Genomic DNA, 144,179 nt, shown 5'->3' with positions numbered 1-144,179 from the left:
TTATTTTTTTTTTTTGCGGTACGCGGGCCTCTCACTGTCGTGGCCTCTCCCGTTGCGGAGCACAGGCTCCGGACGCGCAGGCTCAGCGGCCATGGCTCACGGGTCCAGCCGCTCCACGGCATGTGGGATCTTCCCGGACCGGGGCATGAACCCACGTCCCCTGCACCTGCAGGCGGACTCTCAACCACTGCGCCACCAGGGAAGCCCTCCATTCACTCTTTAACCCCCAGCCCCCTGGCCTTGTTTCCCACCATCCAAGGAACTCCTGGTGGGAGTCTCCACTGTCCTAATTGCTAGGTCCTTAGACTCTGCAATCTTCATCTTGATTAAATTGTCTTACTCAGCCTTGCGCATACCTGTTTTTTTTTTTTTTTTTTTCACATAAGGAAGCATTTATTTGAGGTTTAACATGAAATCATACAAATAAAATTTGTATAAACACAAATCCACGTCGAGTCATAACACAGATAGCAAAAGACAAAGTAAAAACAAAAACTAATTGGCGGCTATATACAGTTGGACACAGTTGTGTCTTGTACACTAGAAAGTCTTTTACAAAATAATCATCTTAGATCAACAGAAGACCAATCTTCAATGTCGTCCTGCAAGATGGGTTACTTTAGCAATCTCTTCCTGTTTTCTCCAACGTCCCCTTTTAGTATGGCTGGTAATTATTTTGGTGATTGCCACCCCCTCGAGATGCCTTGCCATAAGTGCTCTGTTGGCCACTGTAGTCTGTATATCCCTGTCCATATCCATAGTTCCCATAGTTATACCCAGTATAATCATAGCCGCCATAGCCACTATAGTTTTGATCACCACCATAGGCACTATTGTAATTTCCATATCCTTGATCATAATAGTTATTAAATCCTTGGTTCCAGTTTTGGCCCTGACCTCGGCCACGACCCCTAGTACCACCTCGTCCACCAGCTGCAGCACCTCTTCCTCCTTTTTGTTGTTGCTGTTGCTGCCTATATACCTCTTTGGGTTGTGCAACTTTGATTTCACACTTCCCAGAACCAATTTGATGATATCTGCTTTCTAACAATTTCTTTACTGGCTCTTCGTCTGTATATGTAATAAAACAAAATCCTCTTCTTTCATTTGTTTTTGTATCCATGGGAAGTTCAATATTTTCAATCTCTCCAAAGGCTCCAAAATATTCTTTAATTTGTTCTTCTGAAGTATCTGGGCTCAATCCACCCACAAAAACCTTTTTAGGGGGTTCCTTCCCTTTTAAAGCTTTGGCTCTTTTAGGGTCTATCAATTTGCCATCCAGCTTGTGTTCTTTCATTTCCAAAACCTTATCAACACTAGCAGCATCTTTGAAAAGCACAAATCCAAATCCTCTTGATCTTCCAGTGACTGGATCTGTTTTAATTGTGCAGTCTACAACTTCCCCAAATCGAGACAAATATTCAGTCAGATCTTTCTTGCTTGTATCCCAGCTCAAGCCTCCAATAAACATTTTACCGTCATCCTGCTGATTCTTGCTCGCGTTGATCTTAGATCCCTCTGCAAATTCCTCTATGTTGCTGTACTCGTTCATGTCTTCCATAGCGGCTGAGTTATCGGCCGGGAGGCGCTGGCGTGCAATCCGTGTCCCATACCTGTTTTTTTTACTCCTGCCTGGTGGACATTTTCTCCTGTAATGAGTCTCTTGAAAACTCCCCTATCGCTCCCCCAGTCTCCTTTGCTGGCTTCTTTTCCTTTGCTCTCTCCTTACATGAGCTTCCTTAGAGCTTCATCTTTGGACCTCTTTCCCTGCACTCGCATCATGTTTCAATGACCGTGTGTATGTGATGATTCTCAAATCTGTATCTTCATTTGTCTTAGGTGAGGACTCCTTGTTGCAAGAGACAGAAACCTGATTCAAACTTGCCTAAGAATAAAAGGGGAAGTTATTAGCTCATTCATATAACTGGAGACTCAACCAAGATGCTCAAAGCTGTACACACATGGGGACTTGTCTCTCTCTGCTTCTCTTAGCTCTGCTTTCCTCTGCGTTGACCTCGGTCTCCCACAGTCCTCTCTACATGGTGACAGTTTGGCCACTGGATGCTCCATCATTTCATGGTTTACTTGTCTCAAGATCCCAGAGAAAGAGGGTGTCTCTTTCCCCACAGCTGGACCGTGGCCCTTGTGAATCATGGGGCTTTGCCAGACCTGCCTATGTGTCCTTCTCTGGGCCTGGTGCAGGGGCTGAATGGGATGGCTGCGGCATAGGAAAGAAGTGGGTCCCTGAAGAAAGGGAGGGCTGGGGAAGGAGTAGAGAGGGGAAATGAGATACTGCATTCGTTTCGACAATTTGAATGAGGAGGTCTGGCTTCAGGAATCAGGGCTGTCATCCTGGATCTTCAGGGTTTTGGTCCCTTGTATTTACAGTGAGGAGGCTGTACTTCTAAGGCCTTCTAGTTGCCATCATCTTTATTTTTATTCTACGAATAATGGACATAAAGCAGAACCTTCTGGCGATGCCTCTGAGTGCCATCTCTGAGTGCTCTGCTCTGAGGGGCAGCAGAGCATGGCAGCTCAGAGCACGAGCTCTGGACTTGGATTGCCTGGGTTCTTCATGTGTCCATCATCTCGGCAACTGCTTCGTGGGTGTGTGACCTGTGCAGTCTCGCAGGACACCACGTGCAGGGAGCCTCAGCCTTGGTTTAACACTCTGCTGTCATTCTCTTGGAAATCTTGATAGTTTCATCTTTGACCTTATGTTTTGTAAGTGAAGTTGCACCAGACATTGGAGCATGCCTGTGGGTAGAGGAGATGAGAGCGTGTGGGTGTCCGCTGTTCCCTGCCAGCTCATCCCCTTAAAGAGTTCACAGTGCCTCATAAGCACATAGCTCTGGTGGACCCGCCTACGTGGGAGTTCAGTGAGACTCCCAGTGTGACAAGGTAAGTGTGTTGTCTGTGACTGACTTTCCCTTTGAACCAGAACTTGCTTTGAACGTGGAAAGAAGGCAGTGATGGTCTAAGAAACACAAATGACAGGGAACCCTACCACATCCTTTCTTATATTATTCCTCTGTATTAGCCAAACACTTACACTGCAAATAATGTCATAGAAGGAAAAAGGATTATAATTCCTTTTCCCTTCAGTCCTTCCTCACTCATCAGCAAGCCAAAGGTAGAGAGTGCTGGCAGAACATGCACGTATCAAGTGGAATCAAAACAGCTGAGTTAAAAAAAAAAAAAAAACAGCTGAGTTAGTTCTGTGCCACCTTGCCACTGTTCTGGTAAGAGCAAAATACATACTACAGGTATAAACTGCAAAATAACGAATTGTGTAATTTTGGTTCTTTTTCATATGAGTTAAATATTTGCATTTAAACCCGGCATCGCACCATATAAAAATGAATGGTAAAGTTCATACTAATAACTTAAAATTAAATTTTTCTTTGCTTAAAATGGCATTAAATAGCAAATACAAAAATCATAAGTTGAGAGAGAGAGATGGGGAAGAATGGGTAAAGCTTTATATTTTAGTACCTTGAATGGCACTTTTTTCCTGCTTTTGAAACCAGAAACCCCCTATTTTCATTTTGCACTGGACCCTGCGAGTTATGTAGCTCACCCTGCATCAACAAATTACTTTACTTCCCCAGTGTCTCAGTTCCCTTATTTGTAAAATGGGCACAAAAACAGTGTCTCCATCATTGGATTGTTGCAAGAATGAATAGTGGTGGGCACTCAGCAATCAATGAATGTGCGCTCTTATTATTAAGATGAGTTAGTATAGAGTCAATCTGTAGGTGATTTGGTGATCAACTTAAATTTCCCTCAGTAATGACTTTATGTAACCTAATTAGTTAACTAGCTAATTCCCGCTCTTTTACATTACCTGCATTGCCGTAGTCTGAATATTTCACTGTAATTTGTTAGTGGGTTCACTTACTTTACCACTTAGATGATGCTATTTAAATTAGTCAGTAGAATATTTTAGTCAGTAGTGGGGCAAGTAAAGTCTGGAAAAATATTTCAGGAAGAGAACACTGTGGATCAAACTTTTTCAATTCCAAATAAAAGCTGAGGGAAGGATTAAGCTATTGTTTCTGTGAAAAAAGCAGAAAAGGATATTTTCCACTTCCCAACAACAGGTGGCGATGTCGCTAAGCAAACGGAGGATGTTCCTTGTTAGAGAAATTCCGTGATCAAGTGTGAGGAAGCACAGCTACAAACAACATATGGAAAACAATGCATATTTTAATTAGGTGTTAATAACTGAATATTGAATTCTTGTCTTCCTCCTAATTCACAACAGTGTTATGACAGCTAATTAATAAGTGATTGTAGAGGAAATGATTAATTATTTACAGTAATAATTAGAATAGCTTACATGCTTGTAATCATAAAATGGTTTTCAGAAGTAGATGGAGGCAAAGCAAGTTATTGTTCTGCTGTTGGAAGGACATGGCGGCACCTCTTTTGGAATGATTTCTATTATCATTCCACACTGTCTGGGTTTAATAAACAGGTACCATTATGCGTTTGTTCCATCAAGGTTCATTCCAGCCATGGAATATAAAATCATGCATGTGTATTTTTTTAAAGGATTCCCTGTCATCCTTATTTGAAATTATGTACATAAGGGTAAACGTGAAAGCCTCCTCGTGTAGGTGAACTCTTTGGAAAGATACCAGCCACAGAACAAACTAAAAATAAAATCCTGGACCTGAAGAATAAAGCCTCCCCCTAGAGTCTCTGTTTCTTCACATGTAAAAACAAAACTAAAAAGCAAGTGTATAAGCCCAAACTTCTCCTTCTCCACGTCTCATTCCATATTTCAGATCTCTTTGAACTGCCTCATGTCTTCAGGATATAATGAAATCCCTTGCTCTGGAAGGAAGCCACAAAAGATAGATTTCAAGACCTTTTCCTTTGCTCTCTGCTAGTAGCAGAGCTAATGCAGTTTACTTATTAGATGAGTCACCATGGATACTGGTACAGTCAAGCCAAGCCTACCCGAGTGAGGGGAATTGGAGAATTGAGGCAATTATCCTCATAATTTAAATAAACAAAGTCCCCCCATTTTTGTTTCTGTTACCTGAAATTTTCAGGTGAATGTCTAATTTTAGCTTTGAATTATTAAAGGTGGTTCTTGCCTCAACTCTTACTAAATTTGTGAGCAGAACTCTGGACTCCTTTGCTGTGAAGCACCTTAAGAAAGTGTACCCAAGGCAAATGGATTCCTGTGCTCTCGGTTTTAACATCCTGAGCATTTCTACCTGGCATTTGGGTAAACAATGGGGATAACTCAGGTCTAGGATGAAACATTTCTGAAGGGTAGACAACATTCAGATCTGGAAATGGTTGCTTGGAGAGACCAGATATTTTTAATCAGACAAAAGACATTCCTGATACCACGTCCTTCCTGCAGATATGGTCCTCAACATGTCCTGCATGGACCACATGTTTCTCCACTGGCCCCAGTCCAAGCCACAACCTGCACTGACACTTCCAGTTGGGATTTTATGGATGGTCTTGCCTGCCTCTCTGAATCTCCTTCTTCTCCTCAGGTCATGTCCCAACTTTACCCATGTGAATTCCCTCATCTGAGTATCCTTAACTTAATGCCAATGAACATTTTTTTTTTTCGGTACGCGGGCGTCTCACTGTTGTGGCCTCTTCCATTGCGGAGCACAGGCTCCGGACGCGCAGGCTCAGCGGCCATGGCTTACGGGCCCAGCCACTCCGCGGCATGTGGGATCTTCCCGGACCGGGGCATGAACCCGAGTCCCCTGCATCGGCAGGCGGACTCTCAACCACTGCGCCACCAGGGAAGTCCGCCGATGAACATTTTAGAGGAGCTTTGTAAGTATAAGGCATGACTGTTATTTCCAAGTAATGAGTTATCATATTATTGTTATTTAATATTCACGTTCAATGTTTTAATTATTTATCACCTTGACTTTAAGTCACCATTGTTAGGGTTCAAAGAGAGCCCTGGTGATGATAATTGCTATGGTGTGAGCCCCACATGACTATGCTCTGCACTTTTTTTCCATACTGTGCACTTTTGAAGGCTGACTCAACTTTCTGATTTCACACTGCCTGCCATACATATTGTTCTGTGACTCAGCATTGAGGGCTCCTATGGCGACCTCATCTCTAATTCCTTCCCACCATGCAGCAGCTGTGTGGCACATTCGGAAGTTGAGTATCTGTCTGATTGGACAGTATTTTGTGGTGGAAGGGGCTATATGACAGAGATGGACATCAGCAGCTGACTGACCTGGGCTTAAAGCCCATTCCTTCACTTCCATGATGTATCCCTTCTGAATATGTCTTACCTCCTCTGAACTTCAACTTGAAACAGGGAAAATAATACAGGTCTCGCAGAGTAGTGATTGGAAATAACTTATGTAAAGCGTCTGGCATGAGGTGAGTGTTTAATAATGGCGGCCATCATTAGAACTGCTGTTCAAGCAACAGGAGCCCAGGTACTTTTATTCTATTGCTGTATGGCTTCATCTCCTTTCCCCACCTTTAAACAGGACTTTATCCATCAATACTTACTTTCTGAAAACATAATGGGAACCCAACACTGTAGGGAACACAAATAATATGTGTTTGCAGTGATTCTGCCTTTAATGAATTGCTCGCTTGTTAAGAAAAGGCATGAAAGAGAGTAATAATAATAATGTTAATAATAATAGTACCTAATACTGATTGAGAATTTTACGCTGTCATGCTTTGTGCTAAGTGCTGTACAAATCGGATCTCATTTCATCACCACAATAACTCATTAAACAAACAGTATTATTTGTCATCCCTGTTTTACAAAAGAGGAAAGTGGGGCTCAGAGAGGTTAGGAGACTCGCCCAAGGTCAAGATCTTAAACTTGGGCCATCTAACTCTAGGGCTTGAGCCTTCAATCATTCTGCTTACTTGTTCATATGGACAGTATTAAGTGGTACTAAGAGTGGTCTATTTTCAGAGAATGGAGAGGCCAGCATAGGGTGAATTCACCTGGAAGGTGTTCTGGGGGAGAGTTATCTGAGTTCCACAAGGCTATCTTTACGAGGGAATAGTTAATAGCAAAATGTAACAGTCACAAGAAGGTGAATTAAAAGTTGCCCATGAAACCACATGTCCATCATTTTTCTGTTTGGGTTTATACCAGTGCCTGAATCTTCCCAAGTAATTCACTGCTGGTCGAGGTGTCCCCTGCATCCTGTGATCTTACTTCTCTTACATCAATCATTTGGACCCCACTGTTTCCAGAATTAAGGGGTGTTGTGCCAGAAAGGATGCCAGGAGTCCCACTGTGAGCTCCAGAGAGAGGGTGTGAGTTACCCAAGATGATACCCAGGAAGTTCAGCCAGCAATCAGGCCTCCTGACTGCCACACTGGTTCTCTTTCCACTTTGCCACCTTGGGCCCTGCCTTTTAATGCATCAGAGATGGGAGTATAGATTTTACAAAAATTCTTCCAGCTCTTGTGGAAGAGCTGGATGTACAGCCCTATTTGATACCCATTTCCTCCCAGATCCTTTTCTTCTCTTAATCAGAGCAGTAAGTACTGATATTTACCAAAAGACATTATTGGTCAGTCTGCATCTCCCTCACCAAAACGCCACTCCATTGTCTTGCTTAGAACCAAACACAATATGCAAGGGCCCCCTTCTTCCTGCTGAGACGTCATGCTGCCCCTCCAACTGGAAGCCGAGAGTGTTCACGCTCAAAATCCTGAGGGTTTGCTGAGATTTTCAAGTTGGCCATACACCCTCTTCCTGTCACCCAATATATTATGTGTTTGGCTGGAGACTCTTTTGTTTGGAAATAATGTCTTTATTTCAAACAAAAATTCAGAGCCTGGTTGGACAGATGCATAAACAGGTATCCGATTCGGAGTGACTTCTTCGAAGAGGACGCCTCTCGCCGGCTGTCAGTCGGTCCCTGCTGAGTTGTTTGATGCATTCACCGCATTTTATATTACTAAATGTGGCTTATGTATCTGCCAATAAATCTGAAATACAGGTCACAGAATATGCAGCTCAAGGAAATCCATAAAAGTAGTAGAGAGAGGCTTCGCTAACTGCATCAGATGGCCAAAAGCTGAGGTCATTTCCTCTTGCTAAAAATCTAGAGCTTCATAAATTATTTTTATCACCTCCAGAGCCAAGCAAACAGTTTTGCACAGACGCCAAAGGGGTTTCATTGCTTTAGTTTCTCTTTAAGCTGAAAACATCTCTCGTCTTCTCCAAAATGATTGTGCTTTTTTTTTTTTTTTGGCATTATTTACATCCTAGCAGATCGCATGTAAATCTAGCAACAGAAATGCAATTGCCTCTGGTCGGGGTCTTCAGTGACAGTGCCACAAGCACCTGCGCTCAGAAGATGGTCGTGACCTAGGTTTAATTACTCCCTGTGATGGGGAGTTGACATCGTTTCCTTTAAAACATGTATAAGCAGATGTTAGGTATGCAGAGATAGTAAAAATGAGCAGTGAACGTTCAGGGAAGAACTTTATAGAAAACACTACTGAATTAACTTACAGTACATTTGTTAAACATGAGCACTTCTAATAATGACATTTCATTTAACAATGCCCTTTGTCTTTTCAGTTCATCAGTTACCTATTTCAGTAATGAACTGCAGTCATACCATTCTGATTTTCTCCTAATGTAAAGGCTCAGCTCACTTCACTGCCAGTGAAGCATGATGCTATTATTCAGTTCCTGGCTTAGGAAAAAAGCTATAGAATATATCACAGTTCTAATTGGCTAACAAATATTAAATCCTACGATTGTTAAGGGCATCCGGTGATTCTGTTTAGCTTTTGATGGGGATAAGTAAAATAAAGAAAGGGAAACGGTTTGAAGAAGAAAAAAAAGGGTTAGCGTGTATACTTTACGAGCAGTAACCCAAGTATCCATTGAAAAACTATGAGCACACATTATATTTAATAGCTCAAGTGTTATCTTAATTCTTTATCAACAATTCATGCAGATAGCTTAATACCAAATATTTTAGTTAGGATTAACAATCTGTGAAATGGAAGGTTTAGCAAATGAGAGATGGAATTTGTTCTACCTGCAGCTGTAAGGGGAGGCAAATGTGAGCTCCTGGAAGGCTGGGTCATGCATGAGACATTCTTTTTCTGCCAAGTAAAGGTGGGTAGATTTGGAAAATATTATGTCTATTGTAGCCCTGATTTATACTTCCCATGGAAGGTAGTGAAGCCTGTGTCCAAACTTATTTTTTGTCCCGTTTGCAAAGCTTTCCTGGGAATGAAAGATAGGAGTCTTCCTTGTTTTCCTTTTTCCATGTGGCAGAATCCTCTAAAGCATCTCCGCCCCCCACCTCTCTTTTGAACTCACCAAAACATCTCATTAGTAAAGGCAAGATTCAGATCACCATAGTCTTTCCCCAGCTGAGGCAAAGCTGCACAATTTACAATAGGTCTTTGGAAAACTGCTTTTTACCAAGCGCTGCTGCATCTATAGATCTCTCTCAATTACCCACAGTAAATTTAGGCATTGTACAAGAGCAAATTTTACAGTCCATGAAGAGATGAAGTGAAATCTAGATGAAATTCATTGTGACAGATTCCCAGTTAGTGCTCTGATGTGTCTGTATTACAGAAGATAGACATTCTATTAGCATGGAAGCTCCCATAATGGACTGTGAATCATCTCAGGTAATAGAGATGCCAAGCAGAATGACTGAAAAGCACTATTGAATTCCATTAGAGCTTTTTGTTTTTAAATCAGTCATTTCTTGTGAATAACCAACTATATACTTCTTGACCCTATCTCCAAGTGATAATTGTGGACTAATATTACAATACATTAATCTGAGTTACTGTGCAATTAGCGTTTCAGTTTCAGGCTGATTTGGGGGTTCTTAAATACAAAGGCCCACTCCTCTGGATGCCAGAACTTATATTACAAATACGCCGTTTCAGAAATGGGCTCTCCCACGAGCCCATTTTTAGTTCTGTTTCAACGTCACTGGAATTGTTCCTCGGTCATACTGTGTACAAGGATTTTGTATTGTGACTTTGCGACTCCTCCCACCCCACCCCTTTAAAGATTTTCCCTATACCAGATCAGACAACCAGGGTCAAATACTTATCACAGAGGTAAGTCTATAAGGAAACCATTTTAAATAAGCCAGTCTTTTTTTTTTTAACCTTAAATGTGTAGCTAATCATTAGGAAAATAAAGAACATCACATTCTGCAGCATAAACAGTCCCACCTAATCTATCAATCAAATATGATTGATCAGACTTAGTAATAACTTGGATAAGTAGTACAGGGTTAAGTTTCCTTCAGTACTCTGAAGCCTTCATGATGCCTGCATAATTACCACTTGTACAGTAGATCGAGTGATTTGAATTATTCTATTCAATTATAACATAAACACTAAGCACTTAGAATAGACAACCTCAACAGCAGATATTTCTTCATTCATTGCATTTGATACAAATGCAGTAACAGCTTGTCATGGGACAAAGCTTTCTTTGGTCAAAAGGTTTGAAGTTAACACATATGCATTAAAAACATAACACACCTCTTCTTGTGTCTGGTATTTTCCACCTGATCTACAAGGCAGGAGAGAGGTAATTTTGAAAGGGGACAGTGGTATCCAAAGTGCAGCAATGGCTGTTGAATCGCTTCGATATGCTCCCATAAATCCCCCGGGACAACTTTAAAAAGAGTCGACTTTATATCTTCTGTCTACAATCATCTATTTTCACATCAGGATGAACAACATTATCCTCATCGCGGAAGAACCCGAGACGGGAGCCTCAACACACTCGGCTCTCTCCTTAATGTTGTAATGACAGGTGTAAGATTAACTTTGTTAGGTGTCTAGCCACTCATGCAAACTAAATTAAATTAATGGAACAAATTTCTCTCATAATTAAGATAAAAATTCATGTCAGCTGTAACCTTGCTGTACACTAATTATATACAAATGATTTATCATCTGCTTCGCCCAGAATATTAATCCTTAGCTCATTGATAACTGCAGCCAGTGTTAAGAGATGAGAGTTGATTAACTATGACAGATTGGGCGACCACAGCCCTCAGTGCTGTACAACCAGTGAAACCAATAACGCTCAAGTAGCTCTCTGTGTTAAAAATGCATTCCCATGGAAACAGATGCATGCTTAATGAAGGATACTGAGATTATTTTCAATAATGACTGATATTGGAACAATGGGCAGAGCTGATCAATAACAATTAACCACTTAGTCTGCTAAAGACATGGTTAGAGAAATCGGGTTATTTACACATTAGCAGGACCTGATTCGAAGACGGGGACTACAGAATGTCTCTATGCTGTACTGTTTCTCGTTTCTCTTTGCTCCTGCCGGGAGGGGTTGCGCAGTGCAGAGATGGTAATATGCCAAGCGCCCTCCTGTCGCCTCAGCGCCTGCTTATGAAATGAGTGATTGATGCTGCCAGCGGTTCTTTGGATGCTCTCAAGATAGCTGCCAAACGTATCAAGGAAAGTCCAAAAGCAACTGTGACCATGAAACTCATATCGCTTTGTAGGGATTTGGTTTGGTGGAAAACTTTACTGCCAAGGCGTAACTCAATTGTACAGAAAATTCTTTTGATCTTTCATTGTATGCTCTTTTATTTAATTTTAAAGAGTCCAAGATGAGTGGTGCAGATATTTAAGGAAACTCTCTGCTTTGGACCCCTGTCATACTGGCTGGAAAGGGCTTTAATAACATAAATTTAATAATAGATATGGCTTTCAAAGCTATTTGGAAATTTGCACTTTTATTTTGTATTAATTTGAATCACCCCAGGAGTCGAGATCTTGTAATGCTAATTACTAATATAGACTCCCAGAATCCCTAACCTGACAGTCAGCTTGGAGAAATCCCAACTCCCTGGGCCAAAAAGTGTTAATAAAAAGTGATTAGCTACTTAGGCCAAGTCATATTATAATAATGCATTATATTTCCCTTGAATGGTTTACGTGCATTCTCATTTCTCTGAATGAAGAAAATGGTTGAGGGAGATGAAAATCAGGCATTTTAGCTGGCATTGTTATTAAAAGAATCAAGCTTTAAAAAAAAAATCAGAGAATGCCTCTTTCTCCACACTTCTTAAACTTTAAACTCTAGATTTGAAAATGCAATAAACAGAAACATAATCTGCATATTTACCGGTCTACTTCATCTTTTTTTTTTTTTTTTTGGTCATGCAGAAGTATGTGTGAACTGATGCTAACAGCTAATGCCAACTCTAACATGCTACATGCATGTGAGAAGTTTTACATTTAGATAAAGAAAAGAACATAGCTTTTCTTTTTTTTGCCTTTTAGCCCTGTGGGATGGATGTTCCCCACTTAAATCATCAGCCACAGGGTATCTGTGGCTGGGACTCCACACAGATGCTAATGAATTTGGAACAACGTTTATGTGGCTGAACAAAAATGGATCCTAAACACCCTAAGTCAAGTGCAGCACATAAGAAATAGGCTGACACACTTCTATCAGGAAGGCAACCAGAATGTCAAAATCTTGAATGATATTAGGTGATCTCAGCTCTGTTTCACCATCTCAGTAAATAAATCTAGGGAGGATAAACAACCATGAATGCCTGTACAGAATGGTTCATAAAAATCAAATCTTAAATATACCCTGTATATCCCTCCCATATCACTGCCTCCACCAAAAAAAAAAAAAAACGATCCTTTTGCTAATTCTCCAGGTGGAAACAGAATTACATTTAACACAAAGGTGGTGGTAATAATAATATACGTATATGTTAATAATATATATATATATAATATACATGTTAATTTTATATACATATATATTTAACCTACAGGGACTAGAGTATTGGAAAGAAATAAGACAACATTTTCAGGGTACAGGCTCGTTGGAGTATCTGTTTATTATCTTTCCAAAAACACCATGATCTTACCTCAATGCTGAGGACTTCAATCCTTAGTACAACTAAAACAGTTGCACCCGGATACCCTGGCTGGAAATGCAGTAGAGGCAATTACCCTTTCCCTATCATCTGAACAACACAATTATTGGGAAGATAATAAGATTATCCAGGCTTTTGCTTCTTAAAATTATACTGAGGAACACCAAGGGAAGACTGTTTCTTACGCCTTCGTCTTTAAAATAAATAAGGGAAGTGAGACTGAACCACCAAGCTAATGAGGACCGTGAGACAGAGCCATAGATACATTTTCTCACTTGCCTAATGAGCAAAGTGACAGACAGTGAAACAGTTCACACTTGAGTAATTCTCTAGTCATCAGCAACTGCAGCGGGGGCCCCTCCTGCTGGGGCTTTGGAGGGGGGTGGTCGGGAGATGTAATAAAGAGACCCCAGCTCAGCTGACCAGAATAAGTTATCACAAAGAGAGAGGTCTTGGGGTACACTCCCTGAGGACATTTAACCAGTAAAAATAGAGTCCTTTTAAGGCATCTCCAGCCATACATTCAATTAGAATTAAATGAAAACAATGGAAAAAAAGAATCGCCTTCTTTCTCATCAGACCAGTGGCCTAAGGGGCTGAGGTGGCTGAGATTCTGGAAAGCAATGACCCCTCCTCACCTGCGTCTTTTAAATGGTCTCCTCTGGCGTGGGCCTCAGTTTCATGCAGGTTTCATTTCCGGGGAAAGTGGGGAAGATGGGAGAAAGTTTAGGGGGCGGTGTGTGTGTGTGTGTGTGTGTGTGTGTTTAGAGACAACTGAAAATAATTTTTTCACTGACTATTTTCAGGGGCCCGTGTGAGAGTTCATGGGGGGAAGGGGTCTTGAAAATCCGCCACTTTTCCTGTTTGATTGTTGAAAGGAAAGGAACTAAAAGCTGCTCCGTACCAACTATGTGCTAGGCCCTTTTTATCCTTATTTTATTCTCCTGCTGACATCGGAAGTGGGCTCTGTGCTGTTTCAGCCAATTTTAGAGGGGGACAAACTGAGGCCCTGGACTGATAAGCAATTTGCTGATGTGCATGTGGCCAGTCAACAGAAGCACTGTGATTCAGAGTTCAGCCTACCTGGCTCCAAAGCCACTCAAAATCTCACCATTCCTCTCACCAGGAGGCTGATGAAGGAGAAGGAGTCCAGTGAGAAGCCAGCCAGAGACATGTGGGGAGAGGGCGGTCCAGTTAAGCCATTAAAACTTTGTGTCTAGAAAAACAATTCTTTGACCCATGAATTGAGAGTTTTAATTCATTTAATTTATTTTATTTACTTAGTGAAGACAGTCTGCATTTTATGGAGAGTGGATCAGAGGTCCAGAGAGTCTGAAGACTGCTGCACAGGGAAGGGGTGATGAAGCCAGGGCCAGACCAAGGTCCTTGGGCTCTCTTCACTCACCTTGTCTATGTGAAGAGGATAAGGGTTTATTGATATGCCAGGAACGCCTAAAGCAAATGCAGAGTGATAGAAACAGACGATATCCTGCAAACCTTGGTAAAGAATTTCTGTTGCTTATATTTTTGTTTGTTGAAAATTATTGGTAAAGAAACAGTACTTGGAACGCTTCCAGCTGGATTAGCTTTAGGGTAAACTGTATGCATAAGGAGTTTCATCTCGTTTGCATGCAATAGCCGCTGTAAGCTGAAAAGGTCTGGATTGGTTAAGAGGAAGAAGACAAGTAATGCCTAAAATGTTGAAAACAGTCCAACAGAAAGGAATGGTTTTGATCTTATAATAATATTAACTTATTGGTGCCCACTATTCATTAGGTGAAATACATATATTGTCTTTAATCATAATGGCAACACTAAGGGGGGACTATTATTATTTCCATTTTGCAGATAAGGAAACTGAAGCTCAAGATGGGATGCTTTTTGCCCATCACTTCCACTTCATCTCTGGGTCCTGGCAAGTTGGTGTGACCCAAGGGCCAAAGCGCAACATGGTGACTCCCAGGACACCAAATATCCAATATGTTCGGTCTTCAGTCATTTGTTTCAATGTCACTTACATCATACACACATATGGCTTAAAACCAGTTTAAAATATTTAGCAGAGTCTGTATCTTTTTATCTTAATGCTTTAATGACCACAATTTCTTCGAAACTGGTCTGGTTCAACCCCAGAGGGGGCTGGTTCTAGCACTTAGAAGAGAGACCGGCTAATGTGTGGCAGTGTTCCATCTTTTAGAGGTTCCTTACTTTATTCAAATTACTACTCATTTAGAGCATCAGTAAAAGCCTTTCTCCCTCGCTCCCCATGCATGCTTAACCTAATTAACTATAAATGAGGAAAATGCTATCCACATTAAAAGAAAATGTTAGCCTATAAATTATCCCACTCTTTCTGGTGAGGCTAAGAACTCCTTTATAAAGCTCAACCAGGGGCAGACTCTGTTTATGTGCTTCCCGTGCTCTCCCTCACTAGAATGGGCTACTAATTCTTAGTTCATGGTGGCTCTCTTCCTCTTATTGATTATGATGCTAAGCATATTTTCTCAAGTTGTTTCCCTTTGTGTTTGCTTAAATATTCTCACGAAACTTGAATAATGAAGTAGAATGCCTCTAAAATGCCCTCAGGTGCTCCCTGGGGTAGAAAAGTAGCAAGTGACACCCTAGATTTGTCCTATCAGTACAGGAAAGACTGCTCATCATCTGCTTCTATAGGCAGATGCAGTCATAGAAAACCAGAAGTCTTGAAAGCCCCAGTTCACAGACCCCAAAATATTCTCTCTCTGGCTGATGCCACTCAACCTTCCACACCTGCTGCCCTCCTTCTGAGCCACTCCATTAGATAAGTCAACACATATAGGGAAAGTTCTTCTGAAAACTCTTGTTAGAAGGAGCGCCCATTAACACTTTACTCTGAAAGCCCAGATTAATTTATCAAGTTATCCTAGCTTTAGCCTTTGAGATCTGAGGGCAGGTCTCTGGCAGAATTAGAGCGTGCAGCAGGAAATTGGTTATGGGGCAGGAGAAGAGGCTGGGAATGTAGATCACCCCCAGGGGGAGCTGTCAGGAAAAGACCTTGAGCAACTCGTGGACTCGAGGGGAGGCCAAGTGTCAGGGACAAAGCAGAGACGACAAGCGGCAGCAGTGCCCAGAGTACCCGCTCTTCATCTTCGTTCATAGTTGTCCCTGCCTTTAATACACATGATGTATTAGGAGGTTGTAGTATCTTAGGAAAAGGCAGCAAATGGACAATTTCTGATTCTCTTCTCTATGATGCCCTCACTCCTGTGTACCTTTGCTGCAGAGTTTATAACAAACCCTAGTTTATCCCTGAAGCTCTGGGGGAAGCTCTAAATTTGGGGGGTATTAGTAGGAGGTCCCTGCCTCCAACCTTGCTGTGGATTTACACCTCCGTTTCTACCCTGGGCTCTGTGTGATGGGCAGCGGAGGAAGTTGTGATCAGGCCGCTGGGGGATGTCTGAGCCAGGCAGGCTTAACATCCACATCTGTAGTCAATTCTTGATTATCCACACCAATGGTCTGTGACCCAGGCCCAGGTAATCCCAAATAATTGACAATCCAAAAGGAATTTCTCTTTGGTTTTGGAATATGCTCTGATTTTTCCAGCTGCGGATTTCTTTCTCCCACGTATGCTTTCCTTGGTAGGATATGAAAAATCATTTATGTTCTTTTAGCTGGACACTTGGTCTGAGCAATGGCTTGAAGTCAGCTTCGGACTGAAAATTTGCCTACTCCATAGACAAATGATTCCCTTGCAGGCAGTTGGATTTGACAGTATCATATATTGCATAAAGAATAATCTGTGCAGGTTTGTGTGGTTCATTCATTCATTCATTCACCCGTTTGACACACATGCATTCAGCTCCTACTCTGTTCTAGCCACTATACCATGAATTAGGGGTTTAGAGATGAAAGATTGAGTGCCAGCTCTTGAGGGATATTCCTTCTACTGGGGCTCAGTGGAATAGATTTTAGTATCTTCCTCTGCATCTGCCTGTACCTATTACATATTCCCTTATCACTCCCATCTTCAGCTTAGCATCTATCTAGGCTTCCATTTAAAAGTTTCAGAAGAGCTATAGGTGATTGTCGGGTTGGGCAGGGCCTCCCAGAGATGGAAAGAACAAGAACCTAGAGTGCTCCCATTTCTGAGGATCCTTAAATACGAAAGAGGAGATGCCAAAACAGGGGTATACATACATGGTAAATTTTAATTGTTTAAATTTTAAAAATTAATATATTATCCTTCCAAAAGTATAGTGTTTCTATAACTTTATTTGAAGAAAATGTCAAAAATATAAATTTCAGTCCCTTTATGAACGTGCGATCCGGCTTTTCTCCCTCCTACTCCCCACTCACCCTCGACCCCTGCCAAGAAAAGCCCTGGTTGGTGGGAGGGAGGTCTAAATGGGGCTGAGTGGAGACATTTTAGTGCTCACAGGAACCACTGGAAATATGAAACGGTTGGTCTGTGGCTGTGTGCCCTGTGGTCACAAGGAATAGTTCTCAGCAAGGCAGACACATCTTAAGTACTTTGACTCAAAAGGCATCCAATCAATTTATTTCTACAAAGTCGGCATGTTCCCACCCATGGTGCTGCAAGGATCCTGACGGGTTTCCTGGCTACTGGCTACCATTCTGTTAAGTCCATGCCTTCCTAGGATCGTCCCTTCCCCCAGCTGCCCTCCACATGCACTGATCCTCAGTTTTCTTCTCAAAAAGCCCATGGAAGATAAGGAACATTTAACAGTATGAAAATTGCGGTTAAAGTCCAGAGGTTGTCACTCACCTCATATTCTTATATTTGTGAAGGTAAAACAGTAAAGAGCACATGAAAGTTTCTGGTGACCTTTCACCCATTTAAATTCGTTATGATGGGTGCTGTGTAATTAATTTTATCTTAACACCCATTGCTTATTAACGACTTTGTAGGAATTCCCTCATGGAGCAGATCAATGAGATGTTTGTACATTTTTTTTCAGGTACTATGCTGGTATGCTGGTTAGGAGGCATTTGCTCTCTGTGTCTTGTCCTCTACCTGTTCAATATTTGTTAACGTTACGACTCAGCACTACTAACTCCAATCTCCAAGATCTTGGGTCCCCTGTAGTTTCAGAAATGCAGCATAGTTTGGGTCCCTGAGATGGAAAAAGCCTTGGGCGACCTTCATGGCTAATTTTGTGTATTTGAAATATCTGTTCAATAGCCAGGATTCCAGCCTCCGCTCTACCCCTGGCCCTGTTCATATACAGCTTAGACCTTTGCTTTCTGGCATAAATAGGTGTCTTTTTTTTCAATTTCCTTCAGAATTCCTAATGTTTCACTATAAAAACTTCTACTCCTCCTTTGCCTTTGTTCTTTCTTTGCTTTTCCCAGCACCTAGTTCTCTCTTTCTTTCCAGTTATTTCCAACAGGAGCGATTCACATGTCACACAAATTGGAACTGAAAGTTTCGTGGTTGCTAAAAAGACATTCAGAAGTCAATCCTTTAATACTCACATTTCCTGCAGAAGAACTTGTGGTTTAGAGGTTTTTCTCATGTGATGTGTGTGTGTGTGTGTGAAGGTTTGTAGGTCAAACAGTGAGCAGCAGAGGAAGGCACCAGAAGACCAATAAGAACAGACTTGTGGTTGTGGTTGTGAAGAAGCAGAAAGTGAGGGAAGAAGGTTCTCACTGGTCCTGCTAGTTGGGAGGGATGAAGTGAGTCCAAGTCCGGCTCATTTGATAAAAAATGTGATGATTTGCTACCCTCTGATGGAAAAACTCATTGTTTAAATATGAGCTAACCTTTACCAAGTATTCATTGTGCCAGGCGCTATGCAAGTTTAAATAAATATAACTTTATATAAATATATCTCACTGAATTTTGCACAGCTAGGAAGCAGAGAAACTAAGATGTAAACGTGGGTATGTGGGACTCTAGAGTCTGAGTACTTGGCCATCACCTGCTAATGACACAAAATATCCTTCAAAGTTACTCTCAGAGCAGTGGCAACAGGATGACAGTTAGTTTAACATCCTTTTTCCTTAAATCTCATGACTGGAAGAAGGCAACTGGGATTAGCACTGCACTCTGGTCCAGGTATATATTGCTGGGTAAAAGAACATCTTAAAACTTCCCATTTTATAGTATCTCATGACTCAGGAATTTAGGCAGGACTCTGCTGGGCACTTCTGCTCCAAGTAGCTTTGACACAGGTGACTTAAGGGTGTTCAGCTGGTGGGTGGGCTGGTCTAGAGCCCCAAGATGCCTTCCATTGCAGGTCTGCCACTTGGCAGGGATGGGAGGCAGGCTGGGTTCAGCTGAGACTGTGATCACAGTGTGGTGGTGGGTTTTCATAGGGTGGCTTGGGGCTCCCAGAGAGAGTATTTCAAGATACAGAAAATAGAAACTTCTAATATCTTCAGTTCTATGCCCAGAGTTTGCACAGCATCACTTGTGCAGTATTTTCCAGCTTACTGAAAGAAGAGGCCGCTCTCACTAGCTCTATCCCATGCATTCCACTTATGTCACTGCTAGGCTTCTGCCTCCTCCCCTCCTTGTCCCCTGAAACTTATTTCCCTGAAATTTATCTCCCTGAGGTCACCAAGATCCTCCTTATTACCAATTTCAAAGAATATTTTCTTTCTATCCATATTTTATGTAAGTTCTCTGGAATTGTCAACCATTTCTTTCTTCTTTTTATGTAATTAATAATTTTTTTATTAAAGTATAGTTGAGTTACAATGTTGTGCCAGTTTCTGCTGTACAGCAAAGTGACTCACTTATACACATACATTCTTTTTTTCATATTCTTTTCCATTATGGTTTATCACAGGATATTGAATATAGTTCCCTGTGCTCTACAGTAGGACCTTGTTGTGTATCCATTCCCTATATACTAGTTTGCATCTGCTAATCCCACCCTCCCCCACCATCCTCCCCCTTGGCAATCACAAGTCTGTTCTCTATATCTGTGAGTCTGTTTCTCTTTTGTAGATAGGTTCATTTGTGCCATAATTTAGATTCCACATATAAGTGATATCATATGGTATTTGTCTTTCTCTTTCTGACTTACTTCACTCAGAATGGCAATCTCTAGGTCCATCCATGTTGCTGCAAATGGCATTATTTCATTCTTTTTCACGGCTGAGTAGTATTTCGTTGTATATAAGTACCACATCTTCTTTAGCCATTCATCTGTCAATGTACATTTAGGTTATTTCCATGTTTTAGCTATTGTGAATAGTGCTGCTTTGAACATAGGGGTGCATGTATCTTTTTGAATTATAGTTTTGTCCAGGTATATGCCCAGGAGTGGGATTGCTGGATCATACGGTAATTCTATTTTTAGTTTTCTAAGGAACCTCCATACTGTTCTCCACAGTGGCTGCACCAATTTACCTTCCCACCAACAGTGCAGGTGGGTTCCCTTTTCTCCACACCCTCTCTAGCATTTGTCATTTGTAGACTCTTTAATGATGGCCTTTCTCACCAGTGTGTGGTGGTACCTCATTGTAGTTTTGTCAACCATTTATTTCTTGAAACTCTCCTCGCTTGGTTTTTCACAATAATTTCTTTTCCTCTTCTTTCCTTTTAAATATTGGTGCACCTCAGTGTTCTGTCCTTTGACCTCTTGCTTGTATTCTGCACTAGTGCTTCCCTACCAGGGACAATTGTGCTCCCCAGGAACGTGTGGCAATGTCCGGAGACAGTTTCGGTCACTACAAGTGGAATACTACTGGCAAGTAGTAGATAGAGGCCAGTGATGTTGCCAAACATCCTCAATGCCCAGGACAGCCCCATGCAACAAAGAATTATCCAGTCTTAAATGTCAATAGTGCTGGGATTCAGAAGCTCTGCTGTGGTTTTAAAAAGAAGGCACTGGAGAGAGGGTGAATCTTGCCACCTTCCCCTTTTGGTGGAGCTACCTCTGAAAGGGGTCTCCTTGGTGAATAGCATGTGGTGTGATGGAAGGGCAAGGGCTGCATGTTAAATGGATCTAGGTTCAAACCTAACTTTCCCAAAGTGGAGATCACAACTTCTATTTTGTAGAGTTGTATTGATGACAGATAATCTATATAAAATGTCAAGTACCCAGTAAGTTCATAAGTGTTAGCCCTTCCCTTTAAACCACATGATGTAGCAGATGTCCCCCTCAAGGCTGGACTTAGTTCACCATTTAAAACTTAGGAGGTACCTACTATATAATAAGAGTTGAATAACATTTGCAGGAGGAAATATGAATAAACTAGCCACCTTGCCTCTTTTGTTGCCATGAGCGCTCTCTAGCTAGAGGTGGTTTTGTTGGACCTAGTGTTACAGGTGAGTTTCATAACTCTAATTGCATTGTAGCCTAGCCCTATCAGTATAATAACCAGTGAGGTTTTATGAGCCTAGGTAATTGACTTGACACTCAACCCTACAATTAGAGGGCAAGTGACTGCCCGTAATATAAGGCAGTAAACATAGATAGCCTTATTCTCTTGTGGTCACAGCAAATCAGCCAAGGAGAAGAATAAATTCAGAGGCCTATGGTATCTCTTGGTCCTTGGTATTGCTACTAACTTTGAAAGGAAAGGTTTGCATATTTGGGGGGCAGGGTCCTTTCTCCCTCTACTATTTTGGTGTCTATGAAGAAGGCATCAATCTAACTTTATTCTGAGATACAAAGAAAGAATCATGATGGAGACTACCCTTTGGGATTTTATACAATGTAAATCATAGACATTTAACATCTCCCTTTATGTCCTGGTCTCCTTCTGATTCACTTTCCATATGGTCATCAAGATAAGTAAGCTTTTGGAAACACAAAACTCAACATGCACTATTCCCTACTTCCCATTAAATTTAGGATAAGAAAAAGAATTCTTAACATGGCATTTAAACCCTCATGTGATTAGGCTTCTTTATCCTCTGCTATTCCTCTTTCAGATTCCTCTACTTCTCTGACTATGTTAAAGCCCCCTCATAATGCTGTGTGTATCTCCTTCATGGTCTTTGGCAAAGTTATATAATTTTTCACCTATTAGTGTCCTTCTTTGATTAATATCAGTCTCTCTCTCTCATAAAATCTTGGCTCCAAGACAGCAGGGATTGTGTGTCTTTCAGTTTTCCATTGTATCCCCAGAGCCTGACACATAACATCTGCTCAGTAAATACTTCTTAAATAAATGAATAATTAAGCAAAATGGATGATATCATTAGTAAACATCACTTTCCCACTTCAGCCTAGGACCTAACCAAAACTAACTTTTGTTAAAATATATAACCACCACTTTGAAACCAAAGATGTAAGACAGAAATAGAACAAGTTCATTGATGATGATGACTGATAATATATATGTAACATTGATATATAATTAAATAATAGAATGATTATACCTAATAGTTAAATCTTAGCATTTATTGAGTGCTTACTGTATGCCAGGTACTCTACTAGGTAATGAGGATAAAACATGGAGCAAAATCAGACATGGTGCCTTTCATGCATTATCTCATTCAGTAGATCCATTAAATAGGTACAAATGATTTCCCATTTTATAGATGAGAAATTGTGGAAGCTTAAGTAAGTTGCTCATGATAATACAGCCAGAAAATTGCTGATAGAGCAGGTATTTGAACCCAAGAGTGACTCCAAAGTTGTTAACCATTAAATTGTATAATTTTAGAAGAAAAGAGATTGAGTCAGGCTAGTGCATCAACCTAAGAGGTAATACCTATCAGCAAATTCTGCAGATACTAACAGATCCACCAGCATTCACAATGAATTGAACATCACTGCATGCCAGACACTGTTTTGGGTGCTATATGCACATTTTCTCTAATCTTTAAAGCAATTCTACTGGTAGGTATTATTATCTTCACTTTACAGGTGAGTCAACAAAGGCCCAGGTAGGAGGAAGAGGCAAGGAAGAGAGCAAAGGCAGGTGGGACATTTGAAAACCTTCCAGCTTCTACAGTCTTTAATATAACTTCTAAATTGTATTTTAAAGGCAGGAAAACCTTTTGAATTCAGGCACAATAAACCTAGAATTTGTCATATTGAGACTTTGAATCATAGACTTTTATAACTGAAAAAGATCTGAGAGATCATCTAGTCTAAACCCTTCATGGGGCTTCTGATTGAGTATAAAATTAGATAAATCTTAGGTAGCTGAAAACTTTTTCTTTATTCAGATAATGTTATGATTTATAGGCCTATCACAATGTGCCATTTTAAATGACCTACTCAATTTAAATGAATTAGTAACCATGTCAATCAATTTATAACTACATTTGTATGTAAGAGAAGTGTGTATCTTTATAAATATTTTATATTTGTAATAGTTACTAATTCAAGTAAGAGGTCACCAACAGGGTTCTTCTTAGTGGAGGAATGAAATTTTGTTATCCAAAGAAGTCTCAGGACCTGAGGCACACACATATTCCAGAGTAGAAGAGCACATTCCCGGAAGAGAGATGTGTCTTCCTCCCCCTTTCTCTCTCTCCCTTCTTTCTTGCTCTCTTTTAATCCCATGCCACTGTTGTATTCTCTTGTCTTGAACAAGTAAGGATGGATCGTATTTTAAAATATTTGTCCTCTGGTCATTCATAGGATCTAGAATACTTCTGGCTCCCCATGCCATTCCAAAGGAATAACTTTGAGCAGAAAAGATGACATTGTTGGTGAAATTGAAGGCTCACCTGAATTTACTTTAATGGGAGACCCCCACATCCCCAGGGGGAAATGTCTGCAAAGATATCACTGGGAGCTCAGAAGAAAATATTATGTTCTAACCTTTTAAAAATTAATCTATTAGCAGGGATCCCAACTGTATTTCATTCAAGCCATCATATGAAAGGTACGATGATTAAACCAAGACAAATGTAGTGTCATAAGCAAATGTCAAGCCATAGATTTACCTACCAACAAGACATTGGGATGGTTCAGGTCAGAGGTTAATTAAAGACATTGAAAGGTCATTCTGTGATTAGGTGAAAGCAGACTTTTAATAGGGCATCAGTCTGACCCACACTGACAGAAGATTTATGCCAGCCACGATGACACCACCACGAATCCTGCTGATAACAAGAGCCTCAATATTGGACTGAACAGAATGATGAATGGAGTGCATATCTCCTCACACTTCTCATTACAAGCTCTTTCACTCCTGGTGGCACTTAGCAGCATTTATTTACTGGGGTTTGAAGGTGTGGGACAGCAGAACAGTATATCTAATACTTTTAAATGTAGACTAGTGATATAAAAATGAAACAGAGATAAGATTAGGTCTTTGAATAATAGCACAGCTTTTCTTCCAAGATTATATTCACTAGTACTAACATTATTTCCCCCCCTGCAATGTTCTCCTTACGTATGTGAGCAGTTCAACAAAATTAATTGGGTGAGGCAGAAGGTCAGAGAGAAAAAATTACTGATAAGCATGAAACATGCTATAAAATAGCACCTCACCACATTTTGCCTTCCAACGCCCTTAGTATGTGAACAAAAGATAATATAAAGACAAGGATATACACATTTCCCCCTATGCCATATTCAGGGGTGCTTAAGTGCTGCTTTTATTTGGATTTGATTAGGATCTAGAAAGAAAGCCAAACAAAAGAAAAATAAATAAAAATCAAACAAACAACTTATAATACTGCTCAGCTTAAGGCAAATATAAGAGCAACTAAAGCCCTGATAAATCATGTTTACTTTCCCACGAAACTCTTTTTCAACATGTATATATTTATCAAACCACTAGAGTGTAAATTCTACGAAGTCCTATCACCTTTCAACCAGTAGACATCATAAAAAGGAAAACTACAGAAAATTGTTAGTATTATAAAAAGGCTACTTTCTATAGATTCAAACATATCTGCTGCTGCAATTTCATGATAGAAAAATCAGACTCTTTCTGCTTGGGCCACCAACCAGGGCCAGACCTGAGAAAGATCACATTACATCTAACCCTAAGCCAGTCCTCACAGTTATCCAGGAACAAAGATGAGTCAGACTGAATGGAAGTGGTGAAGCTGGAGAACTCTGAGAATGTTTCCTTTTCTTCTTCAGGAAATTGTATTCATGGGTAGAGAACAAATTGTAGGTGGATTTAACAAATGGGTAACTCAGCCCAGCATACTCAACCACTTGGAGCCATGAGAATGCAGTTATGTGTGTGTCAACCACACGCACACCATTGGGACCCACTTCTTGGCACCGAACGAACTAAATGAGCATTTTTGAATGGCTGATTTACTCCATCTGAGTGTATAAAAGTCGCTAATAGTGGAGAGGATTTCCTTACTGGCTTTTGAAAAGAGCTTCTTTCACCACTTTCAGCTTAGGATTTTCATTTGCCCTGACAAATGTTGGCTGGTGAACTCTTCAGAGTCGATAACATCACCATGCAAAGAGCTCCTTGTCTCCTCTATTCTGATCCAGCAGAGGCTTATTATGTAGGCAACCTCCAGTATTAAAATGACAGGCTATTGCAGGACCATCCTGCCTGTGACCATAGGTCTCAGTCAGGCCACTCAGTCCACCAAGTCGCCACTAGAAAGTCCAGAGTGATGGCCACCAGAGAACTGTATTTTATATATATGTATATATATATATATATATATATATATATATATATATACATGAAATTGAGTAAATTTGGAAGATCTTATTGGCTTTATTTAATGATCCATGCATTGGGCAGCATCCTTTCTAGCAGATAGAAAGGAGCTCCAAAGAACTGTACAAAATGAAAGACTTTTATAGGCAGAAGGGAATAGTACAAGGAAGTTATACTAGAAAAGAGCAGATTGATTATGGCAACGGCACCTTCTTTTAGGGGACAGCAGGGTCAGTCAGGTGATTACCTCATAGTGCGGACCAGGTAATTCGGGTTTGACTGGTTTAAGCTTCCATTCCTAGGAGAGCCTGAAACTGTAAGTTAGGTATTAAATCTTGGTTTGGTGATGATGGACTTAGCATAGGTGACTCCATTTGGGGCCTGTTTTATCTTTTTTAGCAATTCCCCCCAGTTGGTCAGACTCTCAGCCTGAGAGATGTGATCAAAATTTAAGGCATTAACAGGATTCCCAGATATCGCTTTTTTTTTTTTTTTTTTTTTGCGTTACGCGGGCCTCTCACCGTTGTGGCCTCTCCCGTTGCGGAGCAAAGGCTCCGGACGCGCAGGCTCAGCGGCCATGGCTCACGGGCCCAGCCGCTCCGCGGCATGTGGGATCTTCCCGGACCAGGGCACGAACCTGTGTCCCCTGCATCAGCAGGTGGACGCTCAACCACTGTGCCACCAGGGAAGCCCTTGATGTCTTTTTGCTGAATCTCTGTGGTATTTACAGGTCACAACTTCAGGTTGACATTTTTGAAGATGATCATTCTCTTCTTTCCTTTTCTGACATTCTAGTTTTAGGGAGATCATTTGCTTGCTTTGTAGAGGCTGTGAACATGCTTTTAAAGCTTTTGAGAGAATGTGGCACACCAGAGAGATTACTATGATTATTTATAAACAGGGTAATTCCCAAACCAATCAAGATCAAATAAGTCAGAGAAGGACCCCACTGAAGCCACTGGCGTGTTGAACAAGTGGCTTGTTCAGTGATCTTATGCAGCTGAGTCTCAGCTTCCCCAGAAATGTTAATCCAGGTGCAGCAAGTGATGTTGGCCACAACACAGACACCTCCTTGCTCATCTAAAAGATAACCAAGTACTATTTTATTATCAAGAACAACTTTGGCCAGAAAGTCTAAGGATTTTTGTTGGACAGCTATTGCTTTTTAGTGGATTCTGCAAAATCTTCAAGGGTTAAGGAGAGATTCCTGATCATAGCTTCATTCATACTCATTCCTAAACAGGGAAGTAGGGACCTGCCAAAGGAAGTGAATTCTGGATCAGGAATACCTCCTGGTAGGTCCTTTCTAACTTGACAATGTAAATTCAGGGGAGTTGACCAATGAGATATCTCAGTTTGATTGTGGACAGTTAGGAACACAGTTAGATAAACTATGAGGCATTGTTTCGTTATGCACCAGTCATCTAGGCAATTCATAGGCTCAAGGAGAATGATAACCACCACAGGAAAGGAAATCCTGTTGGGGCACAAACCACTCCTACTAAGGTGACACTGTTAATGGATTCATTTGCAGGAGTTGTTGTGTTTGCAGGCCAGGGGTCAATTAGGCTTTCAGTGCATTTGGAAAGTAAATCTCCCAGAATGAAACAGAATGTTGTTCTAAATTCCTTGCAAAGATTGGTGCTGCTGGTGAGATCTTTTCATGATTGAGGACAGATTTAAATCAGATCATATAAGAATATCAGATAACATAAGAATGTGGAGATGCAAATGTACCATGATTGGCATAGATATTTGTGTCTAATTGGGCAAGTCCAGTTATAATAAAGGAAAAGTCAAAAAAAGGCATTGGATAATCTGGCTATAAAAGTCAGACTCTAAGTGACTTCTAAAGGGGATCAATTACAGTTTATGGTGACATTGGGAATCAAAGGAAAATTGGTCACAGGAAGGACCAGGGGGTCTTTAGCCTCGTGAACAGAGTTTTTGAGGACAAATCCAGCAGTCTGAAGTTACTCTCCTTAGTAATGGCCTGGGAGACACAGATGATAGTGTTATCTTTCCAGGTCAATGCGAGAGTAAAGGAAAGAAAGAGAAGAAGGAAAGGTTTTATGTTTAGGTAAAGTATGAAGCCTTGATCTGGTACCTTGGGTGGATTCAGTCTACCTTGATGTCAGCTACTTCTCTTCCTAGTCAGGTGGATTCAGAGGTCTCCAGCATTCTGAGCCTTCCTCAGCTGTGAGATGTGTACCCAAGATTCAAAGCCTTCTAGTTTCACAGTAGTGTCAATGGTCAGGAGTACTTGGTAAGGCTCTTTCCATGAGTATCACTTTTGCAAAAACAGAGTAAAACAATAACTATCTATAAATGACAAAAGAGTTAAAAATGCCCATTGTTGGGCTTCCCTGGTGGCGCAGTGGTTGAGAGTCCGCCTGCCGATGCAGGGGACACGGGTTCATGCCCCGGTCTGGGAGAATCTCACATGCCGCGGAGCGGCTGGGCCCGTGAGCCATGGCCGCTGAGCCTGTGCGTCCGGAGCCTGTGCTCCGCAACGGGAGAGGCCGCAGCAGTGAGAGGCCTGCGTACCGGAAAAAAAAAAAAAAAGCCCATTGTTAAAGATCTGATGAGAGTTCATTTGATAAGTAAATGTAGTTATTTCCGTGATATACATTTTAAGATAATAACTGGAATTATGACTGATAATATTATACTAGGACATATCAGATTTCCAGAAATTTCATACAATTTCTAGAACTTATATATCTGGAAAAATATAACTTAAAGAAGGCTTAGTATTACTTCTTATTTGACAATGCTTCCCATGTAATTTAACATATCAAATAAGCCTAATTAGTTTAACCTCTCTGTCTCTGTCTCCCTCTCTCTCTCTTTATTTATTTATTTATTTTTCCGGTACACAGGCCTCTCACCCTTGTGGCCTCTCCTGCTGCAGAGCACAGGCTCCGGATGCGCAGGCTCAGCGGCCATGGCTCACAGGCCCAGCCACTCTGTGGCATGTGGGATCTTCCCGGACTGGGGCATGAACCCGCGTCCCCTGCATCGGCAGGCGGACTCCCAACCACTGCACCACCAGGGAAGCCCCCCCCGCTCTCTTTTTATAAGAAGAGAGAACAATTCTTTTGAGATGTTCCAGAAGCCCTCTGGAAAATCCCAAAGTTAGTTTCAAGTCAAAAAGACTTCATTTAGAATTTGATTTTGGGAAGTGTGTCAAGAATATAAAAAATTTTGGATACTTGACTAAAAATATCACAGAAAATTATGAAACAATACTAAATTACCCATTTAACCAAAGTAACGATAGAAGATGTTAAAGGCAAATACAGAAGACCACATAGTTGTGAACAAAACTTAGCTCTTTTAATATGGAGAAGATTGAATTTTCTCAGTATTAATCAAAGAGCTGATAATCAAAGACCTGATAAAGACAATATGGAGCCCAGTAAATTATTTTGATAAGACAGAAAATCTTTGCTGTCTGGGTAGATTACTTAAAAGGTAAACAAACTTTCACAATTTTCTTATCCAAACAGACCAAGAGTCCAGTAAAAACTTTGTCCTTTTAACAAAGAGAACACTAAATTCCAATTTTGCACTAGTGTACTTTGATATCAAAATTCATATTTTAACTTAGATAAATTCATCACAATCTTAGCCATCTTGACCACACATAAAATTCCTTTCCATAGATTCTTTTCCACAAACCTTCTACAACTTTTAAAATATTTCTTCAGATTTTGTCATATGTTTTTCCTCTTTTTCATTTTGTGACAATCAATCATTTTACTTTCCTTACCTACTTCTCATACACAGGTGTTCCCTTTCACCCTTATTACTTTTAAGTAGTTTTAATTACACATATTAATTAAAATTCTTAACCCTAGAATCCTTAATTCCTAGTGAAAGCTAAGATGTAAGCAATTGTGGACTGTTACACTAGCATTCTGTGAATTGGCAAATTTATTAAGACATTTCATAACTTCTAGAAACATGCTTCCTCATAGCACAATTTTTCAATGGCACACAAAACATGTATACCAATAGAAACAGATATTATTTTCTTGGTAATAAGGAGTCAAAAGTAGATAAACTTATGTTCAGTGATTAATGTGTTTCCATATTTTATTTTATTTGGAAATGATCTAGACATTTAATGACTATCCATAATTTAATTTAACTTAGTAAAACTCTAAGGTTTCAAGTTACCAAAAAGATTTGGGGAAACTAACTAGACATACCATAAAAAACAATTATTGCTGCAAAGTTCACCTAAAAATTCTTATTCCACTCACACCTATTTAATTTACTTACTCCCAACAATTACATTTAGACTACCCACAAAAACTTCATGAGACATTAGGCAAAGTCAGCCATCACCTCAAGCTGTTTTTCTTGCTGAAAAATTTTGTAACAGAGATAACATGAAATTATTTGATTAATAAACCCCGGTAAAGTAAGAGTTGCATGTCTGCATTGTTTTCAATAATATCAATGTTGATAACTCTAAAGACATGTCTATTTTAATTAAACCAACAAACTTAAAGTAGCTTTTCTTTACTGAAGATCATCCTAGATCACATGAACTTGAAAAATATCTGGGAGAGTTTTTATGGTTCTGAGAGTATATTTAATTTATACAGTGCTTGTTTGTTTTTAAGTCAGTTAAATAGAGCTTTCTACAAATTAAGTTTTGCAACACACATCTTTAACATACATTTATAGACATACATAAACATAAAGACACAAACAGAGATCTTATAATTTTTGTCTTAAAATTGTAGCCATGAGATGAGTACGATAATACTAAACTCAACTAATTTATAAAAGAAGTAGGATTCAAATTGTGTTTTTGGCAAATGGAATAAGTTAAGGTTATCTGCTCAGATGGTAAATCTTTTTACTAATAGTTATGAAGAAGACACTTAAGATTTGTCATTTACCTAAATTCCAGATAACTTTTTCCCCTTTCCTTCTGATAAAAATTATTTTCCTGAAGTGTGTATTCCAAAGAGATGGCCTAGATAAGAGTTCCTGAAGAAAACCAGGTAGAACATTTACATCTCAAAGACACAGGGAAAGTATGCAAGTTTCTCCAAGAGGGACTTTTGTTTTCTAAGACCAGAATTTTTACAATACTTACAAGCCTTTTGAGATAAATTAGGGGAGGTTTGGGGCTTGGTTAAAAGGATAGGTGAATTTTTAATTCTTTCTGGAGCCACATTTCTGGTCTTGCACAGATTTGTAAGATAAGGACAGTTGCTTTTAATACCTCAAAGAATTGGTTTGCAGCCTAAATGATATCAAAGGGCTGATCCTTCCATCCAACCATATTATCTTTAATTTGCTTTTTTATATCAGGGAGAAGATTTCCAACTAAGATGGAAATCAAAAGATTTTTATGTTCTGAATTTAGAGCTGTTTGTCTTTGGAATGTTTTAGTGAATTCTTTCACAAAGGCTTCAGAAGTTTTCTCTATCCCTCTGGGTACATAATTTTGGTTTAGTTTAGCGGAAGAGGCCAAAAATATTTCTGGCAGTATTGAACAACGCTGTCAACTGAAAAGAAATGCACAACCTAAAAGTTGAGAATTATATTTTATTCAGTGGACTTTCTGAGGACTTCAAGCCTGGGAGGTAGCTTCTCAGATAGCTCTGAAAGACTGCTCTGAGCAGGTAAGGGAGTAGCTAGGATATTTAGGAGTTTTGCAACAAAAATCAGGTAGTTGGAACATCAAAAGATTACTCTTAATTAAAGAAAACCAGACATCTCAAGTTAATGAATTTAGCACATTTCTGTGTATGGGAAGACACAAGATTCTGGGCTCATCAAAATCATTCCTTTGAGAAGCACCTTAGCTATCTAGGGCCAGTATCCTGTTCTTTCCCATCTTGAGTTCCCTCAGGGTGCACCGTTGGGGGCGGCTCTAGTGGTTTGATGGCTGCACATCCTTTGTTTACTAATATGGCAGGCAACATTTTTCATTTACAACCCCATGGGCCCAAGATGTGTTTCCAAAGAGAGTGCAAAAATATTACCCTCCTAAGATCCAGAGCCATTCCCAAAGATAGCCAAATAGAAAATTTCTCCGAATGCTGGCAATAGACTCTAGCTGCAAATGGAGTTCAACCCACATTTCTGATGGTTACCAAGCTGAGTTCTCAGGACACAAAACAGGACAAACAAGAGGGTAACAGCTGTCTCTGGGAGAGAAAGGATCAATAATCAATGGGTCTGATTTTGGAAATAAAAGGACAACATGAAATTTTATTTTTCTCTTTCAACAGTGTACTACAGAGATTCAGGAATGCTGAAACTGGTAAGAATTCTCTCTTCTCTGGTTTTTACCAGTTTTCCCAAGATCCTGTCTTCAAGCTGTGGCATCTCCCAGAATTTGGTAAGGTTTTCCATTAATTTTAATTTTAGTTTCCCCTTCACTGCTTAAGGGAAAAATGTAGCGGTTTACCACAAATTCTCTCAGAGTTCTGTTAACCTGGAAAGAGTCAATATGGGTGATCTTGGGTAGCCTTGGCTTGCAGAAGCTTGAAGCAGGATCTCAGTTCCCTGACCAGAGATTGAAGCCAGTGGCAGTGAGAGCACCAAATCCTAACCACTAGATCATGAGGGCCAGTGGCTAGTGACAAGGTCCTGGATCGTCTGCTTAGGAGAAGGGCATTTCAACAAAGAGATGGAATGTAGTGAAACAAGTAAAGTGTTTATTAGGAGGAAAAAAGCATGTATGGATAGACACACACGGGAGGGCTCAGAGAAAGAGTTGCATCCATAAGGTAGTTCAAATCACTTATTTGGGGCAGTTCTTCTAGGTTTCCTCTGGCCAGTCATCTTGCTTTGCCTGGCTCTGAGTCCGTATTTGGTTTAACTCAGGGTCCTCCCCTGTGTGTGCGTGCATCTTTTATCCAAGGTGGATTCCAGTGCAAGGGTTTCTGGGAAGACGAACACATTGTGGTCTGGCGCCTCCTTCCTTCTGTGACCTCTGAGGAACCTTTCTGTGCATGTGTAGTTTGGGAGGTCTCCTTGACCTCAAGAATGAAAAATATGTGGTCTCTTTATCTTCTATTCAAGCAGGACTCAACTCCTCCTTGCTCCTGCCATTATCTTTATCTTGGAGTATCTGTCCACAGGTCCAGCTGCCCAGCCTAGGGCCCATCTGTCTCCTACCTCATGGGGACCTTTCTTCGAGGGTAGTTATGGGAGTATCTGTAAGGCCACTAATTTGGCCGACTTTTGTTTATAGTCATGTAATAGTCTGCAGGGTGGAAAGATAATTCAGAAAAAGGAGTAGTAGAATGAGTACTCAAGTAAAGAAAGATAGAGGAGAGTAGTAGGAATTGTGTCAGTCCCATAGTCCTTTGATGTAGGTACCTATTGTGTCTTCAATTTTTCACTAGCAGTTTGTAATGAATCCTTCAATAAAGCTGTTTTGGAATTTTGAAGCCTTTTATAGGCTTTGGCATGTCAATTAAAATAGGTGTCCCATTCTGTTCGTTTGATTTGGTAGTCTTTGCTTTCAAGTGAACTTCTTAAATAATCTTTTCTAATTGGAACACTCCTCTTAATGACCATTGTAATTCTAGGTGTTATTCATAATATTTTGACATTTTTGTAGATATCTACAGCTTCTGGGACCATAGTTCTTAGATATAAAAAAGCAGGTGTGCTGGAGGTAGCATGCTCAACTCTTTGGAACTTAAGGATCCCATTTCTTTAGCTAAGTCTTGGGTCTCTCAGAGTCAAACTAATACCTAAGAGGGATGTTGCGCTGGGTTGGGGATTGTGTTTTCAGTGTACCTTATGGCATGGAAACTTTCTTGAGGTTGCAGGTGACCTAGTGTCAATCTAACCCTTTCTGTGACCAATTTATCCTAACACAGGAGTCTTAAAGTTAGGTGGCATGTGCTCTAACAGCTTTTAAGTGCTTGGAACCCACCAAATTTTCAGGTTTTAGCTTTCAAGATTCCCACTAGCAATAGCTTTACCTTAACACACCAGCAGTAGTCAAAGAGATATTACTATGAACTGGTCAATAGAAGGCCTTGTGTGGCCCTCCAGCAGTTCCCAATGTGGCAATGGGGAAAGGACTGAACCAACAGACCCCAACTAAAAGGGACTGCAGACTGGGATTCCAATCAAACGTGTAACTACAGACTGAACCACCAGCAGTTCCCAATGTGGAATCTGGAGACTGATCCAAGGGCTGGGATTCTAATCAAATGGGGAATTGCAGACTGAAGCAAGGACTAGGGGCTTGGGCTCTGGGTAGAACTGTGCTAGCTTAAGCTAAGCTGCCCTGGAGTGGAAAGCCAATTAGATCAGGAGCTTAATGCAAAGACAGTGGAGCTCAAAACTGAGTGGAACTTACCCACAGCTCTTGGAGATGGTAAGGAAGGCAGAGAACCCAAAGTGTTCATTGGTACCAGGACCTGTGTTTCTCATCATCCCTAAAGCCATCAGAAGTTTCCTTTGGATCCCACTGCTGCCACCAATACTGTTAAAACAAAATTCAACTGAGTGAATTTTAAAGATCTTGTTGGCTTTAGTCAATGATTTATGAATCAGGCAGCATCCCTTCTAGCAGATAGAAAGGAGCTCCAAGGAACTGTAGAAAATTAAAGATTTTTATAGGCAGAAAGGAGCAGGACAAGAAAGTTATATTAGCAAAAAATGGATTGGTTGTGGCAATGTCACCTTCCTCTAGGGGACAGCAGGGTCTACTAGATGGATTACCTCACTAGTGCTGCCTAGGTAATTCCTGATTGACTGATTTAATATTCCATTCCTGGGAGAAGCTGAAACTGTAATTAAGTTAGGTATTAGTCTTGGCTTAATGATGTGGGGCATAGCAAAAGTGACTCCATTTTAGGCCTTCTGTCTCTTTTTTAACAGTATTGATCAACTTCTGCCAATCCAAATTCTGTCTGCTAGTACTTATAGTGTGTCTGTGTGTGTGTGCGTGTGTGTCTGTGTGTTTTGCAGCTGTTTTGGAGTTGTTGGAATCAGTATATAGTAGATGGGGAAAGTATTACAGTTATGTAATTGTGTATAGAAAGGATGATATTTTCCGGACTACTAAGAAGAAATACCTAGCTATCCCTTTGAGTTTTACTTTACTTTCAGAAAAAATCTGAAGCTAACCAATGTGAGTAGGCTGTGCCCACTTCACATCACAAACAACTAGACTGAAATGGTGTGAAAGTAACAAGATATCATTTTCTCTTTCCTTTTTGGTACCAGAAACATCTTACAGAGAATTTGGGTAAATTTGCTCTTTCAAAGAAAATCAAGAAGAAATTGATTGATTAGTTAATGTTCATTAATAACTTATTCTGAGCTAAGTATTACAAAGTGTTCAAAACATGTACAAATCATAGACCCTGTCCTCAGGGGACATCAAACTCATTGAGAAGACATACAGAAACATCAAAGTGTGATCCTTACATGAAGCTTCTGATAAGTACTAAAGAAATGGTATATACCAGAATTTGGCAAATTTTTCTATAAAGAACAGATAGTAATTATATTAGGCTTGCATTTTATATGGTCTCTGGGTCAACTACTCAAGTCTGCCCTTTTAGAGAAAAAGCCACTATAGACAATCATAAACGAATGGGCGTGGCTGTTTTCCAATAAAATTGTATCTACAAAAATAGATGGCAGGCTGAATTTGGAAGGAGGGCCATGCTTTGTTGACCTCTGGTATAGTCATTAAGTGGTGTGGGTATTCAGAGAACTGAGAGAGTTTAACAGTCTTCATGCAGTAGCAGGAGATTGAAGACTAAGTAGGAATTCTTAGTGGGAACACAGTGTAAACAAAAGCTGTGTATAATAAAAAGGCTTTGTGTTGTGGTGGGTGGGAGTAAATAGAAAAAATGGGCTTCTCTGTGAAAGCACCCCAAGAGGCAAGGGCATTTCCACTTCTGGCAAGCAACTGCTGAGAGATTAAATGCACAATGTAGGTCCTGAGATGCATATTCCTAAAGCCATGGCGCCTGTTCAGGTCCTTTTGCTCTTCCACCAGGCTATATTTCTAGCCTATCTCTTTCTGCAGAATTGGCATTTCAGACTCCAGGGTACAGGGATGTCAGCCTACAGGAAGAATGAAATTTGTTGTATGAGTGTTTAGGAGAGTTCCTTGGTGAGGTTTTCTCTATGTGGTCAAGAGTTGCACACCAATCTAAGTGACTAAGGTAGTTCTGAATGTCTATGTCTCTGATGACAAGAGCTCCCAGTTTAAGACAAACCCTTATGTCAAAGGGTGGCATTTCTTCCACTGTATTAATCAGAACACTAGTCAGGCTCAATGATTCCAGAAAATTAGGGTTCTGTGGTACAAACTATGCTTCCTTTTGGAGATTGACCAGGTCCACTGGTAAATTAAAGGGCAAGAGAAGACCTGTTGCAGAGAAATCTGTTTAACTTGTAATAACCATAAATTTCCCAAACATCTGACCACAGAACATTTTTCCATGGAGCATCTATGAACATCTCATGGAATCCATTTTGGAAAACAATGCTTTAGGGAAACAAGTGTGGAAATAAATATTGCTAACAGTCACTAGTTGTGGCTTCAAGTTAACATGAAAGAGAGGGTGGGGGATGAGAAAGAGAGAGAATTTTAAAAGCTCAGATGACTCTTGAGGGATGTAAGTATAGGGTGGAACTGAGCCTTCTTATTTAGTGTAGCCATTTGAATTCTTGTCCCAACCTACCCACAACCTTCTAATTTCAGGTGAACTGGAGTACTAAAATGCCGTGATAAGATAGCAAAAAAAAAAGGGAGCAGAATACTTAAATATCGTTTCTTCTTTTCTTGTCGTTATTGATGTTAAACTTCTAGCTTTGTTCTCTTCTTCGTAGTCCTTCTGGAGCCTTTGTTTGAAAGCATGAAAATGATTGTCATCTGGAACGATTCATGGCAGGCAGAGCTGAGCTTAGAGGGAAAACAAATGTATGATTAGCAAGTACAGAAACATCCCTAACCAGACCTAACTCCCCTCCTCTGTAGAGCAGAGGAGGGGCTGTGCAGAGGAGTGAGGCAACCAAGAATTTTGTTGAAGTATCTGGAGGATTCGCTGGGAAATTCTGTCCAATTTGCTGTAAACAAGTCAGACATTACAATCTAATTAAATTTAACCCTATGTTGAAGAAGCTCTAGTTGGCATTTCATTTCAAAACATTTTCTTTTTTTTTTCTTCTATGTGCTTACAAAACGGCTTAATTTTAGGCACTGTATTGCAATCTAGTTCTGTCAGCTCATTCACTCGGTATGTATTTATTTAGGATCTACTATACAACAAGTACTAGGAAATCAATGAAGAATTTGGCATGATCCCACCACTGAGGGGCTGATAATCAATATGGGGAGAGACACACAGAAGCTAATAAATACAGTCAAGTATTTAGATGCATATGCTCGATATCTGTATAAGCAGAGGGGAATTCAAGCGAAGCAGTTGTCAGTTCTACCTGGAAATCCCAGAAGTTTCATGCAAAGGGTGGTCTTAGAACCAAATCTTGAAAAATAAGCAAGTGGGGTGTTAGTCAGGCAGACAGGTATTCACATCCTCCAGATATCTGTTGCTGGTTAGTTCCATGTGCAGTTAGATGATCAGCAAATCCTTAAGCCCATCCCATCCTCATACCACCTTATAGTTGAGAATATTGTACCATCAGTGATCTTCAAAGTGAAGCATGTGAACCCAGGGTGAGGGACATTGCAGATGATCCACTAAAGTGTGGAAAAGAAATGCCACAACTTTAAAATTTTTATCTCATCCCTTTGAAACTTGTATTTTTGAGTTTTATGAAGTGCATATGAATGTCATTATATATGTTTATAATTTATAAATAAATATACATATATTGGAGGTGCATGGTGCAAATTTTTTACTGATGGAGTGCAGGATCCAAAAGCTTGCAGACCACCTGTATTTGTTATTCATCTATGAAGTGGTTGAAAATATCTTAGGTTTTGTCTTTTTTGTTCAATAGACTATTCCTCATTGTCTAGACATTATTATTATTATTTTTTAGTAATAATAACACACTATTTTATGCCTCTACCAAGTTCCAGGTTCTGAATTAGGCACTTTGCAAAAAGTACCTCGGTTAACTTCTAGAATTATCCTAGTAAGACTGGGAAAACTGTCCCAGTTTGTGATTGAAAAAGTGAGGAACATAGAAGTTTAGTAATTTTCCTCCATATTAGAAAGTGGCAGACCCATGGTTGAAATTATATGTAGTCTGACTTAAATGCCAACATGCTGAACAATTAACAATTGCCTTTTCAGGGTCAATAAAAAGAAATTACTAACGTGCTTTCTTTGTTTTGTTGGAGATGATAGAAATTAAGTATTTATAGCCTTTTACACTTATAATTTTACTATGAAAATGTGTACTCCTGTGAGTAAAAGAGAAATCTGATGCTTATTATTCAGATTTTTATACTTGCATTTGAGTTTTGAAAATGTATCTCTTCTTTGACCTGGAAAGAATTATCTATCTCTAGTCATTTATCATAAATACAAAATATTTATTTAGTACTTACTATATGTCAGACACTGTAAAAACATATTTTCCCCACAACAGCAAGCCTCCAGTTAAGTAACTAATTAGAGTAATAGCTAGTGGGTGATAAAGCCAAAATTCTAACCAAAGCAGTACCTTTGGCTTTGGAACCCATGCTGGTAACCATTAGGCTGTGTTCCCTCCCCATAAAAAGGCATAAAGTTGCCTCAACAAGAATAGTCATTGCAATATTGTTTGCAATAGTGAAACACTGAAAGCAACCTTAACAGCCATCAACAACGTCCATCATTGTGTTCCATTCCTGTGGTAATCCATGAGGAATGGAATACAGTAAATACTATGCAGCCAATAAAAATGCTAACTGTACAGTACTGGTTTCTTGGAGCCACCATAACAAATTACCACTTACTTGGTGACTTAAACAATAGGATTTTATTGTCTCACTGTTCTGGAGGTCAGAAGTCCAAAATCAAGGTATCGTCAGGGTCAGACTCCCTCTGAAGGCTCTAGGAGAGAATCCTTCTTTGCCTCTTCCAGCTTCTGGTGACCCCAGGTGTTGCTTGGCTGGTAGCTGCATCCATCCAATCTTTATCTCATCTTCATATGGCCCACTCCCTCTGTCTCTCTGTGTCCAAATCTCCCTCCCCTTTTACTTAGAAAGATGCCAGTCATTGGATTTTGGGCTCATCCTAAATCCAGGATGATTTCATCTCTAGACCCTTAACTAATTAAATTTGCAAAGATACCACTTCCCAATAAGGTCACTTTCTGAGGTTCCGGGTGGACGTTAATCTGGGGGGGACACTACTCAACTCAATATAATAATTTAAACCTATATTTATTGAAATACAAAATGATATATTATTAAGTAAAAAAACCCATTAAATTGCAGCATGCCTAATATGATTTCATTATTATAAAAAGTATATGCTAACATGTGTGTATACATATGTAGAAACATGTGTAGAAGAGTATCCCCCAAAATGTTAATATTGATGATCTCTGTGTAGTAAGATTATGGATGATTTTTGCTTTTCTCTCTACCTTTTTCTATACAGTCTGAATGCTTTGCTGTGAAGAAAAAATAATCAGAAAAACAATTTCTAATTTTTTAGGACATATCTATATTTGACTCAAAAATTCCCAAACCCTTTAATGACAGACTATGAAACCCTATTGGTCTAATACTTTTGATGCTTACAGAAAATCACTTGGGGGAAAATCATTAGAAAGGATTCTGCTTTTTGTTTGCACAGAAAAACACTTTATCAGCTCTTCCCATGTTCCTAACCTCAAGTCCTTTGTCATCTCCAAGCCCATCCCATCGTATTGACTACAAAAAGCCTCTAAACCCAATTTTTTACCTCTTGGTTATAGTCACACAACTGTTTTTTTGTCCATAGAATTTTCAGATATTAGGCAAAGGGTTTTAAAAATCTTTTACAATGTGAAACAATATCCCTTTAATTTTTCAATGTGCAAAACCTCATCTTCCCACCAATATTGTGACTCAAAGAAAAGATTGTGTCACACTTTTGTCTTCTCATATTGTGGTTGCCTATCTCTGATGCATAGAAGTCAGCTAAGAAGATATGTGGTTATCTGAAAGACTAATGTCTCTATATAAAGGTACCTTTTTAAAATAAATATTCCCGTAATTGCCTAATGTTTTATGAGAAATTGAAATGCTTTTCCCAGTATACCTATTTTGTTTTGCAGCAAATCTGCTGCTTCTCTCAACATACTAGCTGCTGATTCATTACCGTCAGCTATTTGGATGGGATGGTTTCTCTACTTGTTATCTCTGCAGTCAGAGTTCCAATCCCTTGGGATGTTCAGACTATTTTTGTCATTACTTTTGCAATTTAGTTTCATGTTTTGCAACATGAAAAATACTTTGGGGGCTTCCCTGCTGGCGCAGTGGTTGAGAATCCGCCTGCCAATGCAGGGGACACAGGTTCATGCCCCGGTCCGGGAAGATCCCACATGCCGCGGAGCAGCTAGGCCCATGAGCCATGGCCGCTGAGCCTGCGTGTCCAGAGCCTGTGCTCTGCAACGGGAGAGGCCACAGCAGTGAGAGGCCCGCACACCGCAAAAAAAAAAAAAAAAAAAAAAAATACTTTGGGAGGCTCTTAAAATTTAGAACAAGGTTGAGAATATCAACAGATCTATATAGTCAAACTTACTATGAGGTCCTTACCAGGCTGAGAACTCTCTGCGGACACAAACTGGGTTTTCTTCATTCTTACACCCTCATGTTTGTAGCCAGTCTGGCCCATAGCACTCACTAAATGAGCTTGCTTATGTGGCTTCCAAGATGCTAGACTTCCCATCAGCCTCATTAAGCTGAAACTCAGAATATTCTTTTTCCATCAGGGATGGGCAGTGACAGTGCATGGCAGAGCCCGAGGAGAAAAAAGGCCAGCACATCCTCCTTGCCCTGCTTCTGAGTATGCAAATTTGTCCCTGGGATATAGGCCATGTCTTGACCCTCAGCTCTGGGCACACTTACTTTTAGGCTATGATTTAGAGATGCAAGAAGATGAGCAATGGGAGAAAGAGTTTCTTCAGTGAATATGAAAAGGATTAAAGATAAAGGGTATAGCACCACCCCAGATAAAGGTATCTATCCCACCCCAGTCATCAGCTAGGCAAAGCATGTAGAACAACCTCTCTGCCTCCATGCCCCACCCCTGCACATGCTTGAGAAGGACACTCTGTGTGGCCCCTGGGACCAGCAAACCCACCGCAGACACACCCAGACCACGTCCATGAATCCTACCAACATCTGGGACTCATGTTGTGATCGACTGTATTTAACTGTTATTTGGTGACTGTGTTTTGAGTGGGGAGGCTGAGGCTAGCTAGGGCTAAATGGACTCAGGTTTTCTGGAAATCAGGCACAAACACTGCATCCGATTCTTCCTGCAGAGAGTGTGAGAAGCCCAGAGGAACTTTGGTTTACAGAATGGGGGCAGCTTCTGCTTCAATGCAAGAGGTAATTTCTTCAGCAGACACAGTAAGGCAGAGTCTTACGTGTGGAGGAAATGTTCTATCCCTTTCCCTGACCATATAAAAGACTGAGTGCCGAAGCTGGTTGAATGTTCATTTTGTGATTACTGGCATGAGTGAGCTTGGTATTGTTTTAGCAATTGTCTCTCAGTTGAGTCAGTTGGGATGCTGAATTACTGAACAACATTCTGCATAATTATTGGAGCAGCAAAGAAATGCCTGTGTTGTTTGCGTCGTTTCTTGCTTCAAAAGAAAAGCTAAAAAAAAAACCCCGATAAAGTCAGATGTAAAATTTCTCTTGCAAGACTCCCAGGTGACACTGATAGATTCCTGTTAAACAAAAAAGATGTTTTCTGAAAAATAAAATAAAATCTTATTGTAAAAATAGCAAAATTGCAAAGGAGGGAAGAAAAGTAACCTCAGATTTGTGAGAAATATCAATCTTCAAAGTCCATTATCCAAAGACATTGTACATCAATACTTGATTTGAATAATGGAGAGGGGCTGTACTTTCATTTACATGGTATTTCCCCAAGTAGCCAGATAATATCAATACCTTGCATTTATATGACGATCATCTTCCCAGATGGCTTCATTAAATTGTATGTTTTATGAGACCCACTTTCTGAAATGTGGCCATCTCTGAATGAGAATGATGCTCCCGGGTAACTTGGGGCAAGGGAAAAATCGTGTTTTGCATTTATGTGTCTATCAGTGCTCATAAAAATCTTTAGTTAGCAATCATTTCCTGAGCATCTGTGTGGGCAGAGCCTGAGACAAAGCTCTGTATGGTAACATACGGAAGATTAAAAGGTGTGGTCCCAACCCTCCAATACCTCAGTCTCTATTAAAGGCAATTTTTCCATTTCACAAATGTGAAAACTTGAGGCCAGAGAAGTTTAGAGAATTGGCAGAGATCATATGGTATAATTTTCCAGAAGTGGTAATCCTTATTTCCAGGTTTGGATGTGAGTAGTTTTGATAATCACATCCAAAAATGTTTAAAATATCTCAAAGATGTATTTAAGTGGAAAGGTTAAGGCTTGGATTTTACTTAAGGAAGAAAAGACCAGCACCAAAAAAAAGAAAATGAAGAAGGGTCTCTTATGTCATCGACATAGATTATAAATATTATTAATATCTAGGACTGTGGTAATTGCCTTGAGGGGACAAAAGAAAGGCAGAATTCCAACTGTAAAGAGCTTGGCTGACTTTGGAAGTAGACTATCGCCTATACATGGTGGTTTCAAGGAAACAGGGAACCTGACTTAATTTGTTGTCTTAGTTCATTACCTTGTAAAACTGCAAGTTCCCCCAGGAGAAGTAACACATGAAGCCATGCCCAGCACAATGTTTGGCACATGACAGTCACTCCATAAAGATTATTAGGAATTTACCTTGTGCGGATACATTTATCATAACCTTTCTTGAGAACTTAGGTTTTAATGAGTTTGAAGGGTGGGTAGGGTGGTGAATGCAGAGGGTAGGAGTAATGGGTACCAAAGAAGGGAAGAAGAAATAGTCAAGAGTGAAAAGAAAGCAGAAAAGAGAGCCTATGGGACTGGGAAAACCTTGTCTTCCTTTTATAATCTCTTAGGGACTTCACTGATGTATAGTGTACTGCATATCTGGAGATATGGGGATATAAGATTATTTTATATAAAATACCTACAAGACCATACAACACAGTAGAAATTCTAACTCTAATACTGATCTCCTCGGGATTTGGGGCAAGTTGTTTCACTTAGCTGGGTCTTAGACATCCCATCAGTTAAACAAGGGTATAGATTAAATGACCTCTAAGATAATGTTCTGTGTATAGAATTCTGTTTTTCTACGTAAATGAGAATATGGGACCATTTAGAACAAGAAGTAGTGGAGCGATTGTCCTGTTGCTTACTGAGCTTGAAGAAAGAAGGGATAATGTTAAAATCAAAGGTCTAGCGACCTTTTCTTAATGTACTACTACAGTCTGTTCAACACCTCAGTCTCCTGATCCAAATATATTGGATTCTATTCTGTCAACCTTAAAAGACCGTATCCAACTTCAGATACATTTAGAATAATGGATGATTTATCTTTGTTCTAGATTTCTGTATTTTTTTTTCTTTCCTGAGCTGAGATCTTCTTCAGCGATGTCTAACTTGTGGTTCTCTCAGTAATAAAAATTAAAAAATTTTTAGTTAAAAATAAAACTACAAATGTTAACTAAAAAACGTTATCTAAGAAACGTTCTAAATTTCCAAAACTTTTCCCATAAAGTTGCTAAATTATATATTAAAATTATAAGTGCTAAAAGAATTCAGAGAGTAGAAAGATCATAATGGTTATAGGTAATCAGGAGAAACTTCAAAGTGGAAATAGGGCTGCAAGTTTGGACTTGACATTTAAGCCTGGAATTGTTGGAGAAAGAGGCTTTCTAGTTCTAAGAGTATCTTACAAAGAGCAGGACTTCTAAATGCAGGTCTAAGGATCATTCTGGTCCAAGAAGTTTTCACTGATCATGACTACTAAAAAAAGTCAAGGGCAATGCAGTGAGTATGTCTGAAAACTAAATGTAAGCAATTTAGAGGACTCTTATTTTGAGACAGTGTCCTTCCTTCATTTTAGTGTTAACATACCCTTTTGTAAAATGATAGTGATTGTAGATGTTTTTATTTTGTGAAATAATGGCGTCAAATTTGGCCTCCATGTGATGGTCTCTCTCTTTCCCTTTGAAATTTTACTGACCCGTGAAATCCAAAGATCTGGGCACCACCAGTTAGGTGAGCATTTCCTGACATGTGGCCTTTCCTATAGCCCTCCCCCATGTAAGCCAAGAGGTTGAGGACAGCTTTCCAGCAGGGGTAAGGACCATTGTGTCTTAGGATTTTATTTCCCTGTTCCTGGGATGTTGTCATGGCAGTAAATGCCGTGCAGCCTTAGCCGTGATGCTGATAGAGTTAAGCTTGTTATGCTGGACCTAGGACGTGTCCCAGGCCTTTCAATGACATAGCAACCTAGAAAACACCAGCTGCTTTGTTGACTTTTACTTTATTTTAGAGCTCCATGCCACATTGGCAGCAGAAGCGCTCCCAGCCTGTTTACCAAAGTCCCTGCTTTGTACTGATTAAATAAAAGCACTATTTCACAACTCTTCCTCATTCCGTTGATGGAGAATGCCTGATCCTTGGATTTCTACTTTAGTACAGGCATGCAGAACTCCTTCCTCAGAAGCCACTCTTGGGTATTTAAAATGCCCCTTGACTCCAACATACAGGGGTGGGACCACCCCTCTAAGCCACCGCATAAACACTCATTCGCCTCTGGAGGAAACACACGTGGGGACACAGTGTTTTAGTACAAAGTTTGGTGGTTTTCCATTTCCACAGCTGTCCCTGTGTCTCCTGACCCCTTGCTAAGGAGCACATATAAGGAAATTTTTAATGGTGATCCTAGGGCTGAAGCTATAAAAAAAAAAAGCTAATGAACTTTCTATAGTCTAATAGATGTTTTGCTATATATTTTAATATTTATATTTTATTATATGTTTAATAGGTAGCAAATTTTATACATGTTTTTATCAGCTCACTGTGATCTTTGAGCATTTATGGGGGAAAAAGACCTTAGAAACACAAACTCTGAGTCCATGTTTCTCAATTCAAAGAAGAAGGAAAACTAAGGCCCAGATGAGGTAGTGACTAGCTCAAGGTCACCCAGCTATTTAGCTGAAGTTCAAGGACTTGAAGTTGATCTAGTGCTCTGTCTTCTACCTTCCTCCAATACCCCACTGGAACTGAAATCATTGCAATAGCCACTGCCAAGTACTTAACAATGGATATTTGATGGTGGTCCTTTAAGTCTGTACCAGGGTGGTTTTCAGTTTTTCCCTTCATCAGCACAGGAAGGCAAGGACATCGCACAGACTCTAATATTTCATGCTAGCTCTGGATTCCCTTGGTTTTATATTTCTGACTCTTCCCTCAGTTTCTTGTAGGGCTTTATAATTTAATTTAATTTCAGCTTATGGCTAGCTTTGGTACCCAGAAGAGTGGTAATTTGTCCTTTAAATTATTCACCCAGGGGAGTCAGTGTTCTTAGAAAGTGACGGCGGGGAGAACCCAGAAGCTTTGTCCCCTCAGAGGGATACACAACACACACTGATACCTCACTCACTTGTTCTCCCACCACAGTACCTTATCTCCTGTGTCCAGCCCTGATTCCTATAATACTTTGTATTTCTGCAGAGCTTTTCACATTCACAAATAAAGCAATTTAGACAATATTTACACACTGACTAGTGACTAATTATACACCTACAAGCACTGCAATCATTCTGGACAAGCAGCATTCCTCTACATTAGGTTCCCTGTAGGAACGTGTCTGAGAGTTATTTGTGGAGAGAAATTTGGGGCAACAGTCTTGGCTCCTACATTCAATTGTTCAACGTAGCGGAGTTTATATAATCTAAGATGCACCTCTGGACTGTGCAGCTCAGAGCTGAACCAGGGGCTAGAAGGTTTACAAAAGAAGAGAAAAAAATGGGTGACTGTGACCGCAGTAGAGGATCTTATGAAAATTGCTGACGAAACCAGGAAAACAACTCACAGAGAACACATGGTGTTATAAAGTCACCTGCCAGGGTATTTGGTACAGATATACAGGTGCTGTTTTATGCAGAACTGGAGTACAGGATGGAGGTAATTATTGCAGTTTTCAGTTAAAAGGATAAGAGCTGAATAATATTAAGAGCTACCATTTAATGAGTGCCTAACCTGTACTAAATTCTTCCCACATATTCTTTCATCTAATCCCACTGTCATCCCCATGTATCACATAAAATTTACTAAATTTTACTAAGAAGTAAAATCGCATTCTTCAGATTACCTGGAGAGCTAGTAAGGGAGAGCGAGAATTTAAGCCACGTCTGTCTGACCATGCCGTTACACCTTCTGCACCCTAAGAGGGATGACAAGAGGCAAATACCTAGTGTGTATGTGTGCATGTGGAAGTGGATTACACACAGAAGAAGGAAAGGATTGGTAGCATTCCATTTATAGGGACGCTAAGAAAAGAAATTAAACATTTTCAAAGTTTAAGTCTGGGCAATAGAGTGGGGTAGGAGCAATGGAAGTGCTCCTAATAAACTGATTTGGGTTCAGAGGGTCTCCTCTGATGAATCCAAACAGAAAATAGACAAGCAGTCATGTTCAAAGGCTAAACAGCCATGTAAGTCTGTAAGAAAGTTACATGTTAATGTCCAGAATGAAGGGAGCCATGTAAAACATATGAAGTCATCAAAAAGGACTTGTCCACTTACGTGGAGGACGAAAAGCAAGTGACAGATGCCTTTGCGGCATGATGCTTGGTCTCTGTTCGCTGGGCTCTGCTAATCTGGTATGATGTTTTAAAATCTTGCCTGCAAATCTTCTGACACTGCTCTCATTGAGAGGTGGAATCTATGTCTCCTCTCTCTGAATCTGGGCCAACCCTAGTGAGCAGTTGACCAACTGAGTATGGCAGAAGTGATACCCTGTGACTTAAAAGTGATGCAGCTGCTACCTGGTTGGATACACAGCAGTGAATATCCGGAATACCTGGTGAGGATGTCAGACCCAAGCGTATCACCCTAAGGAAAGAACCCATTGGCTGAAGAGAAGTATTTCCCCTTGGGAGACCAAAGGGTTAGGAGCAAAGAGAAAAGTCAAAGTATGAGAACTATCAGGTCTCAGAAGGCAAGTAGAAGTGAAAAGTACAAATAAGTCACAGAGTCAGGCTGAAAACAGGTCAGACTGTCGAGTGCAAGCGCTCAGGGTGAAGTTATGAACAATACAAATGTATGTGGTTCAGGACTGAGGTGGTGAGTCACAGATGGCCCAGAAAGGTGCCCATGACTTAAGGAGCCTGGTAGACCCAGACATTTACAGTGTTAAAAGAGAAAAGGAAGAAAGCAGAACTGCCTATCTGCTTTAATTCCTACGTTTTCTCCAGCTGAAAAACTGTCAGATACGGAAGGAATGTGTAAGAATCTGTAGGGGCTGGCTGTTCAAAATGCATAGACATTTCATGACATTCATGATGAGGTGCATTTCTTAGACACTGAAAGAACTTTGGGATAAAACAGAGGAATTCCTGTCAATAAGTTTTGAAGAATCCTGAGAATTAGGGAAGACTGAAAATGCACAATGTCTTCTTCTCAAAACAGAGGTGAATCCTGTGAACTCCGGAGATGGGCTTGACATCTGAGACCAATTATTAAGGAGATGATGTGTAAGCCTTTGGCAAAGAAAACAGCATAAATTAGTGAGGACGAAGTGCTTAGCTTGAATTTCTACATGAACTTACCAACCTCTAACGATAGCACTCTGAATGTGAGTTGGGTGTACAGTAGGCAGAGTTCTTTCTGGTGAATGGATTTATGTCAACTAAAAGGCAGGGCTCTCTCTAGAGCCCACCACAGGCCTCTGGCCTTGGCGCTGTACTACACAAATTGTTTACTAAGGACTTGGAATAAGATTATGATAGCATGATGGCATGCAGATACAGGCTGTAGGTAACACAAAGCTAAAAGGCATTATGTTAAATGGTGGAATTTGTACCCCAGAGATCTTTATAGGTAGTAACTATGAACATGGTTTAAGAAGAAGAAATTCAACCCTTTTGAATTATAAACCCTTTTGTTTAGGCCTCCACCCCTCACCTTCAATGGACAAGGTGGAAACATCCAAAACAGCCCCAATTCTACTCACAACTATAAAAGAAAAAGATAAAGAAAATGTGGTTTGTGCACATGGAAAGGATTTAAGAGTTGCTTAAATTTAACAACTCCATACAACTTAATAGTGGGATGTAGCTGCCAAAAAATGCTACTGTGATAGCACATTGTGTTAAAAGAAGCATCCAAAACAAGGCATGTGAGGATGCAACTCTGGTGTTTGTTCTGGAAGTAGCCCTATGGCAGGTAACTTGACAGACTGAAGTATGTCCAGAAGAAAGCAACAGTTATAGAAGGGGGCAGAGAAACTGTGCTATGGAAAATGAGTAAAGAAACAGTATATTTAGCCAGGACGAGAATCTGTGGGGAGCGTGGAATGGGAGGAGAATTGAACAATTTAAAAGCTGTCGCGTGGAATGGAATCAAGAGGTGGGAGCCATAAAGAAGCCGAGTCCAGTTGTACCCCAGGAGGAACTGTCTCAGACCTGGAGCTGTGCGTGCAAAGATGAAGAGGAGAGAAAGTCCCAGTCCTGGAGCCATTCAATAGAAATAAGGCCATTTGTCAAGATGTATATCAAAGTCATTAATTATAATACCCACAAAACTAGGATCTTTTATGACTTTTTCAGATATATTCCTGACAACAGGAAGTATTGGGTTGGCCAAAAAGTTTGTTCGGGTTTTCCGTACCGTCTTATGGAAAAATCCGAACGAACTTTTGGGCCAAGCCAGTGCTTTAATGTTGAGGAAATGGAGGCTCAGAGAAGTCAAGCAACTGGCCAAAGAATACCCAGCTGCTGATAGAGAGCAGAGACCAGAATGTAGATATGCCTCCTTCTAAAGAGTGCTCACGCTTTTCCACTAGTGCAGGCTTCCTCAAAGAAAACTGAGCTCTAGCAGAGGACCAATCTTTACAATCACAGAGGAGCTATGAGATCTACTGGAGTTAAGGTGTCCAATAAACCCTCTGAGAATATTAAGCATCACCAGGACTCTCCAGGCCATCACTGAGCAACATATACTATTTCTCAGTTTGGAATGTCTTTTCTACTGATGGTTCTGTCATACTAAAATTAATTTTATGAATCTAAGATCTGTTTCTGAAAAGTCTTAAGTTCTTTTAATTTTCTGTCATCATTATTAAAGCATTAATTCCTAGCCTTAAGAAAAAAGCAGTGCTTCTCAAATTCCAAAGGAACTAAATTTAATTTTATTTTTAATTTTATTTTTTAATTTTTAATTTTTTTGAGGTACGCGGGCCTCTCACTGTTGTGGCCTCTCCCTTTGCGGAGCACAGGCTCCAGACACGCAGGCTCAGCGGCCATGGCTCACGGGCCCAGCCTCTCCGCGGCATGTGGGATCGTTCCGGACCGGGGCACGAACCCGTGTCCCCTGCATCGGCAGGTGGACCCTCAACCACTGCGCCACCAGGGAAGCCCTAATTTTTAAAATTAAAACAATTTATCAAAGTATAGTTGATTTATCACATTGTGTTAGTTTCAGGTGTACAGAAAGTGATTCAGTTATATATATATATTTTTTCAGATTATTTTCAATTATAGGTTATTACAAGATGGTAAATATAGTTCCCTGTGCTATACAGTAAATCCTTGTTGCTTATCTATTTTATGTATAGTACTTTGTATCTGTTAATCTCATACTCCTAATTTATCCCTCTCTTCCCTTTCCCCTTTGAATTGAAAATCGTTTCAAATAATTTATTTCTATGGAAAATTATTTTGATAGTTCCTGTTTTGGGGAAATCTAAATCCCAAAAGAAATCTAAATTCAAGCTCTTGAATTTCTATAGGTGTGTTTTATGTCTATTACCTCACCTACCTTATACATATATCTTTTGGGAAATTTTCAACTATTTAATCATTTGTGTCCTCCATCTGTTATCAGTGAAAATCCTCTGCTTTTATATATATATATAACTGGCAAGTCAGAGGAAATTCTCTGCTACATTTTTCAGCCCCTTATAAAAGCAATATACACTTTTAGACAACTGTGAGTCTAGCTTAAGTTCAATAACAGCTTAGAATACACATATTGCCTTCGGGAGAGTGAAAGCTGTATAAGCCCCTCGTGTGTGATTCAGTTTGAATGAAGGAGTGTTGCAGAGCTGAAACAACAGTGTGGTGAATTAGCAGGAGAGAAATCCCTTAGAAAGCACCTTGTTATGTTTTTTGACCTCAAATTGTATGGGCCCTTGTAATAATTAATAGCTAGTGTCGCCTCTTTTTTCTTGGTCTCTATCACTGCCTCTCTGACAAATAGTTTATAGTCTATAATCTTTCCAGTTGTCTTCTCACCCTGATGTTTTATACCTCAGTGACTTTGTCTCAGCGTTGTATTTTGCATTTGCTTGCTCATCCATGGTGACCTTGTTTGGGCTTTGTTTAGTTTATTTGTTGCCTGATGATACATACCAAGCCTTACAGGGACCATTTGACTTTATATACATTGACTAAAGTCAATTTATTGACTTCAGTCATCACTGCTTCCTAGCAGACCCAAAAAACGCCCTGAAAGGGTTACACCAAGGTCAGTACTAAATGGTGAATACCCTTCTCATTGCCCTCTTCTTTCAGAATATTGGAGGTTCAACCTGTACTGTTCCCCGTCCTGCCCCCCTCTTTGACCACATTTTTTTTTTTTCTGTAGCCAGCATTGATCATCACATCACTAATCATCACGGATTGAAGCAGTGCAAGCATGAGAATTCAGGTTAGTTTGCCGGCTTGTGACTAGATTGATTTATAAGCACCTCTGTCATTCCTCTTTTCTTCCAGTTTGTTTGAATGTGGTATAGAGCTAGCCACCAATTAAAAAAAAATTACAGTTAAGCTAAGGTCAGTAATTGCAGTAGACATTTAATGAGTTTACATGCAAGAAGATAAGCATCCCTATTATGAAATCACCTCACATTTGTAACTATTATCGAATAGTGGGTGATCTCAGTGTACAGAGTTATGAAATGATAAATAACTTATATTGAGTATTCTGGGCATATTATTAAGAAAATGTATAAAAGCTTTACCTACAAATATACCAAGAATTATCTATTACTGTCTCAGAGTCTGTTAAGCTAATAGAGTAGAAAAAATGTCTTTTATATGATCTAAAAGATGTAAAGCATGGTCCTGAGATCAAGATGAATTCTATTTAAAAATAAAAAAAGAGCACAGGATTAGGAGTCAAAGATCTGATTGCTCTTCTGACCCAACTAATAATAAACCCTGGGCAAGTCCTTTCCCTCTGTGAGCCTCCAGGTCTCCTCCCAGCGCTGACAAAGGATGTAAGAAGATCCTGAAACAGTCTCACAAAGAGAACAGACTTTTGGCTGGGGTGTGGGGAGGAGGGTAGGGGAGGGAAGGAGTGGGAGTGTGGGATGAGCAGGTGCACACTAGTATATAGAGGATGGATACACAACAAGGTCCTCCAGTAGAGCACAGGGAACTCTATGCAATATCCTGGGATAAAACATAATGGAAAAGAATATGAAAAAGAATAGATATACGTATGTAACTGAGTCACTTTGCTGTCCAGAAGAAACTAACACAGTACTGTCAATCAACCGTACTTCAATAAAATAAAAAAAAAAGAAGAGCCTGCACTCAGAGTAGAGGAAAAGCCCGCTTTCCCTGGCAGAGCCTCCTGCATTCCCGCGGCCGGCTGCCACTGCCGCAAGGTCTTGTGGCCCCAGCAATTAGGCTGTGTGTCCACCAAGAGTTCATTGTGATTGTTATCAGTTGTGTTGTTGAAATTACATAAAGTAATACAAAATTTGTAATTTGATGAAATGAAAATATGAAAAGGGTGGTTTTTGTTTCCTATGACAAATAAGTTGAAAGCTCTGGATACTTGGTTAAGGTATTACTAAAGAAACTTCTAGATGTATTAGATGTGGGCTTGGTATTTGGAAAAGACTGGAAGAACATTTAGAAGGGTTCAGTTCACAGGCATTTTGGACCCTTATCGTTCTAAGACCACTTTAAACAAAACTAAAGACAGGAAGTTTTTGTATTTACTGGGGTGGAGTGAATTTGGAATGCAAATTTGCCTGAACGCCAGCTTCTGGCTACATTTCCACAGGTACTTATTTCGTACCTTTGAATTTCCCACTGCTCATTTCCGCCTGTGGGTGGGGTGTGGGATTACTTCACATGGTCAAAGGTGCTGTTCTTTGGGGTCCTGCCTTTTCAATTTGAGGTCTCTGACGCCAAAAGTTCGCAGCCAAGATGTCACATTGTCTCTTGTCTGAAAAGTCTGACAAAACAGAATTTCAGTTTTTCCCAATCAGCAAATAATTTCAGGGCAAGAGTGGCTTCCTTGCTCTGCTTATTTTCTGGGGTCCCATTTCCCCTTAGATTTTAGCCTGCTAATCCCTCTTTATCTTTTCGGATGTTTGACGCTTTCAAGGTCCTACTTAAAATACATTCCAACAAACACTGTTTCCAGCGGGAGGCTTTTTCTTTATAACCTGGCCCACGCTAATGTGCTATATAGACTTTCTACAGGTCACCTACTCATGATTCTTGCTGAGAAACCAAACTGCCTTCTGAAATTGGCACGTCCCTCTGGAAGAGGCTGGTGCCAAGTCTGAAAGCTTAGAATGACATAACTCAAACTTTTTCCTAAAGTAAAACTAAAACCACTGGGCTCCTCTGCATTACATAATTCTGTCTCCAACATGCTAAAAGAACCGATAAATTTTAGATGGACAAATTGGTGGATAATGATTTTGCCTCTATTTCTTGATTTTTTTTCTTACCTTGTCAGTATTTTGAGGCACTTAAATTTACATAAATCATCTAATCAGTGCTTCCCAGTAAAACTTCATGTGATGATAGAAATGTCCTATAATCTGCTCTGTCCATCACGTGGGTTATTGCACTCTTGAGATGTGGCTAGTGTAACTGAGGACCTGAATTTTTATTTTATTTTGATTAATTTAAATAGATGCATGTGTCTAGTGCCTGCTGTATTAGACAGTACAGATTCTAAGACAAATGTCTTTCTGCTCCTTCAGGATAAACACTTGTTATATAAGAAGGCTATATAAAAATAGTTTTCTGATCACAGTCTTCTCTCCAGATGCTACGTAGTGCATGAAACCAAAATAGTAGCAACCACTATTGACATAAAACAAATAACACACACACAACAAACTTTTAATTAACCCAACAAATATTTATTGAACTCGTATTACAATACAAACGAGGCACCACCCTAGGCACTGACAAGTGTGCCATATGCCCTAAGAGCCTGCTTTCTATGTAGATGATTATGGATTGATTGATGACAGAGGATTTTATAAACAGCTTTCACTGTCAAATGCAACTTCATTACTTCAACTTCCCGTAAACATATTAGAGGGGGATGTTTGACAGGATGTAAACATAGCCAACCACTAGCTCTGTGAGATGCTCCAAAGGGGGGAGAAAACAAATGTTTCATGGAACAAATTGTGTCTTGGAATATTACAGGGTCTCAAAATTCCCATATTGACAATATCTGTTTAATTTTTTCTAATCCAATGCTTACTAAATATGAGCACAGAATCCTATTTTTCTCCACAAATTCCTGTTAATATTAATTCTAAGGAATACATTTTGGGAATTGGAGAGTTATGCTAAGGAATTGTACAAGGCATAAATAAGCAAAAACTCTGGATAACCTATGGTAGCTTTTTTCAAAGTAGCGTTTGCAGATCTTTAGAGGACATGAGTACATTCTCAGTGGTCCCTAAATTTACTGGAGAATTTTTAAATGATGTGATTTTAATTACATGATAACCTTCAAATATTAATACAAGCATGTTGTGAATCATGTTGATAAACACGTTCTAGCAGAGCATTGCTACATGATTTCTCTTAAGATTGGATTCTAATTGTCTTACATTGATTAAAAAACAACAGAGATGGATTTAAATGATCATTTGCTCTAAATGAAGGCCAAATAATGGTAGGGTAGACTGTACAAATAAAGGTTGAATAAAGAGAAGTAGTGAAAGAATTGGGCCATCACGTGATGAACAGTAATAAGAGCATGTTTTATCTCAAAATAATTCATTCTGTAGCAACTACTTCAGTCTTTATTGAAATGCTTCAGTTTCAAAAAACACCTTTCACATTACTGTAATTTGAAGCTTACTTAGTTTATGCTTTTGTTCATATTTATTTTGCAAATGTTTTGGTTTATAGAAGTAGGAGTTAAGCCTAAGGATCTTCTACCTAGTTTTATGTTTAGAACATTATAATTTTTGTAGGTTTGAGTAATATTATCAAAATGATTAAAGTCAAAACTAGGGTTACATACAAATTATTTATGTGTGAAAACACTGTTGTAGGATATTTCTGTTACAGTTCCGAATGCATCATATAGCATTCTTAAATATTTAGCCAATATTTAAATTGGTTTGCATTCCATGGTTATGCATCATCTGTTAAATTTGCTGTGTGCCCAGGGAAGGTTTGGAAAGTATTAAAATCTCATCATAGATAATCATGAGTTGACTGTGTTTAATATCACTGCAGATAAAAATAGCTTTATTGAACTATTCAAATACAGCAAGGTCAGGTTTTGTGGATTTTTTTCCTCTTGATCTCTATTGTCTTTTTTAAAAAACTTCCATACACAGCATACACACTATGCAAGGCATGCCTTCAACTACCACCTGGAGGTCAAGGATTCCAGATCTCTATTTCTATCCGTTTGCTCACTTGAATTCCAGATGCACATTTCCAGTACTCTATTCGACATTTTTACCTAAATGCTCAACAAGTATTTCAAACTCGTTCAACCCCAGATTCAATTCCTGTGTTCTTGTTCTAGATCAGTGGTGTTCACTTCCACTCTGTCCATCAAACTCAAAACTCTGAAGTCATCTTCCACTTCTTTCTTTTCCTCACCCTCATGTCAGTGGTTGGCAAGTCCTGCCAATTCTCTTTGAACCTCACCATTGCCTTAGTTCAGGCTTGTACCATCTCTCAGATGATGATTGCAATAGCTGCCTACGTAGATCCCCTGATGCACCAGTTACCTTCAGTGCCAATCTAGCTTAAAATAGGAAGAACATATCTGATCTCAATGACAGTCCTCAGTTGACTTGCTTCTGCCTACATGAGCTGGCCTAGCTTCATTTACTGAGACTTCTGCCTTAAAAGGCTGTGAATTCAATGAAGGCAAGGGCTCTGCCTTGTTCATTTTTATTTCTCAGTGTTTTACAAAGTTTTTAGCATGCAACTGGTGCTACATGTCGTTGAATGTTGACAGGGCACTAGTGAGTAGCTAAAAGCACAGGTTGTAGAATCAGACAGATCTAGGTTTAATTTCTCTCCTCTGCCACTTAGTTGCCAAGTGACCCTGGGCAAATTAACTCTAAGACAGTGATTCTCAACTCTGGCTTCATATTAGGATTACACAAGGGATTTATTAAAAGGGCCCAGGCCCCCTCTTCAGTCCAATCAAATCAGAATATATGGAGGGTGATGCTCAGGCACTAGAAATTGTAATAGATCCACAGGTGATCTTAAAATGCAGCCAGGGTGAGAATCGCTGCTCTTACCCTTAATTTCTCATCTACTATATAGTAACTGTTTTGAAGGGGTTTTGAGCATGTGAAATGAAATGGAATTTAGCATAGTGCCTGGCACATAGTAAGTCATGAAATTAACACACAACCTCAATATGTAACCTCCTTCTCAATGGCTACCCACTAGCTGCTTTGCCTTCCTTTCAGTTTCTGGAATGTACCAAGATTTTGCAGCTTTGGTGCCTTCACACTTGCTCTTCACCCTGCTCTTAGAAGATCTCTATCTTCAAGTCACACCTGGAGTCATACCCAGTCCCCTTTCACAGTATGGAGATGTTCATCATCTTTGTAGCACTTGTCTCAATTTGAAATTATACGCTAATTTAACTATTTACTGTGTGTTTCCCCAACTGTACTGCAAACTTCACAAGGCAGAAAAGGTTTTTTCCTCCTGAGGTCCAGTGCCAAGTGCCTGGGATGTGCATGACGTTCAGGTGATAGTTGTTGAGGGATGAATGGATTAACAAATGATCCATCCTGTAATCTCAAAAAGGCAAAAATCCTTGACTTTTTGTGTCCCACAACTCTATGTATTCCTACATCAAAACACCACCAAAACTAGTACTAGAGTCTCTAGTGTTTTGGGTTCTAGGTACTGACTAGGAAAACTCCAGATGCTTTTAATTCGGGAAAGGCTTCCAAGTTCAAGGTTCTTAGAGGCTTAGTCATCAACCCTTGGACAATCATTAATGTTAGTCTAACAATATCTCACTTCAACAAGGCAAATAAACTTTTGTGGGTGTTTGTGTTAGCTAAGTAAAAAGGTTTTTGTTTTCTAGTTTACCTTTTGTGCCACTCAGTTGGGAAACCAAACAACATGTAAGGTTAATGGAAAAAACTTTTCTGAAGTCACAGAATTAGCAAATCATTGATACTTTTGCCTATGAAGAGAACCTTAGAAATAATCTAGACCAATCCTTCATTTTACAAATGGGAACAAAAAAGCCTAGAGAAATCAATTTATTGGACATGATTATGCACTTGCTGTCACAGCGCCAGGTTTCAATCCTTCACCAGTGTTCTCTCAGCCAAATTACACCAGCTTCAAAGTAACCCAAAGTTATTCTGATTTCTCAGCGTTCTTCATCAATTTATACTCTGGCATCAAGTAATTTGTGATTTTCATGTTTCCATGATAATAACAAATATCTAGTCCAAATTCATGAGTGTGACATTCAGATCTCACGTCTCAATACATCTGTCTACGCTCCAGGCTCCACCATCTATTTCATGTTTTTCCATCTCTGAGCTCCCAGAGAACGCACAGCTTCATCATATCTGCCTCCTTATCATGCATGAAAACTGTTCCCAAACTTAATCAGAAGACAGTGGCTCTCTGTATTTCTCCTGAGGACTTTGTATTCTGCCTCATACTGAAGTAGGAATGACTGCGTTGGATGGAAGAATCTTAGGAACTGGGGGCCACACAGTTCTTGCTTTTTAGGTCTTGTCCCTCCTTGCAATCAGTAAATACTTAAACTAAAACAAAGGTCTCTCCAGGCTAAAATCTTCCATAAGGATTTCACTGAAGGCAATTTTGAAGTGTTTGAAAAAGCTGGGTTAGAGGAGGCAAGACCTGGATGAACAGGACTCATGTTGCTTTAAAGAGAGCAATGATGTCAGGACATTTTGAAATTATTGTCTCTTTTCTGGGTTCTTTTCTGGGTGCTCTTCTCCTTTCTTTTTAAAATTCCTCCTCCATTCAGTATAATCCACCCACATCCCTTTTTTTACTGGTACTGTGAAAATCTACAGGAGACAAATTTAAGACCTTTAGGAAACATTAGAGAAAACAAGAAAGGCCAAATACTTGCTTTGATGCATTTTGTTGCAAATTTAATTTCTCCTTCAATTTTCATTAGTAAATGTACCAGTAAAAACGACGACTGCCCGGTCAGCAAACAACAGAGGATCTACCAGCCTTTCACCACTCGACAGTCCACGCCTACAGCCGGCCGCTACCCTCGCGGAGACCGGAAGTTCTTTTGCCCCGGCTCGCGGGCCCACTACCTGGCGCCGGTGGGAACCGGAAGTTGTTCTGCCCCGATCGTCCGAGCGTATCCGCGTCGGCCGCACAGGCGCAGTGGAGCTCGGGAGGAGTTGTGGGAGGGGAGGAGGAAGCGGCGGAGGTGCGTGGGGGCCGGTCCCAGAAGATGGCGGAGGCGGGGGTGAGTTGGGATTCCCCGGGGAAGCGCGGTGGACTTGGTGCTGAGGGAAGGGGCCTGAGGAAGGTGGTGGCCCTCGGGAAGAGGAACCGCTTGCGTTTTTGCAGCCTGGGAACCCTGCTGGCAAGTACGAGGAGCCAGGACCACAGATGGGGCCTGAAGGGCGAGGGGCTCTGCTTAACCTCGAGAAGGGTCGGCGAGATCCGGAAGGGGACACCTGGGTCGGGGAGAGGGTCTAGGAGAGGCCGAGGCTCCCCGGTCAGTGGAAGAGTGTCCGAGCGGAAAGAAGGCTGGAGGACGGCGGGAAGGGCGACCCCGGAGATCTGATGGGGTGGAGGTCGGCGGGCTGTCAAGCATAGAGCTGTCAGGACTCGGCAGGCTCGTAGCCAGGGAGACCAGACTCAGGCTTGGGAGGGGGAAGGATCCGAAAAGGTAGGTATTGTAGAATGGTTAGAATCCGCCAAAAGGTATGTTGATATTGGGTTGAGGAGTGGGACTTCGGCATTTTGGATTGGAATTGGAATCCTCTGGAGTAGGTGTATGGTAAAGACAAAGATTACTCTTTTCAGGACCTAGAAGTCGGTTGGTGATAGTTTCTTGGATTTTAGGGTTGGTCAGTGGGGATTGGCAATCTGGTAGAGGAAAGCAGTGTGGATAAAACTTAAGTGATAGTGACCCATGTCCAGTTAGCATTGGCAGAAAGTTAGTGAAGTATGGCGTTAGCTAGATAGTCTAGGGAAATATACCAGGGAGAGCTGACTGTTTTGTAGGGTTATTGAGAAAATGCTTCAAGAAGGAATGAATAGTCTTGACAGCTGGGGCACCGAGACTGGCCGGGATCACTATTGCAATGGAGCTGAGGATTGTGGGGGGGGGAGCGGGGGGGGGGGGAGACAAGCTCCTGTCTTGGGTGCAGGAGGAATGAAGGCAGTCTGGCAGAGGCTAGGTTGTATCTTCCAACTTTGGGGTTTGGCCCTGATAGGGAACCATTGAGTGAAAAATGAATGAAGGGCTGCCCCCACTAATAGGGGCTCCCCAGAGAATAGCCCCGTACTCTTCCTGTTTCCTCCTTTTATTCTTTCTCTGGACATTACGTTGAGTAGTGTGTTTTGTTATAGTTCTCAGTACATACCTGATATAAAGTGACGAAGCTGTGAATCATGTACATTTGGTAAAGAGGTTGATTCTTTTTAAACTGACAGCTGTTGCTTTTACGTGTGGTGGACTGAAAAGGAAAGGATAAAATGCAATTTAGAAATTTAATGACAGAGCTTGTTTTCATTGTTATCAGAAAATTATTCTCAAACGATGGAGTAACCTTTTTGGGGACTGAGATTTGTCATTTAAAAGCAATAATGGGATGCAAATGTTGCTTGCTTAATGGTTTCTGTGTTTGGGTTTTAATGTTGACAGGAAAGATGAGTTGCAGGGTCTTCAAGGCAAACATGTTTTTATTCCTAAAAGTTTTTAGCGTCCATAGCCTATGATTCACATTTGTGTGCTTTTATTTAAGGAGAGTTTCATTGACTTAAGTGTGTTTTTCCTAACTGTAATGCTTATTCTATTTTGAGAATGCCATTCTAATTACAAGAGCATAGGATAAAAAAGATGTGAGGTAGTAATTTAATTTTATTATTTAGTAGCCTTTCTGATCTAAGCACCTGAAGAGACAGGTAATCTGAGGGAGTAAACATACTTCTGTGACTGCTCTTCCTTTAAAGAGAAATGATCTTGTATGGTTTTGGGGGTGTTGCAATTGTTAAAATACAATTGGTACTTAATCAGTTCTTAGGGAGATTTTGTTTGTATGCTTGTTTTCAAATGCCTGTTGCCTGGAAGTTGTTTCAGTGGCAAATGTAAACTTTGATTTTCATCCGCAAAGCTGAGAATCACTTATTTTATTTACCTGGAGGTAATAATAATCCATTGACAGGAAGCCATAGACTGGGAATAACGTTTTTCCAGTTTTGATGATTTGTTATTATCTATCCAAACTATTTGAACTATTTTTCTTTTTGTTCAGTAACGTACTTTATAGAAATTGTAGGTCAGGGCTCAAGGTAGAATTTTTCATGTTCTGTGGAAGTTTCTTCTTTGTCAGTTTTTGGAAAAAAAAAGTGTTATTTTGGTATTAACAGTAGTTTATCAACATGGCTTTAAAAACTGTTTCTTTTGTGGCATTTAAATTGTTTCTGTATGGTGTTTGTAGAAAAGGCAGTTGTGAAATGGGAAACACTCTGGACATGGAGTCAGAGTGCTTGGAGCTAGTCCTGGTACTACCCGGCAACAGTTTTATAATCTCAGAAAGTTATTTTTGTAAAATAAAAAGATTAAGGATTAAAAACACCTGCCTACTTACTAGGATTATTGTTGAGGATCTATTGAGATATTGTCTTTTAAATAGTATCTTTATACCAGAGACTTCTTCCCTGATCAGAAAATTATTTCTTGGGTAATCTAAATTTTTCAAATATAGGTTTTTAAAAAAATTTTGAGAATCGAATTTATTGCTGTTGTAACAGTAACATTTAAAGGTATAGATACGCTCTAGGAAGATATTATCAATACATAATCAGAAAACCAAACTTGAAAACAAACAAATTAGGGATACTTATTCCAAGAGCTTTCACTTTAAAATAACCTACTCCCCTAATGTGTGACTATTATAAACAACATGCTTTATTTAGGAACTTAGTTGTTGCATAGTAGGCGGTGAATGGTCTTGTGGAATTTTTTACCCCTTTGATGAGTCTGGCCATTTCTAGGAGTTCACTTTACATGTTTGTCGTAGCAAGACCCAGTAGTACACATTCTTGATCTTGTCACTTCACTTAATCACTTTGGGTCTCATTTGCTTTGCCAGGAAACAGATCACTGGTTCTTAACTTCTTTTGGATCATGAACTTTTTGAGTACTTGATATAAAAATGTCCAACTCCCTAACCGGAAAAATGCACATATCCACAACTTTTTTGGTTTTGTTTTACATCAGACTCACATAGCCCCTGGAAGAGATGAACTCCCATTCCCTTCCATTTCTTACATTTTAGGATACTGTGATTCTAAAGCATTTTAACTTTTATTTTTGTCTCCAGTAATTATATAGTATTGTATTATTATGTAGTCACAAAATTAGCTTTTTGGACTTAAAAAATAGCTTAAAAAATCTTATTCAGGTAAACATGAAACAATTGTTGTGTTATTTTTAAAGACAACTTTTGGGGTGAAGAAACTATAAACAAGCACTTTCAGAAAGGTTGAGTAAACAGCTGTGGCAGAATTACATAAATAAACATTGTAGAAAGTTTCTAGCATCCTGGAAATAGAATGCGGAAAGAGTCTAGCAATCAGTGTCTCTCAGTGGGAGAACATTGCCTCTCTGTGGGAATTTGGAAACATGTAAGGCCATGTTTGGTTATCTCAGAGTGGGGAGGGGGCATGTACTGGCATTTAGTGGGCACGAGCCAGGGCTGCTAAATGTTTTTCAATGCTTAGGGCAGTTCCAAACAACAAGAAATTGCCCTGCCCAAAATGCCAGTGCTCTTTGACAAACACTGGTGTGTGATGTGAGATGGGACCTACCACACCAGAATAGCTTTTTAAAACTGAAGCTGTTTTGTTCTTTTAAAAATATTATTCAACATAAAATTCCCTTTTGGAAAAATTCACAGACAGAAACAATTTACTAGATATACTAGAGCAATTTGGGTTACTTAAAATGTGTATTTACTCTTTGTCCTCTAGTAGCTGTTTTAGTAGCAGAAAGCGGGAGGTATTGTTGTGTCTGCTGAAGTTTGGGAAATGAGGAGTCAACTCTTGGTCTAATACTGTATGTAAGTTGGCCATATGATTTTTTTCTTTAATACATATTTTTACTCCTGGATCTAGTACTTTTAAAGAAAATTTATTTGTTTGTACATTTATTCTTATGGTCTTTCTGGTTGGACATTAATTTACATTAGTACCTTGAGAATATTTACAGTTAAGATTGTTTTCCAGTGTCTGTCCATCTTTTCAGTAACCAAATCCCCTTCTATAGGGGATGCCAAAAAAGAAGTCTAAGGAGTTGGGCTGGAATGGGACTCAAGTTTTAGAGGAAAGAGGATGGGTTTTGGCATCAGTCAGATGTAAGGTACAATTCCAGTTCTAATACTGCATGTCATGTGACCATAGGCAAGTTGTTAAGTCTCTTTGACTTTATATCTTCATTTGTAAAATGTGGATGATAATACCTACCTTTAGCATTATTTTGAAGATTAGAGTTACTATATGCCTGGCATGGAGTAGGCCCTCCATAAATGGGTGCTGTATCGTGATGATAATGATGATGATGAATTCTGTAGATACTGAACACTGTAGAACACATGACATGCTGACATGCTGGATACCACAGCAAGGAATAGTCTGCAAGACCAGGTCAAGGGGAGATGTTTTCTATGTTTTCTAGGATTTTCAGTAGGTGTTTAGAATATATTTTCCTATGAATCAGCTATAATATGTACTGTTTTCTCAAGGCTGCTAAGCTATAGAGCTCAGTGATGTTGTACAGTAAGTAGGTTTGTGAGCTTGAGGATAAAATTCCCCCCTTGGGTGTTGGGCACAGAGCTTTGAGTGTGGTAGAGGCACAGTAAAAAAAAGTGTATTGTTTCTGTTTATAATGTGGAACTGATAGGCTGTGAAAGTTACTAGTGCTTACAGATGTTCTCATTTTCATACTGATTATTTCTAAACTCAACACCCCCACCCCTCCCTCCAGTTTACACATGGGTTTTGTTCCCAAAATTCATTTATAAGGTAGTTTGAAACTTGGAAGCTTACAGGACATATATTTTAAAGATGATTAACTGCTAGGTTAGGTTCACCTTCCAAAAGGCCTGCTTAGGAGAGACCTTCAAGATGGTGGAGGAGTAAGACGTGGAGATCACCTTCCTCCCCACAGATACATCAGAAATACATCTACATGTGGAACAACTCCTACAGAACACCTACTGAACGCTGGCAGAAGACCTCAGACTTCCCAAAAGGCAAGAAACTCCCCATGGACCTGGGTAGGGCAAAAGAAAAAAGAAAATATAGAGACAAAAGAATAGGGACAGGACCTGCACCTCTGGGAGGGAGCTGTGAAGGAGGAAATGTTTCCACACACTAGGAAGCCCCTTCACTGGCGGAGATGGGCGGTGGGTGAGGGGGGAGAGCTTTGGAGCCACCGAGGAGAGCGCAGCAACAGGGGTGTGGAGGGCAAAGTGGAGAGATTCCCGCACAGAGGATCGGTGCCGACCAGCACTCACCAGCCCGAGAGGCTTGTCTGCTCAACCACCGGGGCGGGCGGGGGCTGGGAGCTGAGGCTCTGGTTTCGGGTTTCGGAGGTCAGATCCCAGGGAGAGGACTGGGGTTGGCAGCGTGAACACAGTCTGAAGGGGGCTAGTGTGCACAGCTAGCCAGGAGGGAGTCTGGGAAAAGGTCTGGACCTGCCTAAGAGGCAAGAGACCGTTGTTTCAGGGTGCGCGAGGAGAGGGGATTCAGAGCACTGCCTAAATGAGCTACAGAGATGGGCGCGAGCCGTGGCTGTCAGCACGGACTCCAGAGACGGGCATGAAACGCTAAGGCTGCTGCTGCCGCCACCAAGAAGACTGTGTGCAAGCACAGTTCACTATCCACACCTCCCCTCCTGGGAGCCTGTGCAGCCTGCCACTGCCAGGGTCCCATGATCCAGGGACAGCTTCCCCGGGAGAACACACAGCACAGGTCAGGCTGTTGCAATGTCATGCTGGCCTCTGCCGCCGCAGGCTTGGCCCACATTCCATATGCCTCTCTGCCCCACCGGCCTGAGTGAGCCAGAGCCCCCTAATCAGCTGCTATTTTAACCCCGTCCTTTCTGAGCAAAGAACAGACGCCCTCAGGAGACCTACATGCAGAGGAGGGGCCAAATCCAAAGCTGAACCCCAGGAGCTGTGCGAACAAAGAAGAGAAGGGAAATTTCTCTGTGCAACCTCAGGAGCAGTGGATTTAATCTCCACAATCAACTTGATGTACCCTGCATCTGTGGAGTACCTGAATAGACAACGAATCATCCCAAAATTGAGGTGGTGGATTTTGGGATCAGCTGTAGGCTTGGGTGTTTGTTTTCTGCATCTAATTTGTTTCTGGTTTTATGTTTATCTTGTTTAGTATTTAGAGTTTATGGTTATTGGTAGATTTGTTTATTGATTTGGTTGCTCTGTTCCATTTTTTTTTTTTACATAGAGATATATGTATATTTTTTTCCTGTTTCTCTTTCTGTGAGTGTGTATGTGTATGCTTCTTTGTGTGATTTTGTCTGTATAGCTTTGCTTTTACCATTTGTCCTAGGGTTCTGTCTGTCTGCTTTTTTTTTTGGATAGTTTTGAGCGCTTGTTATCATTGGTGGATCTTTTTGGTTTGGTTGCTCTCTTCTTCCTTTCTTTTTTTTTTCTTCCTTTTAAATTTTTTTTATTTTTAATAATTTAAAAAATAGTTTTATTTTTATAACTTTATTTTATTTTATTTTAGTATTATTTTTTCTTTCTTTTTATTTTTCTCCCTTTTCTTCTGAGCCATGTGGCTGACAGGGTCTTGGTGCTCTGGCCAGGTGTCAGGCCTGTGCCTCTGAGGTGGGAGAGCTGAGTTCAGGACATTGGTCTATCAGAGACCTCGTGGCTCTACGTAATATCAAACAGAGAAAGCTCTCCCAGAGATCTCCATCTCAATCCTAAGACCCAGCTCCACTCAACGACTAACAAGCTATAGTGCTGGACACCCTATGCCAAGCAACTAGCAAGACAGGAACACAACCCCACCCATTAGCAGAGAGGCTGCCTAAAATCATTGTAAGGTCACAGACACCCCAAAACACACTACTGGATGAGGTCCTGCCCACCAGAAAGACAAGATCCAGATCGCCTCATCCACCAGGGCACAGATACCAATCCCCTCCACCTGGAAGCCTACACAACCCACTGAACTAACCTTACCCACTGCGGGCAGACACCAAAAACAACAGGAACTATGAATCTGCAGCCTATGAAAAGGAGACCCCAAACACACTAAGTTAAGCAAAATGAGAATACAGAGGAATACGCAGCAGATGAAGGAGCAAGGTAAAAACCCACCAGACCAAACAAATGCAGAGGAAATAGGAAGTCTAACTGAAAAGGAATTCATAGTAATGATAGTAAAGATGATCCAAAATCTTGGAAATAGAATGGAGAAGATACAAGAAACATTTAACAAGGACCTAGAAGAACTAAAGAACAAACAATGATGAACAACACAATAAATGAAATTAAATATTCTCTAGAAGGAAACAATAGCAGAATAACTGAGGTAGAAGAACAGAGAAGTGACCTGGAAGATAAAATAGTGCAAATAACTACTGCAGAGCAGAATAAAGAAAAAAGAATGAAAAGAATTGAAGACAGTCTCAGAGACCTCTGGGACACTAAACGCACCAACATTTGAATTATAGGGGTCCCTCGCGGTTCTGCCCACCAGAAAGACAAGATCCAACCTTATCCACCAGAATACAGGCACCAGTCCCCTCCACCAGGAAGCCTACACAACCCACTGAACCAACCTTAGCCACTGGGGGCAGACGTCAAAACAACAGGAACTACGAATCTGCAGCCTATGAAAAGGAGACCCCAAACACAGTAAGTTAAGCAAAATGAGAAGACAGAGAAACACGCAGCAGATGAAGGAGCAAGGTAAAAACCCACCAGACCAAAAAAATGAAGAGGAAATAGGCAGTCTACCAGAAAAAGAATTCAGAGTAATGATAGTAAAGATGATCCAAAATCTTGGAAATAGAATGGAGAAAATACAGGAAACTTTTAACAAGGACCTAGAAGAACTAAAGAGCAAACAAACACTGATGAGCAACACAATAAAATGAAATTTAAAATTTTCTAGAAGGAATCAGTAGCAGAATAACTGAGGCTGAAGAACGGATAAGTGACCTGGAAGATAAAGTAGTGGAAATAACTACCACAGAGCAGAATAAAGAAAAAAGAATGAAAAGAATGGAGGACAGTCTCAGAGACCTCTGGGACAACATTAAATGCACCAACATTCGAATTATAGGGGTCCCAGAAGAAGAAGAGAAAAAGAAAGGGACTGAGAAAATATTTGAAGAGATTATAGTTGAAAACTTCCCTAATATGGAAAAGAAATAGTCAAGTCCAGGAAGCTCAGAGAGTCCCATACAGGATAAATCCAAGGGGAAACACACCAAGACACATATTAATCAAGCTATCAACAATTAAATACAAAGAAAAAATATTAAAAGCAGCAAGGGAAAAGCAACAAGTAACATACAAGGGAATCCCCATAAGGTTAACAACTGATCTTTCAGCAGAAACTCTGCAAGCCACAAGGGAGTGGCAGCACATATTTAAAGTGATGAAAGGGAAAACCCTACAACCAAGATTAGTCTACCCAGAGAGATCTCATTCAGATTCGACAGAGAAATTAAAATCTTTACAGGCAAGCAAAAGCTAAGAAAATTCAGCACCACCAAACCAGCTTTATGACAAATGCTAAAGGAACTTCTCTAGGCAGGAAACACAAGGGAAGGAAAAGACCTACAATAACAAACTCAAACAATTAAGAATATGGTAAAGGAAAATACATATTGATAACCACCTTAAATATAAATGGATTAAATGCTCCAACCAAAAGACATAGACTAACTGAATGGATCCAAAAAACAAGACCTGTATATATGTTGTCTACAAGAGACCCACTTCAGACCTAGGGACACATACAGACTGAAAGTGAAGGGATGGAAAAAGATATTTCATGCAAATGGAAATCAAAAGAAAGCTGCATTAGCAATTCTCATATGAGACAAAATAGACTTTAAAACAAAGACTATTACAAGAGACACAGAAGGACAGTACATAATGATCAAGGCATCAATATAAGAAGAAGATATAACAATTGTAAATATCTATGCATCCAACATAGGAGCACCTCAATACACAAGGCAAATGCTAACAGACATAAAAAGGGGAAATTGACAGTAACACAATCATAGTAGGGGACTTTAACACCCCAATTTCACCAGTGGACAGATCACCCAAAATGAAAATCAATAAGAAAACACAAGCTTTAAATGATATATTAAACAAGATGGACTTAATTGATATTTATAAGACATTCCATCCAAAAACAACAGAATACACTTTCTTCTCAAGTGCTCATGGAACATTCTCCAGGATAGATCATATCTTGGGTCACAAATCAAGCCTTGGTGAATTTAAGAAAATTGAAATCACATCAAGTATCTTTTCCGACCACAATGCTATGAGACTAGGTATCAATTGCAGGAAAAATTCTGTAAAAAATACCAACACATGGAGGCTAAACAATACACTACTAAATAATCAAGACATCACTGAAGAAATCAAAAAGGAAATTAAAAAATACCTAGAAACAAATGACAATGAAAACACGATGAGCTAAAACCTATGGGAAGCAGCAAAAGCAGTTCTAAGAGGGAAATTTATAGCAATACAATCCTACCTCTAGAAACAAGAAACATCTCAAATAAACAACCTAACCTTACACCTAAAGCAATTAGAGAAAGAAGAACAAAAAAACCCAAAAGTTAGGAGAAGGAAAGAAATCATAAAGACCAGATCAGAAATAAGTGAAAAAGAAATGAAGGAAACAATAGCAAAGATCAGTAAAACTAAAAACTGGTTCTTTGAGAAGATAAACAAAATTGACAGACCATTAGCCAGACTCATCAAGAAAAAAAGGGAGAAGACTCAAATGAATAGAATTAGAAATGAAAAAGGAGAGGTAACAGCTGACACTGCAGAAATACAAAGGATCATGAGAGATTACTACAAGCAACTGTATGCTAATAAAATGGACAGCCTGGAAGAAATGGACAAATTCTAAGAAAAGCACAACCTTCCCAGACTGAACCAGGAAGAAATAGGAAATATACACAGATCAATCACAAGCACTGAAATTAAGACTGTGATTAAAAATCTCCCAACAAACAAAAGCCCAGGACCAGATGGCTTCACAGGTAAATTCTATCAAACATTTAGAGAAGAGCTAACACCTGTCCTCAAACTCTTCCAAAATATAGCAGAGGGAGGAACACTCTCAAGCTCATTCTATGAGGCCATCATCACCCTGATACCAAAATCAAAGATGTCACAAGAAAGAAAACTACAGGCCAATGTCACTGATGAACATAGATCCAAAAATTCTCAACAAGATGCTAGCAAACAGAATCCAGTAGCACATGAAAAGGATCATACAGCATGATCAAGTGGGGTTTACCCCAGGAATGCAAGGGTTCTTCAATATATGCAAACTATCAATGTGATAAACCATATTAACAAATTGAAGGAGAAAAACCATACGATCCTCTCAATAGAGGCAGAAAAACCTTTGGACAAAATTCAACACCCATTTATGATAAAACCCTCCAGAAAGTAGGCATAGAGGGAACTTACCTCAACATAATAAAGGTCATATATGACAAATCCACAGCCAACATCGTTCTCTATGGTGAAAAACTGAAACCATTTCCTCTAAGATCAGGAACAAGAGAAGGTTGTCCACTCTCACCACTCTTATTCAACATAGTTTTGGAAGTTTTAGCCACAGCAATCAGAGAAGAAAAAGAAGTAAAAGGAATCCAACTTGGAAAAGAAGAAGTAAAGCTGACACTGTTCACAGATAACATGATACTATACATAGAGAATCCTAAAGATGCTACCAGAAAACTAGTAGAGCTAATCAATGAATTTGGTAGAGTAGCAGGCTACAAAATTAATGCACAGAAATCTCTTGCATTCCTATGCACTAATGATGAAAAATCTGAAGAGAAATTAAGGAAACACTCCCATTTACCACTGCAACAAAAAGAATAGAATACATAGGAATACACCTACCTAAGGAGACAAAGACCTACATGCAGAAAACTATAAGACACTGATGAAAGAAATTAAAGTTGATAGAAATAGATGGAGAGATACACCATATTCTAGGATTGGAAGAATCACACTGTGAAAATGACTATTCTACCCAACACAATCTACAGATTCAGTGCAATCCTTATCAAACTACCAATGGCATTTTTCACAGAACTGGAATGAATTTCACAATTTGTATGGAAACACAGAAGACCCCGAGTAGCCAAAGCAATCTTGAGAAAGAAAAACGGAGCTGGAAGAATCAAGCTCCTGGACTTCAGACTATAATACAAAGCTACAGTAATGAAGACAGTATGGTACTGGCACAAAAATAGAAATACAGATCAATGAAACAGTATAGGAAGCCCAGAGATAAACCCACACACATATGGTCACCTTATTTTTGATAAAGGAGGCAAGAATATACAATGGAGAAAAGACAGGCTCTTCAAGAAGTGGTGCTGGGAAAACCGGACAGGTACATGTAAAAGAATGAAATTAGAACACTCCCTAACACCATATACAAAAATAAACTCCAGATGGATTAAAGACCTAAATGTAAGGCCAGCCACTATAATACTGTTACAGGAAAACATAGGCAGAACACTCTATGACATAAATCACAGCAAGATCTTTTTGATCCATGTCCTAGAGAAATGAAAATAAAAACAAAAATAAACAAATGGGACCTAATGAAACTTAAAAGCCTTTGCACAGCAAAGGAAAGCATAAACAAAACGAAAAGACCACCCTCAGAATGAGAGAAGGTATTTGCAAATGAAGCAACTGACAAAGGATTAATCTCCAAAATTTACAAGCAGCTCATGCAGCTCAATATCAAAAAAACAAACAACCCAATCCAAAAATGGGCAGAAGACCTAAATATACATTTCTCCCAAGAAGATATACAGATCGCCAACAAACACATGAAAGGATGCTCAGCGTCATTAATCATTAGAGAAATGCAAATCAAAACTAAAATGAGGTATCACCTCACACCAGTCAGAATGGCCATCATCAAAAAATCTACAAACAATAAATCCTGGAGAGGTTGTGGAGAAAAGGGAACCCTGTTGCACTGTTGGTGGGAATGTAAATTGATACAGCCACTATGAAGAACAGTATGGAGGTTCCTTAAAAAACTAAAAATAGATCTACCATACGACCCAGCAATCCCACTACTGGGCATATATCCTAAGAAAACCATAATTCAAAAAGAGTCATGTACCACAATGTTCATTGCAGTACTGTTTACAATAGCAGGACGTGGAAGCAACCTAAGTGTCCATCGACAGATGAATGGATAAAGAAGATGTGGCACATATATACAATGGAATATTACTCAGCCATAAAAAGAAACGAAATTGAATTATTTGTAGTGAGGTGGGTGGACCTGGAGTCTGTCGTACAGAGTGAAGTAAGTCAGAACGAGAAAAATAAAATACCATAGGCTAACCCATATATATGGAATCTAAAAAAATAAATAAATAAATGTTCTGAAGAACCTATGGGCAGGACAGGAATAAAGATGCAGATGTAGGGAATGGACTTGAGGACATGGGGAATGGGAAGGGTAAGCTGGGACGAAGTGAGAGAGTGGCATGGACATATGTACACTACCAAATGTAAAATAGGTAGTGGGAAGCAGCCGCATAGCACAGGAAGATCATCTCGGTGCTTTGTGACCACCTAGAGGGGTGGGCTAGGGAGGGTGGGAGGGAGGAGATATGGGGATATATATATATGTATAGATGATTCACTTTGTTACAAAGCAGAAACTAACACAGCATCGTAAAGCAATTATACACCAATAAAGATGTTAAAAAAAAAAAGGCCTGCTTAACCCAATATACTTTGATTCAAAAGGAGTTAACCTAATTTAATGAAACAAATATGAATATGTAGAGCTCCTACTATGAGCTAGGCACGTACCTGTCTGGGTACGTAGGCACAGCAAAAACTTGATAGTGAATAAGACCTACATAGAAATTTTATAATCTGTAAAGCAACTATACATATCATCATAAGGTACCTATAAGAAGTGCCATAGTAAAGGTTTAAATAAAATACTTAGAGATTCAAAGGAAATATCCCAAGATATACTGTTAGGTGGGATAATGGTAAGTTATGAAAATAGTCTGTATAATACTTTCCCACTTCAAAAAAAGTATTCATAGAAAAAGAATTTAGGGCAACATGTAACAATTTGGGAGGCTGAACATAATGGTATGAATGAGGGCTTTGGAGCCAGACAGACTGCATGGATTTGAATCCCAGCTTGCCCTCTTACTAAGGCTGGAAACTTGGTTGAGTGACTTAACCTTTCTTTGCTTTTACACCTCACCTGTAAAACGGACATAATTGCACTTACCTGTTAGGGTTATTGTGAGAGTTAAAAGGACAGCTCCTAGATAGCCTCAAATGTTACTTGTCTTAAACATATACAAAGGAAAGTTCACGTTGGTTTAGAGGGGTGAGTGAATACCTAGAGTGACTGTACTTGCAAAGTTCTAGGTTTTAGCCATGTGGATCAAACTTCTTAGCATCTAGCCAAGAGGTTATTCGTTATTTTCTTAGCTCACTTTCTTCTGCTTCCTACTGCAGCTTTCTCATAATAGCTCCCATGATTGCAACAAGGGCAGACTGGGTCAAGGCAGGGGTGGGACACAACTCGGGCCCTGGTGACAGCGGGTCAGGTCTGGTTTCTGTGCTTGGTGTATGTGTGAGTGAGTGGGTGGTCGTCTGTTTTTTTGTAAGATACTTTTGTGCAGAAATTCACATATATCAACATTAAACATCAAAAGAGATCATTTTATTCCCCTATGGAGATGGTCCTCACGAGCAAGTCACATTTTATTCAGAGCAATGTAACATTTTCAGTCAGAATATGTTGATTTTCTGTAAAGTAGAAATTTATTTATTTTCTGTAAAGTGTAAAAATTTCTACCTGAATCTCCAAGCCCATCAGTTACTTGGGCTTGGAGATTTGGGTAGAAGAAACAGAAACCTGATTTTGATCTTCCAGTTTCTAGTAGAAGTGTCTCAGATAACCCGTCCTGCTTTTTCCACTGATGTGGGGCTAGCTGTTTTTACTATTATTCTAACCTTTTAGTCTCTTAGCTCACTAATTCTGTCCTAGTAAATATAGATTTAGCACTTTATTTTTATTACATCATTCATATAAAAATGCTTTTTAAATGTCTTCTTATTCAGTAAATAATTTAAATAAATATATAAGCTTGTCAATTCGTTATTTGGCCTTTAAAATGAATTAGTATTGAAATCAGGAAAATTGTATAGTCATTTATTAGACACATTGATTTCTTTTTTCTTATCTCTTGCAGGATTTCTGGTAGGTCCTATTTTAGGACGAGATGCAATATTGTTGAAACGCCAATCTGCTTTGGTTCAGGCAGTTGGCTTTTCAGCTGAGAAGCCATTTCTTCTTCCTCTTTTTAAAATTTTTTTGCTGACTTACTGAACTTATGAAACCATGGCGGAAGGAGAGACACAGTCACCTGGGCCCAAAAAGTGTGGTCCCTATATCTCATCTGTCACTAGCCGAACTGTGAACTTGATGATTCGAGGAGTAGTGCTGTTTTTTATTGGAGTATTTCTTGCATTAGTGTTAAATTTACTTCAGATTCAGAGAAATGTGACGCTCTTTCCACCTGATGTGATTGCAAGCATCTTTTCTTCAGCATGGTGGGTACCGCCATGCTGTGGCACAGCTTCAGGTACGTGAAGGCCATGTCTGTAACACTTAGAAAGGAATTAGGGTAAATGAGTATCAATATTGTCTGGGCAATACTTTAAAAAAATTAGCTTTATTGAGGTGTAATTTAAATAGAGTGCAGTAGACCTGTTTTAAATGAACAGTTTGATGAGTTTAGACAAATACATAGAAGTCATGTAACTACCACCACAATCCAGGTATAGAACATTTCTATTACCCCCTAAATTCTCCTGTGCCCTTTTGCAGCCTACCCCCAGCCTCAGGCTGTCACTGGATTATTTTTGCCTGTTCTAGAATGTGATATAAATGGAATCATAGAGTTTGTACTCTTTTGTGTCTGATTTCTATCTGACTGACCCATATGACTTTTAAAAATTCAATCCTAAAAACAATCTTGATTTTCTTAGGGATGAGCCTTTTAACCTCTTAATTTTGTTCTTTCGTCAATCCATCTCATATAAACTTATTTTAAGTTATTTTGTTGATCATCATCACTGTTTGGTTTTAAGGTTTTGACATGTATGTTATCCTCTGGTTTTTGAAGTAGATAAAAACTTGAAAGATGGAGACAGTCGACCCTTGAACAACATAAGGTGGAATTTATGTGTGGATGTTTTTCAATAAATACGTACTACACAGTCCGAGGTTGGTTGAATCTGTGGATGTGGAACTGTGGATACAGAGGGCTGACTGTAAAGTTATATTCAGATATTTGATTGTATGGAGGGTTGGTGCCCCTAACCCTCATGTTGTTCAAAGGTTGACTATAGTTTTATTCAAGTTTAAAGCTTCATGTTATTTTTTACATTTTTGCATATGCTTTTTTTCTTGGTATCTTGTTTTTAGATATACATTCAGAATAATAGATTCTTAAAGAGATCAGTAAGGTAGATTCTCTTTGCTTAAAATCATTATTATCCTATTTAGATCTTGTTTTTGGTGGACAGTGTGTATTGGATAAAGTGGAGCATTTCAGAATGCTGTATTGATGATGCGCTTCCGTAATGGATAGCTCTTCAGCTTCTTCTAATGAGACCAATAGATTGATACTATTTTATATAATAAAGTAACAGAAGGAAGCCATAATCATGTGGTAGAAGATAATTCTGATTGAGAGAGAAAAGCGCTTTTATGAATGTCCATTTGGTGTCTCACACCTAATATACATAACTACCTTGCAATATAATGTAGATCCTCCTTGGTTTCCGTCCTAGAGCTAGAGGGCCAACAGTGAGGAGTTAGGTGTGAGACATTTTAAAATGACCTTGGGAAACTTATTGGACAATTACATAATCCCATTGTGTGGACTGAAGGGCATTTTCGTGGTAAGGTTTCAGCATGGTTTATATATTGATGTCTCACTATTACAATATTCCCATTAAAAGAGAACTTGTAAAGGTGATGATTCTTAGTTTCCCCAGAGCTGTTGTTATTCTCTGAGAGAACAGGCAACATAGTCCAAACAGACAAAGCATAAATTACGTTTTATTATTCTCTGTTGTGTCTACCAGTCCTCATGTATTTTCCTCTCTTTCACTTAAGTTCAGAAGAAAAAAAGTTTTCCCAATGACTTTTTCTACTTCTTTGTTTATTTTCTCCTATGGTAGAGCTGCTGTCTCGCTACTAATAGAAGCTTTTCAGGACTTGGAAGAACATGTCTTTTCAGAATAGACAAAAGGAAGGTCAAGGGAGGGAAATGATTGCTTATTGAATGTCTACTGATGTTCTGGGCATATCCCTTAACCCCAGGGATCTGTAGGGCAACGTTGGGAGTGAGATGTTTGCATTGTGCCTATTTTGGGGGGTTGAGGAAACAGATAAGGAGAGGATATCAATGAGTCCAGGGTTCCAGAGCCAAGGAATGGCATGGCTAGGTGAAACATCACATGCTGGGGAAGGGGGCAGAGGGAGCCACTCATCCTTCCCTCTATTGGGTATCTCTTTTGAACCTTCCAGACTAAGTGCAAGGCTTGGATGGAGTGCAGCGGCCTGTGCTACACATTCTGGGCTAGGGCAGGAGAACTTGGCTGAGGTTTCATTCTACCTCTATTATGGAGAGGAACAGGGGTTACATCTCTGCCTGTGATATGGGCACTTTTGCCACAAACTCACATTTAGGAAGGAAAACTTGTAATGTTAATGCTACATTTTAGTCACTTTGTCCCTACTTTCCTACCTTCTCCCAGCCGCTAGGCTTGTCACACTTACAAACCTAACCTCATATCATTCCATGTGGAGGATTTGCATTTACGTTTCTTGCTTAAGTGTTTCTTCTGAAAGCAGTGCATTCTATGAGGTGCCCAGCAAATGAAGGGAGAGAGGCCTTGGGGAATTGAGATTCCAGTTAACGCTGCTGTTGATGTTGGGTAGGTCATGGTGTTTAGTAGGTGGGGGGTGAGGATACCAGGTTTGTGTAAGTTGCCAAAGATGGAAAATGGACTCTTGCATAATCGCTGCCCCCTCCAATTTTAGGGAAAATATTAAAGAAAAAAAGTAAATGCTGTAAGAAACAGTGTGTACAGTTTGCGTGTGTATATGGTATGTATATGTTTTTGTGTATATGTGGTGTTGTGCATTTTCAAAGCTCTTATCATGTTAAATCAGAAAAACTGATAATTGTCCTTTGATTTTCCTGTCCAATTAATATTCGTAGACTGAGCAGCTACCTTCGGGAGGGTCTCCAGAATCACCACTTTCTACTTGTAAACCCAGTGCTGGAAAATTTGCTAGTGGTGCTTCTGGAGGGACAACTAGTAAAGGACTCTGATAAACTCCTTTTGATCCCATTTTCCTTTTCCTGGTTCTCTGTTTTTAGTTTAATAATGTTTGGTGTTTCAAGTTGGTTAACTTCTTTACATGTGCAGTGCATTGGAATTGGAGTTAAGAACCTCTTGAATGTGATTGAGAGCTACAAAGGAATCTCTCTGAAGAATAAATAGGAGAAAAAAGATTGTGTGGATAAAATAACCGGAGAAGTTGACTAACAAATCACGAGTCAAGTTAATATCTAATTTAAAAATGAAAACAAACAGATCTTTTCTGTTGAGTCATGCAGTCAGTCACCCAATTCCTGGAGAGTCTTAGAAGGCTCCTCCCTTTGTCTCTCACTGCCCACATCTGGTTTCCAAGTTTTACATCTCTCCCTTGTCTCTTTCTTGGTCTAGGCCCTCAACCGCTCTGCTTGGAATTTTCAGTCTTTTTTCTTTTTCTGCCTCTGATTTTGTCCCCCCTGCACCCCAAGTCCCTTCTCTCCTGTCCTGTGTTGTACACTCACTGCTGGAAGAACGATTGGCCCTCTCTCTGGCACAAGTGTGATGGTGTTATTTTCCCAGTGACTGTGGGGCAAGTCTCTGTGATATGGCCCCCGCCAACTTGTATCCTTCTCAGACTCTTTCTGGACCCGAAACTCCCTTTCCGCCTAAAGTTTCCAGTTTCCAGATGATACCAGGTATTTTCTGTTGTCTGTGCTTTTCCTCAAATGCTTTCCTTTGATTAGAAAGCCCTTTCCAGACCACTCACCTGCTGAACACTCCTGCCTCAAGGGTCACCTCTTCTATGAAGCTTTCCTGACACGCTCGCACCCTGCTTCCCCTCGGCACACACCAGGAGAAGACTGGACCCCCGGGCCCTTCAGTGCTGCCCCTAACACGTTACTCTACTTAATTGTTTCTGTGGTCACTTTGGGACAGGGGTCATGTCTTACTCATTTTCCCTTTTTAAATCCCCAGTAAATACCAAGAACTCAACACATTATGGAGGTTTAAGTATTTGTTGGATGAACACATTGCTTATCCTGTCGTAGTTTTCCATGGAAGTATATCTCATTCAGTGGTTGTGCTTTTTCAGCCCCTTTTCCTTGAAAAATGTTTGATTTAACTGTTTCTTTTAGCGCAGCACTGCATTAAAAACATGACCATGAAAAATGATGACTTAATATTGACATTTTACAAACTTCTCTTGTTTTTGGTCTTGGTACCCTTCAACTGGTCACTGGGAAATAACTGAAATATATCACAAGAAATGTGGTTTTTGCATCAGAGAACCATCTGATTAAGCAGGACTGTGTTTGCATATGATTTTACACAGGCATGATTTTAACAGTCTCTCTTGTTAAAATAAGAAAGTGGAGGAAGAGGACAAGAAGGCCAGACACACTTCTGCTGAGCTCTGAACAGTGCAGCCTCACTGTGCTGTAGATGTTGCTCTCAGACTCTGCCAGGCCTTTATTTAAAGGAAAGAAAGAAGACGTTTAATGCGAAGTGACAAGCTCCCTCGAATTCTCCCTCTCAGTGAGCGTCCAAGAACCATGCATACTCAATGGATTTGATTTTTATTGGCAAATCCCAAGGTTGGCAGCGTGGCAGTTTAAATTTCTTTTTGTGTTTTTGCTTTCTCTCCTCAGTTGTCTCTCATGTGTGAGTCTGACATCACATGCATAAAAATACAGTCAATTTTACTGATTTATATCTTTGCACACACGTCAGTACTCTCTGTGTGATAATTCTTTACCTATGGCATCAGCTGCTGAGGAAAATTGACTTGGAATATCTGATCTTAGTTGATTTCCTCAGCAACAGGCAAAGGGAAGAAAGAGAGAGAGAGAGAGAGAGAGGGAGAGATGACACATGAGCTGCCAGTTTCATGACCCCTTGAGAACAAAAAAGAGGTAATATTCATTTAGATATATTTCAACTGTTAGGCATGCTTGTTGCCACTTTAATTATGTAGAAATTTGGAAATGCTGTCAGTTAATCTCACAGGACTTTAGAGCAGAACTTTTAAATAGGAATATAATTTGAAACTTTTAAATTTACTGGTAGCTGTTGGAGCTCTGCATTGCTGAAGTTTGTTGTTAATGTCTTGATGGTCTGTGAACCATCTATCCTCAGCAAAAGCCTAATCAGAAGAGCACTTTCAGTTTTGCGGGTTAGAAAATGTCTGCATCATTGCAACATCTCCACTCCAGATGAAAGGGTGACGGTGCAGCCTGGTTTTCATGCTGTTCCATTGGTCTGCTAGCCTCTGATTTTTGATATTAATTGATTTCTGTTTTTCCTTTAAGATTGAATGCATTGTTTGTGAGATAGAGCTAGCCAGTACCAGGCCAGGCAGGGGCTTCTAACCCCTCAGGCATAGGTTTGGGTGCAATAATTTCATGATACATCATAGGTAATATTGGACATTTTAAATATACTTTTGAACTGATGTGACAGTTGTGTTTTTATTACCAAATGGCAGCATAAACATTCTGTTTTTAGGAAGATGAGCAAATTAAAGCTGCCCAGCTATTTCCTGTTAAATTTAATCTGTAGAAGTATATTTTCCTTAAAACTTGTTGAAGAATGTTTTGGTTCATGAAATACTCTTTTTTTAATGACTAACTTAGCATTTAAAATCTTCTCCCAGTGAATGAATAAAATGTTGAGGTTTGTCAAGTATTTAAGTTAAAAATTGAGTTATTCATACTAATTAATTGCACCATTAGTATTCAAAATGTTCTTTCCAAAATGCAGAAATATACCAAAAAGGTTTTTTCTGATCTTTTAACAGTGGATTTAAATTTTAACTGAAAACATATAATTCTGTAGACCATGTTTCCTCCATCTGTCCTCTGCAGAATGAGTCTTACAAGTAGATTTCTGTTGCAAGTTTCCTTGCTTTGACAGTCTGACCTAGAGTCTCATTAGAGGGCCAGGTTGGAAGGGAGTTGTCCGGACAAGGCACTAGACACAAGAGACTGAGTGAGACAAGAAGCTGGGGGGACAAGAATTGTATGTGTGGCAGGACAGCTATAGCCATCTAATACAACATATATGATGAGCTTGTACATGTTTACACTTCGAGATTCTCTTTAGATTTGTGACATTTCATAGCATGCTTCATGGTTATGTAGCTTAGAGAGAACATTGCTTAACTGCCAACTGCTTTGATGCTTTCCAAGTCTCGGAGATATTAGTAGTAGAAAAGTAGCATGAATCATCTAGTCCAATCTGCTAAATTCTGAATCATACGCTGAAGTAGTGTTTTGCCTATTATAATTGAGAGTACTGTTGTACTCATGTACAATGTTGTCTTCGATGGTGTTATCCTCACTGTTTTTTTCTTTTGGAAGGTAAGTTTAAAATATCAACGATTAATGTTAAGTAAGTTGAAAAGCTTTTCTAGAGAATCTTTCAAATGCTTATGATGGTTGTTGTGACTCTTAGCTTAAGTTTTGCCTGTATACCATTGGAGATGACTTAATTTTTTCCCTTTTTTTCCCCACAGCCGTGATTGGGTTATTATACCCCTGCATTGACAGGCATCTAGGAGAACCACATAAATTTAAAAGAGAGTGGTCCAGTGTAATGCGGTGTGTAGCCGTCTTTGTTGGTATAAATCATGCCAGCGCTGTATCCTTCCTGCTGTAATGAAATGCGTAATAACAAAGCAGCTTTTGACAAACCAAAGGTTAAACAGTCCCTCGCAACTTCACTGTTGTCAAATTGTGATATGCCCACTTAGTCATAAAAAGAATGCACGCCGCATTGTTGAAGCATCATGGGAGCACCTGTGCAATTACAGTGTGGGGTATAGCCTTTCATTTCAATCCCTATTTTTTGATATCACTCAGAACTTTGCACATTTAAAAAATTTACATGGTTTTCTTAAATTAGGTTACTTGATTACCTCCATCTAGTTTTGGTAACTAGCATTGAAACAGATATATTTTCAAAGGAATTTCTTTTCTCTCTTCACTTAAGATTTGTCAGTAAGGACATCTGGTGGCTTCAGGTGCTGGTTGGTTTTTTGTTCTGTTTTGTTTTTAATTTGAAGAATATATATATATATATATATGTGTATATATATATTTTAAAGACTGTTATTTATTGGTTTTAATCAACACCAACAAACCACATAAATGTTCTTAAAAGTGGCAGAGGCAGAAATAGCCAACTTAGACTGTGGCCCAAAAGAACTTTTTTTCCTAAGTTACATATTTTTAAAGTTTGATCATTTTGAGGATTTTGATATTTTAATTTAGTGATTAATGAGTATTTTCATAGTGTCCTGGCTAGAAGGATAAGGTAGCCTCTATGACCCACCTCTCCTCTGCTTCTACCCCCCAGAAAAAAATGTCCACCCCCAGAACAAAAGTTTTTGCCCTCATAAGGATTTTATCCTGTCATCCTCCCTACTTCCTCCCTGCCCCGCTGACCTCCCAACTTCCCTTTGTAGAAGAGGATCTGGGAAGTGCTAGTTCAGTCTTCCCTTTTCTGGAAGAGATGGCTTAGAGGATGGAGGTGGCAGGAGCCTTCTCTTTGGGGAAGAGAAGATGTGTGACTCAGGCTGACCAAGGTTTCCTCCTGTAACTCTGCGCTGGGCTCAGGGCTGGCAGTTAGCTGGAGAGAGTGTGGGTCACGGGGCAAGGAGATTCCAGCGTCTCTAACAGCATGTATTGAGGTGTTTTGGAGAAGCTGGAGAAGAGGAACCAAGGAAAGAATCAGGGTCCTAGATTCTGAAAGCACGTCTACCTTTCTGTTCCTAGTCACGCTGGCTCTTGGAGATCTGTGAATTTGGAAGTCCCTCAGTGGCTCTTATTATTTTGTTTTTTACCTTTTTGTCTTAAAGAGTTTCCCAACATGTTTAGTTTGGTGAAATCTTTGAGAATTAGGATTTTATAACAAACAAATCTAGTGGTTAGGAGGACTTTAAAAAGGTAGACTCGTACAATATTATATCTAGAAGAAAACTTAGAAATCCCCTAGTTCCACATTTTCTTTATAAAGATAATAAGAGAAATGAAAGTTAGAGAGGTTTCGTACTTTGCTAAATCATACATACTGCAAGGCTGCTCCAGAGCTGAGGCCAGACCCTGGAGATCCTGACTCGAGTCTAGGAACATTCCTTCTCCTACCGAGGAGCCCCACAAGTGTGTAAATTCGTCTCTGTCTGTTGGATTAGACCTTTCTATCCTAGACAGTTCAGGTATTTTTAAGTTGAGTAATTTAGATAACCTTTTCTGGAATTAAAAAGACTTACATATCTAATTTAAATTCTTTACTTTGGTCATTCTTTTCTTCCTCTCAATGAAATCCTTAAATATAGTCATCTTAGCTATTCTGTTCATCCTTTAAGCAGAATCCAAAATGTTTACAAAATATATAACACAGACTTAATATTAGGTTACTTAGACTTTAGAAAATCACATTGTACTATTTTTAAGATTGATGTTTTACCTGTACCCTAGAAGCCTCCTTATTTTGCTTTGACTCTTAGCAAAGTTAATTTAGTCAGCAAAGATAGAACCCAGTTAATGTCAAATTCCAGTCTTTACAAGAATGTTTATTGCATAGAGAAATCAGAGTGCACAAGTGTTTCTTTGGAATTTGAGGCATAATACTCACTAAAGAATAAAAGCTTTTTCAGAAAGCATGCCATAGACTATAGGTCTCTTGATAAATCAAGCCTAAACAAGGACTGACCAAGAATGGCAGTCTGGGCGTTCAGGATACCCGCTGGTTGGGTAGGAGGGGGGAATGGTGGTAAACAGCAGGGTGTTAAAGGAAGTGGAAAATGGTTTTATATGTATTTTTGGAACTTGCCCTCTCTTCTCTGTAGTTGCAGCATGGCCAGTTTGGCAAGATATATAGTATCCTCTGGGGAGCTGGATATAGAGCCAAGATGTGGCCTTTGGGACATAGATAATGCTCTTTTAATGACACTTGAAATTAATTCCTTTAGTGTAATCCTCTAGCAAAGAAATGAGAAAATTGAATTTATAAAGCTTCGTTTTACCCAGAGATTTTGAAGTAGAAAAGGGCTGTACATTTGTGAATAGGTGCTTAAGTAGGTGACGGAAATAAAACATCATTTGAGCAAACTGTCCTATACCAGAAAGTCTCAGGCACCAAAATAGCTTGGCAGGTTGCAAGATAATGTTCACTTCAGGGCTTTATCCTCAACAAATTAAAACTAGAACAGTTGACATAATAGAAAGGGATAGTGTGTCCTTGGTACTCTTGTTTCTGGACTGCATTATTATAAAATGTGTCTGTCAGTAAATCACATAGAGAATATGGTACCCTGTTGAATAGCTGTCAACTCTTCTATTTGCAAGTTCCTGTATGATTCTCAAGTAATTCTAAGCCTGTTTGAGAAGTAATATCGGTTTCCTTTTTGGCAAAAGTGTGTTCCTTTAGCAATACTTGTGTTTCGAGGCTTCTAGTTACATTTTTTTGCAACGAAAGCATTTCTTAAATAATGGATCTGATCTGATAATCGGCAATGTATATACTGTGCCATTTTTTTGGAGAGATTAACACGTCAGTGAGATCTGTTAGTGAAGTATCATGCCCTCTGTGCGTCTTTAATACATATCGGAGATAGTTTTAAGCCTCCCTAGTCTTGTACACTGTATTAAAAACCTGAATGCACTCTAGACTATGCAGTCTATTCCCTTCTCAACATTAACATCTTTTATTTTAGAAAAATGAACAGGTGATTTTATTTGGTGACAGATTTAAAGATGACTCTTTAACACTGATCTCAGAAAGTGGATTTTGATAACAACATACAGTTGTCTCTCACACTGGCTGCACTATCCATTGGACTGTGGTGGACTTTTGATAGATCTAGAAGTGGTTTTGGCCTTGGAATAGGAATTGCTTTCTTGGCAACTTTGGTCACTCAACTGCTAGTCTATAATGGTGTTTATCAGTAAGTATTCTCTTTGGTGCTTGTTTCCTAAAATCTCAGAATTGAGATTTTAAAATTGCATTAGCCAGTTTAATCTACAGAGTAACTTATTTTGTAACTTATTTCCATTGTAATTATCTTAATAAGTGTCATTGTACTTCCTTTGTGAGTTGTTAAAAATATTTCTATTATTCTAGATATACATCTCCAGATTTTCTCTATGTTCGCTCTTGGTTACCATGTATATTTTTTGCTGGAGGCATAACAATGGGAAACATCGGTCGACAGCTGGCAATGGTAAGCTCATGCTCATTTACTTACCTTTCTGTTATTGAGATGTAAGACAAGTTTTCTCCATAAGTCATTTGGAAGAATTTAATCACAAGTGTATTAAAAATGGAAAGAACCACTGGATAGAAAAGCTAAAATGTGTTATGGATAGGGTGATACGATCTATCCTCCAATTTTTATTAATTAATTAATTTATTTTATTAATCTATACGTTTCTACTCCATGAAAAAGGGACAGTTTTAAAAGTGAGAAGCGCTGCTTATAACTATGTTGCTACAATAAATATAAATTAGGACTATCTCCAGCAAATCAAGATGTTTGATCATTTTAGTTAAGAAGGAAAAGGACATTGTTGATAAGCCCAGTCAGAGAGGGCAAAGGTCAGGGACTGGCATTCAGATGCCACAGCAGTTTCATGAATAGGTGCTGTCACTTTTACCATTTTAGCCAGCTGAGAGAATTGAGTGGTTTACATTGCTGTCTTTTTGGTACTCTAGCCACCCAGTTATCCTAAATCCATTGGTTTACTTTATTTTGAATTATGGGTAGACACTTTAATAGATGTCCTTTCAAAATATTGTTTTGACCAGAAGCTTTTGCTAATATAGTAGATTTTTTCCTTTCAATTTTAAAGTTATTTGAAAAAATATTATCTGAATTCACAATATTAGTCCTGTCCTTAAGTTCATGACCTTTCCTTTGCTAATATGCCTTAGTGAGCACACAAAGAAATTTATTTTGCTTCCTTTCATATTCTAGGATTGATCTAAATCATATACTGTTATCATTTGCTTGTAATGTAGAAATATCATTTTTTCCCTGCTTTTGGCTATGCCGCTTTCAGTTCTAGAATGCGAATTTCTTTTTTCCTTTCATAATTGTCATTTAATCCTAATAGTTGTATAACTCTCAGATTCTTTGAGGAATAAAGTGGGCATATGTTAATAAACTATTAAGTTTAGACCTTTTTAGTTTATATGGAAATTGCTATTCAAAGTAAACATTAATCTGTTAACCTTTTAACCTTTTAATTTTTACAGTATGAATGTAAAGTTATCGCAGAAAAATCTCATCAAGAATGAAGAAGGCAAAAACATATCTTTTGTACAGAAAAACAAGACGAAAAGGGCATGTAAATGATAGCTATACCAACAATACTTCGGACTATAAAATTGCCAGGATGCAGTTTTTCCCTTAATTGGTGTGTGTATACATATACACACATACATATGTTACTGCAATCTGTGATTGCTTCATCTGTAAATCAAGTACAAACCTTTATGTATTTGACTTAAATAACTGTAAAATATATATGCACTACATTAAAAAACATGTTGATTAATAGATGAAATTTTTAATTTTTTAGACATACCATATATTGTATCACAATGTTGATGTGCCAAAATATTCAGTTATCGTCATGCAGAGTATAAGAATGCTTTGAACAATTTATAGACTTAATGAAATAAAATATGAGGAAAGCCAAAAAAAAAAAAAGCAAATGGAAAGTGGTATATTCTCTTTTGCTTACTGTTGTGCCTTTTTATTTTTCTAATATATAGCAGTACGAGTTATGGGTGCCCTAATGTGTGGTTAGTTTCTATTTTAATGTTGTCTCAGAGAGCTTTGGGTGTTTTAATATATGATGAAAAAGAACTTCCAGGGAACATTTTCATACCTGCATTACTGGAGAGAGTCCAAAGAGTAATTTTTGTTTCAACAGATTTTGCTGGAGGTGAAAGTGATCAGCAGGAGAGTTTATCAGCATCAAATTGTTTTGAGTCTAAATCTGGAAGAATACATATAATTAAAAGTAAGGACCATTGAAAAATTTAACTAGAGTAAATATGTTTTACAAATACAAAATGACCTTCTGGAGTGCCACAAAGTGTTAAGTGATATTAACTGTCATTTGCAGTACAGTATTACACTGCTTTTGCGCATAGAACACATAAGAATTCCTGAACAGGTCAAAATGAAGTTTCTAGTTGTCTTGGGTTCTGTAATCTGTTGGGTTCTGTAAAGAGAACCATTTGAGCTGGGCTGCTTCATATGATTGATTGTCAGTGGATTGCATCCAAGGAGTGGATGGGCACATAATTTCTTATGTATCCATGCGCCGCCCATTAATGAACAGTTCAAGAATGTGTTGTTTTAGAATGTATTGGGATGGCATATTGTGCATGGTAAGGATCCTGGTAACAGTTTTGTGCATATTTTTCCAACAACTGGAGCCTTTTGAGTATGATTTAAACATAGTCTTAGTTAACCTTTTCCCCCAGTTTTTATTTTTGAAATTGATGGCAATCGTCTGATACACAAGGGTGAAATCTGCTTACTCTGGAGGGGTGTGTATGTGTGTGTGTGTAGGACTGAGTGAGGGAGAGAGAGAGAGAGTGTGTGTGTGTGTGTGTGTGTGTGTGTGTGTGCATGTGCTCATGCTCTCTTAATATGTCAACTAGATATTTTTCCAGTTTTGATTTTAAAACCATTTCTGTCAGACTGAGATCTTGTATGCCAAACTTTAATCTGCTCTTATGTTTTAAGGCTGAAAGTGTGAAAATCCTAAGAGGATTTCCTATTGAATATATGTACACAATCTTAACTATAGTGGTGGTAAACATACTACTGTAATTTATTATTCTATCTTCCAGATAATGTTATTCATTTAGAACAAATAAGGTATATTTTTAGAATCAACTTTGTAAGCACTATAATTCTTTAATAAGTTATAAGGTCTATGATGTGTTTACTTTGAAATTTGCTGTTTAAAGCAAGATGTATTAAATATATAATTATCATCTTGGTTAAGAGTCTTTTTTCCATCCTTGTGGTTAATCTTAGAATTATATTACTGAGGATTAATTTACTAAACTTAACATGGGTGGTTGAATTAATTCAGAAATAATGAAGGAAACTAAGTTTAGTGTTACAGGAATTGAATGATTTTCACTTTGAGTTCTTAAATTATTTGTATATCACCTAGAAAATAAGAAAAGATATTTCTGACAAAAATAAAATTGCTTTGATATTTTGATAAGTGTATAAATATATTACATCTTTTTTTTTGCAGTGAAAGTGGTAAACATCTTTTAATACTGCTATATTGGCAGTGCTTCCTGGCTTTTATTATTTAAAGTTTTAAAAATTGAATAGTTGAAAACTGAAACTTAAATTCTATGAAAGCACAGGCAAATAATTAAAATTAGCTAGCAAGAACCCTGGTAATACTTTTGTTATAATCTTCATTTGTTTGCACTGAACTGTTTTACCTTCATTAAGGTCTTTGGAACCTCTCAGTGGTGCCTCTACTTCACACATCTGTTTTCTAGGTGGAATCCAGACTTGGTCAATATCATTAAATACTTCTCTAATCTTTCGGCTCACTTACCTGCATAATGACATATATTCTTTGTAAGGTAATTCTTCCAGTGATGGTCTGTGAATGGTAGAGTCTTCGCTTTGTGGGTCTGAAAAAGTCTGTTTCATTCTTGAAAAAAAATTTAGCAGGCTATAGAATTCTAGGTTCACAGTTTCCCCCTAATCCCACCACTTTGAAGATTTTTTTAACTTGTTGTCTTCTGTCATCTGTTGCAGACAATAAGTCTGCTATTAGTGGAATTTTCTTTCCTTTGTAGGTAATCTGTTTTTTTCTCTCCAGGAGCTTTTTCATGATTTTCCCTTCATCTTCGAGGTTAGTTTCACTTTTACTTGTTTGGTTTTAAAATTTGTTTTTATTTTTCTTGCTTAGTATTCAGTATGCACTTTCAGTCTGTGGGCTCATGTCTGGAAAATTTTAAAATCTGGCTGCATATTGGAGTCCTGTGGAGTCTTGTAAAAGTATGCTGATGCCTAGATCCCACTCCCAGAGACTCTAATATAATTGACATGAGGTGTGCTCTGAGCATTAGGAGTTTCATAAGTTCCCCAGGTGATTCTAATGTGCAGCCCAGGTTGACTCTCACAGGTGTAGATACATGTAATATAAGGTGGAGGGTCCAGGTGAGAGAGATGTAATGACTTGGAAATGAAGAGTGAGGGACACACTGAGATACATTTTGGATTAAATCATCTGAACTTGGTGACTTGGGTATAAAGGTCGAGGAAGAGGAAATGTGAAAGGTGACTTAATTTTTCTCCCTTGGAAAACTAAGTGGATGGTATTTCTGTAAACCGAAAAAGGAATGCAGAGAAGTAGGTGAATGGAAGTTTGATTTGATATGTTGAGGCTGAGGGATGTAGGAGGCCTCTGGTAAAGATGAGTATAAGCAGTGGGATATTTGAGCCTGGGTTATTGGGTGTAATGAGGGAGTCATCAGCGTATGACACTAAATAAATACAGCTGTGGGAGTGGATGAGGTCACCTAGGGAGCATGGTATAGTGAAAAGGAAGAGATCTGAGGCACACTGGCCTGTTGGCAGAGAAGCTGGTGAAGGAGATAAAGGGGGTATAGTCAGAAGTAGGAGGAAAAACAAGAGAGTGATGTGGAAGCCAAAATAGGGGGTTTCAGGCAGAGGGTAACTGGTAGAATGAAGTACAGTTGGAGGGAATAATTGACTTTAGAAGTACAGGTGATGATATCGGATTGTTTTATGTTGAAACATTTTTTCTCTAACCTATTTTATCTTAACATTTAAAATATATCATTGCATACAACATATATTTGAGAAAAGCCTGATCATGTACTGTCATTTATTACTAGTAAGGGGAGCTGGGGACAGCTAGAGAACTTTGAAAGAATAGTGGAGATTGGGGCCGTATCTTTGAAGAATGGACCCAGGAACTGACTAGAGGTGAATAAAGAATCTTCAGAGAGTTTTGAGACCATCCAGGACCCAGGTGAGGCTGGAGACCAGGTATTTGCAGTAGAGTCAGTTAACGTGGCGGTGCCATGTTTAAATGGGCTCCGTAGCCCAGGGCCTAGGCCACTTGTGATGGAGCAGATTGAGTCTAGTGGGGAGTTCGCTGGTAGACATGGCAAAAGCCTTTGTGGAAAATTGAAGGAGGCTCCTAGTGCAAGGTCAAGAGATTTATCGTGGGATCCAGGCAAATTGGGGAAGGAAGTTGAATCAGCAGTGCTAACCTGACTGCATGGGAGAACGGTGTGAGGTGAAAGGACAGCACTCTAAGGAGGCCCAAACCCTGTTTGATGGGAAGGGTGATCGGCTTGGGGTTTGTAGTCAGAGAGAGATTTAATGGCTCACTTCCAGGTCTCGAGGTCCAGGGTATGATCTGAACACCTGTGTTTCCATGGTTTACAGAAGTGGCTGGAGATCTGAGGCGTGGGTGACCAGCTGTTAGTACCAGTATGGACGGTACTAGAATGGTCGCAGAGGCTGGGTGGAAAGGAAGGTCTCCTCTGTGGGCTCATGACCATTAGAGTGAAACACTTATCCAGATGCCTTGATTGTATTGGAATTCTAATTAGAGTCCCTTCCCCCCTTTTATGTAATTATTTTGAGTTGTTTCATCATCCTAGGTGCTTTAAAAATTCACACGATGTTTAGGAGTGTGTCTTCTACTAGTCCTGTTAAGTCAGAGACATCATCTCTTTAATCCTGGGCAATTTTTTTTTTTCTGTGTTTGCTGTTATTATTCCTTTGTTCACCTTCTCTGTTCTTCTAAAATTCCTCTATTTGGGAGATCTTTGACCTTTTGTTCCTGTTTTCTATATATCCCTTAGCTTTCCTCTGTTGTGCTACATTCTAGAAGAACTACTTAACTGGATCTTCCAGCTAAACGAGTTGCTCTTCAGCTGTACCCATTCAGCATTCATCCCATCCGTTGAACTTTTAATTTCAGTGATGACAATTTCAATTTCCAGGATCCCTCTTTTTGTGTGTGTGTATGTGTGGCAGTGTGTGGTCATTCTTGTATTTCCTGAGGATATTAATTAATCTTCTAAAGTTCTAAACTCTTCTAAAGATCCATGGCAGGGAAGGGCAGGATGCGCCTGCGCCAGCCTGTCTCTGGATGTGAGCACTCCTTGGTCTGCCTTGGGCACACTCCCAGGCCTCTCTGAACTTAGTGCTCACACCGCTTGCATCTGGGGGCAGATACTGTGCTGTCTGTCTCTGCCCGGTCCAAAGCAGCGAGTAGAAGTATGGAGGGGTTGGCTAGATGGCTGCTTCTGCAGGAGCCTGCTCTAACGCATGAGGTCTGTTGCCCTTGGTATTTCTGGCTCCAAGCATTAGCCACCTATGAGCTTTGAATGTCCCTAGTTTCATTTTTAGCAAATCCTTTCCTTGAGTGAGCTGTGTTTTCTTTCCACCTATCTGCTCTCAATTGTTTTCTTGCTTTCAGGGCTTCCTTGTAGTGGTAAAGACATGGAGGAGACTTCTCCTTATCTGGCAGTATACTTGTAGATTCCTTTACCTTTTAAAAATCTTTTGTTGTTTCTATGGATTTGGGATAGGAGGGAAGAGCTACAGCTTGACTAGTCTGCCTCCCTGATTCAATCTTCCCCACAATTTTTCATACTGTAAAATCTTGCCATTTGCCTGATCATTTGTCTTCACATTTCAAAAATTCAATTTAGTTGGGAGCTGAGATAAATAGGTTAAGTCAGTGGTTTCCTGCTTGGTCTCAATAAAAATTGGGATATGGAGATTTTTTTTTGCCTTCGAAATACATTTAGTTCATTGAGATCATTGTGCCAGGAAGTGTAAATATCCTTGTATCTGTTCCTTTATGCCTCCCTTCTTTTTATCACTGATGAAATCTGTGAAACCTGTCATCCTTCTCTGTGATTTACAAGACAGACTTTTCCAGGGTATGTCAACTGTTCTGAAGAAAATGTTGTTAAGGATCAGATTTGGCAGATCAGATAGATAATGATGTGCCTGTGAAAGACTGGGCTATTGATGAGCCTCGTGTCAACACTGATTGCCATATGTGGGCAATTTTTCCCTTTCACCGTTGCTCTGGCTGAGGTGTCTGTAAGGATTTTCATGAGCAAGGGACCGTTTTGATTCTAAATCAGAATTCTGTGCTGGCACAACTGTGTTATATTCTGCTTGGTCATGGCAGGATTTGTAACTGCTCATAGTTCTGTGGCTTCCCCAAAGGTGGGCTTTAAAAGTAATGAGCACTTAGGAAACGTATTTCCATTTAAAATAATCTTTTTTTTTATTACTGTTCTGAAACTAATAAATTCACTCTGTGAAACACAGTACTACTGTGTTTCCACGGGTTTGTTCAGTTCGTGAGATTTTGTCTCTCTTAGAAACGTGTTTTGAGTAACTTGTACGGAATGTGATCGTGGACCAATTCATTGTGATGAGCAATTGAGGAGACGAAAGAAAGAACCCAACTGCTGAATCTGATTGTTTTAGAAGAAAAGTTTCTAAAATGCATTCCCTGGGAATTTCTGCCATTGAATGAAAGTCATTTCTATTTCCTTTATAGTCATCACATGGCACTCCTAGATCTTCTGGGAATGTCTGCTCAACCAAGTTATGATGGTGACAGTTCTGTTTTGAAACAGTTCCTTCTGCCTTCACAAAAGCTTGAAATTTTGCAGCAGGACATTACAGGAGGACAGACTGCTGCCCCATCATCTTAGGATCAGCTGGAGGCAGGCTGCTGTGCTTGGTCTCCACACACTGGACTTGGGAAGCCTGAACACTGACAAACTGAAGATGAAGTTTAAAGATGTTTGTAAAGACAAATCTTTGCGGAATTTTCTATGCCTCAGACCTAGTGTGGGTTGATATCATGCCTGTCCAAGAGAGAAGGCGGGTCAGGATATGTTGAAGCAAGTCTTCTAGAATATATGTAAAATTCATAATAAAGTTGAGTCAGAGTCAACTTTATTTTTTCCCCACAAAAAGTAAATTAGTGATTCTTAAATCTTTGTTAGGATTAGTTCTGGTCCTGTGACCCCAACTACCTGCAAGGGGGCTGGGATGTGCAATCCCTCCCCTGACAGGAGAACCAAATATAGGTGATCATTGGTAATGTCCACCTCAGTTGGTTTAAAGCATTTTGTAGCACTGTCTTCCCACTACAGTATTTTTCTTCACAAGTGATTCATAGTGAACAGTTATAAGGAAATGAAAATTCTTTTGGTGGTAAAATTATAGCCTTTAAAATACATAAAATACAAACTTTGTATCCAAGTCCTAGAAGGGTGGGGAAGAAGGAAGGAGTCCACTTTTGTCTTTTCCTATCATCTGAAAGGGAGGGGGTGAGGGGGAGGGAGTGAATCAAGTGTTTCCTTAGTGCTTCCTACAAATGTCCCTACCACACAGATAAGGATCGTTTTACAGCTGCCAACATCCACGTTTTTCTGAATGGCGGAGCAGCATTTCAAACTCCGGTCTAACTTTGCTCCAACAGTCAAGGATTCTCACCACCACATGGTACTGTCCCTGAAAGTCCCTGCAAACTATTTTGCATGTACATTTCCAGCAGATTTCCAAGACCATCACTAAGTGACTTGGCACTGAGGCATCTCTGACAACGAATGCGACCTTGACTTCATAGACGTGTGTTTCACGTGTTGCTTCACTCTGGGATCCGGCTTCTCTAGGAAGTTAACATAAGCATACTTAGAGAGTCTGACGACTTTAGCCCTCAGGGAATGCCTGGACTTGAACCTGAAGGCTCTCTTGATAGCAGACATCCTACCTCAGCCTCCACAGACACAGTCCCATGTGGAAATCTGACAGCATAGAAAGGAGATAAAATTTTTAACAGATTTTGACTTCTGACCTATTAAAAAGTTAAGTCTGAGAGAAGTCTGTGTGAATTATTGTGCTGGCCGGTCTAGCTTTTGATGTGCCCACAATACGTAAGTACTGGCCTTGTGGGATCCATGCACGCGAGCTGTATAGACGGTAAGTTCCATTAGAGTAGGAAGAGGATGTTAACACGGTGGCCCGGGAAAGGCATCTGGAAGGCAGGGGCACAGGTACTGACGGGTCAGGCCAGCTCGAGGAGGGGAGGACAGTTCTCTTGGGCATAGGATGGACAGGAACACCACATGGACAGACAGGCGGATGTTCTCTGAAGACTCCAAAGTCCGGTCTGGAGGTGGTGAAGATTGCAGGTTGAGGAAGTGGTGGGAGGACAGACTTAAAACATGGCTTCACTTCACTCTGGGGGTTTAAGTGGTTCCGAAAGAGCCTACCAGCAGGACGTGCTCTGCTTAGACAGGGCCCCCAGCTGCCCGCGGGGTTACTTGTGGGAGCCCTGCGTGTTGAGGCTACCCCGTCTAGCACAGCCCAGAGCATTCCCATCGTCATCAGACTTTTACTGAAAAAGAACATCCTGTGGCTGATCAAGGCGCAATCCTGAGGTTGAGCAGAGTCAGGAAAGAGCCTTGGGAATTGAACAAACTCAGGCTTGATCTGTGTCACCCAAGGAGTTATTTACAGACTGGGACCCTGGGCAAGTCCCCCAAGCTCTTGAAACTTCAGTTTTTCATCTACAAAATGGAGATACACTCCCACCTTTCTTGGAGGGCCATTACCATTAAATGCAGTAATATGTAAACAGGCGTCCAGTGAAATATTAGTTCTCCTTTCCCTCCTGTCTATTCATTTCAAAGTATGGGTACTGTACTGTTCCAGCACGTTGGCATCCCCTCTGCATCAGGATAACTTCCCTAATTTTTTTATCAAAATGGAAGGGAGCAGAATCTACTCCGCCGAAGACCACCGTCCACAGCTTTCCTCACCAGGTTAGTCAACAGCGAGCAGGTTCCTAAGGAAGCAGGACAGAACACTGGCTGGTCGTTGTTATACTGAGTAATTGTTCAGCTGGAGGTTTGGCCAGGTTAGGCTGGGATGTCATCCAGGGAGGGAAGCTCAGGTGAGATGCTGCAGGATGGCATGAGGACACCAGAGGGAAGGAAGGGTATGGGAAATAGTAGATAGGTTTTGTCAGCATCTTATTTTTACCTAGGGATGATGGCTCTGTCCTCATACTTTATAGTGTCACCACTGTGAGGGTGCACTTTCCCATAGAAGGAGTTACATTTTAATTAGCCACACAGCACCTGATTTCTAACCTATCAGCCCTTTTCTCCAGGCTTCATCTCTTTGGGTTATTTTTGCCCATGTCCGCCACTTGCCTACGCCTTTCATGTGTATCAGAAAGGAACCACCAAGCACCCTGGAAATCCTATTACCAGACCTCAGGGTATTAATTGTCGCGTTCTCCCCCATGGTTACACACGTGCTGAAGAAGTGGTTCTCTTTCAAAAGTGTCTTGTCAAAACACCAGGCACAGTTTGTTTTTGACATTTGCTGCTACCGTTAAATAATAGTCTTGCTTCTGTCATAGCTAATGTTGACTTGAAGGCATTTGGAGGGCATTTCTCAACTCCAGCCTTAACAGTGAGACCTGGGTCTTGACAGATATTTTTCTTGCTTGCCCAGGGCAACTGATTGTAAGGGGTTGCAACCTTTGCTTTTCTAAGCTCAAGAAAATTTCAGATGGGTACACACCACTTAAAACTTTAGAACTCATTGTGCACACGGGCGTGTACTCACAGCCATGAACATCTACCCACACATACAAGTTGGAGTTCCTGAAGTTTTGCCAACCTGGGAATGACATTTACATCAATTAAATAGGATCCCATTTTAAGACCCCTTAAATCCTGGCTGCGCTGCCTTGGTAAACCTTTATCTGTTCGAATGTCAAACTTAATTACAGATCTCTTTAAAATCAGTAAGCAGTTTTATTGTTTCTGTATTGGCAGTGGAGTAAGCCCTGAGCAGCAAGCACTGTGTGCCATCTGTCAAAGAGAATCTGGGCTCTTCATACACAGCACTTAACTTTCTTCTGTCCATTTGAAATTTAATTTACGGAACTTTTTCCCACTTTTGTGCAGCAGCACCTTTTGAATTTTTCCTCCAGTGTCTTATAGAGCAATGTGTAGAGATCTCCTTCTAATGGGATCGTAATTTCTGAAATGTTCACCATTTATGAGGTAATAGGAGATTAAGAAAAAAAATTGGGCAGAGCAAGTAAGAACTGTGCAAGAATTCTATGGAATTGTGTAGGAGTTGGCATCGCTTGTATGTGAAGGGGCCAAGAAATGCACAGTTGGTTTCAAAATAAATACCAAAGGAATGGTTAATTAGACAAGTCTGTTTTGCAGTTTCAGAAAAAAAGAAGTACAACAGTCATTAGGATTTCCAGTAACTAAGGCATCTTGGGTTTAGAGCTTTGCATGTGGAACAGTAGATTGTAAATCTAATGGATAAGCGTCCACCATGTCCTGCTACATGCTTTTCTTTTGCTACACCTGTGTCACAAAATTCATCTTCAAATTTTGAGAAATACTTTTAGAGATTTCCAAAATTACAAAATCTGAGCATATGAATTATTGTAACTGTCATCTCTCCCTCTGTCTCTTTCCTTTTATCCTGATATTTGTTTGGGAGACTAGTTTTAGATGGCAGCATTTTTTTTTGAGAGGAATATGAATTCAGTTATAATCGAGATGTGATTGTCTCATGACAATTCATATATATCACACAGCAACTTAACTGAGTTATAAGATTCACAGAAAAGAATGGCAGAGCTGGAAGAGACTCTAAAATTCATCTCAGGCAGTGCAATCTTGTCATTTTACAAACGCAAAGGCAAAACTCACATTGGTTAAGTTCTTGTCCCTGGTCACAGAGCCAATTAGTGGCAGAATGAGACATTTCAGTAGCTTTAACAGGGCATTAACATTTCAATTCATGAAAAATGTAGATTTAATTTTATAACGCTGCAAGATTTATGACAATGCTGACAACTGGTAGAAAAGGGACACTCATGAATTATGAATGTTTCTATTTGAAGGACAATTATTTGTTACCTTAAGTAAGAGCTGGTACATAATAACATTGAGGATCTATTATATGCTTTACATATACCACCTCATTTAATTACCCCATTAAAACTACGATGCAAATATTATTATCTATAATATAATATGAAGAAACAAAGGCTTACTTACAAAGATCACACATAACCTGCCAACATCACGCAAGTAGATGCTAAGCTGGGGAAGATCCCAAGCCCTCCTTCTTCCCAGGCTGAAAGATGCAGATCTTCATTGCCTGTGATGTCAGCACAGGAATATGTGGAACCTGATTTATTTCTATGAAATGTTAGATGTAGGACTAAAACGTATATGGGAAAGTCATGCCCTTACCCTTCCTAAACAACTTTAAATTTCAGTCGGAGCAATGAACAATTTCAGTGGCACCATTCTTGGCTAAGAAATGGGTTCTGAGCCTGAGATTTATTATTTTGTGATGAAATAAATTGGATATCTTGAAAGAAGAGGTATGGGGAAAGATTATTTGCATCATGACTTATTAGAGGTATTTTTAAATCAAAGAATTGGGTTAAAATATTCTCATAATGAAGAAATAGGATATAAAGCATGTCTTACCAGATACATTTTCATCTATGGCTTAAATTGGAACTTCTAAGTCACTCCAGTGTCTTTGATTTTAAAATTAAAGTTGGAATACTGAAAAAATTTAAAATATTGTTGGCATGTCCATAGAAGAATAACAAGGAAACGGACATTTTAAAAATTTCCATTAGACTTACATATGAAAAAAAAATACAAGTATCATTTAAGAAGTTGGAAGTGATTTCTGTAGATTATCCCATATATTTTTTTTAAAAAAGGAATGCTGAATTTTATTTTATTCTATTTTTTAAAAACATCTTTATTGGAGAATAATTGCTTTACACTGGTGTGTTAATTTCTGCTTTATAACAAAGTGAATCAGCTGTACATATACATATATCCCCATATCTCCTCCCTCTTGTGTCTCCCTCCCTCCCTCCCTATTCCACCCCTCTAGGTGGTCACAAAGCACAGAGCTGACCTCCCTGTGCTATGCAGCTGCTTCCCACTACCTATCTATTTTACATTTGGTAGTATTTATAAGTCCATGCCACTCTCTCACTTCATCTCAGCTTACCCTTCCCATTCCCCATGTCCTCACGTCCATTCTCTACATCTGTGTCTTTATTTCTGTCCCAGCCCTAGGTTCTTCAGAACTTTTTTTTTTTAGATTCCATGTATATGTGTTAGCATACGGTATTTGTTTTTCTCTTTCTGACTTACTTCACTCTGTATGACAGACTCTACGTCCATCCACCTCACTACAAATAACTCAATTTCGTTTCCTTTTATGGGTGAATAATATTCCATTGTATATATGTGGCACATCTTCTTTATCCATTCTTCTGTCGATGGACACTTAGGTTGCTTCCATGTCCTGGCTATTGTAAATAGAACTGCAATGAACATTGTGGTACATGACTCTTTTTGAATTATGGTTCTCTCAGAGTATATGCCCAGTAGTGGGATTGCTGGGTTGTATGGTAGTTCTATTTTTAGTTTTTAAGGAAACTCCATGCTGTTCTCCATAGTGACTATGTCAATTTACATTCCCACCAGCAGTGCAAGAGGGTTCCCTTTTCTCCACACCCTCTCCAGTATGTATTGTTTGTAGATTTTTTGATGATGGCCATTCTGACTGGTGTGAGGTGATACCTCATTTTAGTTTTGATTTTCATTTTTCTAATGATTAGTGATGTTGAGGATTCTTTCAAGTGTTTGTTGGCAATCTGTATATCTTCTTTGGAGAAATGTCTATTTAGGTCTTCTGCCCATTTTTGGATTGGGTTGTTTGTTTTTTTGATATGGAGCTGCATGAGCTGCTTGTACATTTTGGAGATTAATCCTTTGTCAGTTGCTTCATTTGCAAATATTTTGTCCCATTCTGAGGGTTGTCTTTTCATCATATTTATGTTTTACTTTGCTGTGAAAGAGCTTTTAAGTTTCATTAGATCCCATTTGTTTACTTTTGTTTTTATTTCCATTTCTCTGGGAGGTGGGTCAAAAAGGATCTTGCTGCGATTTATGTCATAGAGTGTTCTGCCTATGTTTTCCTCTAAGAGTTTGATAGTTTCTGGCCTTACATTTAGGTATTTGATGCATTTGAAGTTTATTTTTGTGTATGGTGTTAGGGAGTGTTCTAATTTCATTCCTTTACATGTAGCTGTCCAGTTTTCCCAGCAACACTTCTTGAAGAGGCTGTCTTTATTGTTTATTCTTGCCTCCTTTATCAAAAAATAAGGTGACCATATGTGTGTCGGTTTATCCCTGGGCTTTCTATCCTGTTCCATTGATCTATATTTCTGTTTTTGTGACAGTACCATACTGTCTTGTTTACTGTAGCCTTATATTATAGTCTGAAGTCTGGGAGCCTGATGATACCTCCAGCTCCGTTTTTCTTTCTCAAGTTTGCTTTGGCTATTTGGGGTCTTTTGTGTTTCCATACAAATAGTGAAATATTTTGTTCTAGTTCTGTGAAAAATACCATTGGTAGTTTGATAGGGATTGCACAGAATCTGTAGATTGCTTTGGGTAGTAGAGTCATTTTCACAATGTTAATTCTTCCAATCCAAGAACATGGTATATCTCTCCATCTGTTTGTATCATCTTTAATTTCTTTCATCACTGTCATATAGTTTTCTGCATATAAGTCTTTTGTCTCCTTAGGTACATTTATTCCTAGGTACTTTATTCTTTTTGATGCAATGTTAAATTGGGAGTGTTTCCTTAATTTCTGTTTCAGATTTTTCATCATTAGTGTATAAGAATGCAAAAGATTTCTGTGCATTAATTTTTTATCCTGCTACTTTACCAAATTTTTTGATTAGCTCTAGTAGTTTTCTGGTAGCACCTTTAAGATTCTTTATGTATAGTATCATGTCACCTGCAAACAGTGGCAGCTTTACTTCTTCTTTTCTGATTTGGATTCCTATTATTTCTTTTTCTTCTCTGATTGCTGTGGCTAAAACTTTCAAAACTATATTGAATAATAGTGGTTAGAGTGGACAACCTTGTCTTGTTCCTGATCTTAGAGAAAATGGTTTCAGCTTTTCACCATTGGAAACAATGTTTACTGTATGTTTGTCATATATGGCCTTTACTCTGTTAAGTTTCCTTTATGCCTACTTTCTGGAGGATTTTTATCATAAATGGGTGTTGAATTTTGTCACAAGTTTTTTCTGCATCTGTTGAGAGGATCATATGTTTTTTCTCCTTCAATTTGTAAATGTGGTTTATCACATTGGCTGATTTGTGTATATTGAAGACTCCTTGCATTCCTGGGATAAACTCCACTTGATCATGGTGTATGATCCTTTAAATGTGCTTTTGGATTCTGTTGCTAGTATTTTGTTGAGAATTTTTGCATCTATGTTCATCAGTGTTATTGGCCTGTAGTTTTCTTTCTTTGTGATATCTTTGTCTGGTTTTGGTATCAGGGTGATTGTAGCCTAGTAGAATGAGCTTGGGAGTGTTCCTCCCTCTGCTTTATTTTGGAAGAGTTTGAGAAGGACAGGTGTTAGCTCTTCTCTAAATATTTGATAGAATCCTCCTGTGAAGCCATCTGTCCTGAGCTTTTGTTTCTTGGAAGGTTTTTAATCACAGTCTCAATTTCAGTGCTTGTGATTGGTCTGTTTATATTTTCTATTTCTTCCTGGTTCAATCTCAGAAGGTTGTGCTTTTCTAAGAATTTGTCCGCTTCTTCCAGTTTGTCCATTTTATTGGCATATAGTTGCTTGTAGTAATCTCTCATGCTCCTTTGTATTTCTGCAGTGTCAATTGTTACTTCTCCTTTTTCATTTCTAATTCTATTGATTTGAGTCTTCTCCCTTTTTTTCTTGATGAGTCTGGCTAATGGTTTATTAATCTTGTTTACCTTCTCAAAGAACCAGCTTTTAGTTTTATTGATCTTTGCCATTGTTTCCTTCATTTCTTTTTCATTTATTTCTTATCTGATCTTTATGATTTCTTTCCTTCTGCTAACTTTGGGGGTGTTTTTGTTCTTCTTTCTCTAATTGCTTTAGATGTAAGGTTAGGTTGCTTATTTGAGGTGTTTCTTGTTTCTTGAGTTAGGATTGTATTGCTATAAACTTCCCTTTTTTGCTGTTTCCCATAGGTTTTGGGTCGTCATGTTTTCATTGTCATTTGTTTCTAGGTATTTTTTAATTTCCTCTTTGATTTCTTCAGTGATCTCCTGGTTATTAAATAGTGTATTGTTTAGCCTCCATGTATTTTATTTTTTACAGATTTCTTCCTGTAATTGATATCTAGTCTCATAGTGTTGTGGTCAGAAAAGATATTTTATATGATTTCAATACTCTTAAATTTACCAAGGTTTGATTTGTGACCCAAGATATAACTATCCTGGAGAATGTTCCATGAGCACTTGAGAAGAAATTGTATTCTGTTGTTTTTGGATGGAATGTCCTATAAATAGCAATTAAGTCCATCTTGTTTAATGTGTAATTTGAAGCTTGTGTTTCCTTATTTATTTTCATTTTGGATGATCTGTCCCTTGGTGAAAGTGGGCTGTTAAAATCCCCTACTATGATTTTGTTACTGTCAATTTCCCCTTTTATTTTTATTATTATTATTTTTTTTACATCTTTATTGGAGTATAATTGCTTTACAATGGTGTGTTAGTTTCTGCTTTTTAACAAAGTGAATCAGTTATACATATACATATGTTCCCATATCTCTTCCCTCTTGCATCTCCCTCCCTCCCACCCTCCCTATCCCACCTCTCCAGGCGGTCACAAAGCACCGAGCAGATCTCCCTGTGCTATGCGGCTGCTTCCCACTAGCTATCTACCTTACGTTTGGTAGTGTATATATGTCCATGCCTCTCTCTCACTTTGTCACAGCTACCCTTCCCCCTCCCCATATCCTCAAGTCCATTCTCTAGTAGGTCTGTGTCTTTATTCCTGTCTTACCCCTAGGTTCTTCATGACATTTTTTTTCTTAAATTCCATATATATGTGTTAGCACATTTTATGGCTGTTGGTATTTGCCTTATGTATTGGGGTGCTCCTATGTTGGGTGCATAAATAATTACCAGTGTTATATCTTCTTCTTGGATCAATCCCTTGATCATTATGTAGTGTCCTTCTTTGTCTCTTGTAATAGTCTTTATTGTAAAACCTATTTTGTCTGATATGAGAATTGCTACTGCAGCTTTCTTCTGATTTCCATTTGCAATGAATATCCTTTTCCATCTGCTGACTTTCAGTCTGTATGTGTCCCTAGGTCTGAAGTGGGTCTCTTGTAGAGAGCATATGTATGGGTCTTGTTTTTGTATCCATTCAGCCAGTCTATGTCTTTTGGTTGGAGCATTTAATCCATTTACATTTAAGGTAATTATCGATATGTATGCTCCTATTACCATTTTCTTAATTGTTTTGGGTTTGTTATTGTAGGTCTTTTCCTTCTCTTGTGTTTCCTGCCTAGAGAAGTTCCTTTACCATTTGTTGTAAAGCTGGTTTGGTGTTGCTGAATTCTCTTAGCTTTTGCTTGTCTGTAAAAGTTTTAATTTCTCTGTCAAATCTGAATGAGATCCTTGCTGGGTAGAGCAATCTTGGTTGTAGGTTTTTTCCTTTGATCACTTTAAATATGTCCTGCCACTCCCTTCTGGCTTGCAGAGTTTCTGCTGAAAGATCAGCTGTTAACTTTATGGGGATTCCCTTGTATGTTATTTGTTGTTTTTCCCTTGCTGCTTTCAATATTTTTTCTTTGTATTTAATTTTTGATAGTTTGATTAATATGTATCTTGGTGTGTTTCCCCTTGGATTTATCCTGTATGGGACTCTGTGCTTCCTGGACTTGATTGACTATTTCCTTTCACATATTAGGGAAGTTTTCTACTATAATCTCTTCAAATATTTTCTCAGTCCCTTTATTTTTCTCTTCTTCTTCTGGGACCCTTATAATTCGAATGTTGTTGCATTTAATGTTGTCCCACTGGTCTCTAACACTGTCCTCAATTCTTTTCATTCTTTTTTCTTTATTCTCCTCTGCAGTAGTTATTTCCACTCTTTTATTTTCCAGGTCACTTATCCGTTCTTCAGCCTCAGTTATTCTGCTATTGATTCCCTCTAGAGAATTTTTAATTTCATTTATTGTGTTGTTCAACATTGTTTATTTAGTTGCTCTTTAGTTCTTCAGGGCCTTGTTAAACGTTTCTTGTATTCTATTTCCAAGATTTTGGATCATCTTTACTATCATTATTCTGTATTCTTTTTCAGGTAGACTGCCTATTTCCTTTTCATTTGTTTGGTCTGGTGGGTTTTTCCCTTGCTCCTTCATCTGCTGTGTGTTTCTCTGTCTTCTCATTTTGCTTAACCTACTGTGTTTGGGGATTCCTTTTTGCAGGATGCAGGTTCATAGTTCCCATTGTTTTTGGTGACAGCCCCCAGTGGCTAAGGTTTGTTCAGTGGGTTGTTTAGGCTTCCTGATGGAGGGGACTGGTTCCTGTGTTCTGGTGGATGAGGCTGGATCTTGTCTTTCTTGTGGGCAGGACTGCATCCAGTGGTGTGTTTTGGGGTGTCTGTGGACTTATGATTTTAGGCTGCCTCTGTGCTAATGGGTGGTGTTTTGTCTTGCTAGTTGCTTGGCATAGGGTGTCCAGCACTGTAGCTTTCTGGTCGTTGAGTGGATCTGGGTTTTAGCATTGAGATGGAGATCTCTGGGAGAGCTTTTGCCATTTGATATTACATGGAGTTGGGCGGTCTCTCATGGACCAATGTCCTGAAGTTGGCTCTCCCACCTCAGAGGTACAGGCCTGACACCCGGCTGGAGCACCAGACCCTGTCAGCCACACAGCTCAGAAGATAAGGGACAAAAAAAGAAAGAAAGAAAGAAAATAAAATAAACAAGTTATTAAAATAAGAAATAGAAAATAATGATTACAAATAAAAAAGTTTAAAAAGTAATAAAAAAAGAAAGAAAGAAAGGAGAAACCAAACTAAAAAACAAATCTACCCATGAAAACAAACTCTAAATACTAAACTAAGGTAAACATAAAGCTAGGAATAAATTAAATGTGGAAAGCAAACCCCAAGTCTACAGTTGTTCCCAAAGTCCACTGCCTCAATTTTGGGATGATTCGTTGTCTATTCAGGTATTCCACATATCCAGGTACATCAAGTTGATTGTGGAGCTTTAATCCGCTGCTCCTGAGGCTGCTGAGAGAGATTTCCCTTTCTCTTCTTTGTTTGCACAGATCCTGGGCTTCAGCTTTGGATTTGGCCCTGCCTCTCTGCATGTAGGTCACCTGAGGGCGTCTGTTCTTCGCTCAGAAAGGACGGGGTTAAAGAAGCAGCTGATTAGGGGGCTCTGGCTCACTCAGGCCGGGGTGGTGGTGGGGGGAGGGAGGGGCATGGAATGCGGTGAGAGTCTGTGGCGGCAGAGGCCGGCATGACGTTGCACCAGCCTGAGGTGCACTGTGTGTTCTCCCGTGGAAGTTGTCCCTGTATCACAGGGCCCTGGCAGTGATGGGCTGCACAGGCTCCTGGGATGGGAGGTGTGGACAGTGACCTGTGCTTGCACACAGGCTTCTTGGTGGCAGCAGCAGCAGCCTTAGCATCTCATGCCCGTCTCTGAGGTCCGCGCTGATAGCCTCGGCTCGCGCCCGTCTCTGGAGCTTGTTTAGGCGGTGCTCTGAATCCCCTTTCCTCGTGCACCCTGAAACAATGGCCTCTTACCTCTTAGGCAGGTCCAGGCTTTTCCCTGGACTCCTTCCCGGCTAGCTGTGGTGAACTAGCCCCCTTCAGTCTGTGTTCACACCGCCAACCCCAGTCCTCTCCCTGGGATCTGACCTCCAAAGCCCAAGCCTCAGCTCCCAGCCCCGCCCGCGCCAGTGGGTGAGCAGACAAGCCTCTGGGGCTGGTGAGTTCCGGTCGGCACTGATCCTCTCTGCGGAATCTCTCCGCTTTGCTCTCCGCACCTCTGTTGTTGTAATTTCCCCCGCGGCTCTGAAGCTTCCCCCTCCGCCACTCGCAGTCTCCGCCCGCGAAGGGGCTTCCCAGTGTGTGGAAACATTTCCTCCTTCACAGCTCCCTCCCAGGGGTGCAGGTCCCATCCCTATTCTTTTGTCTCTGTTTTTCTTTTGCCCTACCCTGGTATGTGTTGAGTTTCTTGCCTTTTGGGAGGTCAGAGGCCTTCTGCCAGCGTTCAGTAGGTGTTCTTTAGGAGTTGTTTTCTTCCACATGTAGATGTATTTCTGATGTATTTATGGGGAGGAAGGTGATCTCCACGTCTTACTCCTCCGCCATCTTGATGGTCTCTGGAATGCTGTTAAATCGAAGGCAACATGGGAATGCCTCTGAGTCTGGTATTTTTTCCATCTATCCCTTATGTTTTGACATTCATGACTTTAATGAAGATAGGGAAGAAAAAATAAGATTAGGCTAATTATGAGATCAAGGCCCTTAATTAATAAATATAAATGCAAGAGGTTCATAATCCTCTCCCTTTGTCTCACCGTTAGCTCTGAAAAGGGTTGTCCCACACACCACAGTAAACTCCACTCCTTCCTGAGCATGCCCCCTCCCTTCCTAGTGAGTCCAATCAGGAAACTAGAGCCATAAGGTCAGGTGAGGAATGGGGTTGGCTCAGTGGAATCTGGGGCTGATGGCTACAGCAGTTGGGACCTTTGGGGATATGTATGGCAGAATACCTGGTTCAAAATGACATAAGCAAGAAAGCAAGTTATTAAAAGTAACAGGCAGGACTGGCTTCATGTGTAGCCAGGATTTAGGTTTCAAAAACTGCCATCAGGGCTCAACTTCTTTCCATCCTTCTCTGTATCTGCTGTGTTGGCCATAGGCTGGGGCTTTACGAGGCTGGATGGTGTTGGCAGCTCCAACCTCAAGTCCTTCCCCTTGCATGTCCTGTCTCTCAGGAACCTCTGCTAAAGTCTCATAGAAGCTTACTGGCTCTGGTCAGGTCAGGTGTCCCTTGCCACACCAATCCCCATGGATTGGTTCTGCACAGACACAATGCGATATTCATATCGCCAAGGGTTCTTGGCCTTTGTCAATCCATAGAAATTAATAAGAGGCCAGAAAAGAAATTGAGGCAAGGCTTTATTGGGGTTCCCTGAGGGGCAGTGAGCTGGTTCCTTATATGGGGTGAGGGTAGGGGTGTGTCCAGAAGTCAGGTGGAGGGGTGGCTTAGGTGGTCTGCCCACCCCTTTGGTGGCGAGTGCAGGGGGCATGCGCAGTACCCTGCTTTTTCTCCCAACACCCTGTTTTTTGCTCCTGGCTCTTTAGAAGTGGCAGTTGGACTTTTTTGGTCTTTTTGTGTCTTGTCCAGAATTTGCCCCTACTACGCATGCACACAGTTATTTTTAGTCCTTTATAGTTTTGTTGTTTGTTTGTTTGTTTGTTTTTGTTGTTGCCTGAGTAGACATGTTTCCAGGCACAAGCACTGCAGCACTGCAGCAAAGGATCCCAGGTCCCAGGTCCCAGCCTGTATCAATATGATGACAAAAAAAAAAAAAGGGTAACTAAAAAGACAAGTGTCGTGTATCAGAGCCCAAAAGTCATAATGAACTGGAAGTTGCTAATGCAAGACAAAGTTGCTAACTGTAGACGGAAACAGACAGTAGGTGATGGAGATAAAGAAGGGAGAGAGAAAAACCATCTCATGTCTTTCTACTTCCCATGAAACCTATACTTTCCTTCAAATAAACTCTTTAAGAAAGGATTTAAATTGAGTGGTTTTCTGTTCTTTGTACCTGTCCAACCATGACTAAAATAATGTGCTGGTGTTCCCTTTACTGATAAATATTCTGGTTCATATGTAAGTTATACACACCCTATAGATAATGTGTGTCCCTCAATGGGGAGAGAAGCCTGCCCACCAAACAGATCATCCAAAGATTATTTGGAGCAATTAGATGCGTGGCTTGAATTAAATGATCTTGGAAGTGGCCATGAAACTTGAGTTTCAGAGGTTACCTCGTTCTCTGAAAATACCAACACTCAGTTTCATGAAAAACAACTTTTTTTAACTCTTTTCCCACTTTTGCCAGATACATTTTCATTTATAACTTAAATTTGAACCACATGTGCAAGTTCCCTGCTCAACTACCTCACCTGGTGTCATGGAAGGGGCTCCTGATAATCTATGTGGTTAAGCATGAGGTGGCCATACTTTCTTTTAAATAAAATCTTTTGTAAATAAGAACATTTTGGTCAATGGGGCTGGAGATATCATTGAAGCAATTCCCTCAAATCTGAGCTAGGCCACAACTAAATCATTTCAGTTCTTGTTTGAAATGAAAACTAGGAGAGTCTAGAACCTCTCCAAGAAATCCACCCAAATCTTTAAGCGCTCTCACCTTCATTTGACATTCACCAAAAGCTAGGTGAGAAGGTTTGGAAGATGGATTTGCTCTTTAAGATGATGGGAACACATTTTATTCAGTTTCTGCTGCAGTGCCCAGAGGAGGCAGGTTGTGGGGCCAGCTTTGGACAGATCTTTTCATGATGTCGTGATTTAAGAAAGTGCTTAGTTTCCATTCTCATACTTCATAGAGATTTGGTACTACTAGCGGACAGGCTTCCAGGGCTTGTATTTGACCCTATCTTGCTGCCTGATTACGAATGAATCCAACTGGAACACCACCAGCCCCAGCCACAGAAGCAGGTTCCTTAACCTGAGCTTTTGAAAGCCTCTGTGTGTGGAGTTATACACGATATCACCTCTAGTCATTTGGCTTAGGGCCCTGTCCTGGCTAGCTTAACAACTCTGATTTTTGGTAACCCAAATAATTCCACTGGGGAAAGATATTGTTACAATTTCAGAATGAAATTCTCTTATCTTGCCAAAACCATTATGTTCTTTCTTAGTAAAGTAGATACAGTGGACCGTTTCTTCCCAAATGTCATAAACTCCATTCTCTTTTCATAATTTTTGGAATAAGTATGGAATGGAAAAGAAAAAATCCTGCCATCTGAAGCCAAGCTATGTAGGGAGATGTTAGATCACTTTTGGCAAGAGAGAAAGGCTATGAGAGCTGGACTTGGATACAAGAAATACAAGAAACTTACCCCTTTATGTGCTGTTTTTAATGATTACGCTCTCCCCTGAGAATTGATTAATATTCTTTTCGATTAGCTATCTTTTGTTCCAACTTGTCCAGATGAAGTGCCTGTTTTTAAGCCTGACACCCACAATAAATAAACAAAGAACGAAGGTCATGTGCATGGGAATTGGAGAATACAGGAGATGCCTATTGAAAATACATTCCCATCTAGAAGAATTTCTCTCTCATAGAATTTTAGTTTTTTGTAACTTTGTGTATCTTAATCATATTAAAAGTGAATTTATTCCATAGCTGACCAATCTGTTCAGGAACCGGAAAGTATTTAGGTAGCCCATAGACTAAAACATCTTTCCATCTACTATGGTGTTACCCTATGGCCCTGTGAAGTGAGACAGGCAGGGGTTGCCATAAATGATTAGCCTATGTCATCCAGCAAATTACAACTTCTTTCTATTGCAAAACATTACTTCTATGCATAGTGAGAGGCAATGCAGTATAGTAGGAAGGTTCTGGATGAAGGTCCAAATATTAGGGGTCTAGTTTTAGCTCCGCTAGGAGCTTACTGGCTGACTCAACAACTTTAGGTCTATTCTTTCACCTATAAAATGAAGGCCCTGGAAGAGCTGGTCTCTAAGAGAGGCAACAGAGCATAGCGACTAAGGTTAGGGTCCTGGCTCTGCTACTCACTAGCAGTTTGAACTTGGACAAGTTACTATACCTACACTTGTCTTGTTGTTGTTGTTTTCTAATTTGTAAAATGGGATATTATGAGTTAATGTGAGGATTAAATAACCTAAGACATACAAAGTATCTAGAAGAGACTTTGGCCCATACTCAGTGCTCAAATGTTATTATTAGTAACATCACCATCTAAAATCTCTCCAAGTCATGAAAAGGCCTTGTCCTACCCACTATGGAAATATAACAGGAGAACTGGATTTTCCAACTTGGTTTGGTAAGCAAAATCTATGTATGAAGTAGTTAGAAAACCATACATAATCATCAGATTAAATGAAAGGTTAATTCTTCCTCCTTTCAAGAATACCAATAGAAATTAAACAATACAGACCTTGGTCAATTTGGTGGGCGGGAGGGGGCTTTCCTTTATGACAAGAGTGTTTTTTTTTTTTTTTTAGGGTTTTTTTTTTGCGGTACGCGGCCTCTCACTGTTGTGGCCTCTCCCGTTGCGGAGCACAGGCTCCGGACGCGCAGGCTCAGCGGCCATGGCTCACGCGCCCAGCCACTCCGCGGCATGTGGGATCTTCCGGGACCGGGGCACGAACCCGTGTCCCCTGCATCGGCAGGCGGACTCTCTACCACTGTGCCACCAGGGAAGCCCACAAGAGTGTTTTTGTTTGGAGATGATCTGACAGGTGACTCCAACAAACCTATGATTTCTTCACACAGCCCTACCCCCTGCCCCTTTTCACATCTCAGGAAATAGTAACACATCCTCTCTGATCAATTGGACCCAAAATGAATAAGGATACAAAAGACCTAAGCCACATAATCATAAAGGTAGATGTGAAAAGCTTCATCCAGAGCCAAAACATTAGGTTTTGTTTATGAAACGAAGTTGGATAATCCAGTTCTCCTTCTATATTTCCTTGGTGAGTAGGAAAAGGTCCTTTCATGACTTGGAGGGATTTTAGATGCTACTTCAATAACATTTGAGCATTTACTATGAACAAACTCCCTTTCTCTCTGAAGGTAGGAATATATTATTGCTTCAAGTGCCCACGGAACAGCCACAATAATTGACCATACCATTGACCACCACAAAGGAAGTCACAATAAATTTCAAAAAGTAGAGATAATATAGACATTATTTTTTTGTTCACAATACAGTAAAAATAAAAATTAATAAAAATGAAGGTAATTTTAAGAAAATCTTTATTTAAACAAGTCCTGAGTTAAAGTACAAATTGAAATTGCAGAATTTCTAGAAACCAATGATAGTGAAAATACTACGTATTAGATTCTGAATCTAGAACATAGAACAAAAGCAGTGCTCATAGGAAATGTCGTAACCTAAAATGTAAAAGAAATATTGGTGTAAAATATAAAATAGATGAAATTGAAAGAATTAAGAATCAAAAAGTTAGAAAAAAGAACAACAAAATAAGCCAGAGGAAAGCAGAAGGAATAAAATAAAAATAAAAGGAATTAATGAGTTAGATAACAGTGGTGAGGGGGAACAAAGTAAGTAAGTGAATACCTGGATCATTCGGGCAAAATCAATAAAACAAATAAGTCTTCTCAGAAATCAAGGAAGAATGAACAAATGAAAAAAAAATACATGACAAGAAGAAAATGATGGAGAAAGGAAGGAAAATTTAAGAATAATTTTGCACAACTTTATGTATCTAAATTTGCAAATCTGAAAGAAATGGAGTTTTCTAGAAGAATATAATTTACTGAAACCAGCTCTAAACAGACCAATTTTCATAGAAAACATTAGAGAAAATTTTAAGAGAGTTAATTTTTTTAAAAGTACAAGGGCTACATGTTTCCCAGGCAAATTTAACCAAACCTTTAAAGGAAGGATGATTCCAAAACTATTTAAATTGTTCTGGAGCATATATGAAAAAGAACAGCTTTCAAATTATTTTCACCCAGCAAAGATAACATTGAATACAAAGGCTATACAGAAAAGAAATGATAAATGAATCTCACATATGAATATTGATGCATAAATCATAAGTAAAATATTAGCAACCAGAATTCAGCAGCATACTAAAAGAATAATACTTCATAACAAGTACAGCTTATTCTAAGACTGCAAAGACATTTCATCAAAATAGATCTAAGAAGAAAAATCATATGATCGTCTCTACAGATACTGAAGATGCATTTGACAAAATTCCATACCTGCTTGTATTTGCATAAAGAATCACTGGAAGGACACGTAAGAAACTAATGAAACTGGTGAGTCATGGGGGCAGAGAGCAGGGTTATCAAACAGGGCAAAGAACAGCATGGATGGGGACAATGTTCTCAATGTCCATCTTTTTATATCACTTTCATTTTTAAGCCATGAGATCATTTTACCTGTTCAAAAATTACAGTTCTCCATAAATAATATTATTTTAGTTACCATTGTATTCTATGCCAGGCGCTTCAACTCTGTTTTTGTTGAAAAATTAAGCTTCAGGTGAATCACAGACAAGAGCAACACTTTGTCACAGAATTGTAGGTCAAAGGGAACTAAAGGAAAAACCAAATGTGATATTACTTCCTTTCTAGACAATCTCTCTCTGCTCCATCTTGACTACAGGATGTAGGCTGATCTTGGACTTGCTGTAGCACAAACAACCCTACTCATGGGCTTTGGTAAGTCCTATCTCGTCCCAAGTCCACCATGCTGGTCTCACTCTGTCCTTTGATGAGGGAGGAAAACAAATCCATAAGCAGTGTGTTCAATCAGTCCTGCAGAGCTCGGGCCTCCAACCTTTCTATTATCTCCAACTCCCTGCCTCAAAAAGGAACTCTGAAGTGACTAAATGTGCAGTGTGGCCCAGGACTACCCAAAGGGTCCTGATTTGTGTTGGAAACCTCCTCAGCATGCTGTGGGTATTCCACTGTGTTTACTTAGCATCCGCTCTGTGCTGGCATCAAGGTCCTGGAGCTGAAAGACTCCTCCCTTCTGGCAGAGAACTCAGACCAGAGAGGCCCAGGCTGGGCTGTCTGCTCCTACCTGCTCCTATAGAAGTGTGCAAAGGGTGCAGAAGAATCCCACTGGAAAGCTTTGAGACCCAGCCAGGGAGGTCAGGCCAGGCAAACCTGCCCAAGTTTTAAGGGGTGATTTGGAACTTGCAAGACCCAGAGGTCAGGAAGAGTGTTGAAAACACAGCTTTAGAGCAAGAGGCCTTTGTCAAGTGACCCCTCTGCCCAAAAGGCCCTCCACCTTCCCTCGACCACTCTCATCCTTCAAGTCCCCTCCAAAAAGGCGATTCAAGAAGGGCAACCTCAGTTCTCTCTCTCATGCTGGTGTGTTTGATATGTTCACCATTGTCTCCCTAAGACCTAGACCAATGCTTGGCCTCCAGTAGGTGCTTGGTAAGTATTTGTTAAATGAACAAATGATTTGTAAGTTGTGTTCTTCAAAGCTGGCCAGGAATTTTTACATCAGGGTGTTCTGTTTCTTTGGATAAATCTCTATGGCAAATATAAAAAAATCATTCAGGTGCTTATTTGTTTCTGAAAGAGGCTGTGCAGGATGGAGTGTTTGAGTTTGAACACATAGCCAACAACTTACAATATTGGGCTTGGGAACAGTGATACGCTGACCTGATTACACTTAATTCTGTTTCCTTTCCTCTGCTCCCTCTCCCCGCCCGAAACTCTTCCTCTTCCCTCAAATAATAAGAAGGAAATAAAGGAAGTCATTCATGTAGGTACGCAAACATTTTAAAGGGCTCTACCCTTGGTGGATAGTACACATATATCCCATTACTTTTTATTATTTATTGTGTGATCTTCAGCCACTCACTTAACTTCTTCAAGCCTTAGTTTTTTCTGCTATAAAAGAGAAATGTTATTTCTACTCTGTTTATTGGCCATGTTTATAAAACTCACAATTGAACACCTCGTACATAATAGATGCTCAATAAACAGGAGATGAGACCCCCCATTTAGTAATAGGGGTTGCTATTATTATTGGTGATGGTGACAGTGTGTGTATTGGTTCATTCATCAGTCTCAGCACATTACAAATACCAGTCAGCAGAACCTCCTCCTTCATCCTATTACGTCTATATGTGCAGAGAGCAGTAAAGAGTTCACAAAGATATTAAGAAATTAATTAAATGTACTAAATGATTGGGGCACTGAAATGTGAAATCGTGGAACATGAAGACTGGGAAAAATAAGACTGAAAAGGACTTTTTGAATCACAAGGAAAAGTTCTGTGTTTTAGACATCCAGGTCTGGATTTAAGTACTCAGGACTCTGTTGGAAGCAAATTCTTGGTGTCTAATCTAGATCCTTCACCCTTCCCCTTTCTTTGGATTCTTGGGCAGGCACTGGCTTGTTTTCCTCCATTCCCTCTGCTCATTCTTCGGTTTTCGTCAGGCTCTGCTTCCTATGCCCTTCCTTAAATGTGCTTCCCAGATCTTGCTCATCAGGTCCTGGTGCATGCCACTCTGACCCTCCAATCACCTGGGCGAGGATCCAGGAGTCACACTTGATTCTTCTTCCTCTTTCTCTTTCGTCAATCTCTATAGCTTAATAGTTTTCAAGCTTTCCATCCCCACTGGCGCAGTCTACTTTCAGACACTAGTAATAGCAGCTAGACTTCTGTGATAGCCCCTGACCTTGACTATCACCCATGCTTCCTTCTCCCAAATTGTTCTTCACACTGCAGTCAGAGGGAGACTTCCAATGCAAATCCCTGGTGCCCTCAGAAGACAGTCAGAGCTCCTTAGCATGGTGCCCAATGCCCTTCAGGACCTGACTCCTGGCAGGAGCCCACCTCTCCAACCATATCCTGCTACCTCCCATTTTTCTCTCTCAGTCCCTCCCACATGAAAGGAGAAGATTCACAGTTCAGGGTCTTTGTTGATATGCTCCTTTTGCTGGGCATACCTTTTCCCAACTCCTAGCCAGATCTCAGCTTGGGGGCCACCTCCTCTAAGAAGCTTTTGCTGACAATTCCTCCCACCCCTCACTCGACTTATACTCACAGTATTTATGTCATCATTATGGTTGCCTCTTAACTGTCCTTCTCCCTGTATGGGATAGTGGTGAAATGTGGGTACTCAAGAGCCATCTTACCCACCAACCAGCTGTGGCATCTTGCACAATTTACTTAACTCCTCTGTGCTTCAGTTTACCCATCTGAAAAATGAGAGTAATCATTGCAGGATGATTGTGAGGATGAAATGAGCTAATACATGTAGAGTGCTGGGCACAGAGCATGGAACATAATAAGCCCTGCATGAGCATGAATTATTATTATTAGATTGTGATCACTTTGAGGGCAGGGCTGAGTTTTATTCATTTCTGAATCCTCAGTTTCCAGCTGAGTCCCTGGCACTGAATTAATGATTAATAATAATAATAGTGACAATGATGATCAGAGCAATAAGTGTCTATAGAGATAGCACTTTACATAGCCTATGACATGTGTTCACCTGCTGTAAGATATCTATGATTATCCCCATTTCACTGGGGAAGATATGAGGCCTCAGAGAGGACTGGATTAATCCAGTTTGTTGGAGGAGTAAACAGTAGAGATGGTACGCAAACTAGGCATTCTGATTTCAATACTCATGCTTTTGGAATTTGGGGATTTTAATATCTGAGACTTGGAGATTGGTTCAAGATGGCAGAGTAGAAGGACATGTGCTCACTCCCTCTTGCGAGAGCACCAGAATCACAACTAACTGCTGAACAGTCATCAAAAGGAAGACACTGGAACTCACCAAAAAAGATACCCCATATCCAAAGACAAAGGAGAAGCCACAATAAGATGGTAGGAGGGATGAAATCATGAAAAATCAAATCCCCTAACCGCTGACAGCTGGAGAACAATTATATCACATAAACCACCCACTGGAGTGAAGGTCCTGAGCCCCACGTCAGGCTTCCAAACCTGGGGGTCTGGCAATGGGAGGAGGAACCCCAGAGAATCGGAATTTGAAGGCCAGCAGGATTTGATTGAAGGACTTTGACAGGACTGGGGGAAACAGAGACTCCACTCTTGCAGGGCACAAACAAAGTTGTGTGCACACCAGGAACCAGGGGGAAGAAGGAATGACCCCATAGGAAACTGAACCAGACCTACCTGCTAGTGTTGGAGGGTCTCCTGCAGAGGCAAGGGTCAGCTGAGGCTCACTACTGGGACAAAGAAACTGGCAGCAGAAGTTCTGGGAAGTACTCATTGGTGTGAGCCCTCCCGGAGTCTGCCATTAGCCCCACAAAAAGTCTGTAGGCTCCAGTGCAGGTTAACTTCAGGCCAACAACCAGCAGGGAGGGAACACATCCCCACCTATCAGGAGACAATCGGATTAAAGTTTTACTGAGCTCTGCCGACCAGAGCAAAACAGAGTTCTACCCATAACGAGTCCCTCCCATCAGGAAGCTTGCAAAATCTCTTAAATAGCCTCATCCATCAGACGGCAGATGGCAGAAGCAAGACAAACTACAGTCCTGAAGCCTGCAGAATGAAAACCACAATCACAGAAAGATACACAAAATGAAAAGACAGAGGACTTTTCTGTCTTTCATTCATCATCTGTCGAAGATGAATGAATAAGATAAAACCCCAGATAAACAATTAAATGAAGTGGAGATAGACAACCTTCCAGGAAAATAATTCAGAATAATGATAGTGAAGATGATCCAGGATATCAGAAAAAGAATGGAGGCACGGATGGAGAAGATGCAAGAAATGTTTAACAAAGACATAGTAGAATTAGAGAACAAACAAATAGAGATGAACAATACAATAACTAAAATGAAAAATACACTAGAAGGAATCAATAGCAGAATAACTGGGGCAAAAGAACAGATAACTGACCTGGAAGACAGAATGGTGGAAATCACTGCCATGGAACAGAATAAAGAAAAAAGAATGAAAATAAATGAAGACAGTCTAAGACACCTCTGGGACAACATTATATGCACCAACATTCACATTATAGGGGTCCCAGAAGGAGAAGAGAGAGAGAAAGGACCTGAGAAAATATTCAAAGAGATTATAGTTAAAAATTTCCCTCACATGGGAAAGAAAATAGGCACCCAAGTCCAGGAATCACAGAGAGCCCCAGGCAGGATAAACCCAAGAAGAAACATGCTGAGACACATGGTAATCAAATTGACAAAAGTTAAAGAAAAAGAAAAATTATTAAAAGCAACAAGGGAAAGATGACAAATAATATACAAGAGAACTCCCATAAGGTTAACAGCTGATTTCTCAGCCAAAATTCTGCAAGCCAGAAGAGAGTGGAATGATATAGTTAAAGTGATGAAAGGGAAGAACCTACAAGCAAGAATACTCTAACCAAGAAGGATCTCATTCAGATTTGATGGAGAAATCAAAAGCTTTACAGACAAGCAAAAGATAAGAGGATTCAGCACCAGCAAACCAGCTCTACAACAAATGCTAAAGGAACTTCTCTAAACGGGAAACACAAGAGAAGAAAAGGACCTACAAAAACAAACACAAAACAATTAATAAAACAGGAAAATACATATCAATAATTACCTTAAATGTGAATGGATTAAATGCTCCAATCAAAAGACACAGACTGGCTGAATGGATATAAAAACAAGACCTTTATATAAGCTGTCTACAGGAGACCAACTTCAGACCTAGGGACACATAGAGACTGAAAGTGAGGAGATGGAAAAAGATAATCCATGCAAATGGAAATCAAAAGAAAGCTGGAGTAGCAATACTCATATCAGATGAAATATACTTTAAAATAAAGAATGTTACAAGACACAAGAAATGACACTACATAATGATCAAGGGATCAATCCAAGAAGAAGATATAACAATTATAAAAATATACACACCCAACATACGAGCACCTCAATACATAAAGAAAATGCTAACAGCTCTAAGAGGGGAAACAATAAGAGTGGGGGAATTTAACACCTCACCTACACCAATGGACAGATCATCCACAGACAAAATTCATAAGGAAACACAAGCTTTAAATGACACAATAGACCAGATACATATTATTGATATGTATAGGACATTCCATCCAAAAATAGCAGATTACATTTTCTTCTCAAGGGCACCCAGAACATTCTCCAGGATAGGTAAGATCTTGGGTCACAAATCAAGCCTCTGTAAATTTAAGAAAATTGAAATCATAGCAAGCATCTTTTCTGACCACAATGCTATGAGATTAGAAATCAATTACAGGGAAAAAAAAACTGTAAAAACACAAACACATGGAGGCTAAACAATACATTACTAAATAACCAAGAGATCTCTGAAGACATCAGAGGAAATCAAAAAATACCTAGAGACAAATGACAATGAAAACACGATGATCCAAAACCTATGGGATGCAGCAAAAGCAGTTCTAAGAAGGAAGTTTATAGCAGTCAATCCTACCTCAAGAAAAAACAAAAATCTCAAACAAACAATCTAAGCTTACACCTAAAGGAACTAGAGAAAGAAGAACAAAAAGCCCACAAATTTAGTAGAAAGAAAGACATCATAAAGATCACAGCAGAAATAAATGAAATGGAAACAATAGCAAAGAGAAATAAAACTAAAAGCTGGTTCTATAAGAAGATTAAAAAAATTGATAGACCTTTATCCAGACTCATCAAGAAAAAGAGGAAGAGGACTCAAATCAATACAATTAGAAAAGAAAAAGAAGAAGTTACAATAGACACTGCAGAAATACAAAGCATCATAAGAGAGCCCTACAAGCAACTCTATGCCAATAAAATGGACAACCTGGATGAAATGGACAAATTCTTAGAAAGGTATACCTTCCAAGACTGAATCCGGAAGAAACAGAAAATATGAACACACCAATCACAAGTAATGAAACTGAAACTGTGATTAAAAGTCTTCCAACAAACAAAAGTCCGGGATCAGATGGCTTCACAAGTGAATTCTATCAAACATTTAGAGAAGACCTAACACTCATCCTTCTAAAAATCTTCCAAAAAATTGCAGAGGAAGGAAAACTCCCAAACTCATTCTACTAGGCCACCCTCACCCTGATACCAAAACCAGACAAAAATACTACAAAAAAATAAAATTACAGACCAACATCACTGATGAATATAGATGTAAAAATCCTCAACAAAATACTAGCAAACAGAATCCAACAACACATTAAAAGGATCATACATCATGATCAAGTGGGATTTATCCCAGGGATGCAAGGATTCTTCAATATATGCAAATCAATCAATGTGATACACCATATTAACAAATTGAACAATAAAAACCATATGATCATCTCAATAGATGCAGAAACAACTTTTGAAAAAATTCAACACTGATTTTTGATAAAAACTCTTCAGAAAGTGGGCATAGAAGGAAACTACCTCAACATAATAAAGGCAATATATGACAAACCCACAGCAAACATCATTCTCAATGGTGAAAAACTGAAAGCATTTCTACTAAGATCAGGAACAAGACAAGGATGTCCACTTTCACCACTATTATTCAACATAAATTTGGAAGTCCTAGCCACAGTTGAAAAAGAAATAAAAAGAATCCAGATTGCAAAAGAAGAAGTAAAACTGTCACTGTTTGCAGATGACATGATTCTATACATAGAGAATCCTAAAGATACCACCAGAAAACTACTAGAGCCAATGAATGAATTTGGTAAATTTGCAGGATACTAAATTAATGCACAGAACTCTCTTGCATTCCTATACACTAACAATGAAATATCAGAAAGAGAAACTAAGAAAACACTCCCATTCACCACTGCAACAAAAAGATTAAAATACCTAGGAATAAAACTACCTAAGGAGATAAAGGACCTGTACTCAGAAAACTATAAGACACCGATGAAGGAAATCCAAGAAGACACAAACAGATGGAGAGATATACCATGTCCTTGGATTAGAGAATCAGTATTGTGAAAATGACTATACTACCCAAAGCAATCTACAGATTCAATGCAATCCGTATCAAATTACCAATGGCATTTTTTACAGAACTAGAACAAAAAATATTAAAATTTGTATGAAGACACAAAAGACCCTGAATAGCCAAAGCAATCTTGAGGGGGAAAAAAAAAAAAAAAACGGAGATGGAGGAATCAGACTCCCTGATTTCAGACTATACTACAAAGCTACAGTAATCATGACACTATGGTACTGGCACAAAAACATACATATAGATCAATGGAACAGGAGAGAAAACCCAGAGATAAACTCACGCACCTATTGTCAACTAATCTATGACAAAAGAGGCAAGGATATACAATGGAGAAAAGAAAGTCTTTTCAGTAAATGATGCTGGGAAAACTGGACAGCTACATGTAAAAGAATGAAATTAGAACACTCCCTAAAACCATACACAAAAATAAACTCAAAATGGATTAAAGACCTAAATGTTACACCGAACACTATAAAATTCTTAGAAGAAAACATAGGAAGAACAGTCTTTGACATATATCACAGCAAGACCTTTTTTGACCTGCCTCCTAGAGTAATGGAAGTAAAAACAAAAATAAACAAATGGGACCTAATGAAACTTAAAAGCTTTTGCACAACAAAAGAAACTATAAACAAGACCAAAAGACAACCCTCAGAATGGGAGAAAATATTTGCAAATGAATCAATGGACAAAGGATTAATCTCCAAAATATATAAACAGCTCATGCAACTCAATATTAAAGAAACAAACAATGCAATCCAAAAACGGGCAGAAGACCTAAATAGACATTTCTCCAAAGAAGACATACAGATGGACAAGAGGCACATGAAAAGTTGCTCAACATTACTAATTATTAGAGAGATGCAAAACAAAACTACAATGAGGTATTACCTCACAGCGGCCAGAATCGCCATCATCAAAAAATCTACAAACAATAAATTCTGGAGAGGATGTGGAGAAAAGGGAACCCTCTTGCGCTGCTGGTGGGAATGTAAATTGATACAGCCACTATGGAGAACAGTATGGAGGTTCCTTAAAAAACTACAAATAGAACTACCATACGACCCAGCAATCGCACTACTGGGCATATACCCTGAGAAAACCATAATTCAGAGTCATGTACCACACTGTTCACTGCAGCACTATTTACTATAGCCAGGACATGGAAGCAACCCAAGGGTCCATTGACAAATGAATGGATAAAGAAGATGTGACACATATATACAATGGAATATTACTCAGCCATAAAAAGAAACGAAATTGAATTATTTGTAGTGAGGTGGATGGACCTAGAGCCTGTCATACAGAATGAAGTAAGTCAGAAAGAGAAAAACAAATATCGTATATTAGCACACATATTGGGAATCTAGAAAATGGTACAGATGAACTGGTTTGCAAGGCAGAAATAGAAACACAGATGTAGAGAACAAACGTATATACACCAAGGGGGGGAAAGTGGAGGGTGGTGGTGGTGGTTGGATGAATTGGGAGATTGGGATTGATATATTTACATTAATACGTATAAAATAGATAACTAATGAGAACTTGCTATATAGCACACGGAACTCTACTTCACTTCGCTGTACAGTAGAAACTAACAGAACATTGTAAAACAGCTATACCCCAATTAAAAAAAAAGTAGCCAAGACTTGGTCAGAATCTTCTCTTTGTCTGGAAGTCTCTTTTCCAGATTTTGTCAGGCCAAGTCCCACTTGTACTACAACTCCCTGCTTCAAAGTCACTGCTCCCAGGCAGCCTCGCTGACCCTTACGTGCTTACGTGCTGCATGTCCCCATTGTTCTGTGAGTTCTTTTTTTTTTTTTTTACATCTTTATTGGAATATAATTGCTTTACAATGGTGTGTTACTTTCTTCTTTATAACAAAGTGAATCAGTTATACATATACATATGTTCCCAGATTTCTTCCCACTTGCGTCTCCCTCCCTCGTACCCTCCCTATCCCACCTCTCCAGGCTGATCCCTTTGTGTTATGCGGCTGCTTCCCACTAGCTATCTATTTTACGTTTGGTAGTGTATATATGTCCATGCCATTCTCTTGCTTTGTCACAGCTTACCCTTCCTCCTCCCCATATCCTCAAGTCCATTCTCTAGTAGGTCTGTGTCTTTATTCCTGTCTTACCCCAAGGTTCTTCATGACATTTTTTTTTCTTAAACTCCATATATATGTGTTAGCATACGGTATTTGACCTTCTCTTTCTGACTTACTTCATTCTGTATGACAGACTCTAGGTCCATCCACCTCAATACAAATAACTCATTTTTGTTTCTTTTTATGGTGGAGTAATATTCCATTGTATATATGTGCCACAACTTATTTATTCATTCATCTGATGATGGACACTTAGGTTGTTTCCAACTCTGGGCTATTGTAAATAGAGCTGCAATGAACATTTTGGTACATGACACTTTTTGAATTATGGTTTTCTCAGGGTATATGCCCAGTAGTGGGATTGCTGGGTCATATGGCAGTTCTATTTGTAGTTTTTAAAGGAACCTCCATACTGTTCTCCATAGTGGCTGTACCAATTCACATTCCCACCAGCAGTGCAAGAGTGTTTCCGTTTCTCCACACCCTCTCCAGCATTTATTGTTTCTAGACTTTTTGATGATGGCCATTCTGACTGGTGTGAGATGATATCTCATTGTAGTTTTGATTTGCATTTCTCTAATGATTAATGATGTTGAGCATTCTTTCATGTGTTTGTTGGCAGTCTGTATATCTTCTTTGGAGAAATGTCTATTTAGGTCTTCTGCCCATTTTTGGATCGGGTTTTTTGTTATTGAGCTGCATGAGCTGCTTATAAATTTTGGAGATTAATCTTTTGTCAGTTGCTTCATTTGCAAATATTTTCTCCCATTCTGAGGGTTGTCTTTTGGTCTTGTTTATGGTTTCCTTTGCTGTGCAAAAGCTTTGACGTTTCATTAGGTCCCATTTGTTTATTTTTGTTTTTATTTCCGTTTCTCTAGGAGGTGGGTCAAAAAGGATCTTGCTGTGATTTATGTCATAGAGTGTTCTGCCTGTATTTTCCTCTAAGAGTTTGATAGTTTCTGGCCATACATTTAGGTATTTAATCCATTTTGAGCTTATTTTTGTGTATGGTGTTAGGGAGTGATCTAATCTCATACTTTTACATGTACCTGTCCAGGTTTCCCAGCACCACTTATTGAAGAGGCTGTCCTTTCTCCACTGTATATTCCTGCCTCCTTTATCAAAGATAAGGTGACCATATGTGCGTGGGTTTATCTCTGGGCTTTCTATCCTGTTCCATTGATCTATATTTCTGTTTTTGTGTCAGTACAATACTCTCTTGATTACTGTAGCTTTGTAGTATAGTCTGAAGTCAGGGAGCCTGATTCCTCCAGCTACATTTTTTGTTCTCAAGATTGCTTTCGCTATTCGTGGTCTTTTGTGTTTCCATACAAATTGTGAAATATTTTGTTCTAGTTCTTTGAAAAATGCCAGTGGTAGTTTGATAGGGATTACATTGAATTTGTAGATTGCTTTGGGTAGTAGAGTTATTTTCACAGTGTTGATTCTTCCAATCCAAGAACATGGTATATCTCTCCATCTACTTGTATCATCTTTAATTTCTTTCATCAGTGTCTTATAATTTTCTGCATACAGGTCTTTTGTCTCCTTAGGTAGGTTTATTCCCAGATATTTTATTCTTTTTGTTGCAATGGTAAATGGGAGTGTTTTCTTGATTTCACTTTCAGATTTTTCATCATTAGTGTATAGGTATGCCAGAGATTTCTGTGCGTTAATTTTGTATCCTTCTACTTTACCAAATTCATTGATTAGCTCTAGTAGTTTTCCGGTAGCATCTTTAGGATTCTCTGTGTATAGTATCATGTCATCTGCACACCGTGACGGCTTTACTTCTTCTTTTCCAGTTTGGATTCCTTTTATTTCCTTTTCTTTGATTGCTGTGGCTAAAACTTCCAAAACTATGTTGAATAAGAGCAGTGAGAGTGGGCAAACTTGTCTTGTTCCTGATCTTAGTAGAAATGCTTTCAGTTTTTCACCATTGAGGACGATGTTGGCTGTGGGTTTGTCATATATGGCCTTTATTATGTTGAGGAAAGTTCCCTCTATGCCTACCTTCTGGAGGGTTTTTATCAAAAATCGGTGTTGAATTTTGTCAAAAGCTTTCTCTGCATCTATTGAGATGACCATATAGTTCTTCTTCAATTTGTTAATATGGTGTATTACATTGATTGATTTCCGTATATTGAAGAATCCTTGCATTCCTGGAATAAACCCCACTTGATCATGGTGTATGATCCTTTTAATGTGCTGTTGAATTCTGTTAGCTAGTATTTTGTTGAGGATTTTTGCATCTATGTTATCAGTGATATTGGCCTGTAGTATTTTTTCTTTGTGACATCCTTGTCTGGTTTTGGTATCAGGGTGATGGTGGCCTCGTAGAATGAGTTTGGGAGTGTTCCTCCCTCTGCTATATTTTGGAAGCGTGAGGAGGATATGTGTTAGCTCTTCTCTAAATGTTTGATAGAATTCGCCTGTGAAGCCATCTGGTCCTGGGCTTTTGTTTCTTGGAAGGTTTTTAATCACAGTTTCAACTTCAGTGCTTGTGATTGGTCTGTTCATAATTTCTATTCCTTCCTGATTCAGTCTTGGCAGGTTGTGCATTTCTAAGAATTTGTCCATTTTTCCAGGTTGTCCATTTTATTGGCATAGAGTTGCTTGTAGTAATCTCTCATGATCTTTTTTATTTCTGCAGTGTCAGTTGTTACTTTTCCTTTTTCATTTCTAATTCTATTGATTTGAGTCTTCTCCCTTTTTTTCTTGATGAGTCTGGCTAATGGTTTATCAATTTTGTTTATCTTCTCAGAGAACCAGATTTTAGTTTTATTGATCTTTGCTATCGTTTCCTTCATTTCTTTTTCATTTATTTCTGATCTGATTTTTATGATTTCTTTCCTTCTGCTACCTTTGGGGTTTTTTTGTTCTTCTTTCTCTAATTGCTTTAGGTGCAAGGTTAGGTTGTTTATTCGAGATATTTCCTGTTTCAAAAGGTAGGGTTGTATTGCTATAAACTTCCCTCTTAGAACTGCTTTTGCTGCATCCCATAGGTTTTGGGTCATCGTGTCTCCATTGTCATTTGTTTCTAGGTAATTTTTTTATTTCCTCTTTGGTTTCTTCAGTGATCACTTCGTTATTAAGTAGTGTACTGTTTAGCCTCCATGTGTTTGTATTTTTTACAGATCTTTTCCTGTAATTGATATCTAGTCTCATTGCGTTGTGGTCAGAAAAGATACTTGACACAATTTCAATTTTCTTAAATTTACCAATGCTTGATTTGTGATCCAAGATATGATCTATCCTGGAGAATGTTCCACGAGCACTTGAGAAAAATGTGTATTCTGTTGTTTTTGGATGGAATGTCCTATAAATATCAATTAAGTCCACCTTGTTTAATGTATCATTTAAAGCTTGTGTTTCCTTATTTATCTTCATTTTGGATGATCTGTCCATTGGTGAAAGTGGGGTGTTAAAGTCCCCTACTATGAATGTATTCATAGTCAATTTCCCCTTTTATGGTTGTTAGTATTTGCCTTATGTATTGAGGTGCTCCTATGTTGGGTGCATAAATATTTACAATTGTTATATCTTCTTCTTGGATCAATCCCTTGATCATTATGTAGTGTCCTTCTTTGTCTCTTTTAATAGTCTTTAAAGTCGATTTTGTCTGATGTGAGAATTGCTACTGCAGCTTTCTTTAGGTTTCCATTTGCATGGAATATCTTTTTCCATCCCCTTACTTTCAGTCTGTATGTGTCTCTAGGTCTGAAGTGGATCTCTTGTAGACAGCATATATATGGGTCTTGTTTTTTTATCCATTCAGCCAATCTGTATCTTTTGGTGGGAGCATTTAGTCCATTTACATTTAAGTTAATTATTTATATGTATGCTTCTACTTCCATTTTCTTAATTGTTTTGGGTTCGTTATTGTAGGTCTTTTCATTCTCTTGTGTTTCTTGCCTAGAGAAGTTCTTTTAGCATTTGTTGGAAAGCTGGTTTGGTGGTGCTGCACTCTCTCAACTTTTGCTTGTCTGTAAAGGTTTTAATTTCTCCATCAAATCTGAATGAGATCCTTGCTGCGTAGAGTAATCTTGGTTGCAGCATCTTCTCCTTCATCACTTTAAATATGTCCTGCCAGTCCCTTCTGGCTTGCAGAGTTTCTGCTGAGAGATCAGCTGTTAACCTTATGGGGATTCCCTTGTGTGTTATTTGCTGTTTTTCCCTTGCTGCTTTTAATATGTTTTCTTTGTATATAATTTTTGACAGTTTGATTAATATGTGTCTTGGCATATTTATTCTTGGATTTATCCTGTATGAGACTCTCTGTGCTTCCTGAACTTGATTAACTATTTCCTTTCTCATATTAGGGAAGTTTTCAACTATAATCTCTTCAAATATTTTCTCAGTCCCTTTCTTTTTCTCTTCTTCTTCTGGAACCCCTATAATTCAAATGTTGGTGTGTTTAATGTCGTCCTAGATGTCTCTGAGATTGTCCTCAGTTCTTTTCATTCTTTTTTGTTTATTCTGCTCTGCAGTAGTTATTTCCACTATTTTGTCTTCCAGGTCACTTATCCGTTCTTCTGCCTCAGTTATTCTGCTATTGATCCCATCTAGAGTATTTTTAATTTCATTTATTGTGTTTTTCATCATTGCTTGTTTCCTCTTTAGTTCTTCTAGGTCCTTGTTAAATGTTTCTTGCATTTTCTCTATTGTATTTCCAAGATTTTGGATCATCTTTACTATCATTATTCTGAATTCTTTTTCAGGTAGACTGCCTATTTCCTCTTCATTTGTTAGGTCTGGTGGGTTTTTAATCTCGCTCCCTCATGTGCTGTATGTTTTTCTGTTTTCTCATTTTGCTTATCTTACTGTGTTTGGGGTCTCCTTTTTGTAGGCTGCAGGTTCATAGTTCCCATTGTTTTTGGTGTCTGTCCCCAGTGGCTAAAGTTGGTTCAGTGGGTTGTGTAGGCTTCCTTGTGGAGGGGACCAGTGCCTGTGTTCTTCTAGATGAGGCTGGATCTTGTCTTTCTGGTGGGCAGGTCCACGTCTGGTGGTGTGTTGTGGGGTTTCTGTGGACTTATTATGATTTTAGGCAGCCTCTCTGCTAATGGGTGAGGTTGTGTTCCTGTCTTTCTAGTTGTTTGGCATAGGGTGTCCAGCACTGTAGCTTGCTGGTCGTTGAGTGAAGCTGGGTGCTGGTGTTGAGATGGAGATCTCTGGGAGATTTTCACTGTTCGATATTATGTGGAGCTGGGAGGTCTCTTGTGGACCAGTGTCCTGAAATTGGCTCTCCCACCTCAGAGGCACAGCACTGAGTCCTGGCTGCAGCACCAAAAGCCTTTTATCCACATGGCTTATAATAAAAGGGAGAAAAAGAAAGAAAGAAAGAAAGAAAGAAAGAAAGAAAGAAAGAAAGAAAGAAAGAAAGAAAGAAAGAAAGAAAGAAAGAAAGAAAGAAAAAGAAAGAAAGAAAGGAGGGAGGGAGGGAGGACAGAAAGAAAGAAGATAAAATAAAATAAAGATAAAATAAAGTTATTAAAATAAAAAATATTAAGGAAAAAAAATTTTTTTAAAGAAAAACAAAAAAACGGATGTATAGAATCCTAGGACAAATGGTGGAAGCAAATGTATACAGACAAAATCTCACACAGAAGCATATACCTACACACTCACAAAAAGAGGAAAACGGGAAAAAATCATAAATCTTGCTCTCAAAGTCCACCTCCTCAATTTGGGGTGATTCATTGTCTATTCATGTATTCCACAGATGCAGGGTATATCAAGTTGATTGTGGAGCTTTAATCCGCTGCTTCTGAGGCTGCCGGGAGAGATTTCCCTTTCTCTTCTTTGTTCTCACAGCTCCTGGAATTCAGCTTTGGGTTTGGCCCCGTCTCTGCGTGTAGGTTGCCGGAGTGCTTCTGTTCTTCGCTCAGACAGGGCGGGGTTAAAGGAGCAGATGACTCAGGGACTCTGGCTCACTCAGGCCGGGGGGAGGGAGGGGTATGGAGTGCAGAGTGAGCCTGCGGTGGCAGAGGCTGGCATGACGTTGCACCAGGCGGAGGCGCGCCATGTGTTCTCCCGGGGAAGTTGTCCCTGGATCCCGGGACCCTGGCAGTGGTGGGCTGCACAGGCTCCCCGGAAGTGGGGTGTGGATAGTGACCTGTGCTCTTACATAGGCTTCTTGTTGGCGGCAGCAGCAGACTTAGCATCTCATGCCTGTCTCTGGGGTCCGTGCTTTTAGCCATGGCTCACGCCCGTCTCTGGAGCTCCTTTAAGCAGCGCTCTTAATCCCCTCTCCTCGCGCACCAGGAAGCAGAGGGAAGAAAATGTCTCTTGCCTCTTTGGCAGGTCCAGACTTTTCCCCGGACTCCCTCCCGGCTAGCCGTGGTGCACTAACCCCTTCAGGCTGTGCTCACGCCGCCAACCCCAGTCCTCTCCCTGCGCTCCCACCGAAGCCCGAGCCTCAGCTCCCAGCCCCGCCCGCCCCGGCGGGTGAGCAGACAAGCCTCTCGGGCTGGTGAGTGCTGGGCGGCACCGATCCTCTGCGCGGGAATCTCTCCGCTTTGCCCTCTGCACCCCTGTTGCTGCGCTCTCCTCGGTGGCTCCAAAACTTCCCCGCTCCGCCACCCGCAGTCTCTGGGGCTTCCTAGTGTGTGGAAACCTTTCCTTCTTCACAGCTCCCTCCCAGGGGTGCAGGTCCCGTCCCTATTCTTTTGTGTCTGTTTATTCTTTTTTATTTTGCCCTACCCAGGTACATGGGGAGTTTCTTGCCTTTTGGGAGGTCTGAGGTCTTCTGCCAGCGTTCAGTAGGTGTTCTGTATCAGTTGTTCCCCGTGAAGATGTATTTCTGGTGTATCTGTGGGGAGGAAGGTGATCTCCGCGTCTTACGCTTCCTCCATCTTCCCCTCATCCCTGTTCTGTGAGTTCTTTAAAGGTAAGAATCATTCATGATTCATTTTGATATTTTTCATGCATAGCATGTGGCTGGCAGGTGAAGGTGCTGGGATGAAAACTAACTGAGGATTGGCTCCTTCAGCATGTTATGTGCTCAGAGGGTGGCAGATAGTGTGGATTGCAAGCAGAGGGGCACTGTGTGTGTGGGGGTTCTGGCCAGGACTTTTGCCTCTTGCCCAATCCCACCACTGAAGTTCCTGGGCTTTGTACCTCCACTCTTCCCATCATTTCTCAACCCTTCCCTGTGGTGGGCACGATAGCACCTCTGCTGAAGAGCTAGACACAGCTCCCAAATCCCACCTTCCTGATCTCCATAGAATGATCCTCAAGATCTGAGGTAGTTTCACTGTACAGATTCAAGAGTGGCTGCCAATGCAAGTACTCAACCCCCCAGCTTTCTAAAAGAAAAAGCAAGGAAAGGAAAATCTGTTTTGCCCTTTGTAAGGGCTGTAAACCTGTGTATATTCTCAAACTCTATGGTATTTATTGATATAAGGTAAGTACAGTGCCTTGTATTCAGAATATTGCTTACTTTTTCTTCTCAAAGTCTGGTTTTCCATACAATAGCAGTCTCAATGACCTAAGCCAGGAGTTGTTCACTCTGTACAAACATGAAGACAATGTGTGGCAGGAATTTGGATCACTAATGAGGCACTGGTACTTTACTGAAATGGTTAGAGCACTTTAGCAATTGATACGGGTGTTAAGAGTTCAGATTCCAGGGTTATATAATGTAAAATGACAGATATTAATTGTTTGAGCCTTGATATCCTCATCTATAAAATCAAGATCTTGTTAATGTTTTGCAAAGTAATTGTAAACATAAAATGATGATAAATGCATATAGTTATTGTCCTCAAGGAACCTCTTTCCACCTAAACTGGGAGGTAAGTCTTTGGCAGACTAGGTGTGATTGGGGCCTAAGGTAGACTGTGTTAATTGTCCCCATTTGTTCCTCTGACCATATTCACACCTATTGCCATGCATCTCTGCAGTACTTTCCCACTCTGACTCTGGGCTCAACTTTGTGACTTGTTTTGTCCAATAGAATAAAAGAGAAGAAATAGTGTGCTAGTTCTGAGACCAGACCTCAAGAGCCTTTGCCGTTTGTTTTTGTTTTTTTTAATCTCTGGTATTCTTTCTATCATTATCAGGACATGCCTGCGCTAACTCCCTGATTCCAGAGGAGGATGAGAGACATATGGCGCATAGCTGAGTCACCTCAGCCAAGGCCAGCCTAGATCAGCCAACCCCTAACCAAGCTGAGATCACAGCTGAGATTTAGCAAAACTGTCCAGTGAAGCCCAGTTTGGATCATCACTGAGCCTTGCAGACATGTGAGAAATAAATGTTTGTTGTTTTATCTTCTGAAGTTTTGTGAAGTTTTGTTACACAACAATAGCTACCTGATACCTGATGCCACGTGCCTTATCACTTTGAATAATGGGAGTGGGAACTCACAGGCTGGTTGGGGCATGTGTGGTCCAGAAGACCCATAGGGTCTTATAAACAGTTCACCATAAATGTTTTTCTAGGTTTAGCTCCTCTTGATATGAGATCTTGCTTGTATATAGACAGATTTTCAGATAAGTTTTGTGATTGCAGAAGTTTTCCTATATGATAGATAGTGGTAGAAAGGAAGTGCATGCAAAAGATTCCCTCTTTTTAATAAATTACCTCCTAATCAGGGATTTTCTTATCTCTGTCCTCTCCTCTCCTGTCCCTCCATTGCTATTTGTATCTGGAGGATTATAACGTAATCAGTTTTTTTAAAATGTCAATATTAACTAAGAAGATAAGGGATCAAATACTTCTTTTATGTAGTATACATACATCATGTACCTCACTTTTCATTCAGGAGAAATTATTACAAATTATTTGGTTATTAGTTTTCAGCAAATGAAACTTAATATTCAATTAGTTACTGTCTTCCTTTGAAGTTTTGTGGAAATATTGCTGTGAGTGGAATCATACCATATCCCAATCTTTGGTTACATAATTCTCCGTTGGTTCACACATTTTTCTGGAATGCTCTTTAAGGCACCTAAAAGTTTATAAACCATGTTCACATTGAAGTTTTATCCTATTTCACCAGTGATTTCAATTCTACCTGTGGAACAACATAAATTTGGTCATCAGTCAGCCTAGATGTTAGACTGGCCTGGCTAAATGCTGAGTGATATTCATCACATTAAACTCTCTAAACCTCTGTTGTCTAATTTCTAATGGGAGCAAAAAGTACTTAACCCATAGAATTGTTGTGACCATCAACTATGATGACAGATGTAGAGCACTCAGCACTGTATCTGGCACATAGTCACACTGAAGAAATATTAATTTCCTCCTTCCCAATGGAAAATTACCAATGGAAATTATTGAGTCTGAGGAGCAGAAAGAAAAAAGGTTGAACAGAGCCCAAGGGACATGTGGGACATCAACAAGCAGACCAATCAATATATGCATTGTGGGAATCCCAGAGGAGAAGAGAGAAGAGAAAGGGGCAGAGAGATAATTTTAGCTCCCCCCAATTTTTGATAGTTATACTAATATTTTTAACTTCCTCTACTAGTTACCATGTAGCTTTAAATAATATACATGTAAAGTTCTATTTCTTGTCCATTGCTTTCAACTGTGTCTCTTAACCTTTCATTTTGCAAAATGAATGTATTACCTTCCTAATCCTTCCCTCTCTTTTACTCCTCCCTTTTCATCTCCTTATTTCTGTCCAGCTAAGTCTTTATCTTTTATGTTATCAGTGTGGATAACATTTACATTCTGTTTTGTAACCACTCAGTTTTCTATGCTTTGTTTATGAATTTCTCTAAATATTGAAAGCCAGTAATCAATGTTTACATTATGGTGATATTCTTTAGTGCAGAACTAAGTAATGAGCATATTCTTTTTCCCAGGTCCAATATTATAGGCCCTTTGGTTAGTCAAAAGAGAACATTCTTAATATCAGAGTCAAATGTTCTTTTTCCCTACACTCAAAATGGCTTAGATTTATGCCATATTTTGGTTTATTTTCTATTTTGGCCATAACTATTTTGTACACATTTTATTTCCTTGGGTTTTGATTTTTTCATATAGGGAGAAGAAAACCACATATATTCTTATTATATTACAAATATCATTTAATTCTGCAGTCATTAATTTCTTGGAATACTTTGTATTTTTTTAAGATAATGTTCTTGAAACTCAACAACTTTTAATATTTTCTTTCAAGGCTTGTGGCTGACTAACTACTAGGGGCTTCTTTTCATTGGCATCCTCATGAGCTTTACAATTTTCTACATTCCATAATTCTCCTTTTCTTGGTTTTGCCCACTGTCCCCTGCCCTACTCTTTTAGGAGTGTATCCCCAGTAAATTCTTTAGAAAATGCATAAGAGAAACAATATATTATGAACACTTGCATGTCTGAAAATGAAATTGTCTTGTTCTCATTCTTAAGCTAGATATAGAACTCCAGGTCCAAAATAATTTTACCTCCATATTTTGAACCCTTGAAACTTGTGTTTTCTAGCATCCTTCATTGCTGATGAGAAGTCTGATCCATTTTGATTCAAATTCCCTTATATTTACCTGTTTACACTTTTCCCCCCTGAAATCTCAAGAATGCTCTCTTGGCTGATTTGATATTTTAGCATGATACATCAAGGTTTTAATCATCTTTTAATTAATTCTAATCAATATTTGTGTTTCTCTTCAGTCCTTAGAATTATTTTTATTGTTTCTTTCATAATTTCCTTCCCTAATTTCTCTCTTACCCTTTCTGAGCTTTTCTTAATTGGCTATTGAACCTCCTGGATTTATCCTTCACGTCTCTTTTGCAATATTTTATTATCCTTCCTTTGTTGTTTTGTTCAATGTTATAGGACGTTTCCTCAATTATATTCTCTAATTTTTCTATTAAATTAAAAATTTTGAAATTTTTGACAATTTAATTTCCAAGGAATATTTACTATTCTCTTTTGTCATTAAAAAAAATCCAGGTTTTCTGATTTCACCTTATGGATATAAAGTCTTTTCAAGTCTCTGATTCTTTGAATTCTCTCTGTCTCTTATGGTGTGTTTTTCTATTTTTTTCCTCAAATATCTGTTCATCTTAGTTGTCCATTAATTTTTAAAGATGAATAAATAGAAATGACACTTTATAAGGTGTTTGTCTATCTGTTTTTCCTCAAATGTTGGTTCATGTTTAGCTGTCAGCTCATTTTTAAGAATGTGGAACAGAAATGCTATCAGTTTCTGTGTATGGGACAGGTCTACCAACTGGCAAGCTTCTCTCCAGGGTATCCCTAAACAAGAAGGCCTGACTCTGGGATGTACACATATACCTGCTCTCCTGTTCTTCCCAAAATAAAATAATTAATTTCTTTAGAGGGAAAACTTGCTTTTTGGGGGTGGAGAGGGGCCGCAGTTAAGCCTGGAGTCCTGCCTGGAAGACGCATGCCTTATTCCATCATTACCCACCCTGTGTACTTTGGGCTGCAGACACCTCTGCTTGGGTCCACCTATTTATGTACTGACATTTGCCATAAACGTTTTGTTTTCCTGAAACTTGTCAAAATTTCTTCTTCAAAGACAACATCCCTATTATTCTCTTCATTATTATTTATTTTATGATTTAAAAAAATCTTCTCTTATTTTGAAAGGATCATAGGAAGGAGGGAAGTACTATTCTTGAACTCGGTTCACTATCTTGAAATGGAAGCCTCTGAAATGTCAGTCTGGCAGTCTACAGTCCATACTCTGAGAGTGTCACCTTAAGGCTTTGCCTGTGATGCCTCTAAAACTTCTCCAGAGTCATTCATGAAAAAAAAGAAAACGAAAAAACAAAAAAGAAAAAACTCAGGTAATTTTTTTTTTTTTTTTTGCGATACGCGGGCCTCTCACTGTTGTGGCCTCTCCCGTTGAGGAGCACAGACTCCGGATGCACAGGCTCAGCGGCCATGGCTCATGGGCCCAGCCACTCCGAGGCATGTGGGATCTTCCTGGACCGGGGCACGAACCCGTGTCCCCTGTATCGGCAGGCGGACTCTCAACCACTGCGCCACCAGGGAAGCCCGTCTCTAGGTATTTTTTTATTTCCTCTTTGATATCTTCAGTGATCTCTTAGTTATTTAGTAACATATTGTTTAGCTTCCATGTGTTTGTATTTTTTATGTTTTTTCTCTGTAATTCATTTATAATCTCATAGTGTTGTGGTCAGAAAAGATGCTTGATATAATTTCAATTTTCTTAAATTTACTGAGGCTTGATTTGTGACCCAAGATTGGATCTATCCTGGAGAATGTTCTGTGCACACTTGAGAAGAAAGTGTACTCTGCTGTTTTTGGATGGAATGTCCTATAAATATCAGTTAAATCTATCTGGTCTATTGTGTCATTTAAAGCTTGTGTTTTCCTATTAATTTTCTGTTTGGATGATCTGTCCATTTTTGTAAGTGAGGTGTTAAAGTGCCCCACTATTATTTTGTTACTGTTGATTTCCTCTTTTAGAGCTGTTAGCAGTTGCCTTATGTATTGAAGTGCTCCTATGTTAGGTGCATATATATTTATAATTGTTATATCTTCTTCTTGGATTGATCCCTTGATCATTAACATAGTGTCCTTCTGTGTCTCTTATAGCATTCTTTATTTTAAAGTCTGTTTTATCTGATATGAGTATTGCTACTCTAGCTTTCTTTTGATTTCCATTTGCATGGAATATCTTCTTCCATCCCCCCACTTTCAGTCTGTATGTGTCCCTAGGTCTGAAGTGGGTTTCTTTAGACAGCATATATATGGGTCTTGTTTTTGTATCCATTCCGCAAGCCTGTGTCTTTTGGTTGGAGCATTTAATCCATTCACGTTTAAGGTAATTATCGATATGTATGTCCTATGACTATTTTCTTAACTGTTTTGGGTTTGTTTTTGTAGGTCCTTTTCTTCTCTTATGTTTCCCACTTAGAGAAGTTTCTTTAGCATTTGTTGTAGAGCTGGTTTGGTGGTGCTGAATTCTCTTAGCTTTTGCTTGTCTGTAAAGCTTTTGATTTCTCCATGGAATCTGAATGAGATCCTTGCTGGGTAGAGTAATCATGGTTGCAGGTTCTTCCCTTTCATCACTTTATGTATATCATGCCACTCCCTTCTGGCTTGTAGAGTTTCTGCTGAGAAATCAGCTGTTAACCTTATTGAGTTCCCTTGCATATTATTTGTCATTTTTTCCCTTGCTGTTTTCAATAATTTTTCTTTGTCTTTAATTTTTGCCAATTTGATTACTATTTGTCTTGGTGTGTTTCTCCTTGGGTTTATCCTGTAGGGGACTCTCTGTGCTTCCTGGACTTGCGTGGCTATCTCATTTCCCATGTTAGGGAAGATTTCAACTATAATGAAATCTCTTCAAATATTTTCTTGGGTCCTTTCTCGCTCTCTTCTCCTTCTGGGACCCCTGTAATGCGAATGTTGTTCCATTTAATGTTGTCCCAGAAGTCTCTTAGGCTGTCTTCATTTCTTTTCATTCTTTTTTCTTTATTCTCTTCCACAGCAGTGAATTTCACCATTCTGTCTTCCAGGTCACTTATCTGTTCTTCTGCCCAGTTATTCTGCTATTGATTCCTTCTAGTGCATTTTTCATTTCAGTTATTGTATTGTTCATCTCTGTTTGTTTGTTCTTTAATTCTTCCTGGTCTTTGTTAAACATTTCTTGCATCTTCTCGATCTTTGCCTCCATTCTTTTTATGAGGTCCTGGATCATTTGCACTATCATTATTCTGAAATCTTTTTCTGGAAGGTTGCTTATCTCCACTTCATTTAGTTGTTTTTCTGGGGTTTTATCTTGTTCCTTCATCTGGTACATAAGCCCTCTGCCTTTTCATCTTGACTATCTTTCTGTTAATGTGGTTTTTGTTCCACAGGCTGCAGGTTGTTGTTATTCTTGTTTCTGCTATCTGCCCTCTGGTGGATGAGGCTATCTAAGAGAATTGTGCAAGTTTCCTGATGGGTGGTACTGGTGGTGAGTAGAGCTGGCTGTTGCTCTGGTGGGCAGAGCTCAGTAAAACTTTAATCCACTTGACTGCTGATGGGTGGGACTGGGTTACTTCCCTTTGGCTCTTTTGCCTGAGACAGCCCAACACTGGAGCCTACCTGGGCTCTTTGGTGGGGCTAATGGCAGACTCTGGGATGTCTCATGCAAGGAGTACTTCCAGAACTTCTGCTGCCTATGTGCTTGTCCTCACATTGAGACAGAGCCATTCCCCACTTCTGTAGGAGACCTTGCAACTCTAGTAGGTAGGTCTGGTTCAGTCTCCCCTGGGATCACTGCTCCTTCCCCTGGGTCCCAATGTGCACACTACTTTGTGTGTGCCCTCTAAGAAGGGAGTTTCTGTTTCCCCCAGTCCTGTCAAAATCCTGCAATCAAATCCCACTAGCCTTCAAAGTCTGATTCTCTAGGAAATTCTCCTCCTCTTGCCAGACCCCCAGGTTGGGAATCCTGACGTGGGGCTCAGAACCTTCACTCCAGTGGGTGGACTTCTGTGGTATAAATGTTCTCTAGTTTGTGAGTCACCCACCCAGCAGTTATGGGATTTGATTTTATTGTGATTGCACCCCTCCTACCGTCTCATTGTGTATTCTCCTTTGTCTTTGGATGTGGGGTATCTTTTCTGGTGAGTTCCAGTGTCTTCCTGTCGATGATTGTTCAGCAGTTAGCTGTGATTCTGGTGTTCTCGCAAGTGGGAGTCTAATGTTAACTTTTGAAACAGTTGTCTTGAAATTTACAGTTATTCTGAGGATATTCACTAATGGATATTTTTGGTAGTTCTCTTTTGAATTTTCCTTTGGACACTGTGCACATTTTTTTTACTTTCCTCAGTGTGAACAAATCTTTAGTCGTTGAAGTCATATTTTATTTCTTAAAATACCTCAATATTAGTCTGAATATATTCTCTGAGGCAGAATGAATGATACATTATTTTTGTGGTCAAAACCATGTGATAAGGCAGATCTTAAATGGGGTTGTAAACTGATTATGAATAAAATCCCAAAAGAGGAAGACTTTTTTTTTCTGTGAGCAATAGCAGCAGCTTTTGAAGAAGAGTACACTTCTCCAAGGTGTCCACTATAAGAGGGTGACAAGTTGATGTCAAAATGAAACTACAGCTTTATAACCACTGCCATGCATGATCTTCCTTGCTGTTTATGGTAATTACTATGAAGTCAATAATAGTGGTAGCTGTCATTAATAAGCCCCTACAGTTTAAAGCCAGAAACTTCATACATATGATTTATTGTGTTCGGTTATCACCCCCATTTTTGCAGATGAGGAAACTACAACTCAGAATTAAATGTCCAAGATATTCAGCTAGGAAATGGCAGAGCTCACTTGAAATATCAGGTCTGTCAAGCCCCAGTGCTGAGTCCTTCCATCTCACAAACCTACCTGGACAAGTGTTGCTTCTCTTTTATATATGAGAAAATGAAGCCACTTGACCAGGGTGATTGACTAGGTGATTTCTTTCCTGGATCCTAGCCTACTAGCTTCTCCATAGCTCTCTCCTTCTCACCCTTGGTTGACAAATTCCTTCTAGGCCAAGTGGGGTGTCCCCAGCCAGTGTCTGTATGGCAGGGTGCAGCTCTCATGCATGTCCTTAAAGTGGGGGGTGCAAAGTGAGTCTTCTTGTGTCTATGCCCTGCTGACACGCCAGCCACTTGTAGGTAGGTGAGAAGTAGGGAACACCAAGGTTGTGTTTTCTTAGGAGGTTGATGGTTTCTAATGTCCTGACCTTTCTCATGTGGCTAGAATCCTTGGTCCTGTTCTACCTAGAGCTATCCATTAAGCCTTGACTCTAGCTTTTATTACTTTGGCTGCTGAATTAGCCCTTCCCCCTTCCTACTGAGGCCCAACCAGTACAAAGTCTCTTGAGCTTTTCCTCTTTCTGGAGGTTTGGGTAACCCTTCGGGGTTGTCAAAACTTTGGGCAAGTGGGATGTGGAGGCAGAACTGTCTCCTGCCAGCTATGCACTGACAATCAAAGACCTTGGTTAAAGCAGTCTAGTTCCTGAAATGTGAGGTATAGTATCATACATAAGGGAATATATGATCAGTAAGGGGGATAACAGGCCAACAAAATGATTCCAGGCATTTCTGAACAGTGTGTCTGTTTGTGTGTGTAGGTGTTGGGAAAAATGTGTGTGTTTGTGGTTGCAATAGTTAGGAGCCTGAGGATTGAGACTAGCAAATAAATGCTAATCAAAGAGCCAAATTGTGTAATAGTCATTTCTATATCCTGGGCTAACCAGTACCTTCACAGCATGTCTGTGAGACTCAAGAAATTGGAAGGTGGAGGGCCTGGTTACTACCCGACATTACCAGGGAGGTCTGGTGCCTCGGGCCTTGGGCACAGGACAACCAAAATATATTTCAAAACCCTCCTGGTTTGTGCACTCAAAGCTCTTTATAGATTGACCCATTGCTTTCCATTGGTTCCAGAAGACAGCTGAGGCAATCTTCAGATGTTTGGTGCTTATTCTGAACACTAGGGATAGTGCTGGCCCAGAAAGGGGTTGAAGCCAATTATCACTATCAAATTCCTGAGAAAGTCCAAACTACCCTATTCAGTGGTCAGCTAAGTGTTCAGCTAAAGTGGGTTATGCATAACTCTTTTTTAGATGGGAGAATGTAAATTTCTATAAATACTGAAATATATTTTTCTGTGTGATCAGACGAGGAACTAAAGGAACTACAAATCAGTTGTAGACTTATAGATTTCTCTAATGGACTATGGATCCACTCTCTTTTCCAGAGAATCACATTCCTGCTCCCAGACTCAGCAAAAGTTCTCATTTAGGCTGCATTCTTCTATAAAAGGTCTGTGTACTTGAGCTGTGTGTTTCTTGACTGTGGTTTTCATCTGGACTCTGGGCCAGTTGGTTTTCTTTCACTATACCCAAAAGGCTTCTTTTCTGAGGACCTCATAAAGTCAAAAGGTATTGAGTTGAGAAGAACCAAACTCACAGTGCAGAAGGAACCCTGGACAGGTTACCAACAATGAGCTTGAGACAGGTATGCACGTGCAGTAACTAGATGCAAATGTAACCAGAGCAGGCTCCTAGCATTCCATGATGGCTTACTAGATCCCGTGTAACTCTTCAGGAGTGTTCCTCTCCTGAATTTTCTTCTACATCCCACATGGATCCAGGTCAGTTCACAGTGGGCTGGTCACATCCTTCTGGAAAGGTTGATATGCTAACTGTGCAGGCTTCTCACTCTGGTTGCAATTGCTTGAGATTGGTATTGAGAGTGAATCTCAGTCAGCCATATTCTAGAGCTGTAGTTGTGATCACTCCAATTAGTCATGCACTTAGCTGAGCAAATTCTGTAACTGTAGTTGCCTGCTGCAACTGTCTAGAGGAGTCTTCTTGTGCATGGGTCTCCTGTAGAAAGACTTTGTGTAGACTTTTTAAAAAATATATATATATATTTATTTATTTGGCTGTGTTGAGTCTTAGTTGTGGCACGCAGGATCTTTGTGGTGGCACACAGGACCTTTGTTGCGGCATGCGAGATCTTTTGTTGTGGCATGCAGGCTTCTCTCTATTTGTGGTGTGTGGGCTCTAGATTGCGTGGGCTCAGTAGTTGTGGCACGCGGGCTTAGTTGACCCATGGCATGTGGGATCTCAGTTCCCCTGACCAGAGATCGACTCCATGTCCCCTGCATTGGAAGGCAAATTCTTAACCACTGGACCACCAGGGAAGTCCCTAGACTTTCTTAACTTTTGGTAGGAACAACTCCTATGTTAAATGCCACCTTAAAAAAAGATGACTTCCTGTATTTCATTGCTAAATATTACCTATGACTAAAGCCTTTCTGTGATGCCAAGTTCTTTTGTGACATTGACTATTTGGCCATATTGTGCCCAGCTGTGAATGAACTCCTTGGAGGAAATTACTGCCATGTAATTGTTCAAAAGTTGGCATTATTGCATTGTGCAATACATGCTTTGCCTCTTCCTAACTTCTGTGGTTGTTGGAAACCCTTGAAATTTCTTGGCTTGCAGCTGAATCACTCTAACTTTTGTCTCCGTCTTCACTTGTCTCAAGTCTATCTCCCCACTGTGCTGTGGCTCTATGTCTGTGTCTTCACATGGCCTTCTTATAGGGGAACCAGTCACTGGATGAATCCACTCTAATCCAGATGAGTCCACTCATCTCAACTGCAGTTACATCTGCAAAGACCCTATTTCCAAATAAGTTCACATGATAAGGTTCTGAGGGGGACATAAATTTTAGGGGGACACTAGTCAACCCAGTATAATTACAGATCTCTGGACAATGGATCCATCCCTTTTTACAGGCACTCATATCTCTGCTCTCTAACTCATGCTTTTGTAAGAATAAAGCACCAGGGAAATACATGCAATTCCCCCAGTCTGAAATTTGGAGTTCAGAATTTGAGTGCAGTAACTGGGTTCTGTCTTGATACTGCTATAATTAGGTTACCTTTATTCCTTTATGTATAATTAACTTTGGAAACTGCTGGTTCAATCTGTGACAACCAGTGATACATCATCTTTAACCAGTCTGCACCATCATAAAAAAAATGCTGCTCAAGTACTAATTTATTGCTCTGTGACACAAATGGTGCATCTCAAACTCAGCCAATTTTGAGGATGGTTTCTGGGCTGTTTAAAAAGGCTTCTTCTGCCAGCTTTTGGAAAACGTTGCTTTAGAAATTATTATTTTCTGTTTCAGGACAAATCCATGAATTTGGTCCATTCATGTTAGCTATAGTGAGATGATGCATCTCTTGTCCATAAAACTTGAATAGTAGGGTGTCAGAAGTGATTTTTCTGAAGTTAACTTTTCCCATACTTGGAGTTATCAGTTTCTGTCATGCTGGTGTGCATTTCAGTTGAGGTTTTATTACATTGTGTTGGCAGCACATTATGTTTTTTACACATGGATTTGATTGAGAAATGAAACTGGAATAAGAATGAGGTAGCAGCAGCATCTGCTGCAAGACTCAGCTATTGCTGTTGTCAATCAGCCTGATTGATTAAATATGGTGGTACACATTTTTATTAAAATGAAATACTTCTCTTGAAAAAGGACCATTACGCCAATAGACTATATGACTCTCCTGAAGAGTGTGCCTGAGGAAAAGTCCTCTTGGCAGAGTACAATAACTGTAGATTGCTGGAACCAATAGGGTAGTTCAGATTAGATCTGGCTGGTTTTATAAAGTGAATTTTTTTTGGCGTTTGGAAGATGTGAACCAGCATTTTGGGGGACGAAGCCCTGCAGAAGGGTTTGAATTTGGCTTGATTCCCAAACACTGTCCCTTCTTTTGCTGATGTCCCGTGGTCCACTTGGTTTTCAGGCATCTGGTATGACCCAGACCTTTTCAAAAATAAGAGCAAGCATCCTGCTCCACTGAAGTTCCATTTCTCTAATCTTCTATTCAAACCCCTTTTCAGCTTGCTGTTATTTTATAAATCTGAAAAGCAGACATCCAAACAGAGATGAGAACAGAGATTCTTAATAATGAGAGTAGACAGATTATCCCATGGACTTGGATCAGAATCCAGCAAACAACACCCCTGTCTGCAAAACTCTGAAATTTGGAGGAACTTCAAAGAGGAAGTGGTGAGGGTTTGGGTATTAGATCCTTACAAAACCAAAGACGTGAAATAGGAAATCAGGACTGCTCCCTGGAGGACAAAGCAATGATTTGATTGGTCCTGTTCAATTTTCATGTGGCTGACTTTTTGTCTTGCTGTGGTCACTCAGGTCTCCTTTGCTGGGGCTGAGTATGCCTGGAGTGTTGATGCTTCATGCTGGCTCAGGTTAGCCTAAATTCCAGGGAGCCTGTTTAATCATGGCCTCCAGGAAAATGTTTCCTGTTGGAATCCATGTTGGACAATAACCCAAAGAGGCTTTGCATTAGTGTAAAACACAGAGTTTCAGAAGACGGCTTTTCAGAAAAATAAGTGGGAAATAAGAAAAGAAAAACCTTTGGAGTAATTCCTTTAACACACAGAATGCTTCTGCTGCAGGGCGTGTGTCAAGACTAATCTTGCAGGATTGAGATATTTTCAGCTGTATCCAATTTAGGTTTCAGCTTTTCATTTCAGAGGGATTGCTCCTGAAACAATCTTTCTCACTCCTCTCCCCACCCCCATCTTCTAAAGCCTGTTTGTAGATTTGCGGATTGCTAACAGATTTTAAGAACAAGAAATCTCTGAAATACCACATAGCTAAAAGCCAAAAAACAGGAATACTTGAGAACTTCCTTTAAAAAAAATATTTTATCAAGGGGTGGTCTCCAGCTTTCAGTCAGCTTTCTTCTCTGGACTCAGCTATGAAGGATGAAAATCCCACAGAGATTTGCAGACTTAAACTGGGAGCTTCCTATAGGCTCCAATCCTTGTTTTAAGGTATGGCCTCTTTCTATCTGGTTTCTTTCTTGGAATCTTGGATCTCATCAATGCCAGATCCATGAACAGAGGCCACCAGCTGGATGTCAGAAGCAGAATATACAGTACATTGTCTGAAAGCACTCAGGTGTCCTGGCTGTGCAGCCAGGAGCCTGGAATGCTGCCACTGCTGGAGGTCAGGAACAGGTAGGGTGTCAGTAACTAGCTAGGAAGCACACATGTTGAGGGACAGGCCAAAAAGCAAACCTAAGTCCAGAGATTCTGGAAGGCATGTAACAGCAACCCAAACACTGTGTTGTGCCCTCATTCAGAGACAAAAGATCAAATGATTAAGAGTATGGGTGTCAATCCTACCTCGAATCCAGGTACTAATCCATTATCTATACTTTTGGGCAAATGGCTTAATCTTTCTAAATATCACTTTCCTCATCTGTAAAGTAGGGATTAAGCACCTTTCTTATAGAATTTTTGGTAGATACAATAAAATAATGTTAACTTAATCTCTTGTCTAACACATGGTCAATGCTTAATATGTTGTAGTGACTATGTTTTCCAATTTCTTAATTTGTTGTAGTGACTATGCTTTCCAACAATTCTAAATGTATGGCTCCTCACATGTATGGGTAAGGGGAATTTTTTGTCATTAAAAATTTCAGAGGCAGAGCAGACACGAGTCTGAGAGGGCCTGAGACCACAGAGCAGGTACAAAAGAGACCAGACTGGTAGTGGAACATGGTAAAAGAAAGATGGTCCATTGGGACCTAGCTCTAGGTGGGACAATGCTCTTATATAAAAAAATTGAGTGACTTGCACTAGCTATTTGTTTTGTCTCCTCAATTTCTGGTAGTTTTTTTTTTTTTTTGCAGTACGCGGGCCTCTCACTGCTGTGGCCTCTCCCGTTGCGGAGCACAGGCTCCAGACGCGCAGGCTCCGGACGCACAGGCTCAGCGGCCATGGCTCACGGGCCCAGCCGCTCCGCGGCATGTGGGATCCTCCCGGACCAGGGCACAAACCCATGTCCCCTGCATCGGCAGGCGGACTCTCAACCACTGCGCCACCAGGGAAGCCCAATTTCTGGTAGTTTTGAAGAAGTTTTGGCTGCCTTAGTTTTGTTGCTATTGTTATTATTATGGTATATTTTATTTAACTTTTTGTTAAAGTATAACATATTAAAAAGTGCATCATCTTAAGTGGAGAATGCAGCGCATTTTCACAACTTGAGCACACTCATGTAACCGGTAGCCAGTTCAAGACCAGAACACTTCCAGGACCCCCAGAGTCTTGCCCCCTTCTAGTCACCATTCCTACACCACAGGGAACCACTATTCTGATTTCTACCACCAGAAACCAGTTTCATCCAGTTTGGGACTGTATGTAAATAAAATCATATACTCTGTGCCTCTTTTATACCTGGCTTATTTTGCTCAGCATTTGTTTGTCAGATCCATCCACATTGTGGCTTGCATTTGGAGTTCATTCATTCCAAATACATACTATAATATTCCATAGTGTGAATGTATCACTCTATTCAATGTAGGTGAGTAATTGGGATGTTTCCAATTTAGGGACATTGTGGATAGTGTTTCTCTGAACATTCTTGGATGTGTCTTTTGGTGAACTTGTGCACTCATTTCTCTTGAGTGTATCACTAAGAATGCAATTACTGTGTCAGCTATAGTAGGTGCTGTCAAACAGTTTTCCAAAGTGACTGCACCAATTTACTCTCCCCAGTAATGTATGTCAATTCTGTGGTTCCGCATCTTCCCCATCACTTGGTATTGTCTCTTTGTCATTATAAACCTTCTGGTGGGTCTAGTATACTGCACTATGGCTTTAAACTTTCATTTTCCCAGTGACAAATGAATTTGGGCACATTTTTTGGACTGGAAATCTGTGACTTGGAGAAGCTAGAAGCTCCCTTCAAAGATGTATAACTAATAGGTGATTATAAATGACACTCTATGTCAACACTGCTTCTCCAAACCGAAGTGTGGATTTAGGCCATAGTGATAAGAAGAGGGGATGTCATGCTTCCTCACAGTCTGCATTGGCTCTTTGCATCTTGAGTGGTATATTCTGTTCCCGGTCCTCCACTTTAACAAGGATGTAGATGAATGAGGGTATGTTTAGAAGAGAGTGATTAGGTCAGCAGTCAGACCAGCAAGGGGAATAGTAAGAATAACTAGGATGGTTAAACCTATAGGGAGACATCGAAGGGGGAACAGAAAAATTGCCATTTAATTTATGGAAAGTATCTTCTGAAAGAGGGGGCGGGTTTGTTCCGTGGGACCCATGAGGCCAAACTATAAAAACTACAAGAATGAAGATTGCAGGATGGACAAGTTCAGCCCCTTGTTATCTTGCTCTTTCTTCTGGTTTTGGCCTACACAGCAAGGTCAGGACAGTCTTCCTTGTGGGCCACAAAATATTCTCAGCTAATTTGTGTAGCTGAAATAGATTCTGTAAATAGGGAACACCTGAGATTACAAGTGCCCCTCCCACCCCTGCTGCACTTCATAATTTTATTTTTCCTGACAAATATTTATGGACTCCTCCAAGCTGTAGAGCCCATTCCTGAGTTCTTCACAAAGGACAGACATGATTACAACTGGAGGTCTCATATATTCACTGAGGAATTCTCAAAAAATACAAAACAGCCAATTAGGGCTATAACAGACAAACAATCAAGCAAGGAAGACAGTGTGTGGAGACATTTGATGATGTTTAGTTGACTCAAGGTGAGTGAGAGATGCTGATGGCCAGGGGCCAAGTTTGCATGAGGCTAATAAGGTCTCCAAAAAGATGCAAGAAATAATTTGATTTCAAAGGAAGGAATGGCTAAACTAGGGCTATTGGAAAGGAGCAGACAAGGCAAGCCAGGCAAAGGAAGGAGAAGGAATCAAGTTCAGAAGTAAGGAAGATGAGATCCTTGAGGGAAGAGTGCTGTGGAATGAAGGACGTGTGAGCGGAGGGGATGGAGGGAGAAAGGTCAGGGATCAAAGGGTAGGAGTTATTTCAATAGGTCTATAAATCCACATAAGTGTCAAATAGTGTCTGTATGCATAATGTATAATATCACACACACAGACATTTATGTTGACTTTGAAATATGCACAGATGTTGTATTGATTCAAATATACTTAAAAAACATACTGAACTCATAGTTGATTTTGTCATGTATTTTCTCAATCAACAATTCTAAATGTATGGCTTCTCATGTGTATGGGTAAGGGGAATGTTTTGTCATTAAAAAGGTGTCTTATAGTTGCAATCATTGGTAACTATTAGTCTGGAATATGGCTGTTGGTATCAATCTACAGAAAACTGTAGAAATGCAGATTATTAAGTAGGAAAAAAACACGTGAAGTCTGAAAGGGAGTTTGGGTTACTCACTTATCACTCTTAGGGCTGAAAGGAATCCAGATAGCTCATATTATACATTCCTCTACTTCTGGCCACAGTCAGACCTCATCCACCTTAGACAGATGACAATCTATCTTATTTTCTGTCATTATTTGGATTTGTTTCCCAACATTTTTGAGTGGAAATCACTGCAGTGGGTACCGTGAGAAATGCAAAGGTAAGTAAATTGTGTTCCTTGCTTTCTGGAAAGAGAAATACAACTACTTGCTTGAATCTTTTATTTTGAAATTATATAGCTCTCTCTACCAGGATTTCTTTACTGAATCTAAGTTTGACCTTTGGGAGATTATCACGGAGTGATAGTTTTGATCCACATTTTCTTGCCACAAAAGGATGCTGGTGCTTAAAAGACAGGAAGAACAAGAGGCTAGATGCTCTCTACAACCTATTTCATTGATGTCCACAGCACTATTCCAACACCATTGGAGAAAATATAGTAAGGACACTGAAGGAGCCTAGCTGGAGTTGCAATTATGAGAAAGACAATCTCCCTCCCATTTCTCTTGCTCCCTCCAGCACACCCACACCCACACCCACACACACCTTGTAAATGATGCATTCATAAAACAGCTAATCAGTGTTGGAACAGGCAAGCAACCAAACAAAAAAAGACATTTTAAGAAAGGCTCCTATTTTCTCACTGATAGTACACACGTTAACTAAACTTAGCAACAGCTACTCTGGTGGGAAGACATTTTTCTTTGGGCTGTCAGCAAGTTTTGATTCCCACCCCCCGCCCGTTCTCCCAACACATATCTAGAAAAATTCCAGTATGATAACACCATTTTAGCAGTTAGCTAAATAGCTAGTGTAGTGCAGGAAGTACTCTCCATCCCTTTCAAAGTGGAAGGATGGGGTCATTTCGCTTTTCCAACCAAGCTGTGAACTCTGGATAGTGGAGCACTACCATCCCCCAAAATAACAGATCTAGAAAGACCTTTGAGCTGAGCTTTGAATGACGAAATCTGACATACCTTCCATCACAGCTGTGCATATATTAGTAGCTCTGTACATGATTATTGACTGATTGAATTAATACACCCAAAAAAGCACATACACATGTATATTTAGCAGAAAGAGAACGCCATACATATGTGAAAACAGAAGGGGAAGCGTGAAGGCTATTCAAAGTTGGTAGCAGGATTAGAAATGCCTCATACTAATTAAGCTAAGGAAGGTGAGGTGTTAAATTGGCCTCAGAGGATCAAAAGGACAGATATGTTGGGATGGATCCAAAAGCTATTCCATGGGACTGGAAAGGGAGAAAGAGGACTATTGCTTAGAACAGTGAGAACTGAAGAGCAGTATGATATTCAAAATCATTTATTCAAGTACTTACAAGATGCAACAAAAAAGTGACAGGGTCCCTATCCATAAGAAACCCACAGTCCAATGGAGGAGATAAGTGCAAAAGCACACAGATTAGAATATAATGGATTAAGTGATAAAGTTGGATAGACATGATGTTTATAGACTTATGTAGAAGGGTCACTGACTGCATATGTTCCATAGGTAAAGAAAGGTTTCCTCTAGTGATTAGCCAGGCAGAGTATGTGCAATGGAGTTCCTGGTACAGCAAACTACATGTGCATGAGAGAGTATGATAAGTTAGGACAGTGGTTCTTAACTATGACCACATATTAGAGCCACTGGGGGGATCTGAAAAACAACCAATCAACTTCCACTTCTGGCTATGATTGCATAAGAATATGCTTGTATGAGAATATATTTCCCAGTGAAGATAATAAAAGCTCTATAAAAGAAAAAAACAAACAATTCCTTGAAGACATTGGAGAATAACCAAATCAGCCAGGCATTGTGGGGCCAGGATCCTAGAAAAAAGTGATGCTCAATATTTTCTGATGCTTTTATTCTGGAAGTATTTACTGATTTATAAGCATAATGGGGCTGAGAGACTAAGCAGAAAACAGTGAATCAGAGCTTTTGGCAATCTCATGGGGCTATCAAGACAAAATCTGGAGTTCAGAGTTACCAAGGTGATGGGGACATGGCAGACATGGCAGACCAAGATTCCAGGGAAAAGAGAACCTCGGAGAAGTGAGCCCTATATTCTCTCTTGCTTTCATCTTGAGGCATTTGCCAATTTCTAAATTGCATGTGCCAGCATAGAGACTATAAAGCAATGCAGAACTTTCTGCAGTCTCAGAGGCCCTGGGTGGGGGAGGGGCAATTAATGGAGTGCAAAACACAATACAGAAGAGGGGCTTATAAACATTGAGGCTTTCAGTTGAAACCTATTGAGGCTATACACTGAGATTAAGGGAAGACCTAAAAAAGGTCAACTCTTATGAAAACCAAAATCAAGTCTTAAATTATCTGTTATTACTCAGGCAAGGTGATCTTTTCTACTTTAATTGCCAGCCAGAAGGAAATTAAAATCCCTGTGGAGAAAGATAACGTTACCCAAATTCTCTACAATTTATTATACATAATGTCCAGCATTCATTTTAAAATTACTCATCATTCTAGAAGGAAAAACAAGAGAAGGAAACAGAAAATGGAAGCAGACCCATAGGTAATTCAGGTATCATAATTTGACATAGTCTTTAACTGTGATACATATGTGCAAAAAATAGATGACAAGATAGAGGAGTTCACCAGAGAGCTGAAATCTATAAATAAGAATTAAAAGGAATTTCTAAAACTGAGA

The 144,179-nt window shown here is 39.6% G+C and overlaps 2 protein-coding genes and 2 long non-coding RNA genes across 14 annotated transcripts; 2 read left to right on the top strand and 2 right to left on the bottom strand.

The window, feature by feature from the left end:
- Nucleotides 1-387: 387 nt before the first annotated feature.
- On the bottom strand, nt 388-1,603 carry LOC101269576 (heterogeneous nuclear ribonucleoprotein D-like). The gene has a single exon (XM_012536372.3). It carries the CDS (start codon nt 1,559-1,561, stop codon nt 656-658), a length of 906 nt encoding a protein of 301 aa, XP_012391826.3. The 5' UTR covers nt 1,562-1,603; the 3' UTR covers nt 388-655.
- A 33,848-nt stretch (nt 1,604-35,451) lies between these two features.
- Nucleotides 35,452-57,319, bottom strand: LOC117203921 (uncharacterized). The gene is made up of 3 exons (XR_004486883.2): nt 57,178-57,319; nt 51,820-51,978; nt 35,452-36,402 (listed from the first exon to the last, which is right to left on the bottom strand). It is a non-coding gene; the product is annotated as an uncharacterized LOC117203921 (long non-coding RNA).
- Nucleotides 57,320-57,365: 46 nt separating this feature from the next.
- On the top strand, nt 57,366-90,861 carry INSIG2 (insulin induced gene 2). 11 transcript variants are annotated; one of them, XM_049712628.1, is made up of 7 exons: nt 58,396-61,303; nt 62,410-63,553; nt 71,770-72,162; nt 78,429-78,553; nt 81,694-81,860; nt 82,037-82,136; nt 83,854-84,931. In XM_049712628.1, exons 3-7 carry the CDS (start codon nt 71,919-71,921, stop codon nt 83,935-83,937), a joined length of 720 nt encoding a protein of 239 aa, XP_049568585.1. In that variant the 5' UTR covers nt 58,396-61,303; nt 62,410-63,553; nt 71,770-71,918; the 3' UTR covers nt 83,938-84,931. The 11 variants fall into 11 exon arrangements, 10 of the variants coding, with proteins under 10 accessions (XP_033296263.1, XP_004276545.1, XP_049568588.1 ...); XR_007478537.1 differs by lacking the exon at nt 58,396-61,303 and adding an exon at nt 83,171-83,331 and having other exon boundaries at nt 83,854-83,943; XM_049712629.1 differs by lacking the exon at nt 58,396-61,303 and adding an exon at nt 89,539-90,861 and having other exon boundaries at nt 83,854-83,943.
- A 32,507-nt stretch (nt 90,862-123,368) lies between these two features.
- Nucleotides 123,369-126,029, top strand: LOC117203910 (uncharacterized). The gene is made up of 2 exons (XR_004486866.2): nt 123,369-124,646; nt 125,821-126,029. It is a non-coding gene; the product is annotated as an uncharacterized LOC117203910 (long non-coding RNA).
- The last annotated feature ends 18,150 nt before the right edge of the window (nt 126,030-144,179 follow it).

The sequence above is a fragment of the Orcinus orca genome, chromosome 7 (genome assembly GCF_937001465.1).
Source record: "Orcinus orca chromosome 7, mOrcOrc1.1, whole genome shotgun sequence".
Classification (NCBI taxonomy): domain Eukaryota; kingdom Metazoa; phylum Chordata; class Mammalia; order Artiodactyla; family Delphinidae; genus Orcinus; species Orcinus orca.
This window is presented reverse-complemented; position numbering and strand designations above follow the sequence as displayed.

Bases quoted from the DNA above. Each gene is read 5' to 3' on its own strand.
- LOC101269576 (XM_012536372.3), bottom strand. From the start codon at position 1,561: ATGGAAGACATGAACGAGTACAGCAACATAGAGGAATTTGCAGAGGGA.
- INSIG2 (XM_049712629.1), top strand. From the start codon at position 71,919: ATGGCGGAAGGAGAGACACAGTCACCTGGGCCCAAAAAGTGTGGTCCC. The intron at 72,163-78,428 runs GTACGTGAAGGC...TTTTCCCCACAG, and splicing joins ATGCTGTGGCACAGCTTCAG to CCGTGATTGGGTTATTATAC. The intron at 78,554-81,693 runs GTATCCTTCCTG...CACTGATCTCAG, and splicing joins GTATAAATCATGCCAGCGCT to AAAGTGGATTTTGATAACAA.